Source organism: Moschus berezovskii, chromosome 2 (assembly GCF_049115385.1).
Source record: "Moschus berezovskii isolate FMDL1 chromosome 2, NW_MosBer_1.0, whole genome shotgun sequence".
Lineage (NCBI taxonomy): Eukaryota > Metazoa > Chordata > Mammalia > Artiodactyla > Moschidae > Moschus > Moschus berezovskii.
Window position 1 is genome coordinate 28902236 of NC_142461.1, and position 140267 is coordinate 29042502.

General features: G+C 52.3%; 3 protein-coding genes and 1 long non-coding RNA gene across 13 annotated transcripts; 2 read left to right on the plus strand and 2 right to left on the minus strand.

Annotated features, from left to right (window-relative positions):
• Positions 1-1159: 1159 nt before the first annotated feature.
• On the minus strand, positions 1160-60447 carry SPEG (striated muscle enriched protein kinase). Of its 8 annotated transcripts, none has more exons than XM_088845414.1 (43): positions 59872-60447; positions 52219-52261; positions 51263-51333; positions 50609-50698; positions 50190-50526; positions 46089-47389; positions 43888-44031; positions 43340-43522; positions 32856-33031; positions 32538-32626; positions 31346-31521; positions 28644-28904; positions 27357-27515; positions 27069-27258; positions 26736-26959; positions 23904-24023; positions 23561-23665; positions 22775-22981; positions 21989-22112; positions 21700-21875; positions 19077-19189; positions 18629-18797; positions 18290-18386; positions 17988-18188; positions 16586-16643; positions 15893-15970; positions 15606-15784; positions 15054-15080; positions 14292-14444; positions 14068-14110; positions 12744-12812; positions 10499-12500; positions 9858-9989; positions 6660-6776; positions 6342-6509; positions 6121-6243; positions 5801-5968; positions 5058-5673; positions 4354-4593; positions 4055-4278; positions 2961-3036; positions 2589-2738; positions 1160-2214 (listed from the first exon to the last, which is right to left on the minus strand). In XM_088845414.1, the coding sequence occupies exons 1-43, from the start codon at positions 60257-60259 to the stop codon at positions 2022-2024; spliced, it is 9960 nt and encodes a 3319-aa protein (XP_088701540.1). In that variant the 5' UTR covers positions 60260-60447; the 3' UTR covers positions 1160-2021. The 8 variants fall into 8 exon arrangements, with proteins under 8 accessions (XP_088701540.1, XP_055253060.2, XP_088701532.1 ...); XM_055397085.2 differs by lacking the exon at positions 59872-60447 and adding an exon at positions 53244-53291 and having other exon boundaries at positions 50367-50526; positions 51263-51292; XM_088845406.1 differs by lacking the exon at positions 59872-60447 and adding an exon at positions 53244-53291 and having other exon boundaries at positions 51263-51292.
• LOC129537583 (uncharacterized) lies at positions 59578-63109 on the plus strand. The gene is made up of 3 exons (XR_008682053.2): positions 59578-59816; positions 61144-61251; positions 61541-63109. It is a non-coding gene; the product is annotated as an uncharacterized LOC129537583 (long non-coding RNA).
• A 5600-nt stretch (positions 63110-68709) lies between these two features.
• DES (desmin) lies at positions 68710-75832 on the minus strand. The gene is made up of 9 exons (XM_055397794.2): positions 75165-75832; positions 74141-74201; positions 73924-74019; positions 73643-73804; positions 73348-73473; positions 72716-72936; positions 71387-71430; positions 69721-69803; positions 68710-69503 (listed from the first exon to the last, which is right to left on the minus strand). The coding sequence occupies exons 1-9, from the start codon at positions 75740-75742 to the stop codon at positions 69462-69464; spliced, it is 1413 nt and encodes a 470-aa protein (XP_055253769.1). The 5' UTR covers positions 75743-75832; the 3' UTR covers positions 68710-69461.
• Positions 75833-106281: 30449 nt separating this feature from the next.
• On the plus strand, positions 106282-116340 carry DNPEP (aspartyl aminopeptidase). 3 transcript variants are annotated; one of them, XM_055398364.2, is made up of 15 exons: positions 106282-106376; positions 107007-107100; positions 107187-107275; positions 107370-107483; positions 107659-107784; positions 108000-108130; positions 108438-108513; positions 108626-108733; positions 109786-109863; positions 110745-110828; positions 111531-111691; positions 112081-112120; positions 112238-112339; positions 115664-115831; positions 116184-116340. In XM_055398364.2, exons 1-15 carry the CDS (start codon positions 106371-106373, stop codon positions 116232-116234), a joined length of 1428 nt encoding a protein of 475 aa, XP_055254339.1. In that variant the 5' UTR covers positions 106282-106370; the 3' UTR covers positions 116235-116340. The 3 variants fall into 3 exon arrangements, with proteins under 3 accessions (XP_055254339.1, XP_055254341.1, XP_055254340.1); XM_055398366.2 differs by lacking the exon at positions 106282-106376 and adding an exon at positions 106462-106592; XM_055398365.2 differs by lacking the exon at positions 106282-106376 and adding an exon at positions 106476-106603.
• The last annotated feature ends 23927 nt before the right edge of the window (positions 116341-140267 follow it).

Below are 140267 nucleotides of genomic sequence, written 5' to 3' on the forward strand. Positions count from 1 at the left end.
GAGGGGGGACGGGAGAAGAATTTTACCATTTATCAAGATATGAGTTCAGGCACTTTATTTTTATATGAAAACACTTGCAGTGTATTGGGACTCTCACAGGCAAACGGTATATCTTCATCACTAAAATGGCAAGTGGGAAAGGTGGCTCTCTGGCCCCTTCCAGCTGGCCCTAATATCCTGTTATTTTATGATGATGGGGTTTGGCTCCTCCCTTGTGTCCTGAGAAGCCAGAGAGGCTGGGCTGGGCAAAAGGTGGTTTGGACTACAGCCAAGGGACCCTCAGCCTTGATCAGCACCAGCTCCCTGTGCTCATGGTGAAAGGTTTTATTCCTTTTTACATTGCCAAGAACAGAGTTTTCAGTCTGGGGAGGGACAGGGGGGCAGTCCCTCTGGACACAAGAACTGGCTCCCCCTCAGTCCACCTCGGGGCAGGTGAGCCCAGTTACAGGACCCAGTGACCCTTCTGTGACACTGCAGTAGGGCAGCTAGAATCAAGGCACCTTGGCACCCAGTGGATCCCTGGCTTGCCGTGGGAATAAGAAGGCCCAGACTGAGTGTCCCTGGGCCCCAGGAAAACCCTCATCTATGGCCCCGTCACAGCAGGCGCACTGACGGCACTCACAGATGCGTCCTGATTGGTGCTCTGACACAGAGCGTGGGCACGTGAGCCTGTCCTGCTTTCCTCCACAGCTCTTTTCACCATCTGCTCTCACCAATCATGATGAAAGCCCCTCTGCTCCAGGGGTCAGGACAGAGCTGCCCTGTCCCCTGAACAGAGTGGAGAAGGCTGAGCCAGGATCAGGGTGTGGGCTGGTCCCTTCCAGAGCCCAGCATCCTCCCATTGTGATGATGGAACATGTGAGAAGAGGTGGAGGCCACCCGTATGGTTAGAGGCTGGAGGTGGGGATTCAGTGGTCCTGCCAGGATTTCAGAAACTTTAGAGGTGGAAGTGGACCCACATCTTTCCTCTCTCAAGGAATAAGGGACAGGTGAGGGTCCAGGAGGGGCAGGGGGCAGGGGAGGAAGGTCCTAAGGTGCTAGGTGGTATACCTCGGTTCTCACTGGCCCAGGAAAGGCTGGAGTGCCCCGTCCCAGTACCCTAGCATCGTGTACGCGCTGTACCCCCCAGCCATCCCTCCCCATAGACCACACACATAGGTCCTGCTGCTCGCTGTTTTTATTTTCCTTGAGACAGACAGACAGACAGCTGCACAGACAGCTGGATGGCTGGGGGGGGGATGGTCAGGACAACACAGGCAAGAGGGACTGGATGGCAGGGGGACTCCATAGACATCAATAAATAAATAAATATGAATGAGAAGGAGGGTGAAGGCCACAGAGAGGCGGTGGGGACATCCTCAGGCCAGCGCAGAGGGCCCAGCGCTGCATTCACCAGGATAGGAGGAGAGCGCTGCTGGCTTGAGAGAGCCCGCCTCCAGCCTCCGGCCCTCCACGCTTCTCCTTCTGGGGAGGCTGGCAGCTGGCCGCCCGCCCCTACCTGAGTCCTCTCTCCTCTCCCTCTCCCACCCCGCTGCCCTCTCTCACGTACTGCCTCTGGCTCCACGTCCTGTCCCTGCTTCAGTGACACTCCCAGCCCCTGGCCTGTAGACACCCTGGGCTCCCCTCATTTCCTCCTCGCCATTCATTCACACCCTCCTGGACTGGTTCTCCCCCAGATGCTCTGTCTCCCTCCCCCAGACTCCGTAGAGTCTCCCCCTCCCTATGCCTCGGCTTCTTTTCCTCACTTGCCCATTCCCTCCTTGTCCCTCTTGACCTGATCCTGACCCCACCCAGCCTGGCCCATGGGTCTCCCGCTCTGGCTCCAGCTGGGTGGCATCGGCCGAAGCCCAGGGTCTCTGTCCCCACAGGTCCATGAGGTAATAGCCCGGCTGGATGTTGCTGCTGGTGGTGTCCGAAGCCCTCCCCCCGGGCCCACCCGGCTCCGCGGGGGCCCTGGAATGTCCCGGGGCGTCAGCGGGAACCCCAAGTCGAAGCCCAAGGCCGGGCTGTGGTCCGAGGCGCTAGGGGCTGCCTGGGTAAGAGCGGAGCAGCACCTTGTGGCGGGTGGCGGCCTCGGCCCTGCGGCGCCGCTGCTCGCCCAGGAACTCCTTGAGCCGGTTGGTGGTAAAGGTGAGTGTCTGGCGGCGCAGTTTCATCAGGTAGGCATCCTGCAGCCACGGGTGGGCCAGGCAGTCCTGCACAGAGGGCCGGCTCCTGCCAGGCCAAGCCAGGGACAGTGAGGCTGGAGGCATGCCTCCCAGAGCAGGACAGACTCCACCTTCCCAGAGACAGGACTCCCAATCCTGGATTCATCCCTAGGGAGTGAGCTTGGACAACTCTGGGACTCAGTTTCCCAGGCTCTGAAATGGGGACAATGATTCTGCCTGTGTCATAGGGCTGTTATGGGCTTTAAATGGTGGTAGAACAGCCACTTAGGAGAAATAGAAGTAGTAACCGTAGTAAGAGCAGCAGCAGCGTAATATTGGTGTGGGGCAGGAGTTGGGGGGCTTAGGTATGGGCTGGGCAGGGGCAGTGTGAGGCTAGGAGAAGGTCACACTGGGAGGCTGGCAGCTGTGAGACCCACTCACCAGGGATGTACTGAGAGGACCTTTCGCAAGAAGAGGGTGGCACTCTGGGATGTGTTGGGGTACAGCTGGAAGGCATCAAAGCGGCCCCCCACAATGCGAGCCTCTGTTTCCTGGGGGTCTGGCTCATAGAATGGGGAGCGTCCACTGAGCCTGCAGAGGAGACAGTTCAGTTAACAGATGCAGACTGAGGGTCAACTCACAGGTCCAGGGGGACAGTAATGTAGGAGTTTCTAGGGGCACAGCACTCGGGGACAAGGATCCCTGGGTACTTGTGTGTGTACATGCATGTGTGTATGTGTTCACGACTCGTGCACATGAATGTGTGGCTGGGCGGGGGGGTGCAGGCAGAGGGCGGGGCCTGAGGGCACTCACATGATGTAAGTGAGCACACCCGCTCCCCAGATGTCCGTGGCAGAGCCGATGGGGTCTCCCTTTACCATCTCAGGAGCTGACAGGAGACAAGAGGCCATGGTGAACCAGCTTCCGGGTGGCAAGGGAGCAGAGAGAGGCAGAGTACTCCACTGGGGGCTTGGGAAGCAGGACGGTGCCCAGGTCACCAGACCATGGGTACAAGCAGAGCAGCAGGCCCCAGATACTGGTAGGCTGCGTGGCCCCCAGGGGAGACTTGGGGCACCTGAGGAATCATCCCAGGAACTGAATGTGGGGGGTCCCCATAACTACAGAGGAGCTAAGAAGCAGATGATCATAAGCTCTCTCAGGTCAGCTCCAAAGGTGGGCGCCCATCCACTAAGAGTGTGGCCAACACCGAGATTAAGAGCCTCGGAAATCAGCCGGGCTGGCTCTGATTCCAGCCTGCCCCTTCTAGTGACGGGACCCTGAGCAATGTACGAAACCCATCTGGCTCCCCATCTCCTCCTCTGTAAAGCGTGGCTTGCACAGTTATTCTAGGGAATGGAGATGATGAACAGAGTATTAGCTGGGGGGACTTCCCTGGTGGCTCAGACGGTAAAGCGTCTGTCTACAATGCGGGAGACCCGGGTTCGAGCCCTGGGTTGGGAAGATCCCCTGGAGAAGGAAATGGCAATCCACTCCAGTACTACTGCCTGGAAAATCCCACGGACAGAGGAGATTGGTAGGCTACAGTCTATGGGGTCGCAAAGAGTTGGACACGACTGAGCAACTTCACTTCAAATGGTAGCTAGTTTCCCTTATTTATATAAATTAATAATCAATTCTCCTGTCTTTATCACATCCTGGGCCTACCATGTACACTGATACTGAACAAACACCTCCCTGCACCTGTTTCCTCATCTGTAAAATAGGCGTAATATCATGCCAATCTCCAGGGCTATTGTAAAGAAAAATTGAAAAATATCCATGGAAAGGACTTAATTCACTGCTTACATACAGTAAGCACTCAATAAATGCCACGTATGTGGGTGAGCCCTGGCTGCTGCCCCTTTGCCAGTACCCCATTCCCCCCTTGGACGGCATGGTGCCCTCACCCATGAACTCCAGTGTGCCTGTGCGGTGACCCAGGGGCCGCAGAGCCTGGGGGTTGTAGGGCTGGGCGCTGCCAAAGTCCACGATCTTGAGGGCGTTGTCAGGGGCCAGCAGAAGGTTGTCTGGCTTGATGTCCAGGTGTAGCACGTGGCGGCCATGGAGGTAGTCCAGGCCTTGTAGCAGCTGCACCACATAGGTGGCCACATCATCCTCTGAATACCGGAATCTGGAGGGATGTGGGGGGTCAGGGGATAGCCGAGCCTAGCTCCCCCCACTCCTGCTCCCCCAAATGCCCAGCTACCTGTCGCTGAGCCCACAGAGGAGTTCCCGGTTGCCACAGCTCTCGGCGATGAGCACGAGGTAGCGCGGGGTGATGTAGGCTTCGTGCAGGGCCATGAGCCGCTCGTGGTGCAGGGTCCTCAGCACCTCGTACTCCTGCAGGACCTGCCGCTTGCCCTCGGCCGCGTATGGCACAATCTTGGCCACGAATGTTCGCCCGGTGGCGTTCTCCCGGCAGGCACGCACCACACCAAAGCGACCCCTATGCATTGGGGGGCATATCATAGGCTCAGAGGAGCGAGGGGGCACTTGCACTGTGCCGGCTAAGCAGAGGGTAAGCAGGGACCCCTGGAAGCAAGAATGTTGTGGTTTCCAGGATGGGCCCTGGAATTCACTCCTAGGATCCTGGGTTTGAGTCCCAACTTTGCTCTTCACTGACTCGGCACTTCAGGCATATCCTGTAACCTCCCCAGCCCATCCATGGAATGGAATAATGCAGTGTCCCTCTCAGTTGTGAAAATTAAGATCACGAGGCCCAAGTGCTGGGCATGACCTGGCACAGAGAAAATCTGAACTTACTCATGCTAAGGACCCAGATCTCATCTTCCCAGGCACCCCCAACTCCCCAGGCAGGCTGGTCTTCTCTCTGAATCCCTGTTGTTGCCAAAGCTCCATGCATTCCCCACCTCTGTCCTCCTTCCCTCCCCCAGCCCTGGTCCCGCTTGCCTGGCCTTCTCTTCCAGGAAGGTGTAGGGTTTCTGAGGGGGGCCCTGTCGAAGAGTGGTGACCTCCGGCCCAGGAGCCCTGGGGGGACCACCCCCAGGGGAGCTGACCACCTCCTTGGCTGGGCTGAGGCTCCGCACAGTCACTTTGGTGGGCTCAGGAGGGGGTTCGGGGGCTGGGGGCTCAGGGGCTGGTGGTGCAGACACAAAGGAGGTCACCATATACAGGGGCATTGAGGAAGAGGCCGTTTTTACCGCTTGAGGGGCGGAGGCTGGGGTGGGGGTCCCAGTGACAGGAACGGAAGACTTGGGCTCGCTTGGGGAGTCCTGGGCACTGGGTGGGGTGGGTTCTACTTGCTGGGCAGCCTGCAGGCCCCGGTGCTTTCGTGGGGGGGTTTGGGGTGGTGGACCCACAGCCTTGAGGGGGGACAAGGCCTGGCTGGGGGGTGCTGGGGAAGATGAGGGGCTGAGAGGGGCTGCCTGGGGGCCTGGGGGAGCAGGAGCTGGGGAGGGGCTCAGTGGAGGGGCCAGTGAGGTAGGAGCGTCAGGAGGCGGGGCCCTGGCTGGCCCTGAGGTAACAGGGGCATCTCTGTGAGCAGCAGATGGCAGAGCTGAGGAATCTAAGTAGAGACAGAGAAAACCATCACCGTGGTGCCTCGGGCGCAAAACCAGGTGCTCCAAGGAGGGGCTGGACCCTGGGCTCAGTGGCCCTGCCCTCCCTGGCCACCCCCGCCCTGTCCCACTGACCTTGCACGCCCCTGACAAGGACCTTCTCAGAAGGGTTGCTGAAAGGCCCTTGACCAGCACGGTTGGCACAGGCCACACGGAACCTCACAGTCACGCCGACTGGTAGGTGGGTCACGTTGTAGTAGCAGTCGGGGATGCCCGAGCTCACGGGGTGCCAGGAAGACTCCCCTGCAGGCAGCATGGGGCAGGGGCTGAGGCCACAGAAGAGGTGGCCCAAGCTCCCAGTGCCATCTGTGAGGAGCTCAGGGAAGGTACTTGTCTCCCCAGCTTCTCCACCCTCCACTTGCCCCCCACCCCTGACCAGCCTGCCAGTCCCTCACCATCCACCCGCCGCTCCAGCGTGTATGTGCAAGGTGCCTTGCTGTCTCCCGGCTTCCAGAGCACCAGAGCCGTGTCCTGGTAGGTCTGGGGCACCTCGGGAGGAGCCAGCTTTCCTGGGGTACCTGGTGAGAGAAGTGGAGCCCCAGTGAGCCCCTGCACCCCATCAACCCCTGTCCCACCACCCGCATCACTACCTCCTGGGTCCCTGCCCTGGACTCACGAGCCACAGCCACGGTGCAGGAGCTGGTGATGCTACCCAGGACGTTGGTGGCGGAGCATTCATAGAGCCCCGCATGCCGCTTGCCCACCCGGGGGATGCTCAGTAGCTGACGACCATCTTTGCAGGACACGATGATCACTGAGGGCTCTGACCGCAGGGACTGCTTGTCTGCGGGCAAAAGAGGAGAAGGAGGGGCTAAAGAGTGAAGCAGCACACGTGTTCTCTGGGCCCCTCAGCTGCCACTTCCCGCTGAACATCCCCTGGCCATGGGGCCACTTGCCCACCCCTCTCTTTCTGGGGGAGATGTGATCGCCTCACCTTTCATCCAGGAGATGTGGGGTGCAGGGCAGGCTGCCGGCAGGCAGAGCAGGGTGGCTGCCTCTCCCTCCAACAGCACCTGGTCCTTGAGTTTGATGTGGAAGACTGGGGGAAAATCTGAAGCGAGAGCAAAGTTGGTCATGGGTCTGCAGGGACCCCGGCTCCCTCACTGCTGATGGAGGGGAGGAGGCATGTAAGAGCTAGCACTGCCTGCAGAGGGCAGAGTGAAAGGCCATCTCTTCCCAGGCAGATGGGGGAAGGAGAAGGTCTTGCCTTTGAGTATTTCCTTTGGGGTGAGCATCACTTTTCCCAGGCACTTGCTGTGTGAACTATCTTTTCCTTTCACTGATTATTGAAGACATGTTGTAGTTGCTACCTCATATGTTTGTAAGTCACTTTAAGCACAGCTTGGCACTAAGTAAGTGCTCTACAAACACCTGGTTTTATTTTTGTTTATTTGGCTATGCTGCACGGCATGCAAGATCTTAGTTCCCCGACCAGGGATTGAACTCATGCCCCCTTGCAGTGGTAGCACAGAGTCTTAACCACTGGAACGCCAGGAAATCCCTATGAGCACTTGCTAAATAAGATGAAAACAAATATTGAAAAACTAAAATGGTTAAGCTCCTGCAATACCCATTCGTTTTGGGGTACCATAGGGCAAGTGACAGGAGCTGGTGACCTGACCTGAGACTCCCAAGACTGAACATATGTTCAATCAAAATGTGCAAGTTCAAAAGACCTAAAGTCAAGGCAAACCTGGGGCAGACCCTGAAAGTGTGTCAGTCTCCCGCATCCCTCGTCCCCCCTAGGGTCTGGGGCACCTGTCCCAGACCTTCTACACCCTCCCGCAGATCAGCTAAGTGGCGAGAGATTTTGAAATGGAAAGACACTGTATCTGCATGACCTTGGACCATGTCTGTAAATTGAGGAAAATAATAACACCAAGCTCACAGAGTTGTCATGAGTATTCAAAGAGGCAAGTAAAGCGCTTAGCAGATGTCTAACATATAATAAACGCTTCTAGATGCTAGCTTTATTGTTGTGATTATTATCTCGTTAACATGCCCAGTGGAGAAGCCAGGCACAGACCCCCAGAGAAAGAGGCTGTTTCAGCAAAGCTGGCTTCACAGCAGGCGGGTGAATGGGCCCACGGCAGGGCTGCAGATGGCCACTGTCTTTGCTCCAGGTCTTTGCTGGCCTGTGGCTCATTAGTGCCCTGAGGATTTGCACTTCTGCTCCCTGGGAATGTCTTTTAAGAAAAATCCCATCCTGGTCTGGTGATGGTAGTGGTGTGGGGGGAGCGGGGGGGGGGTGGATTTCTTTCATGTGGACTGAGAGGTAGATACACCTGGGAGCCCTGGCTCCTGCCTGTCTGCGGAACCAGCAGGGGGCGGGGTGTGGATGAGCTGGGAGGAGAGGATCTGCAGAAGAGGCTGACAGGACGTCAGCCTGCCCCTGTTCCCACTGTGCCCCAGCATTCCCCTAGGAGGGCTCCCATACCCAGGTGCCATCAACACAAAGGGAATGTGATTTTGTCAATGACCACCTTCAGATCAAGGGAGGATACTGGGTAGCGGGGAGAGACAGGGAGCCAAGGAGAAGGAGAGATGAAAGGTGACCCTGGTCCAGCTCTGCCAGGTCCACTCACGACCCTCCCAGGGGCCAGCCCGACTTGGGAAGGTGGACGTGGGACAGCCTTCTTCCCGAGGGGAGGGGGGCAGAGGATGAAGTAAGGAGACATGGCCTTGGCAAGAAACCAGCTGCACAAGCAACATGGAGGCGGGAGGGGGCCCCAGCTGGGAAGGGATCAACTGTCCCCAGGCCTCAGGCTGGCTTCTCTCTCTACGCAACCCCCCACCCCCCACACCTCCTTCACTGCCCCTGCCCCCACCAGCTGGCCTCCCTCCGTCCTCTTCCCTCACTGCAGCCTCCTCCACCCACTGCCCAGAGTGAGATGCCCAGACTCCCACCGGCCAAGCAGGGATGAGGTCACATGTTCAGTGACGAACCCTGCTGAGATGCATCTGGAACAGTTCTGAGGAGTTTTATCGGAAACTGGAGAAGAAGAGATCTGTGACTGATAAAGGCCCTGCTGGTGTGGAGGGCCTGCTCCTCTCTGCAGGTTGGTCTGGAAACCCTGGCCTCCTGAACTTCTGCCATCCATGAGTAATGCTACCCACTTTCAAGGGGAAGACTGAGGTGACCCGGCGGAAATACCTCCCCCGCTGTAGCCCCGGGACATGTGGGCAGAGAGAGAGACCAGGGCACATCCCAGGTGTTGCTCCCCGCAGCAGACAGACCTGGAGGAGGCTTGTCTGTGTGCAGAGCCTTCAGTGGGGGCAGAGGAGACAGGGAGGGGCAATCGGGTGTTTCAGGCTATAGAGAAATGGAAGGTTGAAGGCACAGTCCAGACTGCGGGCCTCTCGGCTGGGAGAGAAAAACCGTCTTTGGGAGCATGTTCACGGGCTTCCCAGATGGCTCAGGGGGTAAAGAATCTGCCTGCTAATGCAAGAGACTCAAGAGAGGGTTTGATCCCTGGGTCAGGAAGAGCCCCTAGAGCAGGAAATGGCAACCCACCCCAGTATTCATGCCTGGAAAATTCCGTGGACAGAGGAGCCTGGTGGGCTATAATCCATGGGGTCACAAAGAGTCGGAGGCAAATGAGTACACGCACAACAATCCTGTGTACACACAGCAGCAGGGGACGCTGAGGGGCAGGGAGTCTGACCCTGAGCTCCCTCAGAACCACACCCAGGGACAGAGACCTTCTAGGGGGAGGGGGGAGGGGGGCTGGCCAAAGAAAGGCATTAGTAGGATGTCACATAGCCACTTCTGGGCTCTGGGTGCAGAGGGTCATACAGTCCAACTTACTACCAGCTCTGTGACTTGGACAAACTACTTAGCATGGCTAAGCCTCTGTTTCCTCACCTGTAAATTGGGCAGATGACAAGACTAGCTCCTAAGCAATGTGCCAGGGGTAAGTGAGGCAATGCTTGTTAAGTGCTTAAAGGACACTTGGTGTTGCTAATTAATGGCAGCAGAAGCAATTATGATGATTGTTGTTCTTTCCTGACTCCAGGCCCCCTCCACCAAAGCCAGGGCTCCTCCAAGCTACAACTTGTAGCCAAGTTGTACCCGTCTACAACTTTTCCCTGGGGCTCGCAGGGGGCTACTCACCCAGCAGGCCTGGATTACCTGATTCACTGCGCACATACTGGTGACCCAAATCCTCCTGGACACTGCCAGAGAGGTTTGGCTGTGACAACCCCTTGTCCTTCCGCAGGCGAGAGAGGCCCCAGCGCAGGCGACTTCGACTTTCTGCAGGAGCTGTGAAGAACCAAGCCTGTGAGCACTTGCCTGGCCACTACCAGGGAACAGAGGACTTCGAGCCCTGACCCTTCCCTGGGGGTTCAGTCGGAAAAGAATCTGCGCAAATGCAGGAAACCCAGGGTTCAATCCCGAGGTTGTAAAGATCCCCTGGAGCAGGGCATGGCAACCCACTCCAGTATTCTTGCTTGGAGAATTCCATGAACAAAGGAGCCTGGCAGGCCACAGTCCCTAGGGTCACAAAGAGTCATAAAGACACGAAGCGACCAACACGCAGCCTCGACACTGGCCGGCCCCTGCCAGACAGAGCCTCTACCCTTCGGCCTCCCACGTCCCCAGTCCTGCCAGTTCTGTCCTGGGGGCCTCCAGAAGTGTCTCCGCTTCTTTGCGCTGGGAGTCCCTGGCCCTCTCCTTCTCAGCGCACCTGACATCCCAGCCCCGCACCCCCAGATCCCACCACACCTGTTTACACTTTGACCCTCCACTCGCCCCCGGGGGCCCCTTCTCACCCGAGGAGCCTGACGTAGCGCTGGCCTCGGAGCCCAGGGACTCCGCGGAAGGCGTGGCGGCGCCCGCTTGGGCCGCCAGCTGGTTGTGCGCGAGGCCCAGGCGCCGCAGACTCTCGCCCTCGGACGTGGCCCTGCGCAGCCGGCCGAAGAGCGGTGTGCTGCGGCCCGACGCGCCCCCTGAGTCCTCGCTGCTGCCGCTGCGCTGCAACCGGCTCGACAGCCGCTCCAGCGTGGAGCTGAGCCTCCGTCGCACCGTCAGCACCGGGGAGCCCCGCGCCGAGCTGCCGCCCTCCGAGCTCTCGCCGTCCCCGCCGCGCGGCTCCCAGGCCGGGTGGCGCTGCGCGGGCGGGGTCCGCCGCAGACGCTGGGACAGCGACAGCGAGAGGCGGCGCACGAGGCCCGGCTCCCCGACCGCCCTGAGGTCCTGCACGGAGCGCGAGCGCTCGGGCCGTCGCACCAGCTCCAGCGGCGTGCCCGCCGGGCTGGGCCGGTAGATGCCGTCCTCCTCCTCAGCCCCGCGGAAGGGGCCGCGCTCCTCCGACCGCGAGCGGCTCAGCAGCCGCAGCCCCCTCGACAGGGGCGACTCCCGGCTGCGCTTGAACTTGGCCTCGAACACGGCCTCAGACTCCAGGTTCTCGATGCTGCTGCTAAGACTGCTCCCTGGCCTGCGGGGCACCGCGGGGACCCGGGCTTTTTCGGCTGGCCCTGGGGTTGCTCCGGCTCCCGGGAGCAGGCGCTTCTCGGAGGCTCCCGGAGGTGGGGAGGCCACCCTGGAGAACACAGCCGGGTGGGGCTTGGGCTCCAACCGAGATGCTGGAGACCGAGATGCAGGAGATACGACTGCGCCCTGCGGGGGGCCTTGCGCCTGGCCTGACAGCTGGAGCGACTGCATGATCTGCGCGTAGGGAGTGAGCGGAGGCGCTAAGGTTTGCAGAGCTGTCGGGGGCTGTGTGGGCTTGGGGGCCTGGGCTGGTTCTGGCGTGGATTCTGGGGCCTTCTCTCGGGCAGGCTGGGGTGCTGGGGGCTGTGCAGCCTCACTGGGGGTGCCCACAGGAGGTTCTGAAGCCTTAGGGGTGCTGGGCTTGGCCGCACTGGGCCGCACGGGGCTAGGTGGTTGGGCCTCGCTGAGGGCGGACAAGGAGGGGGACTCCTGCAGCTTGCGGGCCCCCAGTCGGGCCACGGGGATCTCGAGGGGTGCCCCTGCTCGGCGGTGCCGGCCCCGGGGCTCTGCCTCACCCTGCGAGAAGCTGCTGCTCTTCTGCAGGCCCCGAGCCTCAGGAGGGTGCTGGTGGTGGGGTGCTGCCTCGCTGGAGGCCGCCCGCGCCAGCCGGGGGTCCCGAGCCCGGCCCCCCAGGCTCTCCAGCAGGGGGCCCCTGAGGCCGCTGACCTTGCCATCATCGGGGCCACCCCTCAGCAGCCGCTGGCGCAGGGCCTGCAGCCTCTGGGCATACTCGCCCTCGCCCAGGCCTCCTCGGGTCAGGCGGGTGGCCCCCGGGCTGGGGCTTCGGCGCTGCGGCAGCTCGACGGACGCTGCCTTGTGCAGGCCCCGGCCCGGTTCCCTCGGCCCGGCCCGGGGCAGGGCGCTCTCAGCCGAGCTGCCCCTGCGGAGCTCTCCCCGCCGGGGGCTTGGTCCGGACGGGGACTCCTGGCCTGGGGAGGGGAGTGCCTGAGGGCTGGGGGCCTCCTGGTCCTGAGAGGGGGCCTTTCCTTGTTCCTGCCAGTCCATGGGGGTGGCCGCCCCAGCCTCCAGGGCCCCGAGGGCCTCATCCTCAGTGGGAATCTCAGTGAGGGACACCCGGGAGCCTGAAAACTCAGGCTGCAGAGGTCGGGGCACAGAGGGCAGCTCCTCCAGCTCTTCCTCTTCAGAGTCGGACGACGACGACAGCCCTCCACTCGGGGGTGGTCTTCGGGGCACAGCCACCCAGACCCGCTCCGGGGGTGCCCGCAGCAGCTCCGGGATGGGGCGCAGCACCAGGTGGCACTTGTAGCTGATCTGGGAGCGCTGGAGACAGGGTACCAGAGTCAGACCTGAGGGCCCTTCGGGGCCAAACTGACCCATTCAGGCCCACCTCCTCCTCAGGGGAGAAGGCCTAATGCAGGCAGACATGGCAGCTGAGAGAATTAAAATGTGGATGAAGACAGATGTGCAGAAGTGAGAGCATCTGACAGAAAAGTCAGCGTTAGAGAGAGAAAGCTGTAGAATGTTGAAGATGAAGGCAGAGAGGTGGGGCCCAGCCAAGTTTACCTGCCACCTCCGCCGGGAGAGGAACAGCTTTAGGTGATCGGTGCTCACCTCTGCACCCTTTGCCTGTGCCTGTAAACCAAGAAAGAGGGCCTGAGGGAAAGTCCTCCATCAACTCTAATGCTGCGGCTTCAGCAGAGCAGAGATAATGTCCACAGGAGGGGACAGCAGATTCAGCAGCATCGGGTCTGGGCTCCTGAGGCTCCCTTCCCAGGGGGTCTGTCACAACAACTCCCACGTGTGGACAAGTTCCCTGAAGCTAAATGGAGAGGCACCTCAGGCTTCCCACGTGGCGCTAGTGTTAAAGAACCCGCCTGCCAGTGCAGGAGACACTAGAGATGTGGGTTCGATCCCTGGGTCAGGAAGATCCCCTGGAGAAAGGCAGGGCAACTCACTCCAATATTCTTGTTTGGAGAATCCCATGGACAGAGGAGCCTGGTGGGCTACAGTCCATGGTGTTGCAAAGAGTCGGACACGACTGAAGCGACTGAGCACACATGCAAGTACAGAGAGAGGAAATTGGTGGCTCCCAGACTCCTGACCTTACACAAGGGCTCGAGGCCCTATCATGGAACACTGGCTGCCCTGGGAGGCCTGTGCTCAGGCCTCTCACTTGAAACCTGCTCCCCAGTTTACCAACTGTCTTCCTGAAGAGCCAGAGCCCCAGACATCTGCAGCCTTGGTGGGCCAGACCTCAGATACTCTCCTTAGCCACCCACCCAGGCTGTCCTTTTCAGAGTTTGTTTCTGATCTGAGAGACCAGGCTTGTATTCCAAGCACAGATACCAGAATGACCTCAGCCTTCTGTTGACCCAGCACAGTTCTCCATGAACAGTTTGCTTTTACTGGGTCATTTGCTGAACCCCTCCCTCTGCCTGGTGCTATGCCCTGCGGTGCTGGCGTTTGAAGATGAGCGAGAACTCTGCCCACAGGGAGCTCAAAACCAAGAGGATAAACCAGCCAGGCCACCCACCAACCACAGTATGCAGGACCAGGGCAGGAGAGAGGTGAGCCCCAGGAGTGAGGAGGCCCAGGGCTGGTCTCAAGAGCCAAGGAGAACTCTCATGAGGATCCCTAGGATGTCGGGGGGGGGGGGGGCGGTCAGCCCTGTGCCTTGTAGTCCCCAATTTGAGCCTCAGTTTCCTTATCAGCCAAAGGGGAGTGATAATACCTTCCTTTGCAGAGCTATTGTGAGGCTAACAGATTATACATAAATAAAATACATATCATGGTTACTGCACACAGGAGGGACTCAATAAATGGAGCTGCTAATGATGTTCTCTTTCCTTCCACCTCTTCCATCACCGTTTCACAAGACAAGACTCACTTTAAACCAAGGATGTTCGAGGGTCTCCTCTGCAGTAGGCCTCCTGTAAAGGAAGGAGTATTAAAAAGGCATTTATCATTCATTCATTCATTTAGTAAATGTTCGGGGAAACGGAGTTACTAAGGAGTTGGGGGACTGACTGTCTAGAGACAAAGGCTTGGGCTGGAGTAGGGGTGGTGTGAGGGAACTCTTCAGCAGGGAGGCTCCTTGGGCCTCGTACTCACAGCCGGTCCCGCACAAGCACTTTGATGAGGAAGCCCCGGGCCTCCCTGCTCAGGCTCAGGAACGTCGTCTCCTCGAAGGCCACGTTGTAGTTTCGGATGTTCATCAATGTCGTCCGATCGTTTTCCCCAACGAACGGCGAGATTCCGGTCAGGCTGCATGGGTGGAGAGGGCTGGAGTGAGGGTGGGGGTGTCTGGGGCTGAGAGGAGACAGAATAGGATGCCAGCAGGAGCACAGGGCTAGGGATGGGAGTGGGGGCGCTGGGTGCATCTGGGCAGAATCCTGCCCCGACTCATCCCCCTGATGGCAGCACTTCCTTGAGCCCTGGGCAGCCAGACCCCTGCCCTCGGCCAGTACTCTAGCAGACCTGTACCAGCCCTCCCCTAACCGCGGCCCGCCCCTGCAATGAGGAGTCTGTGCCAAGGGGATATGTCCCTGGAGCCCGGCCCTTCCCTTTCTAACCCATCTTCTGGACTAGTCCGCTGTCTAAAGGGCACTGAGTTGGCACTGGCCTTCCCAAGCATGCTATCAGTGTGTCCACCCCTTATGGAGGCACATGGTGGTGGACAAAGCTTGGACATGCAGGCAGGGTGTCCACGTTTGTGCTCGGGAGGCCCCTTCCAGTGTAGGAAGCAGCCAGGGCATGGAAGAGAAGGGGCAGGCTGCAGCTCTCTAATGTTCTGCTGCCCCAGGCTCTGCCAACGTTTGGTCCTGCTACGAGACTGTTAGGAGACGGGGTTCCTGAGAGCAGAAGGGTTCTTACCAGAGGAAGGCGACGACACCCACGGGCCTGTGGGGAAAGGAGAGCGAGCGGGTAAGAGGGCAGCCCTGCTCCACCAGAAGTGAGCAATCCTCTGGCCACTGCTGATCTACTGAGGAAGGGTCCTCCCTGTGAACACTGCCATGGACAAATGGGCACAGGGGCGCCTCCTTTGGGGAAGACCCTGAACTCAGAGGTCACAACGTGCCTGGAGGACTCAAGGATCATGGCAAGGCTGGCCTAGGAAGTCTGGAGGAATCTGGGGACCAAGAGACTGTGCCTGCTTCACTTGCGGGGGAGGCAAGGTGGCTGTAGGTGGGGAGGTCTGGCACCCAGGACTATAGGGCTGAGGCCTTGAGTGGTTGCGTTGGCCCTGAGGGAGGAGAGGGAGGTAGTAGCAAGGGCAGGAGACCCCTGTGAGCAAGGTCAGCAGCTGTCAGAGAAGGCAGGCATCTGGGCTTAGTAAAGCTCCTCTCTGCCCCTGAGTGAGTCCTCAGCATGGCGTGGGGGGAAGCTGCCCTGGCCCACCCCAGCAGCCCAGCATGCCAACGTTACCAGATGTCAGTGACTCCAGACACGGGGGTCTGGTTGACAATCTCAGGTGCCACGAACTCAGGTGTGCCGTACTGGCAGTACTGGGGCTCCCCCGGCGTCAGCTCCTGAGCGTTCCCAAAGTCACAGATCCTCACCTGCTCCTCGCCCTCAACACTGTCCCACACCAGCAGGTTCTCGGGCTGCAGGACACAAGGCGAGGCGTGGGCGCTGAGGGCTGTGGGGAGGACACCCCAGGGCCTGGCTCCCACAGGTGCTGCCTGCTCCCACCCCCCACCCCCGCATCGCACCTTGACATCCAGGTGCAGCACATGGTTCTCGTGCAAGTAGCATATCCCTTCCAGCACCTGCCGCATGTAGGCCCGGATCTGTGGAGACAGAAGGCCCAGAGTCCAGGGAGTATTATGTTTGACCACCACCAGGGTTGTGGCAAGAAGCCAGGCTATGCCTGGGAAGTGGCCTTCAGGAGAGGGCCGAAACATAGGTTTGGGGTTACTGAGGTTCAGGGTTTCCATGGACAGCTGCACAGCACAATGAGAGAAGGACTCCATTTACATGATAATAAGTAGAATTGTGCAGTGCACAATCTGTACAGCCCTGCACGGCAGGATGGCACTGAGACTGAACAGAGTCTGGATGGGGCTCCTTCCGGGGTCATGTCGGAGTGATCTTTATGTGAGGAGGTTCTACTGCAGGTTATCATCATCCCATCCTTACATGAATCCGATCATCCTTACATGAGAAACAACAGAGCTGGGGGCCAGGGTGGGTGCTGAGATTTACAGAAGACGGTGCAAGTCCCAGTGTGGGGGTCTGCTCTGAGCGGGGAAGGGGGCTCTGCTGCCTGCCTAACAGTGCTATCCACACCACCTTGGCCTATTTGTGGGCACAGATGGCATGCCCGGGATGCACCCCTCGGGTCTCAGAGCTCAGGTGGGTGAACACTGGTGCCCAGCCTGGCCCCTCCCACCCACTGCCCTCACCTCAGACTCACACACGGTGGGTTTCCTGGCCATTCGCTCCAGAAGCTCCTCTGTGCAGCTATGTCCTGGATCAAGGAAACTGACCAGTGCCAACAGCCAGGCCCACCTTAGGCGGTGCCCTCCACTCCCAGAGCTCCGGCTGGGGCCCAGCTCAGCACAGGGTTCTCTTTCCCCAAAAAGCACATCTGCTACCAGTTATCAACTGCATCTTCCCCTTCCCTGTTGTCTGGGTGCGTAGATGGGGCAACCTTGCTTGAACTCTCACTTGCTGTGGGATCTCAGGCAAGTCACCTAACTTCTCTGAGCCTAAGCTCCTGCCAGTGTCAAATAGAGATAATGTTCTTCTCCCCTACCCTGTGAAGTGTCTGTAAGGCTCAAGTTAGAGCAGCATTTTATTGACTGTGGATGGAACCACTTGACTCTATTTGAGAATGACCCAGAAGGCCCATGACACATAATAATTTGTCATTTTGCTGAGAGATATCTGGGTTCTAACAGTGCAGACTGGGAGGCTAGCGTGTAAGACATGGTCACCCTGCTAGTGGCAGTGACAAGCCAGCTGCCCAGCATCCTTACCTCAGTGTGACTTTAACTACAGCTCTTATGAAAGAATAAAATCTGTTCTGTATGAGAAGAGCCTCCCAAATAAAGCCAAATATTAATGTGCATCTGAAATGGGGTCGCTGCAAATGTTTGGATATACTGTACTGCATTCCATGATAAAAATCACATGCCTCTTGCCGACTGTGTGATCTTGGGTGAGTTACTTTATCTCGTTACACCTTAGTTTCATCATCTATAAAATGGGGATAATAAAATTCCGAGAGATAAGTATACATGATAATGAAACGGATGTTGGTAAAGCTCCTAGAACACTGCCAGGCACACATCAAGTACTTTGTAAATTTAAGCTAAAAAATGTTGGTCTTCACACACATCTCCAAATTCCGTTCTGTGAAGTTTTTATAAGACGTCTTGGACTTCCCTGGTGGTCCAGTGGTTAAGAATCCACCTGCCAGTGCAGGGGACACGGGTTTGATCCCTAGTCCAAGAAGATCTCACTCACATGCCTCGGAGCAACTAACTCTGTGTGCCACAACTCCTGGAGCCCTTGCACTCTAGAGCCTGTGCTCCGCAACAAGAGAAGCCACTGCAATGAGAAGCCTGTGCGCTGTACGGAAGAGTAGCCCGTGCTCGCTGCAACTAGAGAAAGCCTGCAAGCAGCAACAAAAGAACCTAGTGCAGCCAAAAATAAAAATTAAAAAAAATAAAGATGCCTCGAGAAATCCCATTTGTCAATGGGACCACTTTGTAAAATGTAAAACATGTTGCTAATTGACTGTTCCAAGGACCAGTCGTTCAGGCCATGTGTCCCCCACCCGGCCAGCCTGTCCCAAGATACAGCTCGGTGACGATGACCAGTCCCCGGCGCCTCTCGAAGGCCTCGTGGAAATAGAGGACGCAGTCATGCTGGAGCCGGGCCAGCAGCCGTGCCTCCCGCCACGCCGATGCCTTTGGCTTGGCCTGACTGGGGATGAACTTGGCTGCAAACTCCAATCCGGAGCTTCGCTCCACTACACGGCGCAGGTAGGAGAAGGCACCCCTGGGTAAGGATGCAAGGAGAGGACAGGGCTCAGGTGTTGCTGAGCCTCAGGCCCAGCCTCTATCGGCCCCCAGACACCGTACCCACTCCGAGCCCCACACCTGCCGATCTCCTGGTGGATGTCATAGAAGTCGCTGAGCCTCCTTCCTCGCTGCTCTTCTTCCTCCCCGATCCCTTCCACCTCCATAGCTGTCTGAGCTGAGAAAGAGATGCCTGGTGTTAGGTGGGGAGGACAAGACAAGGGACGGGGCAGAGACTCGGCCAGGCGGGGCAGACAGAAGACACAGTAGAGTAGCATGAATGTTGGAGCTGGGGCTGGAGGAGGGGGTGGTCTGGAGTGAAGGGCTGGGCAAGTGGTTCCTGGTCGAGGGAGGCGGAGGCCCATATCACTGGATCCCTGGGTGAGCACCCTGCCTTGCTCCCCTTGAGTTCCAACCCACCTGAGTGCACAGCCAGCTCTGCTTTGCAGGAGACTTCGCCAGCCAGGTTACGGGCCATGCAGGTGTAGACCCCTCCATCCTGGGCTCCCGCGCTGAGCACCACCAGGGAGCACTCGTTCTCCTCGTACACGAAGCTCACATGGTTGCTCTCGGTCAGCAGCGCCTCATCCTGCAGAGGTGGCCGTCACCCCAGCCCGGGCCCAGCTTCCTGTCTGCCTGGGACCCAGTTCTACCTCCACAGCAGAGACCCAGTCTCACCCTGCCCTCAGGGTCTAGTGCTAGCTCCCCTGGGGGCCTGACGCCACCCTTGTTTCCCAACACCTCTGGGCCCCACTTCCTCCTCCTCTCTGTCCAGGCTTCCCTGACCCCTTCCAAGCCCCCAGGAAGTCACCCCTCCATTCTCCCCCCTCCACCCATGCTCAGAAGGAGGCCGCAGCCAGCCTCTGACCTTGTACCACATGATGTCCGGCAGGGGCTTTCCGTCCACCACCACAGCAAAGCGAGCAGTCTCTCCAGCCCCCACCTCCACATCCTCCATGATGGACTCAAACCGAGGGGCCTCTGAATCACGGATGGTGGTGGGGAAACAGAACGTTGGGGTCACAAGGGCCTCCCTCCTCAGCCCCTTTCTGAGCCCTCCCTCGGCAACCAGCTCAGGCAGAACCTGACTCCGCCCCCCTCCCACACCCCTCAGAGTCCCAACTCCCCACCCTGGGGCTCTCAAACTTGGCCAAAGAACATGAATTCCTGGCCTGAACCAAGCACTCTCCTTGTAAATCTAAACGTGATGTTCTGCAAATCTCGGAAAACCTCAGCCAGGGGATGCAGGCTTGCTTTGTTGGGCTCTCAGGATTCATTGGCCAGCTTTGAAATTAGGAGATTTTCACACACAAAAGAAATCTGGATTTCCTGCCTCTATTGGAAAAACAGGACTGGCTGTCCTGAGCTGCTTCCCTCACTGCATTAATGGGCTGTCGCGGAGTGGCCCGACACTGCCCCCTGTGGGTGGTGGCCCTCAGCACAGTCCTACTGCGGGCTTCTCTGACTGTACCCATCCAGGGCCCGGTGGGCGGCTCAGTTTCTGATCCCGCGTGGAGCTCACGGATGGCACTGCCTCCATCTTGAGGTTTTCTCTCTGAATCTTATTTAAATATTTAAGGGGCCTTCGACCATCTGGAAATGGCAAGATGAATAGTCACCGATTCCCAGTTTAGTTCTCCCCCATGTGACGGATTTTATTCTCCACACATATCATGTTATTTCCTGGTAGAGCAGCTCCTAATTCTCATGACGGAATTCAGTACATATTCCAATGTGCTTGTGTTTTTTGGAGAAACTTCTGGTGCCCTCCCCCTCCTTTCAGAGTGTTTGAGAATCTGGGCTTTAAGGGGAGCAGGGGGGAAAGCAGGGGTGCTGGGCAGGGGGCACCACCCAGCCGCAGGCACATAGCTCAACTTCTTCACAGAACAAAAGGGATGGCATCCTGGGGAAAATGCATCCATAGCCCGGCTACGGAGGGAAGGGACCATTCCGCCTGCCTGGGGGACAGGGTGGGCACAACAGGAAGGGGTGTGGATCCAAGCCCAGGCCTGCTCGAGCGCTGGCCAGATGGGACTCAGTCTCCCTCAGTCGCTGTCCCATCCAGGCTGGCTGCCGCTCTCAGTGTCCAGGGCCTCCCCAAACCCCAGGGTTCCTCCTACATCTGGGAAGAAAGATGAATCCTACAGATGGTACTGATAGGAGCAAGTGGTTGGGACTTCCTTGGTGGTCTAGGGGTTAGGACTCTGCCCAGGTTTGATTCCTGGTTGGGGAACTGAGATCCCACAAGCCATGCAATATGACCAAAAAAAACTGAAAAAATCACAACCAAGAAGCAAAGGGGTGGCTGAGTGGGAAGTGCAGGGGTGGGGTAGGGTGGGAGGATGAGGGGCAGAGGGGAAGACACAGAAAAGGGAAACCAGTGACCCAGACCACCAATGGCTCCACTCCATCCACCATCCACAGAAGGGCCAGTAGGGCCCCCATATCTCCTCCCCACACACCCTACAGCCACCTCTCTCCCACTTTAAAGCTGCCCGTCCTGCCCTCTGGGAATCTGGTCCCTAGTCTGCTGGGTATGGGGTGGAGGTGGTGGCAGGGGTCAGTCTACGAAGGTCAAAAGGATCAGAAAGTTTCAAGTGGACTTCAACAATTTTTTTAAAGCAGCAGCAGATGTACGTCTACCCCGTGATAAGCTGGCCTGTGCTAACTAAAATGTCACTTTCTTTGCATTTGCTTGGAATCTTATCTACTCAGCAGGTAACTGTTTAGCTCATGCTGATCTGTAGTTCTGAGTGGCAGTTACATGTGTCTAGAGTTAATTAACAAACCAGAAAACAAGACAATTACTACTTAATGCAGGCTACGGTCTGAGAGACTACACCTTGAAAGGAGAAACCTCACTGCAAAGGTTGGGAGGCTCTGTCAAACAGGCTTGTGCCAAAGGGCAGCAGCCAGGATCCCAGAGCTGGGAGTCTGGTGATAAGATGCTCTCACTTGGGCCTTTTTCTCCACCTTCATCCCCCTGAACTCCTCCACCCCTGCCCCCACCCTCACCCCAGTTTGTTATTCTGGAAGTACTATTTCCTGCTTGTTTAACACAGGAGCTGGGAACACTGTCTGGCTTTGGAGCAGAGCATCCAGACTTGAATCTCAGCTCCTGACTTATTACATTGTGTGACTCCGGGCCTGTTACTTAGTACATTCTCTGGGCCTCAGTTTCCCCATCTGTAAAATGGAGATAATAGCTGATTCCATCTCACAGGGTTGATCTAAATATTAAACAAATAATAAATGTAAGGGACTTAGCAGCAGCACTCAGCACCGAGCCTAGCACATACCAGGTTCTCAATAAATATCTTATTAGTACTAGTACTGTTACTGTTACTACTTCTGCAGTTATTATGGCCACTAGGTGGACAAGCCTGAATAGAGGCACCTAGGATTGTCAGGTGGGTGTGTATACATGGGGGGGTGGGGAGAGGGCCGTGGGCCTCAGAGCAGGGAGAGGTAAAGAGGCCGCAGTCACCCACCTGCCAGCTCCAGGGTGACTGAGCAGGCCTGTGTGCCGTGGCGGTTGCGGGCAGTGCAAGTGAGGGCTCCCAGGTCCCGGCGGCTCACCCGGCAGATCCGAAGAGAGTACTGGTCATCATCCGGCTGGCTCAGCTCGTACACACCTGCCCGAGCCTCTAGAAGGGCCCCTCGGCAGCTGAGGGACATAGAATGGGGCGGTCACCCAGGATCCAGCCGCAGGGAGGTCAGCCTGGCCAGCTGGAGCCGGACACCTCATGTGAGGAGTAGGGTAGGCAAGGCGGGACCCACCTCCTCCAGACGACCTGGGCCTCCACATGATTGAAAGTGACAGTGACACTGGCGGGCTGTCCCTCCACCACATACACGATGTCTGGCTTGTCCAGCACGGTGGGTGCCTCCTCCAGGGGTGGGCCTGGGAACAGGAGGGCTGGCTCAGTGCTGGGCCTGACATCAGATGCTCAGCACCCACTGCTCTTGGAACCCTCCCCATCACCATGTGAGCTCCATTTTTTTATAGACGAGGAAGCCGAGGCTCAGAGAGGTTTAGCAACTCGTCTAGGAAACTCGATGGCAAGCCACTCCAGTACTCTTGCCTGGAAAATCCCATGGACGGAGGAGCCTGGTAGGCTGCAGTCCATGGGGTTGCTAAGGGTCGGACACAACTGAGCGACTTCACTTTCACTTTCACACATTGGAGAAGGAAATGGCAACCCACTCCAGTGTTCTTGCCTGGAGAATCCCAGGGAAGGGGGAGCCCGGTGGGCTTCCGTCTATGGGGTCACACAGAGTCGGACACGACTGAAGTGACTTAGCAGCTTAGCAGCAGCCAGGGAACTCAGCCAGGAGCGGCAGAGCTGGGATTGGACCCCCAGCTCCTCTGACCCACAGCCTCAGCCTCAACCACAGTGCATGCAGCTTTCAGGAGTGAGAAGGAAGCACTCTTGACAGGTAGGGGTTGTGCGCAGCCATGCGAATCCTGCCCGTGTCCACACCAGCCCTGGAGCCTCCTCCACGGACACCCAGTCCCCTGGTCCGATGGCTCTCGCCCGCCCCTCCCCAGGACACCAGGCTCACCACGCTCCAGCAGCTGTGCCGGCTCAGACGGGGGCGAGGGCTTGCTGCTGCTCTTGACGGTGGTGCTGAGAACCCGGAAGACGTGCTGGACCCCCTTTCGCAAGCCGGTGGCTGCCCATTCGGGCTGCCGCAGGCCCGTGACCAGCGCCGTCCACTGGTCTGAGCCCAGCACCTGGTGCTGCACGGTGTAGGTCAGGGCGTCTGGGTCTGGTGGGGAGGCAGCTGCTAGAGGCGGGCCTGGTTGGGGTGCCCCCTCCCCCCGTTCTGCTGGCTCGGGACCCAGGGACTCATCATCAGTCTGGTCTGAGGACCTGCCTCCGTTTCTCCTGTTGCTTCTGCCCGTTCCCCCACCGGCTCCTGCCCAACCACAGGCGGGGGAAGGCTCAGAGCCCAGGAGGTGTCAGGCACGCGGTCCAGTTACAGGCGGGGAGAGAGCTTAACTTAGTTCTAATTCCTTGCTACCACCCGAGGCTGACAGACCGAGGCACAGAGCAGGAGGAAACTGTGCTCGGGGAAGAACCACACCCCAGGCACCCAGTCCCTCTGAGGACAGAAGGCAACATGGCAGCCCCTGCTTTGTCTCCTCTCCTGACCCAGAGCCAGGGCTCGGTGGACCGTGGGAAGGGGGCCCGCAAAGCCGCTTCTGTCCTGTTTCCAACGCTCCGTCCACTCCCACTCTGACCTGTATGTCCCCCTGGGCCTTGCCTTCCTCTCCTGGCCCCTTCCTGAGCCTGTCTTGTCCATGCCCCCACTCCCCACCCATGGCCCCATGTGGCCGGGACCCACCGATAGCCATGTCCAGACTCCTGGGGGGGTTCCATGCAAGCGTGATCATCCTCCCGGTCACAGCCACTATCTGAGGGGCGCCGTCTGGGGGGCCTGGAACCACATCTGAAAGCCACAAGTCCACTGTCCATAGGGGTCCTTTAGGGCCCAACCGCCCCATGGGATCGCCAAGCCTTGGGGCACGGGCTGGAGGTAAAGCCCCAGGGGCACAGGCAAGGCCAGGTGGCTCCCCAGAGAACAGAGGGGAAAGAGAGCTGGTGCAGAGGCCCTGCCCTCACCCAGGTCCCCAGGTGGGCCAGAGGCTAGGCTATGTACCCCGCTGACCGGAGGGTACCTGCCTCACCTGTGACGTAGAGATGAGCATAGCAGGCGGCTTTGCCCAGCTTGTTAGCAATGACACTCTTATAGACGCCAGCATGCTGAGGTCCCACGGCGGGGAACACCAAGCGATGGATATCCCTGTCTGGGGGCGGGGAGGAACATGACACTGGGCTTGAGCTGGGAGGATACTCCGGAGGGTGGGCCCACGCCATCCAGGCCTGGCCTTTCACCCCCCCCCAACCCCCCCACAATCCACTATAGGCAGGAGGGAAGGGCAGGGCAGACACAAGAAGGGAGCCACACCCTAGGTCCAGGCTGCCCATCCACACCTGTGGCCCTGCCCCTCCTGCCTGGTCCTCCAGCACTCAGGCCCAGACCTTCTCATCGTCCTCCACAACACTTCACCCTCTGCAGGTTCCCACCCTGGACAGTTCCCTCTTTTCCATCGTCAGAGCCACTGCCCATCCCATCTCCAGCTCAGAGCCATGAAATCTTCCACTTGTGCGGTCCACACCCCACCAGCCGTTTCACATGTGATCTCTCCATCTGAGGACCTTCATGGCATCTAGGGCCAAACAAGTGGCCTCCAAAGCCCTCAGTCCAAACTCTCATCCACCCCTGTCTCCTGCTATTCTTCCATGTCCTGACCCTGAGCCACCATCCGGTCCCTGAACAAGCCACAGGAGTCCCATCTACGGGTCTCTGCTCACAAAATTCCTCTCTTCTGGACTGTTCTTCTCTTACCTGAGGCCTCCTTCTCCTTCAAGAAATAGTTTAGAGAGTGCCAGCCCTGGGCACTCCTCTCCAAACCCCCGGTCGCCTCTGCACCTCCATCTCTGACTCCCTCCCCAGGACCCCCAGCACCCAGCCCACACTGCTTCAGGTGGCCCTTCCTCTTTTCTTGCATGTGTCCCGCCTCCTGTAAGCTCCCTGAAGACAGAGCTGATTTGTCCCACCAGGCTCAGAACTGGATGCCTTGCATGCAGTAAGTGCCAAATACATTAGATTATAGATTACAATAAAATTTGTTTGCACTGTGCCCAGTCCGTGCCAGATATTTGACGTGCATTTCTCTCTCCATATCCTTTCAACAACCCTGCAAGAGTGTCCTCATGTTACCAATGAGGTCAGAGACATTAACAGACTTGTCCCAAGGTCACACCGCTAATAGACAATGAAGCCATGGCTCGAACTTGGTTCCCTGATTCCCAAGTTCTCTCCCTACACCATGCTTCCTGAATGATAGCGAGGAGGCCATCCCCCGGGGGGACATGAAGGGGAAGAGACCTGCACTGTCCTTCCTCCTCGACGTCAGGGCCATCCCCAAACACCCCTCCCGGCTCTTAGAGGTTATCTCTGCCCAGAACAGCCACCATTCATTTATCTCTGCTGACACTATTTATAAAGGAAGAGAAGCCCAAGGCCACTGCTGACCCCAGATACAGACAGAAACAGAGGCGCCGGCTCAGACCCTGAGACAGACACTCAGCCTGGGCCTCAGAACAGATTGGGAAATGGGAAGCCTGTGGACTGAGCAAAGACAGTGGTGGATGGGGATCGAGGGGAGAGTCAGAGCCAAGGTGGTGACAGTGGGGATGGGAGGGGTGAGTGGAGCACGGGTGACAGGAGATGTTCTGGTTACACAGTCAGATGGTATTTGTCTGCCTTTAGGTAAATCTCTGTTCCTCTGTAAGCCTCAGTTTTCCCATCTGTAAACAGGGACCATAATACTTGCCTTATAGTATTGTGGTGAGGAAGGTGGTATTCTCATGTCAGGCCTTTAGCATCAGGGCCTGGCACTCACAAAGTGATTACCAAAGGCGAATTTTGTCACACTGCAGCAGCAGTTAGAGGAACCCATCACAGGTTACAGGGTGGCACTGTCTGAGAGGGTGTAGGTAGACCTTCTCATACGAGGCTCAGATTCCTTCAAGGATGGAACTGAGATACTCCTTGAGAAAATACCCCGGGCTAGGAGGACACCCAGAGAAGGCAATGGCACCCCACTCCAGTACTCTTGCCTGGAAACTCCCATGGATGGAGAAGCCTGGAAGGCTGCAGTCCATGGGGTTGCTAAGAGTCGGACACGACTGAGCGATTTCACTTTCACTTTTCACTTTCATGCATTGGAGAAGGAAATGGCAGCCCACTCCAGTGTTCTTGCCTGGAGAATCCCTAGGACAGGGGAGCCTGGTGGGCTGCCGTCTATGGGGTCGCATAGAGTCTGACACAACTGAAGCGACTTAATGGTAGTAGGAAGAGAAGGACACCATCCCAAATACGTTCCTCTGTAATTTTCCTGCTGCTCTTTCTTCCTTATTTGTTATTGAACAACCCTGGACCAAGCATCCTTTTGATGCAGACACTACCCACATCCGGTTCTTCACTGGAATTTCTCCAGGAGGGTGTGAGAAGCATCACTTTATCGATAAGGATGATGGTAATGGTAACAACAACAGCCGTAACAGTGACATTTAACATTCACTGGCCCCTTGCTATTCGCCCTAAGTACACTCTGTGTACTAACTGATTCAATTCCCACAACAAGCCTACCACAGATGAGGAAACTGAGGCTTGGAGAGTTCTGTAACTTGCCCACAGTTAGTAGCAGGCTGGACTGTTGGGCCAGTAAGTGCTAAAAGGCCTCTGAGGCCGAGAGTGGTGACCCAGCAGATGGGGGCCGGGTGGGCTCAAGGAAGGAGGTTGTGACCCCATAGCCTCTCTGGGCTCCCAGGCACCCCATCCCTGACCAGGTGAGAGATGGAAGGCCCAAGGGTGGGGAGAGGGGATGGGCTCTTGCAAGCAAAGAGGGTGCTGGAGGGGACAGCCCCAGGGTCCCTTCCTGGACACGTACACTGTGTCATGCGCCGGTCAGCGCTGCTCTGGATGCGGTGGCCGTTGTGAAACCAGCTGATGGTGGGGTAGGGCAGGCCGGTCACCTGGCACTCCAGCATGGCCTCCTTGGCCAGTCCCACGTCCAGGTCCTGCAGCGGCCGCAGGAAGTCGGGCATGGACAGCCGCTCCAGCTCACCCTGCTCGGGCTCCTCGGGGATGGAGGGCATCTTCTCTAGCTTGGAGCTGTAAGAACCACACAGTGGCCCAGGGGCCCAGAGTCGCACCTCCTACCACGGGCTGGGGCCCCCGAGGCAGCCCTGGCCGCGCGGGGGTGGGTGTCCCGGGGCGGTACCTAGGGCCGGTGGCGGCCGTCCGAGGCTCCTCCACGTAGAGCTGGGCTGAGCAGTGGGCCTGGCCGTGGGTGTTGGCGGCACTGACCGCGTAGAGCCCCTCATCCTCACTGCCCACATGTGCGATGTGCAGCGAATGCAGGCCCCCATCCTGCCGCAGCCGCACGTTCTCACTCTCCTCCACAGGGCGGCCTGAGAGGGACGGGGGTCAGGCGGCAGCCTCAGCCAGGGGCCCCACCCTCTGACCCCTGGGGGTCTCCCCCCGACATCTGCAGGGTGGAGGGCCATACCAAAGTGAGTCCAGGTAACGGAGGGGGGTGGGCTCCCGCTGATCTTGCAGTCGAAGCGGGCGGCGCGGCCCTCCAGCACTTCCACGTCCTCCAGCAGCCGCGTGAACAGGGGCGCCAGTGACGGCCGCACAGTCAGCCGGGCACTGCAGGTCAGTTCATCTGGCGGGGAGGGGTCAGCACTGGAGCAGGGAAGGCTGTGGAGCCCTGGGCGCCCCAACCCGCCAGTCCCGCCCTCATGCTGGGCAGGTAAAAGAAGCTCGGGCAAAAATTGGAGCCTGTGAAGAGACCAGCCAGGTCCCGGGGCAGCAGACTGAGGCCACGGGCAAGATTGAGAGGCCGGACCATCTCCAGAGGTCGGTGGGCAGCGAGAGCAGGCAGCAGGCTGCTGGGCCAGTGGGGATATGTGGGAGACCAGGGCATGGCCTGGCTCTCCCCTCCTCACCTTGTCCTGCCCACCCAGGGTGAACCTCAGCACAGTTCTAAGAGAAGGGCCTAAAGCCAAGCCCACTCCGTCCTCCACACCCCTTCTCCCTACCCTTGGAACTCTCCTCTATGCCCAGGTCATGCCCACACTCCCTCGCCCCCATCCCAGACCCAGAGCACACACCCCTGTGCCCCACACTACCACTGCACGCAGAATCTTCTGGGGAAGACAGCAGCCCCTGACGCTGACCTAACCCCTTCCTGCTGACAAAGGCCTCAGTGTCCCCTTTAGAGGCACGTCACCACAACCAGATGGGGCATTATCTCAGCTCCCCAAACGAGAACGGGGACCAGGTCAGAGATGTCAGCAATAATAGTAACAGCAGATATTCATTAGGTGCCATCCCTCGCCAGGTGCTCAGCTTTGTCCATCCGTACATTATCTCATCAGTCCTATCGCTCCCGCTACGAGGCAGGCATTATCACGATCCCTGTTTGCAGGCGAACAGCCTAAAGCTCAGAGGAATGAAGTGACTTGTCCAGTTACGTGGCTGCCGTATGGCAGGGCAAGAACTGGAACCCCAGTCCAGGTGCGGTTGCTACACGTTGGCACTGGGCTCCCCAGCAGGAACGACGGTGCACACTGTCAGACACCCGCTCGGCGCCGGGTGCGACTGCTGGTGCTGACTCGATGCAGCTGCACTGCACCCCTCCCACCCGCTGCTCTTTTCCCCGGAGATGGAGGCCTGTTTTCTCGTTATCGTATTCGACACCAGCTCCATCGGGGCTCCTTCACTTCCACTCCCCTCCCTCCAGCTCTTGGGAGCCGGCAGCAGCAGCCCTCGGGCCCATGCGGGCAGTTACCTTTGGCCGTGCTGAGCTTGCAGGTGTAGACGCCGCTGTCGTCCTCATGCACAGAGGTAAGCAGCAGCTTGCATTTGCGGCCATCGAAATGCATCTTGCATTTGAGTAGTGCGGGCTGCAGCAGGCGGCCTCGGCACAGCCAGTCTACCTCCACGTCGGTGGGACCTGCCACCAGGCACTCAAACAGCGCCATCTCCCCGGCCCCCACGTCCACGTCCTGCAGAGGGGCCAGCACGGCCAGGGACCGGCTTTCAGGGTGTGCTGGGTGGGGGAAGCGGCCACAGGGGGCACACACGGAGCAGAGAAACACGGGGCGAGGGAGACACACACGCACACAGAGAGACAGACAGACACAGAGAGAGAGATGCATTTTGTTCCTTTGGAGGCGGGGAGAGCCCGCCCGCCCGGCAGGCCAAGACAGCAAAGAGCTCCCAGGCCTGGCTTCTGCATGGCCATCCCGCCTGGGCCAGAGACGGGGAACTCAGGGGAAGCGGGAGGGAATCGAGGGCGTGAAAACCGAGAGGGCCACATGGGGACAGAGACGGCGGCGGAAAAAGAAGACACGGCACACCAGCTGGGTACAAACTGGACTTTATTTGAACTAAGAAACAGGTATCTCTGAATCTGTCCACACCCACGACAGCAGGCCCCTACTCCTGCGCCGAGCCTGGCCAACTCTCATTCTCAAACAGAGCATCCCTGGCCCTGATGGTGAACAAGAGAGCCCCTAAGTGCCCTAAGCCTGCCGCCCAGGGCCGGGCCTCAGCCAGGCCTCCTCATCAGCACAGCGCCCAAGGGCCTCTGGCTTTTGGTCTCTTGTAAAATAGAAAGGATTGTGCCATTTGAAACCCATTTCTGGAATGCTCAGTGCCCCCTGAGGCCCCTTGCCCGCAGCCCCCTGCCCCTCTGGTTCCCTCCATCCTACGGATGCCAGGCCATATCCTCTCCCCCTTTGCCTGACCCCACGCCAGCTGGAGGGCATCCTTCCCTGACTGTCACAGACACACAGACAGACAAACAGAAAGACAGACAGGGCCGATAGCAGCGGCAGCACATGCACTCGCTGGGTGCTCCCCTTCAGGGAGAGACTGGGGGGTGGTCTTGATACCCCTCACAGCCACCCCCCTCTCCTGGCACCCAGTCCGTGGGGGAGCTCCCAGCCTGCCCAACCATGTGTCCGCTTGGGGAGGGAGGGTCCATAAGGGCTCAAGGGCTGTCCCAGGACGCTGCGGGGTGGGGGCGGGGAGGGGCGGCTGGGACAGGGTCCGGGCCGGCAGGGTCTGTGGGCAGGAGGCAGTGAAACACAGCGAGGTCCGAGAGGTGCCTGAGACAGGGGCGCGGCTCGGAGGGCAGCGGGGGGAGCGCAGGCGGCCCCCTGAGCTCACTCGCCTGTGTACAGACAAAAACCTCAGTCAGCAAGCGGCAGGTTAGTGCAGCACACGCACACGCACGCACAGGCACGCACACGCACGCAGACCTGGCTAGGGCCCCTCTTAAGACTGCCAGGGCGGCATTGCTACTTTCGGCTCCCCCCCAGGTTGGCCCTGGGGGGACGGGGCGGCAGTCAGCCAGAGGCCAGGTCTCCAGGGTTCCTGGGCAGGCAGAGGCCCTGGGCAACCAAGAAAAAGGTATTCCTAGCTATCAGGAGCACCCCCCACAGCCTGGGGGACACTGGGAGGAATCCCAAAGAGAGAAGCACCGAGACGTGGGTTAACACAGAGAAGCAAGGCAGAGCCAGGCCCTGGGCGGGTGAAGGAACAGGACAGGGAAGGGGGCTGGGCTGGGGGGGAGGCAGGAGGGGAGCTGAAGAATTCAGAGATGGAAGAGGCGGCAGCTCCAGGCACTGGAGGCATGGGCATGGCCGCTAAGCGCTTGGGGACCAGGGAGGTGACCATGACTCTCAGGGTCCAGGCTCCAGTAGGGGGCTGGGGGGCGCCTCAGAGCTGGCCTCTACCAGGAGGAGGGGGTGGTGGCTGAGTGTGGAGCTGGGGAGAGGGGTTCCTGGCCCTGAACCCCCCAAGGGAAGGCGGGGAGTAGAAGGTGAGGCAGACGGACTGCACTGGGGAGGAAAAGCATCAGCCCCAAGGGGCCACCTGCCGTCCCTGAGGCCTAGAGGCCACCTGCCCTTACGCCCCGACTCCGGGGGCCCAGTCCTCTCCACCTCTTCCCAGCTCTGCTCACCCTGGTGACCCCAGGGTCCCTGCAATGCTCCATGCCCAAGTCACTCCACGGGCCCCTCCGGACGGGTCCGACTATCAAACACTCCCCACTGCCACCCTCAACCACGGTATCGTCCACACAGCGATGGGATGGGTGGAAGAGGCAACAGAGGAGCGGGGAGTGGGTGTGAGGAAGGGGCCTGGCAAGGCAACCAAGGCTTAGAAGAGTGTGAGATGAGGACCGCCGGCGACAGGAAGCAGGGTCTCTCGAGCGGGCACCGGAGCAGGCGTGATGGAGCGTAGGCAAGGCAGTACTGTGTAGGAAGCTGAGCGCTCAACAATTTGCTGTGTGACCTAGGGCAAATCGCTTCCCCTCTCTGGGTCTCAGTTTATTCACTACATCATGAGCAGCTGAACCTGGGGACCTCGAAGGCCCTTTCAGTTGTGGAACGCCATTAACTAAGCTTGTGTGAAAATTGGCAACCGGGCAGGGATGAGGCCGGGGCCAGGGTGAGGGGTTCATAGAGAGTGTAAGGGACTCACCTCTGACCTCCAGGCGCGCCTCGCACTGTCGAGCGCCATACTCGTTAACTGCCTTGCAGGTGTAGAAGCCGGCGTCGCCCCGCTCAGCAGCCAGGATCCGAAGCCGGCAGAGCCCATCCTCTGCCTCCTCAGCAAAGCGCCGCTGGTCTGGGCGCACAGGCTGACGGTTTCTCAGCCTGTCGGAAGGGTGAGAAATCAATCCCCAGGCTCTGCGAGCATGGGGCTGCAAAGCCAAACAGGTCTCCCACCCCAGCATCATTCGTCTGCTCCCCAGATATGTCTCACTGGGCATGGGTACCCCTGGGTTACAGGGCTTGCTTTTCACCCTGACTCGCAATCCCACCACCGCCCCCCAGCCCCTAGGAACTTCCAGACACCCTCTGCCCACCTGGGTCACTCCCGCCTTGGAACCTAACTGCATTTGTGTGTGTGTGTGCTTAGTGGCATCCAACTCTTTGTGACCCTATGGACTGTAGCCCGCCAGTCTCCTCTGTCCATGGGATTTTCTGGGCAATTGCATGCAAGTTAAGAGTAACACCAAGCTATTCAGCTCTTGATAATCCTTAGATTTTTGTCTTGTTTTTACTTATGTTAACGGACAGATAGCTTTCTCACTTCCCAAAAGGAATAGGAAATAACTTAGTGTTAAAAAACTACACTGGGGACTAGATAATCATTTAAAAGTGAAAAAGAGAACCCAAACCAATAGAAAGCTAAGCCAAATGAGTCATCAAATGGCACCTGGGATGAAGCCCTGCAGCAAAGGCCCAAGTTTAACTCTGGCAGCTCAGAAACAAATTATTAAGTGTGGGCCCAGTGCAGGGCTGGGCACAGCACAGGCCTCAAAAAATCACCCTATTGTCAAACGACAGGGCTGAGGTTGGGATGGGGGTTGGGAGGCTTCTTCAGGAGTGAGAGGACACCTGGTGACTCACGCCAAGCAGACAGACAGGATACCATCTGTTACCCAAACCCCTCGCAGAGGGGAAGCCCTGAAAGAGTGTGAACACTAGGGCAGGGGTGGGGCCACGATGTGGGTAGCCTGGGATCCCACCATGCCTGAGATGATGCCCCTTCAGACAGACTGAAGTGCATAAAGGGTTCACTGCCCCCCAAACCCAAAGCCAGGCTTCACAGGGCCAAGCCCAGAGCTGGCAAAGCTGGAAGATGGTAGTCAGGGGCTGCTACTCACCAGGAGACCACCGGCTTGGGCTCGCCCTGCACACGGATGCTCATGGTGACATCTTGGCCTTCCCTTACTGACTGGTCCATAAGTGAGACCTGCAGGAGACCCCGAGGTGTCAGGTGAGACAGGGCCCAGCTTTGGCTCCTAGGGGTAGGGGGACCCTGGGTCAGAGATGTCTTCCACACCAGTCTGATGGAGGCCTACTCTGGGTAAGAATGGTTGATGGGACAAAGCCCCAGGCCTTGCTGGAACATGGTGTGGTCACAAGAACAAAGGGCCACACAAAGGAATAGGAAGCTGGGGGCTGGCCGTAGGGGGTCTGACCTTGAAGGTAGGGGGCGCCTTGGAGCCAGTGTCTGAGGAACGGCGATTCTGGCCAGGACTGAGCTTCATGGTGGGGGGTCGGGGCCAGGTCTCCCCGGGTTCCGGGAACTCCTCTGGGGGGCTCAGATACTCCTCGTCAGAGGTGATAGGACTGCTGAAAGGAGATGTTGACCCACCTGGAGGAGAGACAGAGGAGAAACAGCAGTATAGAGAGAGATGTCTGAAAGAAAGGCAGGGTGGGCAGGGAGACTGAGACAGCTGGTGGGACAGTCTGGGGTCAAGGACCTGATAAGTTCTGCAAAATCGCAAAGCCCCGTAGTTGAGGTAGCTCCGTAAACGCCCAGGAGCCAAGGAAGCTCCGTAGGCCAGCCCTGCCCTGACTTCACATCCTGGGGCTCCTACGCACTCTCTGTGTGACCTTGCCCAGGTGTTTCTTGTCCCAGAGCCCTGGACTCGTGATCTGCCAGACACTCCCAACCCCGACCCTGCTTATCCTCTTGAGCGGGGCAACCATAGGGAACGGCCTGGGTCAGAGAATTCGGGCCCCTGAGGGGCCATTCCTGGACCCTGTGGGAGATTTGGGATTCCACTGGAGCAGGGGACCCACATTCCCAGCACCACACTGCAGGCCCCCAGCGCGGGTGGTTCATGTCTCCGGACCCCAGAGTGGCACAACCAGGACACCCGCTTCTCGGGTGAGCTGGCCCTGGTGCAGAGGAAAACACACCTCGGACAAGCCCCATCCTGACCTCAGTGCCAGGGCCCATGAGGCGGCACTGTCCAGCCAGCCCTTCCCCCACTCCCTTCTCAGCTTCCTGCCCCAGATACCCCAGGGGCACCTGTTGGCCCCAGCCCTAGAGCACAAACCCCCAAACTCTCAGGGGCCGGGAAGGCAGAGCTTTGAGTCATCCACAGAGAAGGGCGGCTCAAGGGAAGAGGAGGGGGCGCCAGCACTGCTTTGGGAGAGGGGTGTCCCCAGGGCCCTGACGCCCTCCCCTGCAACTGGCCAAGGGCCCAGCCTCACTGAGCTGGCTCCAATCCGACTGCCAAATACAGACATGAATCTGCTACAGCCCCCTGGCCCCTCCTCCTGGTCCCCCACCCCAAGCCCCTTTGGCTTCGCCCAGGGGCAGGGCTTGCACCCCAACTTACCCCGCAAGACTCTGCACACGGACCCCAGCCGGCACTTGTCCTGAAGGCTCTGTCCTGGCACCAGGCCTCCCGTGGCCTGCCCACTGCCCACCCCTCCGGCTCCCCAGGGAGCCGGAGCCCAGCCTGCCCAGCCCCACTCACTCTGCTGAGGCTCTGCACGAGGTTGGGAGGGGGAGGGGAAGGAGCCTGGGGAGGGGGAAGGAGGAGGTAGGGGCTGGCCTGGCCGGGACAGGCTGGGTGGCAGGCAGGCAGCTGGCTGGGGGAGGTGGTGCCTGGGCCCTGGAGCGGAGGGGGAGGAGACGGGAGGGGCAGAGCAGCCTCCCTATTTAGCCACCCTGCTCATTCCCAAGTGGAGGGATCTGCCTTTTCTCTCCTTATGGCTTCTGGACCCTGACAAACCAGAAGCCCCCTTAACGGTGCCTCGGCTCAAAGGGTGGCGGGGCACTCAGCCCCCAGGGGAAGACGAGAGTGACACTTGGCTGCAGCAGTCAAGTTGCCCTCACTGACCTATTTGTCTTGCAGTGTCCACCACAGGAGGTACTGAGGGCAAATGGCCCCTATGATGCCCTTTTCCCTGACCAAATGGCCAAGCTCCCTGACGCTGGAATCCACACCACCAAGCCTCAACTGCTAGAGCTGGGCCATACCCAGACCTCCCGGTGCTGAGGATCAGAGAGTTGTCAGGACCTTTGACTTCTACTTGAGGGGCCCGGAGGCCCCTCTCTGCCTCCCCACTCCTGCCACGGCAGGTGTGGCCCTGCAGCAACCATGGGTTCCGGAGCCTTGCACCCAGGCCCCTCCTCTACCGGCTCTACCAGAGACCTGTTGGCAACATCCCTCACCCTCTCTGCCCACCAGAGCCGACAGGTCAGGAGGACAGAGGCTGCTGCCCACAGTGACCCCTCACCACTAGCAGCCATCTGCACCTGGATGGGCATGGGGCTTGGAGACAGAGCAGCAGAGCAGGGGAGCTGCTGAGGAGAGGTCACATGGCCTTCTCCCGCCCACAATCACCCCCGCCCCGCGGCCACATTCCCAAGCTATGACCTGTGTTTCCCAGCACTGCCAGTGAAGAAGGGGGTAGGGCCCACCATTCAGGTTGGCTGTCCTGACATGGAGATGGAGAGGGAAGTCAGGATGGCACTTGATGAGCATCTGCTCAGGGTTTGGCCACTAGTTGATGCCGATATCACAGGCATAGCCCCTGGAGGCAGGCATCCCCCTCCTCTCCGGGGAGGCTGGTGACCTCTGGGGTCACCTGCAGGTTGAACAGCACTGAGGCAGCTCAAGAGCCCAAAGAGAGACTGCAGAAATTAGAGCTTGACCAGCAGGGTTTGCAGGGAGCCTGAGACCCCTGGTGGTGGCTGGGGGAATAGCACCTGGGGCATGGGGTGATCAAGTGATTCAGGAATCCACCTGCAAAGCAGGAGACACCAGTTCGATTCCTGGGTCGGGAAGATCTGCTGGAGAAAGGGTAGGCTAACCACTCCAGTATTCCTGGGCTTCCCTTGTGGTTCAGCTGGTAAAGAATCTGCCTGTAATGCAGGAGACCTGCGTTCGATCCCTGGGTTGGGAAGATCCCCTGGAGAAGGGAAAGGCTACCCACTCCAGTATTCTGGCCTAGAGAATTCCATGGACTATACAGTCCATGGAGTCACAAAGAGTAGGTCATGACTGAGCATCTTTCACTTTCAAGTCCCTTAGCAGCTTCCTGGGTAGCTTAGCTAGTAAAGAATTTGCTTGAAATTCAGGAGACCCTGGTTCAATTCCTGGGTTGGGAATTAGGAAGCCCACAAGTCAAGGAGCCCTCCCTCTTAAGACCAGTGCATCTCAACATCCCCAGAGGTGTCGCTGGTATAGACACAGTCACAGCCACCTACACAAAAAGCCTCTACATCAGGGCTTCTCAAAGTGGTCCTGAACCACCCATATCAGGACCACCTGGCAGCCTTTATTTAAACTATAGATTTCTAACCTGAAGAATTAGATTTCCTGAAACAGGAGAAATTTTTTTAAGTGGCATGTCCCCAGGGAGATTCTTATGCATAGAAACATTTAGGGATCCCAGGACCCTCAGCGGATGAGGACAACCCGAAGAAGTGGTATCACCAAGTCCCACCTCAGCTGGCCAACAAACTTCAAGGCCAAGCTCCAAACCTTGGAGGACTGGCTCCCCTGGCCTCTCACCTGACACAAGGCCCCTGACTCACAGTGGTACCTCTCAGAGTTCACCTGGCACCAGAATCGTGTGGAGAGCTTCTTAAACCCCAGCTCGCTTGGCCCCAGCCCCAGAGTTTCTAATGCTGTATGTCTGCCTGGGGCTCTTATCCTCCATCTCTAACACATCCCCAAGGTGACGCTGACGCTCCTGGTCTGGGGTCCACACCTAGGGGACCACTACTCTATGGTTTCTCCTGCCATCCCAACCTCCACTCTCAGGCAGATCCTCACTACCCTTGGCAGATTCGCATCCCACCCAGCCTCTGCATGTGACCTAGGCTTTCCCAGGGGTTTGTGAAAGCTTCTTCCCTCACTGCCATCTCAGTGGTCCACTCCAGCCCTGGCGGTCCAGGAGGGCCTCCAGGTATGACTGGAAGGCCTGGCAGAGGTGAAGAAAAGAGTGGTGTCCTCAGGAAACTTCCAGCTGGTTGAGATGACAAACCAGATACCCACACGACTATAATAGCAAGCACGAATAAGGTGGCAAGAGTGGGGCCTACTGATAAGGGCCAGATGAATAGAGAGAACAGGATGTTGCTTTCGGCTCAGGGAAGAAGGGAGAACTGATGGAAGGGTGGTATTAGAATTCAGAGTTTGGTTTAAGTAGGAAAAAGCATTCCTGGCAGAGGAAACCAGCTGAGCAAATGCTCAAAGGCAGAAAGTGTGTGCAGTGAACTGTAGCTCATCCTTCTGGCTCAAAACTAGGTAAAGAAGAAAGAAGTGGGACGTGACAGTGTCAGTGTCTCCGGCCATTGCAGGGTCATGCTCAGGCCCAGGAGGTCAAGGTCTCCTTCAGGGGTGTAGCCTTCACTCTGAGGGCAAAGGGGCGCTCTGGGAGGTACCTGAGGAAGGGGTAACGTGCCGGAGGCTCACAGCACTGACATATGTGGTCAGATTGTTCACAGCCCACTCTTCACATGCACTGTCTCGGGAGGTCCTCTAGAGGCGATTCCTCTAAATGTCTGCTGGCTAACCCCACCGCAGAAGTGAGGGAAGGGAGGTCACAGGCTGGCCTGCAGCTGGGAGCGTCCACAGGCGCTGCCAGGAAGTGTCCCCGCTTAGAGAAGGAGATGGGCTGTGCTGAGAGTGTTTCTGTTTTGGCTTAAAATGGACCTGGAAACAAGAGAATTTCACGTGGTCGGCCTGACCTAGTCATGGAAGCGGTTAATTCCCTACTTGGGGCTGCTGCACGTTTAGATAAATTGGCACTAACAGTGGATGAAGTCCCCATTTTTTTTTTTTTCTTTTTTGGTCACACCGCATGGCTTGTGGGATCTTAGTTCTCCAACCGGGGATTGAACCCAGGACCTTCAGTGGTGAAAGCGTGAAGCCCTAACCACTGGACACCCCTCATTCTTCTGCCAGCTGTGCATGATGACTCCCACTCTGGGACAGCAGCTTTTGTGGGCCAACTTGCTTCCAGTAGAGAGCAGTGTCGGGGTGGGCTGAGTCAGGTCAAGGGACTGACCTGCTTTCTTAGATGCTGTCCAAACCACCAGCAAAGATGGACAAAAGGGCCATGTGGCACTTCGAGGTCCCCTCCATGGGTAGCTGCTGCCTTCCCAAGGAAAAACCTGAGATTCTGCATCAACAGGCTAGGACCAGGGTCCAGAAGAAGCCAGGGGAGGGGAGGGCGGATGTTGGTGCCACGATTTCTTCTTCCTTTCCTTTTACACTCATTACCTCCAATAAACCACTTCTTCCCTATTACGATAGTGTTGGTCCTATTGGTGGGACCAGAATGAGCTTTGTTAAGCCTTATCCTCTGGCCCAAATGTCCTTAGCTTAAGTATTAGCCTCAGAGAGCCTCACAAATCTTACCAAGGAAAGTAGCCCAGGAGTTACAAAGTGACTCTCGCTTTGTAAATGAGAACACGCAGCCAGCTGGGGCCAAGGTCTCAGCTGGAAAATGTTAGAACCCTAGACTCAAATATAGAAGACCTGTGTTTAAGGGAAGGGCTGAAGGCAGCTGGATGGAGGCCTGGGTGCATGAATCCCCCATGTCTCCCTTTCCTCTTGACCAGAGCCTGCAGTGGGGGTGAGCTGAGCACAGGCACCAGGCACGCAGGGAAATAAAGCAGCACTTTAGCCATGGGGACGGAGAAGGCAATGGCAAGCCACTCCAGTACTCTTGCCTAGAAAATCCCATGGACAGAGGAGCCTGGTGGGCTACAGTCCATGTGGTTGCTACTAGTCAGACAAGACTGAGTGACTTCACTTTCACTTTTCACTTTCACACATTGGAGAAGGAAGTGGCAACCCACTCCAGTGTTCTTGCCTGGAGAATCCCAGGGATGGTGGAGCCTGGTGGGCTGCCGTCTATGGGGTCGCACAGAGTCGGACACGACTTAAGCGACTTAGCAGCAGCAGTAGCATAGCCATGGGGAAGGTGGTGAGTCAGAAAGGAAGGACAGAAACCATCCCCCAGGCTGACCTACCCACAGAGGCATGGTCAGTCTCTGCCCCCCGCCCTAGGAGCTCTAGAGCACAATTTTAACCCTGTGTTTCGAAGCTTGACCCCTTTAGGGTAGCAGAAGAGGGGATGGTAAAGTGCAGTGATTAGGAAGACAAGCTTGGGAGACCCAGGAACAGGGCTTCAAATCATGATCTGGCCTCCAGCAGCCTCTGCTCCTAGAGCTGAGCACCCAACAGCGTAGCCACCAGCTACTTGAGACAATTTCAGTGCACTTTAACTAAAATGAAATAAAACAAAAAAGTGAGCTCTTCGGTCACACTGGCCACCTTTCCTGTCCTCAACAGCCACCTGTAGTCAGTGGCTATCCTATTAGGGCAACTAACAACATTTCTATCATCACAGGAAGTTCTATGATCAGTGACGCTCTGGAGCAATTTGCTAAAGCTTCCCGTCTCCACTTCCTCATCTGTAACATGATCATGACAAACTCAGTGCGCTGAAAAGCAGAGACATCACTCTGCTGACAAAGGTCCATATATAGTCAAAGCTATGGTCTTCCCAACTCACGTTGAGAGTTGGACTGTAAAGAAGGCGGAGAGCTGAAGAACAGATGCCTTCGAACTATGGTCTTGGAGAAGACTCCTGAGACTCCCTTGGACAGCAAGGAGATCTAAGCAGTTCATCTTAAGGGAAATCAAGCCTGCACTCATTGAAAGGACTGATGCTGAAGTAGAAACTCCAGTATTTTGGTCATTTAACATGAACAGCTGACTCACTGGAAAAGTCCCTGATGCTGGGAAAGATTGCGGGCAGGAGAAGAGGGCGTCAGAGGATGAGATGGCTGGATGGCATCACCAATGCAATGGACATGAACTTGGGCAAACTTTGGGAGACGGTGAAAGACAGAGAGGGCTGGCGTGCTGTAGTCCATGGGGTTGCAAAGAGTCGGACATGACTGGGCGACTGAACAACAACAACAGGAGCATAATAATAAAGCCTACCTCCCAGGGTGGGATTACATATGAGAACCCAATCAACACAAGACCTCATCACATAAAAAGCTGAGACACCACTTTGCCAACGAAGGTCTGTATAGTCAAAGCTATGGTTTTTCCAGTAGTCATGTATGGATGTGAGAGCTAGACCATAAACAAGGCTGAGCACTGAAGAATTGATGCTTTCAAACTGTGGTGCTGGAGAAGACTCTTGAAGAGTCCCTTGCATAGCAAGGAGATCCAACCAGTCCATCCTAAAGGAAATCAACCCTGAATATTCATTGGAAGGACTGATGCTGAAGCTGAAGCTCCAATCCTTTGGCCACCTGATTCGAAGAGCCGACTCACTGGAAAAGACCCTGATGCTGGGAAAGATTGAGGGCAGGAGGAGAAGGGGGTGACAGAGGATGAGATGGTTACATGAGTTTGAGCAAACTCCAGGAGACAGTGAAGGACAGGGAAGCCTGGCGCGCTGCAGTCCATGGGGTCGCAAACAGTCGGCTACAGCTCACTGCCTGAACCACAGTAACACGTTACCTTACTCTGCCATCCGTGCTGAGTTTGTGTGTTTCATGGGTGAGTATTTCCATCACTCTAAATCACCTGCTGCTTCTACCATTCTGAAGCAGATTACAGATGCTCAATAAAGGCTGCTGCCCGTGTGCTAACTCTGTCACTTCACTCTTTCATCATCCTGCCTGTAAAGTGGCAATGTTTCTCCCTGAAATGTTCCTCTCCAAGGGGTATATGTGGTGGGATGCAGCTCAAGTGAAGGGAGAAATGTGAAAGGGTCTGGAAAAAAGTATCTGGCACTCTCCAAACACAAGAAGCTGCTCAGAGACATGAAGCACTTGGCACCCAGTTGGTGCTCAGTAAATGCGTGTGTGATGGATGCGGGCAGCACTGAGAATGCTTAGCTTCGGTTAGGCACACCTCCCACACACCCCCACCACTCGCCCCAACACACACACACAAACACCCCTTGGGAGCATGACTGGGTCTCCACAGAGTTATCCAGCGGGGTGGGGTGGGTCAGGAGGGAACCAGGGCGGGGATGGGGCTGCAGAGGCAGCGAGGGCAGGCTCTGCCCTGCAAATCCAGCACCCATGGAACTCTAGTCTTCAGTTACCCCTGCTCCCGAAGTTCCCAGCCAGGAACTGAGATCTGTTGGATCTCAAAAGTTTGTCCTGTTGGGCGGAGGAACCCCAAGAGGGCACTGGGCAGTCACCCCTGTTACCAAGGAGGGCCAGAAGGAGCAAGAAAGGAAGGTGGTTCTAAGAGGCCTCTTCCTACAAGACACCCTACCCTCCCTCCCTCAACCCACTCCCACCCCAGCCACAGCCACACTGCCTGACACCCTGCCCTTGCCCCACCCCCTCAGTCCCCACGGACTCCAGGCCTGGGACCCCCTCCCTTGCCAAATGCCTGTGCCACCCACAGGTTCCGCCCATTCCTGCTGCTCTCTAGGTCCACTGGCCCCCGGCCAGCTGCTCTGGACCAAACAGCGCCTTGTAGGGTAAGAAAATCTGCTTTCTCCACGACAGCCACGTCCAGACTCACGTGCTTGTCCCTCAAGCCCTGGGGCCCTCCAGCTAGCCTGGCTTAGGGGAACTGCTCCGTGGCCACAGTGCCTGGTGTGGCTGACTAATGTGATGAAGCTTTATGGCTCCCCAGGCTGGAGGAGGCACAGAGATGCTGTGGCGGGCTGAAGACCCAGGGACTGGGAAATACAGAGAGGCTGTGGGCCACAGGCCTGGGGAGGGCAGGGAAGGAGTCCCCAAGGCACAGACAGGCTGAAGGAAGGGCAGAAAAGGAACAGGCAGTTTCCTGGAAGCCTCATGGAAACCCATGCTCCTGTGTTCAACATCACCCCTAATAATGCTAACAACTAACATTTGTCTACAGCTTTACAGTTCATAAAGCTCATTCACACATTTGCTTTCATTCGTGAGGATGGTATAATTATCTCTGGTTTACAAACGAGGAAACTAAAGTGCAGGGAGGTTCGGTGTGGCGAACGTAGAACTCCCAGTCAAGTGCTGACAGTTGCCTTGCCCCAAGCCTCCTTCCCAACCTTAAAAGGCTTTCAAATGGCCCTGAGCCAGTATTGGGGCAAACCGCGCCCCCTCCACCACCACCACCACAACGCACATACAACCCTCGGCCAAATCTCAGCCCAAGCCAGGTATTGAGCGGAGTCCTGGAGCCTGGCCTGGGCCCCCTAAGAGGAGTGGGGAGCTGAGTCAGAAGCCAGATCCCGGAGGTGATGGAAGGATGGAAGCATGCAGTGGAGTGATGGGTATGATTCAGCGTGGTGGGAGGGGCGAAAAGAAGAATACCTAACACGTGGGCTCCTGGGAGGGGGATGTAAGCTAAGAGGCAGACCTGCAGGCCTGCAAAGCCAGACAGGTGCAACCCAAAGGACCTAATGCAGGACTGGGACTCAGGTCAGACACTGCCAAGAACTCCCTAATCTCTCTGATCATGAAGGTGCTGAGGACCCAGGACCACAGCAAAATGGGCTCTGTAATCTTGCCTCCGGCAGCACTAAGTGAAGTGTGACACAAGTAAAGGACAGAACAAGGCGTACTATTCCCCGTCCAGGCACGCCGAGCCCCTCCCCCTGCCCGCCTAATTCCCAGGCTCCTTCAGGGCTCTGATGTCTCTCAGTCCAGGATCTCACAACACCAACAGAGCGGTTGGCCAGTCTAGGGACCAGGTTCCTCTACCCTGCACTGTCCTCTATCCCAGGTCCGCTGACCTAGGTTGATTACCCAGTGGTAAGCTCCTTAATGAACCTCCCTAGTGGCTCAGATGGTAAAGCGTCTGCCTAAAGGCAGGAGACCCAGGTTCAATCCCTGGGTCAGGAAGATCTCCTGGAGAAGGAAATGGCAACCCACTCCAATGGCAAGAGCCTGGAAAATCCCACGGACGGAGGAACCTGGTAGGCTACAGCCCATGTGCGACTTTTCCTTTTGAAACACCCCCTACCCTCTCTCACCTCCCTACCCTACCCCACCCCACCCCACTGCCCAGGGCCAGCCCTTTGTCAGCCCAGCAACCTGAATGACTTGAACTAGCCATGCACACCGATACCAGTCCTCAACCTGAAAGAAACCGGGCTCAAATCCAAAGGAAGTAGTCCGACACCAAGAAAGGACTTTCATAAAAATAGAAAACGAGGCAGCCTCAGCTACGTCCCAAGAGGTACTCTCAGATGCATCTTCTTTCGGGCTCTGGGTTCAACTGAAGGAGCAAGGGAGCAAGGGAAGGTCGTGGCACTTAAAAGCATCTGTTTTTACAGGAGGGGGGAATTGGGGTGGACATTCTAGAGAGGAAATGACCTCAGAAGACTCCTGATGGCTTTCAAACCCTTTGAGCTGGGAGATTCTTTCTCTCTGAGACTCAAGGATAATTTGCTTTCCCCACAGAACCCGGTTCAGGGAAATGCCATGGAAGGAGGGCATTTACAGGATGTAGAAAGACACACTTCAGTGACTTCATGAATTGGCCTCTCTGGCATGTGCCTTGGGAATTTGGCCACTGCCTTGGGGCCAGGGCCATTTAAAATGCTTCCACTAGAGCAGCCAACACAGGAGAATGGACTAGAATGAACACTGGTTGAGAGCCCAAGCACCAGGCTAGGAGTGGGAAGGGTCACTGCCCACCCCGCCCAGCCCCGGGGCCCATGGGCTCCCTACCAGGTCTCACGGCCAGCGTGGCAGCACAGCGGGCCTGGCCCAGCTCGTTGGTGGCAGTGGCTCCATAGCTCCCGGCATCGGCGGCCCGGGCCTCCCGGAGCAGCAGGGTGTGCCGCTCGCCTTCTGCCCGGATGAGAAGGCGGCCATCACTGCGCAGCGGGGACCCATCCTTCTGCCAGGACACTGTGGGGAAGCAGCGGGGTGACCAGGTTGTCCTTGCCCACAGGGGCCCACTGGGGCCAATCTCCCCCCACCCCACACAGGGCCCACAGCACTCCTCTCCCCACCCCAGGGAATCCCGAGGACTGGCCCTCAGTCACAAAAGTCCAGGCTCACCTTCCCCTCTCTCAAGGGACTGTGACCCCCTAACAAAACACACACACACACGACACAGCAGTCTGGCCAGCCCCATGGAATGGATGATCTCCCCGCCTGCCCCCCCTTACCCCCTCCCTCCCCTTCTCCCCAAGGACTGGGGTGGGAAGCAGGGAAGGGAGAATCTCCCCTCCTTCTCTCAATCTTAGCCTGACCCCAGGCCTAGAGCTCACCTTGGGGCGGAGGGTTGGCAGTGACAATACACTTGAGCAGCACGTCCACCCCTGGGGCCACCACTGCATTTTGCAGGGGGATCTCAAACACAGGGGCCTCCAAGGGCTCTTCTCCAGCAGACACGTAGGAATCATCCGAAGACTCTGCCGGACACATGGGCGAGAGGGTAAGGGGACATGTCCCTGTGGGAATGACTCGGGGGGAGAGGGGACAAACCCAGAGAGAGGGCCTTCTGGAAGGCAAGGGTTGGAGAGCAAAGGATCTCTCTCCTGAACCACCTGAGACAGGGAAGAAAGGAAAACAGAAGGGAGTTCTCAAACAGAACAGGGCGGCGGGACTCGGATGGTTTGGCTGCTTAATTTTAGCCACAGTTAGGAGGCTGGTTTCTGGAGGACGACAGGGACTGCACTGTGTGTGTCTTTACACAAATCAGTCATCAGCGATCACAGATCAGACCCTGTGCAAGGCACTCTGAGGGGCACAAGACTTCATAAGCTTCCAAACAGAGAACAAACCAATAGCAACCCAAGACCTAAGCAATGCTAGTGTGACAGGGCAATGTGTGGTAAACTGACAAACTAGTGATGCCACTGGATTAAAAAAGGGAGCAGCAGGTGCTTCCGGTAGCCATGAGAGGCCTCATGAAGATCAGCTCTGACTGTGTCCATTCACCAAACAGTAACACGGCACTTAATGCCTCCTCTGCATGGGTACCAGGGACACAACGGGAAAGAAGAGGCAGTCCCTGCTTACAGGAAGAGACCATACACACAGAAGAGAGCTCGTACACACGAAGAGACCGTAAAACTCCACGGTCGTGACTCTCTCTGGGTATTTTCTAACTCTGACATTCTATAAGCCGGATAAAAGGCTTCCCAGGTGGCAATAGCGGTAAAGAACCCGCCTGCCAATGCAGGAGAACTAAAAGACGCCAGTTCAGTCCCTGGCTTGGGAAGATTCCCTGGAGAAGAAAACAGCAACCCACTCCAGTATTCTTGCCTGGAAAATCCCATGGACAGAGAAGCCTGGGCAGGCTACAGTCCACGGGGTTGCAAAGAGCTGGACATGACTAAAGTAACTTAACACAACACATGAGCTAGATAACACACTGTGTCTATAGGCAAAAGAGCCATGAAGATCTCAGTTATGCTGTTTTCTAGCTACAAAACCTTGGACAAATTAGATAATCTCTGTACCTCAGTTTTATCTGTAAAATGGAGCTGATAAAAAACACCCAACATCCTATAGAACTGGCATATAGATTAAAATATAGTAACACACCCAGTTAACACAACGCCTGGAACATGGCTGTGGACACGCAATAACCTGGCTAGGAGGACGATGAACAGGTGCCTAATCATCTCTAAAGATTTTGAGACAATAATACTAAAACGAAGAATAACGTGATGAAAAAAAAAAGGGGGAAGAGTGATAAGTACACTGAAAGAGACACCAACAAAGTGTCCTCTAAGAGTAGGGGGTGGACATATCTGGCCTGGAAAAACAGCAGAGGCAGGAGGGAGCTGAGGATGGCTTCCTCAGTCTCGCACCAGAAGTGGCCCCAAGTTGATGTTCAGTTGATCAGAATTAGGGGCAAAGGCATTTGGGGTACTGGCCACCATCCACAGGAGAGTGAGACAACACACTGGTTGGCATGTGATCACAGTCAGCTCAGCCACACAGGGACTCAAAAGATAGGAGAGATGAGGCTAGAAGGGAGGCTAGGTGAGATCTTAGTAGCTCTGATGGGTCAGATGATGTGTAGGGATGAGAAGATCAATACTGAGAGCTGGCTGGCCCTAAGCTCAACAGTAAGAGGGACATGACCAATTATTTATTGAGATGGACTTTGGTCTCTTCCCCCACAGATCAGTGGGGGTGTGGAGGGTTTCCCCCCACCATTAGATCCTTGACCCAACAGCCCAGCAGGCCACTGGACCCAAGGGACATTATAGAAGGCATTGGGCATGGGATCTCTGCTCACATCTCAGCTCCGCCCAGCCTCCATCAAAACATTCTCACTCTCTCACTATCCGACAGGTCATACACAAGGGGCCTTCAACAATCCTTCACTCAAACTGGAACCTGGGACCATGCCTTTCCCCTGAAACCGCACCCTCGCAACTGCCTAGCAGTCTCGCTCTTTCCAGACATGCTCCCACCGAGGTCTCACTCAGCACCTTCTCACGGAGCACCTTACCGAGCTCAGGCGAGGTGGGCCGGGCCCGGCGACCTCTGCCCTGGCTGCGGGCCCCTCGGCGGTCCCAGGCCCCCCAAGGACCGTCCTCCTCCGGCCCTCTGCGTAGCCTCTTCTCGGCCTCGGGCCCCGCCCTGTTCTTCTCCAAGGTCTGGGGCACAGCAGCGCCCTCCTGGCCCGGCGTGGCCCAGGGCAGGAAGCGCACGGCTTGCGGCGGGGGCTCCCGCTTCCGACCCGGGGGAGCTTTCGTCCTGGTCTCGGGGGGCTCGGAGGTGGGGGGCGGCACCGGGCTCCGGCACTCCTGGATGGCTCTGCTCCGGGTCAGCGGGAACTGGTCCCGGCGCCTAACCTCCTGCTGCGGGCCTTCCCCCGTCTCCGTCCTGCCCGCTGGCCCACGGCCCCGAGGCCTCCCTGGCTCATCCCCGGGCTTTTCCGCGACGCTCGCAGGGGGCGGCTGGGCGGCGGCGGGGCTCAAGGCCCGCGGGGTCTTGGGGGTGGAGGGCTGGGAGAAGAGCGGCGGCTCGCCGGGCTCTCGGGGGGACGGGGCGCGCTGCAGCGTGGCGCGCAGGGACTCGTGAGAGCGCACCAGCTCCTCCCGCGACGTGGAGCGGCGGATGCGGCCCAGCTCCTGGGCGAAGCGCAGCTCGAGGTCTGACGCCGGGCTGCGCTGCCGCGTGCGCTCGTCCAGCGAGGCCGCCTTCTGCTGGAATAGGCGGCGCCGCTCGGCCACGCTGCCCGCCGGCGCCCGCAGCTCCTCCTGCGAGGCCCTGGGCGTGCCCCACGGCCCGCCGCCCTCGGACTTGGGCTGCTCCAGCGAACGGGCCTTGCGCAGGGGCACCCAGGGCCGCAGGGGCGCCGGCGGCGAGTCGCTGCGCTCCAGGCTGCGCCGGCGCTCCTCGAAGAACTGCAGCTTGTCCAGGATGCGGGAGCCAGCGCGCACCAGCCTCGGGGAGCGGCCCAGCGCCGACTGGCGGCCCGAGGCCTCGCTCAGGGGCGTCTGGGGCCGGGACTCCGCCGTGCCCGCTAGCGAGGGCCCGGACGACTTGGACTTTTTCCCTCGCTTCTCTTCGGCGGTGGCGTCCTCGGGCGGCACCGACTCCCGAGAGCGCCGGTGGGGCGGCGTGGGGGTGGCCAGGGGCTGGCCCCCGGGTCCCGGCGGGGGCCGCTTCCCCACCCGAGGGGACGGTGGGGGCAGCAGCGCGGATTTGGAGGGGGGCGGCAGGGCTGGGCGACGGGGGGCTTCGCTGGCGGGCTGAGGCTGAAGGTCAGGCTCCTCCTTGTGCAGTCCGCTCTGAGGGACACTGCTGCGGGACCAAGACGAAGAGGGGCGGGAGATTCAGGGGGCCTCCCCTCCCAGACCTTCGGGTCGTGACAGGAATCGGGCGGTGGGCATGCTGGGAAGGCTTGGGGGTGACATCGGCCAGCCCCTCCTCCGCCCCCCTGCCCCCCAAGAGGAAGGCACAGCCAGAGCAGGTGCTGGGGAGAGGCTGGCGGCTCTGGCCCTGGAAGATTGGGCTGGTGGCTGGGTCCAGGAACAGACTCAGCCCCAGGGGCTCTGGCCAGCCCCCTCTCCCCAGCCCCAGAAGCTGGGAAACAGCAGAAACAGAAACGGAGTGGGGGGGGGAAGGATGAGGCTGAAGACCCAAAAGATGAAGTGGGCAGGGAAGGGGGGAGGGTGGGACGGGGCGGGGCCCTCTCAGGAATGCAGTCTCCCACTCATTCCTGCCCCCAGCTGGCCCCCACAGCCCTGCCCTTCCTCAGCAGGGCATACCCCTTCACTGTGCCCTAGGAAGAACAGGTACAAGCCTTCCAGGAGCAATGCCCTCCTCCCAGGGATTGTCTAGCACTTCCTCAGACCTGAGCCCCCACCAGTGCTGACAGCAGGTGACAGCTGAGGTCCCTGGAGTGGGAGACGAGGGTACCCAGGTTCCCGTGCCCTTTGATCAATCTGCCCCCGTACAAGGCCTTTGACTTTGTCCTGCCCCTGGGAAAGTTACCTTGAGTCCTTGGAAACCACCCCCTGAGTAACACAGAAGCTCCCCAAAGGGGTATGCTCAGGAATAACTCAGCTCCAAAATAACTACTGCGTGGGTCTGAACAGTGGGTGTGGGAGAAGAGGAGGAAGGAAGGAGCTGGGCAGCCCTAAACTGCTCCTCTCACCTCCAGAGCTTTGATGCCCAAGAGCTGGGCCTCAGTTTCCCCCATCTGGACTCTTGGGGGCACACCAAACATAGAGATTAGCAAGAAAAGGAATCAGAGATATTAGCATCCTACCTAACACATTAGAGAGAGCTTAATAAAAACTTATGAAATGGCTCATTGAGTACTTATTGTGTGTCAGGCATATACTGAATGCTTAAAATGCATTGAGTCATTTAATCCTCATAACAATCCTTTGCTACAAGGACTGTTATTATCTCCATTTACAGATGAAGAAACTGAGGTTTAGAGAGGTGAGGTGCCTTACCAAGGTAACACAGCTAGGAAATAGTTGATGCTAGATTGAAACCCCAGTAGTCTGACTTCTAAGCCCTTGTTCCCTCCAAAATGTCTAGGATTCTGGGGGCACAGAGAGGGGAGAAATAGTCTGGTATTGGCCATGAGCATAAATTCCCGGTGCCTGAGTGTCAGGCTACCTGGGTCAGCCACCTACATAGCAAACCTCACCTCCAACAGGGTGTGGAGTGGGGGTGGGGGGCATGCAATCTAGGATGCCCTAGGGAGAAAAACCTCAACCAGCCACCTGCAGGGAGGCAGTCTACTTTGGGGGAGGGACAGCAGAGTCTCTGAGGAATGGCCTGTGGGAACTGGGTGAGGCAGGGAGAGAAATTGGGGACAGCAGAGGAGATCTCTTGCTGGCAGTTTCAAGCTCCAGGCCAGCCTGTGTACCACAGACATCACTAAGGAAATGGGTTCCTCGGAAGTTGCCATAGCAACTCCAGGCTCCGGCTGGGGCCTGGCAAAGAAAGGCAGGGAAGGAAAAGGCAAGTCCAGGGCATGGGAGCGCCTGGTTAATGCCAGCCAGATAAAGCAAGGGCACCTCCTCTGCACCTGCCCCCAGACCTCTTCCCTGCCTACCACCAGCCACCTCAGCCACCCACACAAAGGCCTCCCCCCACCAGGCCCTTTCTTTCTCCTCCATGGTGGTACCTCCCCCACACACACCCATACCCATCACAAATCAGGCCCCCTCAGCTCCCCAAATGCCCCCGATAACCTCTCTCATCAGCCACTCCCCTCTTCTGCCATAGCACTCCCTTCTGTGTCTGCCAGTCCACATCTCCAAAACCCAAAACCGGCTCCAACGCCTCACTCCAACACCTCCGCTCCTCACCATGGATTCCCAGGACCACCTTCAACCCCACCCCGAGGCGTCTCCCACATGGGGTCCTCACATGCCCCCACCTCCATCACTCTGAGCCCTCTGCCTCCGGCCTAGCCCCCCCGACCCCCAATCTCCGTCCCACCCTACCCCAGCCCCCTGCCGCCCACACACTTCACATCCCCCTGCTCTCCCAGGCCCCTGGCCCCAACAACCCCCTGACCACCTCACTCTCTTCTGTCTCCTGGCTGTGCTCTCGCTCGCTCCCTCCTGCTCTCCCGGGAGCTGCCGTGCAGAAAGGTTCCGTTCCTCCCAGAAAAAGGCCCACATGGGAACAGGAATGTGCAGAGACGAAAAGGCAGCAGCTGCTGAGACAGCAGGCACGGAGGGGGCCCCTGAGAGCGGGGGGAGTGGGGATCCTGGGGACAACTGGAGCCGGAATGGGCGAGGCGGGAGAGGGCCCCCGGGAGAGTGGAGATCTTGCAGGAGACAAGGAAGGGAGAGAGGGGTCCACGAGACCATGGAGATGGCACAGTGAGCCAGGACAGGTGGGAGCAGGAGCATGTGGGTGGTGATGGAACGAGGAGGAGGATGGATCCATGTGGGAAGACAGAGTGGGCAGCTGGGGCCAGGAGAGGAAGCAATGTGGGGGGTGGAGAAGTGCACAGAGGGATGGATGGTGCAGGGGATGTGGGGTGTGGAGGCTGATGGACGGTGAGGGGCAGTGCGGGACGGCATGGTGAGATGGGACAGTGAAGGGCCCAGGTAAGGCCATTACTTACACGTGGATCGAGAGCGCCCGTCCTCTGTACAGGCTGAATGCGCTGCCGTACAGGTCACTGGCCACCGAAAGGCTATCCTCTGACCCCCAGCTTGCGCCCACCAGATTAGCTCGAGACGCCCGTACCAGCGGCTCCACCCCCAGGTGCCGTGGCCCGGCCCCGGTTGCCTGTGCTTGCCTTGGGCTGCCCGGGAGGCGGCGGGTGCCAGCCCTGCTGCCCGCTTCCTGCTCCAGGACCGTCTGCCCGCTGCCCCACCAGCTCACTTGCTCCTCTGAGGTGCCTGTCACGGAGGTCGGGGGCGTGTCCAGGGAGGTGCCCACCAGGGTATCAGAGCCCCCTAGAGAGAAGAACACAGTGAAGCCAGGCACCTTTGGAGGGAAGGCCACCTGCTGGCTCTGTGTGCAGCCCAGAGAGCTCACCTGTGGGGGTGCTGAAGGCCCCATCATCCCGAAGCTCCAGGCGCTGGGTCCCTTGCACGTCGCTGATGTCATCCTCGCCGGTCTCCGAGTCTGGAGGAAAAGGGGTCTGTGTGGGCAGGGCTCTCCTCCCCCTGACTCCGACTCTTCCCTCCTGCCTCCCCCGCAGCAGGCTCCACATCGCCACCAGAAGGACTTCCATCATCTATCTTTTCTCCCCTTTAGCTCCCCACATCCCGCTGCCCATCCTGGGAGCCTCGGGGTCACCCTTCCCATGCCGGTCCTCTGGCTCCTCACCCCGCCTCCGTGGTAGTGCCCTCAAAGCTACCTGCAGTCCCCCCACCCGGCCACTTGATGGACTGCAGGGCGGTAGCCCCTCCCCCTCCTGTCAGTGATAACTTAAGTTCCCGCGCAGTCCCCCAAATAACAAGATCCTAGGTTCCAAGGCTCTAAAATCTGGGTTCCGGTACCCAGGAACAAAGGGGAGTCACCTCAGAGTCGTACTGTCAGAGCACTCGACCAACTGCAGGGCCAGCCTGTCCTCCACCCCAAACCAGCCGGAGCACATCAGGGTGCAGCTGAGGCAGGGTGAGGAGAGGCCGGGGTCGGGCAGGGAAGCAGGGGAGTGGAGGGCTAGGGCAGGAGCCAGTTTCCTACCGTAACTTTGCTTTCTGCAGGAGCGGAAAACTTCGCTTCCATAGGAGCAGCAGGAGAGAGACATGGACAGACTGTTATCAGAGCGTTTGTGGGGTAGGGTATGGTGGGCAGGCAGGACAGAGGGGCCATCAGGGTACCCGGTGCCCAAAGATGCCCTGTGGGGATGGGGATAGGGGGAGGGGGACACCTGGGATGAGCAAAGCATCTCTCATTCGCTGACTGCCTGCCGGCCCCAGTGGGCCCAGCACTGGGGAGCCAGTGTGCTTCGGGGGATTCTTCCAATGACCCCAGTGATTCTGCACCCTTCGCACTTTCACTGGTGCTCCCACTGGCCACACACACACACATGTACACACACATACACCCACTTGTACTCAGCCCAGCCACAGACCCAGGCCCCCCATTAGGGGTCAGGCCCACCTTCTGGTACAATATCTGCATTGTGCTTTGACCTCTCAAAAGAACCTCTCCATCTGTTTGGCATCATGACGTGACCTGCACCCTCTTCCCAAACCCTCTCTGCTACTGCTGAATGGTCCTCAAAAATGTGGTCAGGCTAGGAGGAAAGTTTCTTGGGCATGTTTCTTTTAACTTTCCCAGATTCTATCAGGTTCTGTGCCTCAGTTTCTCCCTGAGTGCCATGACAAGCAGGAGCCACGTGCTGGTTGTAGAAGCATGGCACTTAACTCATCCCCACCTGGCCCACAGATGAAGAATAAGTCCAGGACCCATGACAGGGTGTGCCAGCTAACCCCCACCCCTATTGCTAGGTCCTTTCTCAGCTGCAAGGGGCTTTCTTGGGTGGGTGGGTAGGTGGTTAGGTAGGTAGGTGGGTGGGGGAATGTGGGGGTCCTGTATCTCATGGGCCGTCTTCAGGCCTGGGTGCCTCATGAAGGGACATGGACCAAGAGGAGGAGTGTGCACGGGCTAGAGCAGGCAGCTCACGGTCCACGCACCATGGGTGAGTCGGCCAAAGGCCCGGCGGGAGTGGCCGGTTTTCTGAAAGAGAAAAGCCAGAATGAGGAGTTTAGGGGAAGGAAGGCTTGCTCCTGATGCTCCTCCGACCTCCCTGTACCTCTTGTCCAAACCTCTGTATCAATCAGAAACCCGGCCCAGGGGCCACTGGGGGCAAGTGAAGTGGAAGAGACCCCGGCAGCTAGCTTCCCCTAAAGGGAATAAATAGCTCCAGTTTTCCTTGCTTGTCAGCCCTCCCCCTGGAGCTCCCGCGAGGCTCTGGGGAGGAGCTGGGGAGGAAGAAGGGAGGACTAAGGGTCAAACGCTGGTCAGAGGACTGGGGACCTGAGCGACACGCCCAGAGATAGGCTGACTGATGTGAAGGAAGAAATTTGGGGGGGCATGCTTGGATGACTGGGAGATGGAAAGACAAGGACACTGATTCCTGCTGGGGGCGGGGATGGGGTGAGGATAGACACCTGAGATAGGTGTCAAGAGGCAGGAGGGTGATGCGAGGCAGAGGGCAAGGTCCCCCAAAGGACAGGAGCCTCAGGAAAGCAAGAAGGAGGCCCGGGTCCACGGAGCACAGGGCAGGGCTAGTGGAATGCACTGAGCTCAGCACGGATCCCTGCGCCGTTGCTTCCAGGAGCCCCGGAAGATGGAAGGCTCCGGAGTGGGGGGCTGGGGAGAGCCAGCCAGGGGCACGGAGGGGTTGGACAGAGGCGAGAGGTAGTACAGAAGCCCGTGAGCGCTCCACGCCGCGGGCGGCTGCGGGGGCCTCCCCGGGGGTCGCGGCGATCGCGGGGGTTGGGGGGGCGGGGGCTCTGCCCTTGGGCGCGGGGAGGGGCCTGACGTAGGCCGGGGAGCCCCCTGGAGCGCACTCTGCCCGCCGCCTCGGCCGCTGGGGTGGGGCAGGCTCGGCTCCGGCGCCCCCTCCCCCGGGCCCCGCCGCGGCGACCCGCCCTCCCTCCGGGGCGCCCAGCCCTTCCTGCCCCCTCCCGGCGCCGCCCGCCCCCGGAGCCCTCACCTGGAAACGCTTCTTCACCCACAGCTTCTTCATGGCGGGGGAGGGGGCCGGGCCGGCGGCCGGGCGAGGAGGGGACGGGCGGGGGCGGGGCGGAGTCGGAGGCGGGGCCGGGGGCGAGGCGGGGAGCGGGCGGGGGCCGGCGCCGGTGGCGGAAGGAGCCTCGGGGCCGCCGGAGCCCGGGCGGGGGGAAGACGGCGGCGGCGGCGGCGGCCGGAGCCCGCCCTTCCCCCGCCAGCCCGCACCCCCCCAGGAGCCCCTTCCCTCGCCGGCCGCCCTGAGTCCCCGGGGGCGGCGATCACCTGCCTCGCTGCTCCCCCACCCCGCATCGGCTTCCTGGGTCCTGGGCACATGGGGAAACTGAGGCACAGAAAAGGGTGCAGTGGCTCCTAGGAGAGTTCGGGCCACTCGCTCATTGGCCGCCCAGCGCGGCGTCCACACCACCCCCGCCCGCCTCCCGCGGGGCCACTCCAGAAGGTCAGCCGCATCTCCACTGGCTCACTCCACAAACATGCGCGCGCGTCCGCCTTGCCAGGCAGTACCCGACACACCGCAGGGCCGCGGCGCCGGGCGGGGGCGCCCGGATCATACACAGGGGACGGGTCCTCCTAGTGACCTGGACCCAGAACGCGAACCCCCTCAGGCTGCTCAGGAAGGTCAGAGAAGGCTCTCAAGTTCCCTGATTGTAGGTCCTCTGTCCCTGCGCCCTGGCATAAACACACACACACAGGAGCTAAGGTGCCCAGAGATTTTCCTGTTATTCACAAATATAACCCAACTTCTCATTCATGGGTGAGCACGCATCAGATTTTCTTTATTCTCCTGGAATTTGGCACCATGCATATTTTGCCTGCACAAAACGCTACCCATCCCCCCACATAATCATTATAACTGTTTCCCCCGGTGGCTCAGATGGTAAAGAATCTGCCTTGGATGCAGGAGACCTGGGTTCGATCCCTGGGTCAGAAGATCCCCTGGAGAAGAGAATAGCAACCTACTCCAATATTCTTGCCTGGGAAACCCCGTAAACAGTCCGTGGGGTCGCAAAGAGTCAGACATGACTGAGCAACTTCAGGCACTTGATAAAGGTTACCTCACTGACAACAACCCTGTGAGCTTGAAACTCTTATGAACATGTAACTGACTTCGTTTAATCAACAAGTGACTAAGGCTCAGACAAGTTCTATCACTTAGCCAAAGTCACACAGGTTCTGTGCCCCCACGATTGTCCAGATCCGAATTCCCACCCCAGTACACACAAGTAGTGCCAATCCTGGTTGCTGAGATGTGACTACAAAGTCATTATCATTAACACTGACAGCGTGCTTAGTATGTACTGAGCAATGGCCTAGGCACTTTATATGAATAAACTCAATCTGTGCACAGAGGCACAGAGAGGTTACTTGCCCAAGGTCACAGAGCCTGTAGTTGGGAGCCAGGGATTCTCACCCAGGCACCATGACTGAGTTACTGACCACCATGCCATAAAACCTCATATGCTGATTGGTTAGGAGGACCCCTGGCTTTTTTTCTTTAAAGCATGGGTCCAAAATAAATACTGAGCCAACTGATGAGTTTTGTTCAGCCTGCACAATATTTCAAGTGGGACAAGCCTGTTCAGATCCAGCTGCTGACAAGACCACCTTTCTCCTTTTCAGTTTCTACTTGGCTCCTGAAGTTGTTTGAGTTTTGTGGCTCTTTATTTTAAAGTTTTAGGTCATGTCATGTACGTCCTGAGTGCCTGCAGGTAGTCCTGCTACCCAGACCCCCAGAGGCAGAGGTTGCACCTACAGACACACGCACAGGACGTGCAATGAGAAGGGGACACGTGTATGACTTTATCAATTCCAGCCGGAGGACTCTGGACACACAGAGTTCCCTGCCCACCCCCAAACACACCCACTCATAGATGGGGGAGCTGAGTGAGGAGAGGGGTAACTTGAGCCCCTGTTCCCCAGGAGAATCCGAGGGGCTGGCACATTCCGTAGCAAAAATAACCAATGGGCAGCAGGCGTGAGTGACGGGACAGCTGGGCCGAAGAGGGGCCCATGAGACTCGGTTCCTGCTCTGGGCTCACTCTGCTCACCCACACAGGCCAGCCTGGAGCATGCTCTCAGGGTGGGCTTCCCCGAGCTGGCCCCTGAAAGCCCCATTTTCTTCCAAGGCTGGGCAGCTGGGCCACCCTGCCATTTCTCCAACCCCAGACGTCCAACTTCTGCCCCGCCAGCGTGTCCCCTTAGCCAGAGAAGAGCCATCGTCATGCCACGTGTCATCTCTCACAAGACCCTCCACTGAGCCAGACACCCACACCCCCTCTTTCGCGCCTCATTCTAGTCTTCTCCCTTCCCTCCTTCCGCTTATACTGCTCTGATTTTCTGACATACTATATAATTTTCATATAGTTATGATTATTGCATACATAATGTGTTCCCTCCCTGGAATGTCATCTCTAAGAGGACAGGGATTTTGGTCTTCCCCCTCCCCTGACTTATAAATCTCAAGCACCGAGTACAGTGACGGGCATGCGGTGGGCACTCCGTACACGTGGCACATGGGTGGAGGCACAGAGCTGCTGGTAGTGAGGATGGGGGTGAGGGGATGGGGACTATGAATCTTGCTGGAGCAGGTCATTCTCCAGTCTTCCTCCCATCTCTGTTCTGACCTAGACCCTTTTCTAGAAACTGGAGACGTGACCATCTTGTTTCCACCCAGGATCTTCCTGGGAGGGCTGCCCTCGCTTTAGGAAAGTTCTCTTGTGTGGGCTTTGGCTGACTTCACAGCCTCTCTGTTCTTCTCTTTCTTCCCTTCCAGGGCTCCTCACTGCTCCTGCTCTGGCCCCTCCTCCTCTCCCTAATTAGGACTTGGCATGAATGGAGGGGGCCACTCTCCATACCCATTCCCAACTCCATGCTGGTTTCCTCCTGGCTTTTCTTCCACACTGTCCACATTCTAGGTGAAAAAGATGATACTGCACCATCTAGCTGCAGGCAGCTCCTGCTGGAGTCCCCAACCTTTCTCTTGCTAAATTGGCCTTCCCTCCTTCTCTCTAATCTCTCCTCTCCACGCCTTCAAGTCCCCTGCATGGTTTACTACCATCTGTTGACCTTTGGCCCTTCTGATTGGCACCGGGGTCCCCCAGGCCCTGGCTATGAGACTTGTGACTGCCAAACACGGTGAGCATTGTCAGCTTGTGCCTTCCCTTGGCTGTGCTCCCTCCTCCTTAACCCCACCCTTCAGTATAGGCCTCCCTCTCCAGTCACACATGTCCCAAGCTTTGAGGGTGGTGTTTGCCCTGATTACTTGACTGGTACATAGCTTCTCAGCCCATCCAAATGGGAGCCTGATGTTTTGACAGAGAAGAATGCCTGCCTATTTTGGAGACAGCAGAGGCTAGGGAGAGAGTAGAAATGCTGGCAGAGGGATACTTGGGGATACTGACAAAGGGATGGTTACGATGCTAGATCCTGGCCTCAGTCTTCCCACGCTTCTCTTTCTGAGGACAGGCACTGTGGGCCTCGACTCAGATCTGGGTCTGCCACCTCACTCACCAGGTGACGTTGGATAAATTCCCTCTTTGAACCCCAGTTTTCTTGTATGTATAATGGTCATAACAGTAACCTGGAACTTAGAAGACTAAATACTGAAATGAGATAGGGTGCTTTACACATGTTAAATACTCTACAGGTATCCTGCATCTCTGCCATCTTCACTATTCCTAGTCTCTCCTCATTTCTACACCCCTAAATCCTACCCTCCTATTTCGCACCTCCACATCCTCCAAATTCTCTAGCCTGCAGCCCTCTTGTCTTCTCAAGGCCCCAGCTTCCCCAACCATGTCAATATCCCTCTATCCCTGAGCTAACATCTTGGGCTTCAGAAGTGCCAGGATCCTTAGCATCACCCTGTCCTGCCGAGCCAGACGGCAATCCCAGCCAGGAAACTGCCTGCTTCCCTCTGCAGCCAGCTCCTGGCTGGACTTCCTCGAGAACCCTGAAGTCTTCCTGCTATTAATCCCAACCAAGAAAGTTTTCCATGAGGAAGTCTGAGCGATGCTGAGCTGCTTGCCCAACTGACCTTGATGGAGACCTCTCGCTGGGCAGGGACTGGTGGAAGGTGGGCAGTAGGAAGAGGAAGAAGCCAGACTCAGCCAACATCACCAAAGCAAAGCCCCTCCCTTGCCAATCAGGTGGGAGGGGCATAGTAGTCAAGCACGTGGTTCTTGGCAGTGGGACAGACCCAGGCTTCCATCCCTGCCTTGCCACCTCCTATCAGTACAATCAAGATGCTTCATTTAATCCCTCTGGACCTCAGGTTCCTTAGGGTTGCTGTGGGACTTAAATGATATATCAAAGGGTACGACAGCATATTGCCTGCCACACAGTAGCATAGTGGCTATTCATACTATTAAAAATTGTTACTAAGAATTATTACCAATGAATCATAATTGCAAAGCTGCTATTGGGGCAAAGCTTCTACCAGTATGAAAAAGTTCTCAGATGTGACTTACTGCAGCCCAACCCTCCTCCTGTTTTGACATGAGTGGCAAAAGGTCTCCAATCTAGTCCCCCAGCACCCAGGGTCCTTTCCTCACCCCAGCCTGTCAAACATGCTGTTCTATTAGAGCAGTCTGCAGACCAGCCTCCTGGCCTCTGGCTAGGTATGCCCAGCCAGGGCTCAGCTCTGCTGACCCTGCCACCTGAATTCCAGAGGGGCTGGGGGCCTCTAGCATCCTGTCACTCTTCCCACTCTGGGGGACCAGGGCAAGCAAGGAGTTTCTCATCTTCAGAAAGGCCCTCCATAGAACGGACAGCTCCTTCTCCCTTTTCTCTCTCCTCCCTCCAGAACTTAAGAGGTAAAAAGGCCCCCAGAGCCCAAACTCAGAGGACTGGGTTCTGAGATCTAGGATGGGCATAACTAGCTGTTTGTCTTTAAGCAAAAAAAAAAAAAAAGCTGTTTGTCTTTGTCTGCTCTGGACCACAGCATCCTCACCCTTAAAACTGCAGCGTTTGGACCTGCGGTTCTCTGTGGTCCTTTCTGACTCTAAACAAACATAATGACACCAGGATCCTTCTCAGCACTTCCCTCTGCCCCGTATCTCTCTCCTCCAAGTTGTGTTCTCATCAACCTATTGACTGTGCCTTTATGTTCTGTTTTCAGCCCCCTTCGCCCCTGAACAAAGGCCCCCAAGGAGTCCCATCCTCCCCCAGCTCAGAGTTCTGCCAAGACGAGCCCCAGCCCCTGACCCCAGAGTGGGTGCGAGGAAAGCCTGTACCTGGCCAGGTATGAAGCCAACCAAGACAAGCCAGACTCAGCCTTCTCGGTTATTGAAGAGGAAGGTGGGCAGGGTGGAGCCAGGGAGAGAGTGGAGATGCTGGCAGAGGGAGGCTGAGCCTCTGCTCCAGCTCCCGACAGCTGCACCCCACAGCCTTCTTTACCCTCCAGCTGCTGAGTTCCTTCAGGATGCTGGAGCTGTGCAGCTCACAATACCCGGGGAGCATGGTATGCCTACTCCTCAGCCCCTCAGCATGTCCCCCTACACGACACTACCCAGCCGGAGTGAGAATTCCCTCTTGAAAATGTCCAGGACAAACTCATGATCTCCAAGCTCTTTGCCATCTCCCCCAATTGCAGCTTTCTTCCTCAGAATTCTATTTCTTAAGACTCAGTCTGCTGAGATTCTGTCTTCAGCCTAGGGAAGAACTGGTTTAGGGGCTGAGGAAGTAAAAAAGGAAGCCTAAAACACTGACCCAAGGAGATTTGGCCCTGGCCTGCACCCACACCAGCCCCCAGCAGGACCCTGAGCACAGGGCCCAGTCTTATGCCCCTTCCCTTCCACCTAGGACCATCACCCACCCCTTCACACACAGAGGCAGGGCCATGCCCCCTTCCATGCCCTGTGAACCTCGGGGAGACATGGCCCATGCACTTCCCATACCAATTCCACAAGCCCCTCCTCTGCTGGCACCAGCAGACCCCTGCACTGCCCATGGGTGCAAATGCACCTGGCGTGCTTGCGTGTGGATTCTCAGGCACTCCCCTCCATATGTGCTGGGAAGCCCCAACCCAGGCTCTACCTCCTGCTGCTCTGCACCCTATCCATACTTGTCCACCCACCGGCCCCTTCCAACCAGCCTAGTGCTGACCACACCAACCTGCCCTGGCAATGGACTATGAGGAGTTCTGACCCATCCCCTCAACACCCCAGCCAGACCAGGGGAGCCCGCCTCCTCCTTCAGACATGCAGGCATGTCTGAAGAGGCAGATTCGGAGTCTAAATTATCAGAGCCGGTGAAAAGAGTTTCCCCAGGAGGCTCCTCTCTACAGGGAAACTAGGAGGGTTCCCACTATGCAATGCTCAGAGAGGCCTGAGTGGGGCTCAGGCTTGGCTTACCAAACGCTGACCCTTAACCTCTGACCTTTCTGTAGGGAGCCTCTCTACCTTGACACTGCTTTCCCTCCACTTTCCTCTTGACGGGCACTCCTGGGTCAGCACATCTGAGAAGCCAGAGCACCCGGAAAAAGGCTGCATGAACAGATGCCTCCACGGAGCGGCAGCTCGGGTAACCTTCTCTACCTGTGAGCACCCCCCCTCCCCCCGCCCGCCCCGGCTTGGCCCCCACCTCCCCATTACCTCCGACCTCCAGCACTGTGAGAACCGCCTCGCAGGAGGCCTGGCCCCGCTCGTTCTGGGCCCTGCAGCTGTACACGCCGGCATCCCGCGGCCCGCAGCTCCGCAGCCACAGGCAGCTGGGCTCGGGGGCCGGCGGGGGCAAGCGCTGCCCATCCCGGAACCAGCTGAGGCTGGGCTGAGGCGTCCCGCTCACCACCACCCGCAGCCGCACGTCGCTGCCCGCAGACACCGCCGCGTCCTTCAGGGGCCGCAGGAAGACCGGCGCCCCGGCCACCGCGGCCGCCGCCCCTCCGCCGGCCCCCACTTTGGCCCTCTTCGGGGGCACCCCGGGGCTGGGGGGTGCCCTCGTGCCCGCGTCCTCGCCTCGCGTGCCCCGGGCTTTCTGCATGGCCTCTGCGAGTTGAGCTGGGGAGACGCCGGAACTGGACGGCCACTGGGGCACCCGGGGGATGTTGCCCTGGGAGATGAGTCCTGGGGGGCCGGCGCCCTGCCTTCCTGCCGCCCGCCCGCCTTCGGCCTGTGCTACCCAGAAGGTCACCGGGGCGGCCGCGGTTGCGCCTCGGGGGCTATTTTTAGGCCCCCCGTCTCGGGTTGCGAGGGAGCAGTGGAGGGAGGGGGCAGCAGAGGAGGGGACTTGGACTCTACTCTGCTTCTTCTCCCCCCTTTAGGAGTCCCCGTCGCCCCCCATCCTTGGCTTATACGGTCCCCGAGGCCTTTTCCAAGCCCCCTACCCTGTGGTGTGCCCCGCCCCCCAGCCACCCACTCATGGAGTCGGGTTACCCTTGGGCTAAATCCCATTTCCCTTCCTCCCTCCTCCTGGGTCTCTGATTCCCAGCCCCACGCGGCTGGGGGAGAGAGAGAGAGAAGGTCCGGGGTGAGACCTCTGAGAGGCAGACGGGCAAGCAGGCCCAAATGGAGGTGAGCAGAGGCTGGGGAAGAGGGACCAGTGGCTTCCCCCAGCCTCCATGACAGCCGTGGTGAACAGTAAGGCCTGGAACAGGGAGTCAGGTGGACCGGCGCCCAGCTAGTCCCTGCCCTTACTTGCTGGGTGACATCAAACCTCTCTCAACCTCCACATCCTCATTTGTAAGAACTGAGTAGTTGTACAGAGTTGCAAAAGGCAGAGAAGAGTGGGAAGGAAGTTCCAGGCAGAGGGAACAGCATGACCAAAATCAGAGCATGATGAAAGTAGATGATGTGTGCTAAGAATGAGAGGAGTCTGGGGAATTCCCTGGCCATCCAGTGGTTAGAACTCCGCACTTTGATTGCCAGCTGCACAGGGTTCAAGCTCTGGTAGGGGAAGGAAGATCTCACAAGCCACCCAGTGAAGCCAAAAGGAGAATTAGAGGAGTCTGCAAGGATTGAACCGCAGTGGGCGAGGTGAGAGGTGGGACCTGACAGGAGGACCTTTGCTCCATAAGGTCTCTATCCTGATGGCCCTTAGTTGGGGGGCCGGGGAACGTGGGTAGGGCACTGCAGGGCATTAAGCAGTAGGATAATATGGTCAGAGCTGTTTTTTAGAAGGATCCCTCTGGCAGCCACAGTGGGGAGGGTGGATTTGAGATGGGAGACTTGGAAGCCAGTTAGAACCTGTGGTTCTCAAAGTATCGTGTACTGTGCTGGGTCGCTTCCATCGTGTCTGACTCTTTGCAACCCCATGGCCCGCCAGGCTCCCCTGTCCATGGGCCTCTGTTAAAAGCCCAGCTTTCCGAGCTCCACTCCCAGAGGTGCAGGTAAAGTATGGAGCCCTGGGAGGACCCCGGAATTGACCCAGTGACTCTGATGCACCTGAGAGCTGTACTTTGAGAAACGTCAAGCGAGGACATTATTGCTTTTAAGTCTAAGTGAGACTTTTATGATGAGAGGATCTGTGTCTGGTGGTAGTCATGTGAATATACACGTGTAGTAAAATTCCATAGAACCGAATACCTGCACACACACAGACTAATAAGTGCACAAACTGATAAAATCTGAAGAAGATGGTGGACTGTATCAATGGCAGTTTCCGGGCTGTGATATTGTGCTAGAGTTATCTAAGATGTTACCATTCGAGGAAACCAGGTGAATGATAGACAGGATCTCTCTGTACTGTCTTATAACTGCATGTGAATCTACAATGATCTCAAAATAAAAAGCTTAAAAAAAGTTTAGGTGAGAGACCCAGACCTTGTGCCCTGAGGGATGAAGCCTGGGAAAAGCAGGGAGGAGCTGGGAGTCATTAGATGGAGAAAGTTACCCTTATCCCTCCCTGCCAACCCTCCCCACCCCCATTGTCATTCTGGAAGGCTGAAGTCTAAGTGTGCTTGTGTCTGTGTGTACATGGAGAGGGCAGAGAAGAAACCATGGAAACACTGGATTATGTCTGCAGGGACGAGAGCCTTGAGGAATCAAATCTTTGGCTTTAGTTTACGTACATTACCGCGTACTTTTCGTGATGTGCAGTTCTGCTGGTTTTGACAAATGCACCTGGTTCCCCAGGACTGTACAGAACAGTCTCATCACCCTAAAGCTTCTCCTTCATAGTCCACCATGCCCCCTCCACCAACTCGGGCAACCACAGATGTTGAATTCTCAAACGTAAACTGAATTCTATAAAGTAAAAATGGGTAGGGAGGGAGACGTTGTAAGCATATGGAATACCAAGACTAAAAGATATGAGACTATTTTATTATTTATTTTTTAATTTTTTTTTAATTGGAGGCTAATTACTTTACAATATTATATTAGTTGGTTTTGCCATACATTGACATGAATCCGCCCCGGATATACATGTGTTCCCCATCTTGAACCCCCCTCCCACCTCCCTCCCCATCCCATCCCTCTGGGTCATCCCAGTGCACCAGCCCCGAGCATCCTGTCTAATGCATTGAACCTGGATTGGTGATTCATTTCACATATGATAATATACATGTTTCAATGCCATTCTCCCAAATCATCCCACCCTCGCCCTCTCCCACAGAGTCCAAAAGACTGTTCTATACACCTGTGTCTCTTTTGCTGTCTCATATACAGGGTTATCGTTCTCATCTTTCTAAATTCCATATATATGCGTTAGTATAGTGTATTGGTGTTTTTCTTTCTGGCTTACTTCACTCTGTATAATAGGCTCCAGTTTCATCCACCTCATTAGAAGTGATTCAAAAGTATTTTTAATGGCTGAATAATACTCCATTGTGTATATGTACCAAAGCTTTCTTATCCATTCGTCTGCAGATGGACATCTAGGTTGCTTCCATGTCCTGGCTATTATAAACAGTGCTGCAATGAACATTGGAGTACACGTGTCTCTTTCAATTCTGGTTTCCTCGGTGTGTATGCCCAGGAGTGCGATTGCTGGATCATATGGCAGTTCTATTTCCAATTTTTTGAGGAATCTCCACACTGTTCTCCGTAGTGGCTGTACTAGTTTGCATTCCCACCAACAGTGTAAGAGGGTTCCCTTCTCTCCACACCCTCTCCAGCATTTATTGCATGTAGACTTTTGGATAGCAGCCATTCTGACTGGCGTGAAATGGTATCTCATTGTGGTTTTGATTTGCATTTCTCTGATTATGAGGGATGTTGAGCATTTTTTCATGTGTTTGTTAGCCATCTGTATGTCTTCTTTGGAGAAATGTCTGTTTAGTTCTTTGGCCCAGTTTTTGATTGGGTCGTTTATTTTTCTGGAATTGAGCTACAGGAGCTGCTTGTATATTTTGGAGATTAATTGTTTGTCAGTTGTTTCATTTGCTATTATTTTCTCCCATTCTGCAGGCTGTCTTTTCACCTTGCATATAGTTTCCTTTGCTGTGCAGAAGCTTTTAATTTTAATTAGGTCCCATTTGTTTAGTTTTGCTTTTATTTCGAAAATTCTGGGAGGTGGGTCATGGAGGATCCTGCTGTGATTTATGTCGGAGAGTGTTTTGCCTATGTTCTCTAAGAGTTTTATAGTTTCTGGTCTTACATTTAGGTCTTTAATCCATTTTGAGTTTATTTTTGTGTATGGTGTTAGGAAGTGTTCTAGTTTCATTCTTTTACAAGTGGCTAACCAGTTTTCCCAACACCACTTGTTAAAGAGACTGTCTTTTCTCCATTTTATATTCTTGCCTCCTTTGTCAAAGATAAGGTGTCCATAGGTGCATGGATTTATCTCTGGGGTTTCTATTTTGTTCCATTGATCTATATTTCTGTCTTTATGCCGGTACCATACTGTCTTGATGACTGTGGCTTTGTAGTAGAGCCTGAAGTCCGGCAGGTTAATTCCCCCAGTTCCACTCTTCTTCCTCAAGATTGCTTTGGCTATTCGAGGTTTTTTGTATTTCCATACAAATTGTGAGATTATTTGTTCTAGCTCTGTAATGAGACTATTTTAAAAAAGCCAATAACCCAAAACTTCCTAGCACTATGCCTCAACAATTTGCATGGAATGTGGTAGGTGATCTGCGAATAAACATCGGCTGGTTGGTTGAATAAATTAACTCTGTGATCTTGATCAAGTTATTTAACATCTCTAAGCCTCAGTTTCCTCAACTATAAATTGGGAGTAGCCCAACTCAGGGTTTATTCATTCATTCAACAAACATTTTTGAGCTCCTCCTGTGTGCCCGGCACTGTGCTGGCCTCTAGAGAAACAGCAGCGAACAAAACAGACGAAGGAGACTTCCCTGGTGGTCCAGTCATTGGGAATCCGCCTGCCAATGCAGGGGACATGGGTTTGATCCCGAGTCCAGGAAGATTTCCATTTGCCGAAGGGCAGCTGATCCCATGCCACAACTACCAGAGCCTGTGCTCTCGAGCCCGTGTTCGGCAACAAGGGAAGCCCCCGCAAGGAAAAGCCCACGCACCACAACCAGAGAGTAGCCCCTGCTTACCTCAGTTAGAGAAAGACTGCACACAGCAACAAAGACCCAGCGCAGCCAAAAATAAATACACCAAATTTTAAAAAGAAACAGACAAGGGTTTCTACCCCCGTGTTGCTTATATTCAAGGAAGGAGACAACTATAGAGAAACAAATTATAAAGATCAGTGAAGATAAGTATTCTGGGGCAATGAAGCAGGCTAAGGGAGATGGGAGGGGGTACTTCCCAGGGGGCGCTAGTGGTAAAGGATCCACTTGCCAATGCAGAAGGCACGGAAAACTCGGGTTCAATCCCTGGGTCAGAAAGATCCCCTGGAGGAGGAAATGGCAACCCATTCCAGTATTCTTGCCTGGAGAATCCTATGGACAGAGGAACCTGGTGGGCTACATCCACAGCATCACAAAGAGTTGGACACAACTGAAGTGACTTCACACACACACATGGGAGATGGGAGTGTGATGGGGGGCTTGCACTTTGAGACAGAGTGGTAGGAATTGGCCTCACAAGGAATAGTTGAGCCAATCTTGAAGGGGTGAGGAGGCAAACGGAGCAGAAGTCTGGGCAGGACTGCTCCAGGAAGCATATGCCCTATGGGCTACAGAAGAGCAGGGCTGGGGGGAGTGTCGGGGCGCTGGAGGGATATGAGGTCAGACAAGCAGTGGGGGCTAGAGAGCCTAGCATCTTGTAAGCCATGACCCTTTTATTCCTAGTGAAACGAGAAGCCATCTCAGGATTCTGAGCTGAGGAATTACATGATCTGACTTAGGTTGTTGTGATGGCTTTAAATTATTATATTAAATATTAAAACAAATATTAACTATTTAAAAGGGCCTGGCACAGAGCCTGGAACATGGCTCATTCTCTCCTGGTTGAATGACCATAATGGGGGCTTTCGCTGAGGTGTGGGCAGGAATGTGCGGGCCTGGGTCGGGAGGGCACAGGCCCTGGCAAGTCGCGGGCGCCCTCTCCTGGAGGAGCCCGCACTGGCTGAGCCACAGAAAGCCCTCCAGCCCTCGCCAGGGCCCTCACCTAGAGCAGCTGTCTGCAAGGCGCTCATCTGTCCCTCAGAGCGGCCCCACAGTGTCCCGTGGCCTGGCACCCAGCTGGTGTGTGCTGCCAGTCTGCCCTGCTTTGCAATCACAAGCCTGTGGTGTCATGGAAAGAAATCTGCTCTCTGGAGGCCAAGGAGCAGGGGCCCCCATCCTCCTCTGCCAATGATATGCTGTGTGACCTTGGCAGTTCACCCAACTCTCTGGGCCATGGGAGATTCCTCCAAGTCATAATGAGGCACCATGTGCCTGGCACATGGCAAAAGCTCAATGTTTGATGAATCAGTGAATGAAGTGGGGACTGTCCACCTTTCTGGTAAATATTTAATTTAGAGAAAAGTAAATAAAAGTGCCCAGTGAGTATTCATTCAACAAGTATTTAAATATTTGATGGGCACCTTCTATGGACAAAGCCCTCTTCCAGGCACCAAGAGTAGTGAATAAAATGAATGAAAACCTTGCCCTTGGTTAGCTGACATTTTGGGTGCTGAATCAAAGGTCAGTGATTTGCATATGAGTCCTGGGCAGGCTGGTGGTCAGAGGAGGAGTGAGAGAAGTGGTGAGTGAGTGGAATGCTTTGTCTGCAGGCGCAGGGGTGGTGGGATAGCCAGAGTGGACAGACAAGATAGGAAAGGGCCTGCTGAGACGTCAGTTCTTGGCTTATGGACATATTTGCCTCCACAATCCTTCCCACTCCACCTGCTCAGGTGTGGTCTGAGTTGGTCTGGAACTGCTCCCATGGTGGGAAGCCGGTCAGCCCTCTGAACCCTCTTATTTCTCAGTGTTCAGACACCAGTTCCCAAGGAGTAGGAAGAGGTTTAGCCATAGAGGGGACGGGGTGTATGTGTTCTTGGGTGTACACTGAAGATCTGGGTGTATGTGTATGACCACCAGAGACCCAGATCTTTTTCAGTTTATTTTTGCCCATTCTCTGGGATCAGGCCACATGCATCTCCTCTGCCCCAGATTCCTAGGTCACTGTCCAACCCCCAGTGAGACAGACAAAGCAGAGGGCTTAGAACCAGAAGCTCCAGTCCAGGAAGGCTTGACTCAGACCATGATTCCCCCTGGGCCTTCTCCCTTCTCTGAGGACAGGTGGGTGGCCATCACAGGGACAGACCTGTGTGAGAAGGAAGGGCTTGCTGTCCCAGCAAGAAGGGGCCCCCGAAGAGGCAGTGTGTTCTTAGACCCCAGAGGCATTCAAGCGTAGCCTTAGGACAGCTGGTCAAGATGTGGGACTTCCTAGGGGGCAAGTCATGGCCTGGGAGCCTTTCAGATCTGGGTCTGCCAGTCTTAAGAGTCCTCCACTTCCTCCTTCTAGTGACCAGTCTGCACCTAAGCCTTTTTTGGGAAGGTAGGGATGCGTCTAAGCCTTTCTCTGACCTCATATCCCTTTATCCTTTGTGGGGTAGGTGAGTGCTCGGAACTCATTTGGGGGGAAGAGCAAGCTGAGAGACTCGGGCGGTTACTCACAGATACACGGACACCACGACGTCCACGTGGGCCCACCTCACCCAGGAGTCTCTCTCACACAGAGAGGAGCTCAGATTCCAGGGCCCCCAAAGGCGCAGGATAAGAAGGCACCGCCCCCTCGATCCCAGCGTGCACAGGAAATTCTCCTGCTCATTTCTGTTGGGGGTCCACCATGGGTTGATTGGGCGGGGGGTGTTCTGGGGCCTGCAGGGTTCACTCTGTTGTAGGATTGGGGGGAAAGGAAGGGAGGGTGGGGGAAATGGGGTTCAGCCCCAGACGCTTCCAGGGCAAGATGAAGGATAGCATGCCTTGACAAAGAGGGTCCTTCCTGGAGCCCTGGAGGGAGGGACCTCACAAGTTACGGGGGGTGGGGGGGAGCTGGCAACTCATGAGCCAGGGCTGCATCCAAGAAGGGGGAGAGACACCAGAAAGGCTTTTGGAAGCTTCTGGAAAAAGCCCGTTAGGAAGAGCATACTAAGGACTTTAGGACTAAAGCTCTATTGGATTTATTTCCCTTACAAACTGTCCGAATTTATCATGTTTGTGATCTCTGCCCTCTTCCCGCTTCTAAAGGGTAAGCTCTTAAATCTGAGGGGTGGTTGGAAGACAGAGACCTGCATGGATCCATCAAGCTTCCTAAATCTCTGATCCACCTGGAGTTTATTTTTTGGAAGGAGTGAAAAGACAGATTTCACTGCTGCCCCTGTCCATGGCTACCATGCCCAGTACTGAATAATTAAGGTTTCCCCACAGAAACCTTTAAGATATCTGTGTTAATGTTTTATTTTATGATTTTGGTTTTTTTTTTCCATATGTCCTACATTCCCTCCTATCTTCCCAAAGTCTCCCAAAATTTCCCTTTGGTATATTAATTAAGGTTGTATTACACTGAAATTATAAGCTAACATAGGATGACTTGACATCTTTTTTAGAGCAGTGAGTCTTCTTCTCCAAGGATGAGACAGAGCTTTCTGTTTTTCTTAACAAGGTTATTTTTCCTGAATTGGCCTTTGAGCTTCGAAGATGCAGGTTTAGTGGGAAGAGGGTGTAAGCTACCTTAGGCAAGGCCCACAGGAGCCCTACTTCAGAGCAGTCCGTGGGGGCAGTCCTGGTAATGGGGCCTAACAAGAGGTATGTGTGAGTCCCCAACAAAAGCCCACTCCCCTATATGCTACACACCTATAGCCAGGCTGCGAGGCTCTGGGAACAGAAGGGGCGGCAGGCCCTGGGGGACAGTCTGGCTGAGCAGGAGGGCAGCACACAGTCCTCCTCAAGAGGTGATACAAGGAATTTCCTGGTGGTCCAGTGGTTAGCACTCCATGCGTCCCTTGCAAGGGCACAGGTTCAATCCCTGGTCAGGGAACTAAGATCTCACATGTTGTGTTATGTGGCCAAAAAATATTAAAAAAAAAAAAAGAGGTAGTGTGACAGGGCTCTCTTAGAGAAGACCTGGCAGTCAAAACAGCAGGGGCCATGCTAGGCTTGTGCTTATCTTTTTATTGTTTCTGTTCAGAGCCCCTGCAGCAGGGAAGGGGCAGGCACGGGGAGGTGGGCCCCCCTGCCACCTGCCTGAGACCGCTCTCTCCTCTCTCCTCTTCTCTCCAGCATCTCGCCCACCCGCTCTCTTTCTGCATCTCCTGCTCCCACATCTGGCACCTTCGGGGGTTCTCTCTTGCAGCCCCTGCTTTGTAAGCCCACCTCGGGAAAGTAAGGGACCATGGGGTCAGTCTCAAGCCCCCCAGTCCCCACAGGGGGGCTATGTCCCCAGTTACCTGCCTGGCTTGCCGAGGATGCTGCCTTTCTGACTCAGGCTGGGGAGGGGGCAGTGGGGAGGTCCACAGGGCTTGACCTGACCCTGAGGGGTTCCTACGTCCTGCTCTGGAGTCCTCTCCAAAGCCATATGCTAGAGCCCGACGTCACGGAGGTGGGAAGGGTAGGGTCACTGCCATGTCTTGGCTCCAGCCTGGCCCTGCCCAGCACACTCCAAGGGCGGCCCAGGGCCAGGCCCCCTCACTTCAATATCCAGACCTCACACAGCAGGGGCTCCCTGTGCCCGGGAGGGTTGGGCCATGTCCCCTGTGGGGACCAGGAGGGGTGGTCGCGGTGAGCAGGGGTCAGAGGCTGTGAGGGGAGCACTGTGGCTGGGGGTGGTGCCCTGGGATGGAGGGAGGCTGGCTTTAGGAGGTGGTGAGGACAGAGGTGAGCACGGTCTCTGATGGCAGAGAGGCTTTAGAGCACCTCATGCTGCTGCTGTGTGGCCTCACTGACGACCTGGAGAGGAAGAGAAACCCAGTCTAAGCCAGGGCTGGCCAGAGAATGGAATCATGACCTCGGGACACCTCCTCTCCAGCGTAGCAGACCCCTCTGCCCCCAGGCAGAACCAGCACGGCTGGTAGAAGACACCTGGCTGACAGCCCCCCAGACACATCCCACAGGCCCCCCACAGGCCCCCCACCTCAGGGGTATGAGGACCAGGCAGACCACTCACCTCCCCGTCCCGGGTCTCGATGGTCTTGATCATCACCGTCTTCTTGGTATGGACCTCAGAACCCCTCTGCTCGGGGCTTGTTTCTGTAACAGATTCATCCACATGCTCAGCCTGACCAAGGCCTGGCCTGGGATGTTCCTGTGGCTGGGAGTCCTTCCCTGGTCTCACTGGGCAAAGCCCAAAAGATGCCCAGCCCCTCAATATGGGCCTGTTACTTTTTCAGCAAAATATCTTCACCTGTCCTTGTGCCCAGCACCCAGTAGGTGGCTCTGCAGACCCAAGGGGCTATCCCAGGGCTGAGATAAGACAAGGAGCCAACAAGTGTGCTCCAGGTGTTGGCAGGTTCAAGAGGGTGAGGCCCCAGGCCACGCAGCATTCCCCCCAAACTGACACCCCTCCTCACTCCCTCTCCACGCCTGGTCCCCAGGAGATCCCTGCAGGAATTTGTACCCTGACAGTTAGGACCCTAGAGCCCACAACCAAGGCACTCTTTTGAAGGATCTCAGGGTACCCAGCCCCCTTTGTCTCCGGATGAACAACTTGATGTCTTAATGAAAGAGAGATGGACAGGAATCAGTCACAAATCAGTGACAATAAATCAACTGTATGGATAACAATAATTATTAATTAATAAATAATAATTGTGCGGACAATAAATCAATTGTGCGGATGGCCAGTCACTTGTCCCTCCATGCCTCAGTTTCCCCACTGTGAAATGAACGGTAACAGCGGTACTTGCCCTGTCATGGCCCAGAACTATTGACTTGAAAAAGCATTAAGCGATTTTAAATGCAAGGCTCACACTTGATATCTGCATAAACTGCTAACTGAAAAGAGCCATTCTGAGTTTTATTGGAAGGGTCAAATTTAGGTCCTTGGTGTTATGAGTTTGGTGTTCATAAATCTCCTTAGCAGTCAGCCAGCCTGTGATGAACACTGCAACTTGGTGGAGCACAGCATGTATTTTTTTCTGATGGAAATGAACATCGAATATATAAAAAATTTGATCTAGGAAAGGCGAAGCTGCCAAGGACTCCAACTTGCTTTCCTAATGTATCATTAGAGCGTGTTTTTCTGCTCTCCGGGGTTGGAAAGCCACTCGATCTGCATATTACTAATGTCAGAATGGCAGAATGCCCTAGGATTTCGTTCTTTTAATTGTTTGGCTTTGCTAAGGTTTGGCTTCATTTTTTAAAGCAAGCACCCAACATCTTGCTCCAGAAAGCTGGAAATGTTCAACAAGCAGCTGGAGGGCAGTGGGGGGTGCTTGGCAACTTGTCAAACAGACAATAAGTGGTGGGTGCCTTGTAGCTCAGGCATAGGGTTCTAGATGCTTCTGCTGCCAGGTCCCCAAGGATACCCTGGTTCCTCCTCAGAGTTTGGGTATATTAGGAAAAAGAAACTGTTGGCCACTTAATATTCTCAGAAGATGCAGGGGACATGGTCATACAATACAACACCGTGAAATAAATAAATAAAAAGCTCCCTTTGTCAGAAGATGCCTCTACCCAAACGTCCTCATTCTCCCGTAGCAGCCCCCTTTCTGGCCCCAGACCCCAGCCGTGTCCCTGTGGTGTATCCTCCCCTCCTGGCTGGCCTTGGGCAGTGCCCATGCTGGCCTCCTACCCTCTGCCACTCCAGCCTCCACTTGCCAACACGCACTCACCTCGGAAGTTGAGGGCAGAGAAGGTCTGGATAGGGAGGTTGATCCTAAAAGGAGAGAGACCAGGCCCACAAAGGGTTAGGACCCTCCATCTCTCTCGTCACCACCCCTCAAAGCTTGCCCTGATCCTCTTTAAATACCATCCTCAGCTGTCCCAGTCCCACTGACTTCAACACTGCTTGGGGCATGGGGCCAAAGGCCAACTCGAGCTGTCCCAGGAACTGTCCCTTCTGGAAGGATCACCCAGTCCATCTCTGACCTGCTGGTGTGACACCAGGACCCCCACTGCACCCTCCACTGTACCCAGATTTCTTTCTTGCCCTTGGCATTGCAGGGTGTATCAAGAGGAGCTGTGGATGACATCCACTGCATGTGCCCACCCTCCAGTCAGTCTGGGAATCTCTGGCCCACTCACAGGAAGGCAAGTTCCAGGAACTGCCACCCCCCTTTATGCCTAGAGCTGGGAAAATGCAGTGTGATCTTAGCTACCTTAAGGGGTCATTATACGAGGATGTTATTCTACAGTATCTGAAATCTTCCTCTCTATAAATCTGTATCTAAATATGTCAGCTGATTTTTTTAAACTTCAGATTTTATCATTTTTGTGAGCATCAGTGGGCATTATTTTGTTGAGTAAATGACCTGTTTTGAATTGACGTTAGGTTTACATAGTGAAATGCACAGATCTTTAGAGTGCAATCCAGTGAGTTTTGATCAGTGTCTACATCCATGTAACCACCAGTCCAAATCAAGATATAGAACTTTTCCATCAACGAAGAATGTTCCCTTGTGTCCCTTTCTGGTTGCATGGTGTTTTTGTGTCTAAAGGTGATTTGTTCTGAGCGTGTCATTGCATCTTCTCCTGTGAGCATATGTGTGTGTGTACACACGCATGTGTGTGCACCCTCTGAGCATGAATCTCTGCACCTTATCTCTTAGCCTATCAAGTCCCAGCTCCATCTGTCTCTGTTCATCTCTATCTGCCCCTCCCTTTCCTTCCTCATCACTCCCAGCTCTGCTTCCATCTCTCCCTTGACTGGCAGTAATGTTTTATTACTAGTTGCTGAATATGGTTTTATGCTGCTGGTTATTAATTCTGAAGGTGGATGTGGGAATACTTATATTTCTCTTTTTAAAGAAGCTATTAATTAAATCACTTTTTACCCAGGTGGCTTTGATTAATTCTCTGTAATCAGCAGAGTGGTAGCCTCTTGTATAATATTGTTTCTATATCTTGTGATGGTGATCCTGAGCCCCGCTTCAGGGCAGGAAGGGGCCCTCAGCGCAGCCTCCCTCCAGGAGCCCACGGCCAGCCTCTGCCTTGCCCCTCACCGGCTCTCCTCGCCCTCCAACAGCTTCCGGTAGGTGGCAATCTCCACGTCCAAGGCCATCTTGACATTGAGCAGGTCCTGGTACTCGCGCAGGTGGCGAGCCATCTCATCCTTGAGGTGTCGGATCTCCTCCTCCAGGCGGGCAATGTTGTCCTGGTAGCCGCTGGCCTCACTAGCAAAGCGGTCCTCCAGCTCCCTCATCTGCCTCATCAGTGAGTCATTCTGCAGGAGGGGGTGCCCAGGTCAAGGACGGGCTGTGCTGGTGGTTGGAGGGACACGCGGGGCCCCGGATGGAGAGAGGCACAATCTCCAGGCTGGGAGGCACCCCAGATGGCCAAGCCTAGGACTGGTCAAAGTCCTCTGAGCCAGGGAACTCGGAACTCAAATGAAGCCTTATGCGGAATCTCAGAGAATACAGCTGATACAAGGGAACATGGCTGTCCACCCTTCCTGCCTCCACGCAGGAGTCCCACGATTCCTGAGAGCCCCCCCGCGAGTCCATCTGTCTGTTTCTACCCCTGTGGTAGATATGAGGAGACAGAGGCCCTGAGAGGGTGTGTGATGGGCCCGAGGTCACAGGGCGTGAGCTGCAGATGGGAAGGGCTGGGCCAGGCAAGGTGGGCAGGGACTCACGGTGCCCTTGAGGGCGTCGATCTCGCAGGTGTAGGACTGGATCTGGTGGCGGTACTCCATCATCTCCTGCTTGGCCTGGCGCAGAGCGTCATTGTTCTTGTTGGCTGCCTGGGTCAGGTCGGACACCTACGGGCAGAGAGAGAGGGTCCCTGAGATGACAGAGAGGATGCAGGATACAGGAAGGGGTGGGCAAAGAAGCATGGAGACCCCGGGCTCGCCCTCCTCCCCAGAGATGGAGCCATAGGAAATACCTCCAAACTGGGATTGAGGGGCGGAGGGGCCGTCAGAGTCTCACCTTTGACTTGTACCATTCCTCAGCTTCCGAGATATTCTTGGCCGCGATGGTCTCATACTGAGCACGGATGTCCCTGAGGGCAGCTGTGAGGTCTGGTTTCGACATGTCCATCTCCACCTGGACCTGCTGCTCCTGAAGCTGGGCCTGTAGCTCGCGGATCTCCTGCAGGGTATGGCTAGGCTTCAGTCCCTAACCAGCCCCCACACCTACCCTCACACCCCCACTCCCAGAGTCCAGCACCACCACCCTCCCCTCCAGCCGCTTTCACCAGGGCATAGTACCTCTTCGTGCACTTTCTTAAGGAACGCGATTTCCTCGTTGAGAGATTCGATCCTGCGCTCCAGGTCAATTCGAGCTAGAGTGGCTGCATCCACGTCCTGGAAGAGGTCAAGTGAGAGGGAGAGGGACACTGATCACACCAGCAGGGCAGAGGGAGACCAGGCATGACACAGAGGGGACAGAACGGGTAAGGCAGCTGGGAGACCCAAGAGGACTCACGGCTCGGAAGGCAGCCAAATTGTTCTCCGCTTCTTCTTTGAGCTGAATTTCCTCTTGCAGCCTGGCAGACACAGGCAGAAGGACAGACAGATGGTGAGGATGAAATGGGCTGGGAAGAAAACTGACTGGGGGCTGCCCAGGGAGTGGGCTCAGAATAGAGTGAGGAGGGCCCGCCCACACAGGGAGGGGACAGGAAGTGGCCCAATCTCTGCCCTGGAGACACACCCTGGAAGTCCATGTCCTCGCTAGTTTGTGACCTCCCTGGGATTAAGAACCGCGTCTTATTTTATCCACCTCTGGGTTCTTATTTTATCCACCTCCGGGTTTCTGGGCCCCAGCCCCAGCCTGGCCCATGTAGGTGCTCATTTAACGTTTGTGACCCGGGTGGTAGGACAGTGATCACTTGGGCAGAAAAGCAGGACCCACCAGTATTTGCTCTATTCTTGTGCCTGAAGCACAGGGAGCCTGGTGGAGCTCACAATCAGTGTTCCAAACTGTCTGAGGGCTGCACCCCCCTCCACTCTCCTTTTTCCTCCAGCTTATCCATCCTCCTTGTAAAGCTTAAATCTGGCCCAGGGGTCAAGATCTCCTCCTTACCCCCAACCACAGGGCTTCATCACAGATGAACTGAGAGTTACTGCTGGCCCCAGATTTCCTTGTCTCCTACCAACCTGTCCTCTCCCTCCCACTGCCTATGGGCCTCCTTTCTCCTTCCCTGTGCCCACCTGAACCCAGAATCATCACCCCAGCATCTTAAGATGCTTTGTAAGAAGCACCTGGTCTCCCAAGGTCACCCATTTCCACTCCACGATGTCCCCAAGAAAATTGGGACCATAGCCTTGTCCGCAGCCTGGGAGCACAGGGAGAGGCATGGCGTCTCTTCCCCCTCCCCCGGGGACACAGCTAGACCACCCTCACCCTAGGTACGATGGGGTACTGACCACTGGACCCAGCCCCAGGCCTAGCCTCCCGTGCCCGGCCTCTGGAGAGGGAGGGGGTTCTGGGGGCGCTCGCGGGTGCTCACTTGGCCTTGAGCCGCTGCAGGTCGTCCAGCAGGTTGTCCCGCTCGACGTCGACGCGGGCGCGCTGGTTGGTGAGCACCTCCACCTGGCGCCGCAGCTCGCGCAGCTCCTCCTCGTAGATCTCGGCCACGCGCGTCGGCTCTCGGCCCTTGAGCCGGTTCACCTCGGCAGCAAGCGCCGCGTTCTGCTGCTCCAGGAAGCGCACCTTCTCGATGTAGTTGGCGAAGCGATCATTGAGCTCCTGCAGCTCCACCTTCTCGTTGGTGCGCGTGGTCAGGAACTCCTGGTTCACGGCATCGGCCAGCGAGAAGTCCAGCAGCTCGCCCGCGCCGTAGGAGGAGGGCCCGCGGGTCGAGCCCAGCCGGCTGGCCCGCAGCGCCCCCAGGCCCCCGGCCCCGCCCGACGTGCGCGACACCTGGTACACGCGGGACGTCACCGAGCTCGAGGAGCCCTTGGTGCCGAAGCCCGCGCGCGGGAACACCGGCGAGCTCAGCGGGGAGCCGAGCGGGAAGCTGGGGGCCCCGCCGAAGGTGCGGCGGTAGGACGACACCCGCTGGCTGGACGAGTAGGCCTGGCTCATGGTGGCGGCGCGGGCGAGGCTGGGCGGCGCGGAGAAGGAGGCGGCGGGCGGCCGGCCGGAGAGTGGATGTGGCGAGGGGAGACAGGGCCCCCGGCCGTCCGCACTATTTGTATCCCTCCTGACATCAGCCCCCGCCGCCCCTCCCCTGACAGCTGCAGGATCCCGCTGTCCTGCCAGGAAAGGGCGGCCCCTGGGCGTGGGGGCGGGGAGGCCAGCTCCCCCGCAAGAGGCCTGAGCCCCTCAGCGGGCGGGTGGGTGGGGGGCCCCTGCGCGGTGTGGGAGAGGCTGGTGGACCTAGGAGGGCAGAAGACGGGCAGGCCTGCCAGCCGCTTCACCGGGGCGCAAGCTTGTCTGGAGCCCCCGGCCAGCCCCCTTTCAGTCCTTGGGTGCCTGCCTGGTCCTGGGGTGATCAGGGGAGAGAGTTTAGTTTGAGGGGCTTCTTTTGGCTCCAAGGAGATACTTTGGGTCATTTCCTGAAGAGACAAGGCCTATTTCCAAGACAGTCTGCAAATCACCTTTTTTTTTTTTTTCCTAAAGATTCTCTGAAAGTGACAAACATTTAGGAGAACTCAGGCAAAGACCAGGAATGCCCCAGCCAGGCCTAGTGGAGGAGGGTCTCTGACAGGCAGGGAGGATGGGAAGGCCTCCCTGGGGCAGGCAGCCATCCCCACCAGAGCCCATCTCCTCAGGTTTGCCCACTAGCATATAGGTTCCAGCTCCCAGCCTCAGTTTCCCTCTGGATTCATGAAGGCCCTTTTCCACCCCACCCCTACCAGTGAGGGTGCAGCCTCAAGTTTATAAACAGCAGGGTGATTTCCAGAAAGGGCCTGGTAGGCTCTCAGTTTCCAATTATAACAATCATAACTGTACACTGTCACCCCCACACCGCCAACTTCTCTGGGCTTCTGTCCCCGTGAGCCCACCCCCACCCCCTCTCTGATTCATCCCCCTTCCTCACACCACCCCCACCCCCAGGGGTTTGTGTTTTTTCAGGAGCCTCATGTCAACCCAGCCATCTCCCTGGCAGCAACAGCTGCCAACCCCAAATACCAGAGCTGGTATTTATAGAGGAGAATGCATCAGTCCGGGAAACAAGCGCCCAGGAGAGGAGCTCTGGGGGGGTGGGGGTCGGGTACCTGAGGAGACATGGGTGTCAGATGGTGGAGGAAGGCTTGAGGTGATGAGCCCCAATCCCTTCCCACCCGCTTCATGCTCCAAGCCCCCAGCAGAGAAGACCGGAATAGTGCTTGACCATCCCTTCACAGGTCTCCTCCTTAGTACAAGGCACTGGCTGACCCCTAAGGACATTTCCGCTTCTCCATGAATATTGGCTGTCTCTCCATACCTCCACCTGGCACTATTCAGGTCTCTCTTAGGCCTGACCCTTTTGGAATGCAGTTTGGAAACAGAGGTCTGGTCCTATCCTAGCTCTGCCATCACCTGAAGATGTAATTACAAGCAGGCAAGTCCTTCCCTTCTCTGTGTGTGTCCTCACTATAAAGTAGGAATGGTCACCCTGGCGGTGTCTACCGACTATGGGTTTGAAGAGGCTCAAGTAACAATATGCAAATAATACTACCTTGTGTATTCTGAGCACCCACCGTGTGTCACTCTGCTAAGCACTCCCCACCCATGATCCCCAATTCTCTTGACACCCCTGTGCGGTAAGAGCTAGTACCCTTCCCATGTTGCAGCTCAGGAAGCTGAGGCAGTCTGACTCCAAAGCCCATGCTCTGTTCCCAGGGTATGTGTGAATGTGCCAGGTTAACTGCAAAGAGCTTTCTTGCTGCTGTCTTTGCAAAGCCCTTTCACATTCAGTTTCTAATTTTTATCCAAGAGACAAGCTTATGAGGTGGGTGGGGAGTTCCAGATATTCTTATCCAGCTTTCGAGTCAGTGCAAGCTGTTGTGTTCTGGTTATTTTTGTGTCTCGTCTCCCAAACTAAATTGTAGGCTCCTGGAGAATTTTTGGGAGACCATGTGACTCCTTTGCACGTCTCTTTGGACAGGCAGCACTGTCCTTGTTCAAAGTAGCCTGAAAGATTTCATTCCCATCCCCTTCTTTTGTTAATATATGCTATGTGCACACAAACACACATGTCCATGAGACACACCTGTCCATGAGTGGACAGGTGATTCAGCTCCCAGCCACTCTTATAACTGCATCCCTCTGACTGCAGCAGTTGGCTCAAGGGGCAGGCCTGGACCTGACCAGGGCCAATCAGAGACCCACCCTGGAATTTATACATGGAACTGGGATCACTAAACTGGAGCTTCTGGCAACCATGTTTCCTACCCCCTGGGGAGGTCTTTCTGGCATAGGAAAAAAAAGGTCAGCATGCCGGGAGAAGCAGAGACACCCAGAGAGAAGGAGAATGTGAGGCTGGAACTCCTAAATTCCATCTCCTGGGACCCTGGTTCTTCAGCTCTCCATTTTGTGAGCTCCCCCAGTATCCTTTCTGGGTTTGGGGCCAATAAACTTTTCTTTTTTTTTTTTAACTGAAGAGACTTGGTATTGGCTACTGCCATTTGTAATCAAAACAACCCTGGCTAATATGCTGTAAGGCGAATGTGTGCCCATTTCCACAACACTAAAGAGGCCAGAACACTTTTGGGACTCCTCTCTGAACAGTCTCCAGACCACATAAGGAAATTGCCCTTTGGACCAGCCTGAGGCTTCAGTTCCTTAGTGAAATGAGACAGAAAGCAAATAAATAAATTATACCATCTATTCTCTAGTCAAAATCAACATCTACCAGACTTGGCTCTGAACCACTTGGAGCTGCTTCCAAAATTTGGTTCCACCCCCAAGGATTTGCTACCATGGAGGGCAGCAAAACAACACTCGGAGGCTTGGAAGGCAGGTGAAAGAGGAGCATTCCAAAGCATGTTCTGAACCAGGCAGCACCACTGAAGTAAGAGTTTAGACTCCCCTTGGGACTTCTTAGAACTAGACATACTAAAAATAATGATAATTTCTCTGGATGGGTAATGCACTTAGCATAAAATGCAAAAGTTATCATTCTGTGGGTTGCCTTTTCACTCTCTTGATAGTATCCTTTGATGCACAAGTTTTTAATTTTGATGAAGTCCAGTTTATCTATGTATTCTTTTATTGCCTATGCTTTGGGTGTCATATCCAAGAAATCATTGCCAAATCCAATATGAAGAATGTTATCCCCTGTGTTTTCTTCTGAGAGCTTTACAGTTGTACGTCTTTGATCCATTATGAATTAATTTTCATACACAGTATAAGGGTCCAACTTCATTTTCATATTAATATATGAATATTATATGATAGATAATTTTCCCAGCACCATTTATTGATAAGACTGTCCTTTTCCTCTTATTGAAAACAATTTAGCCATATATTCGAAGTTTTTTCTTCTAGGCTCTCTGTTATGGTCCATTGACCTAGGTATCTGTCCTCACACCAGTACCATACTGCCTTGAAGTGTGACTCCAACCTTGTTTTTTTTTTCAAGATGTTCTGGCTACGTGGAGCCCATTGAGGTTCCATTTTGAATTTTAAATGGAATGAATTTTTCTATTTCTTAAAAAAAAATTTTGGTGGGATTTTTACAGGGGTTGCATTGAATCTGCAGATCACTTTGGGTAATATTAACAATATTAAGTCTTCCAATTAATGAATACTGGATGTCTTTCAATTTTTGTGTCTTCTTTATTTCAGAGATATTTTGTAGCTTTCAATGTACAAGCCTTACTCTTCCTTAGTTATGTTTATTTCTAAGTATTTTATTCTTTTTGATGCTATTGTAGATGAAGTTGATAATGAGGGCTTTTCCCTTTATTCTGTTAATGTAATATATTATACTGATTGGTTTTCATATGTTAAACCATCCCTGCATTCCAGAAAAAAGTCCCATGTCATCACGTGTATAATCCTTTTAATATGCTGTTGAATTTTGGTTTGCTAGCATTTTGCTGAGAAGTTTAACATCAATATTTATAAGGAATATAGATCTGTAGCTTTATTTTCTCGTATATCTTTGGCTGTGGTATCAGACTAATGCTGGCCTCATAGGATGTGTTAAGAAATACTTGCTTTTCAAATTTTTTAGATTTTGAGAAGGGTTGATGTTAATTCTGAAATGTTTGGTAGAATTCAACAAGGAAGCCATCTTGTCTTACTCTTTTCTTTATTGGGAGATTTTGAGTCATTCTTCTTAATCATTCTTCTTAATATCCTTATTTGTATTTCACTGTATGTATTTACCATATTTGGCCAATTTTTTATTGATAAACATTTCCAATCTTTTGCTATTATAAACAATGCTGCTATGAACATCCTTGGAACAAAATTTTTACAAAATATTTATTTACTTATTTGGCTGTGTCAAGTCTTAGTTGCAGCACCTCAGATATTCATTGCATCATGAGAGGTCTTCCTCGAGCTGTGGGGCATGGGCTCTGCAGTTGTGGCACACAGGCTTAGTTGCTCCTTGGCATGTGGGACCTTAGTTCCCTGACCAGGAGTCAACCCATGTCCCCTGTATTACAAGGTGGATTCTTAACTACTGGACTCCCAGGGAAGTCCCAGGACAAACTTCTGAATATATAAAGTTTGGTAAAGCATTTTATTCTTTTGGTAAGGTAACACATTATTTTATGGTCACATCTCTCACCTGAGCTAAGTGATATTGGAAATGGGAAAGTCCACCAAGACAGACCTTTTCATTCATCATTTGCCAGAAAAGGACGACAATTTATAAATGTGTGTTCATGGTACAGTCCCTTGTATTTAATACAATGCACATTACCAGTATTTTGCTCAAACAGTTAAAGAAGGAAGTCAGTCCTGATGTTTGCTTGAAATCTTCCCACATTACTGCAACCTTGGAGAGTCTTGGAAACTTAAGGCTGGAAGTAATTTCATAGGTCATGAGGTCAACCAGTCCCACACCCCCACTTCTCAGTTAAGGCTTACATTGTTTCTACTGTGACTCCAGCAAGCACTGTTCCACTTTGAATCCCTCTACTGCCTGAGGACACAGTGTCTCCAGGGTGCCCACTCCACTCCACAAAGAGTATTGGGTAACTAACATAACTTGATCATGGGACAACAGACAGCCCTGATGTTTGAAAACATTTCCTCATATTTGAACCCAGGAGATGTCTTTGCTATACCTATTATTCCACCCTGGGAGCCAAACAGAGCAAAAAGAAATCCCTTTCAGAGATCCAACTTCAAATATCTGGGGGTAGTGCTCACGTCTTTTGGAGACTTTGTCTATTTCACCATTCCCAATTTCTTTCCCTTCCCTAAACTAATGGACCAGCAAAACCCAAATTCATCATAGCCTCCAAAGCCCCACCGAACTGGCCTGCCCATCTTGCTAACCTCAGCTCACTAACCTCTCCTTTGGGCTCACCTCACACAGCCTCTTTTTTGTTGGGTGACAATGCCAAGCTTTTCCCTGCCTTCCTCTAAGCTCAGTGACTGGAGGGCTTGTAGATGCCTGGGTAGATCTCTGAATCTCATGGAGGGCACCCTAGAAGACAAGGGCCCTGGTACCACAGGACCTCCCAGGCCCCATGGATGGCATAGATAGGGGGCAGGTAGCTGGTATGGATGAATCACCTGGGGGACACCGACTTAACCACCACAGGGCATCTGAATTGAGGAAAAAATGAAAGAGGTCAAAAAGGAGTCAACCAGAAGTGACTTTTCCACCTTGCCCTGTCTAGGAGCAACCCCCAGCCCCGGTCTACTCCAGGATCCCAGATGCAAGACAGTGCTGGTGCCTCCCCCCCGTACGCCCCCTCTCCCCCAGCTGACCCCCACCTCCAGGGTTGCCTTTGTCCCTTTGTCTAGGGCCCATCCTCCTCTTTCTATTTCCCAGCATCTTTGCTCTTCCATTCCAAGCTGGGTTGGGCCAGGAGACAGCCACTGTGTCAGAGCTTGGGGACAGCGTAGCAGGTGTGGATTCTGGGACCCTGGCTCTTGCCTGAGCTTCAGCACTTGGTGGGGAGGTGGGAGACCCAAGCAAGGGGGTCTGGAGGCGGGGCAGTCAGCCAGAGGCTAAGATATGGATGCTTATCATAGAGGTTCACCGACTACCATCTGTACTCCCTGGGCAAGTCCCATTTCCTGCCTGGCCCCGCATGTCCAGGTGTGAAAAGGGGTTGGGCCAGGTCATCTCCAGAGCCCCCTCAGCTTCTGACATCCTGAGTCTCTGGGCCCAGGGGGTCGGACATTGAGTGGTCCCTGGCAGAGTCATCCCGGCCTCAGTGCTCCCAGAGCACCAGCCCTCAACAGTCCCTTCCATGCTGCGCCCCCATCCTCCTCTCAGCTGCAGGGCTGCTTAACCTCCACAGACGGCTGAGGAGCCAGAGTGACTGTAAAAGGGAAGGAATGTCCAGAGGCAATTGTTTCTTCCTGATATCACCGCGGGGGAGGTTGAGTTGGGGGGCCCAGCTGGACCGGTGGCGTCAGGATTATCCCTGAGACTCATCCCCCGCCACCCTGGCCTCCCCCCTGCACTGGCCCCCCTGGCCCCGGCTCAGCCAGCAATCCACCCCTCTCATCCGCCACCCTCCTCATCTCACTGGTTTAAGACCTCCAGGCCTCCCTCTCCCACCTCTCTCCACCTTCTGACCCTAGACCCTCTCTTGGGACCCCTCCTTCATGGCACCCCCACCCCAGCTCTTATAAATTCCTCCCACACCTCCTCCTCGTCACCCCCACACCCCTGACCTAGCTCCTTCTCTGGGGAGGCCCCACAGGCTGGCTCCAACCCCCTCCTGCCCCACGCTCCTTTTACAGACATGGAGCACTGCGGGTTTTCTGCCAAAGTAGGAGAAGTCTAAGGCTGATCTCACCTCCTCCCGGGTCTCAACTTCCACCAAATAGCCTGCCTTGCAGGCTGGGGAGGAGGCCGTGGGGACAGGGAGGATGAGCCTCAATGGGAGGAGCTAGTAGATGAAGGTGAAAGTGCTTTGCAGACTCTGAGCATCTGGTAGATTTCAGGTGTTATTTGAATTAATAAGAGGTTTGAGGCGAGGAGGATGGAGATGAAAGTCAGGTTGAAGGAAGAGGAGGGGGCTTTGCTAGCATGAAGGGAAGGTCCCCAGGAAGGCATCCTGGTGCCCTGGGAGCAGGATATGGCTGGGAGTTTAGGAGGCCAGAGTCCTGGCCAGCCCCGGATAAGCTGTGTGACCTTGGACAGGTTGCACCTCCTCTCTGGGTTGCAGTTTCTCCTTGCTTAAAATGAAATATCCTGGACTTCCCTCCCTATTCTGACCCCCAAAAGAGGAGGAAGAGAGGTCCTTTCTTATGAAAAGGTGCCTCTCTGGGCTGCCTCATCTGAAGCCTTTTTGCTCAGACTCCTATCAAGCCAAATCCAGACATTGGCGCATGCCTAGGACAGACCCAACCCCACCATGTGTTGATGAGAGATGGCTACACCTGCCAGCAGAAATGGAATCAGCCTCCTCCGTAGACACACAGTCTCCCTCCACACAGGTTCCTCCTGCCTCCTCTGTCTCTGTTGGCTCCATCCTCACTGTGTGAGTACTCAGTTCTGTCCCACAAAACAGACACAGCCCCCCACCTCCTCATGGGTTCCTGCCATCTCAGTCGCCCTGGTACATTGCTCCCCCCACCACATCCAGCCACCTCCCCACAGTTCCCAGCCATCTGGGGGATACCCCTGAATTCTCCAAGTCCCCTCAGTCCCAAGCCATTTCCCGAAGAGGCAGGGGAGCCCTCTCTTTCCAACACAAATATGCACTGTTCCCTTAGCTGAAACCCAAGGAGAATAAGAGTAAAATGTCCTTGATCTGACTAGGGTTTATCAGGGTGGAGGAGGGGCAGGGGTGTGAGAACTGGGGTGGGGAGGTGTCAGGGTGAGTTGGGAGCAGTTGAGCTGGTGTAGGGTGGTACCCAGCCCTGCTCCAACCTCTGTGAAAGGAGATTTCATGGGTTTCTCTACCTACCTATGAACTCACACTCTACAGAATTGTTCAAAGCCTAACTCTAACCTGTCTGCTGAAATGTAAGTTCCTTCTTTCTTAGACCTTAACCCAGATAGAGAAATAGAACTTCCCTTCTTCCCCAGGATTCTCTGCCATTCTTAGTGCCATCACTCAGCCCTCTCTTCTGCCTGATTTATCCCCATTCCTTTTATCTTTCTTCATAGGCTTTTTTTGGTTTCAACCCCTCTAGTTTGGTCATATCCCTGCCGTCCTGGGCGCTTTCCAGGTTTCCTACATCCCTCTGAGGCTGTGGAGTGCTTTAAACAGAGCCTGAGCAGGCTGGCAATGACCTCACGGGGCCACTATGCACAGTTGCTATCTATAGCCTTATAGGATCATCCTCCTCTTCCTCCAGCCAGCTGAGTCACAGTCAGCTTGGGGTCCACTCAGACCCCAGGATCCTCTCTGCTACTCCAGACCACAGCCTATTACAGCACCCTGAGCTGTTCTCATTGCTGGGCAGATGCTTATTCTCCAAATTTTCCAAATACACAATGAAAGTGAGTCTTGGGTTCCAGAAAATGGCCATTTAAAAAAATTAACTAATTAATTGGGAGAGGGGTGCACTGCACGAGGCAGGCAGGATTAGTTCCCTGACCAAGCATCGAACCTGAGCCCCTTGAGTGGAAATGCAGAGTCTTAACCACTGGACCACCAGAGAAGTCCCAGAAGTTACCCATTCTTGAACCTTCAATGTTTTTATAGCCCAAGATAAAAATCTTCTCACACCTGTCCAAACAGCCAGCCAATGGCCTAAGTTCCATTTGACTTTGCAGGGGTATGGGACAAAGGGAAGAATTTGGGGAGCAACTCCTGAGCCACTGCCTGGGTTCAAATTGGATCTAGCACTCTTGGGTGAGTTGCTTTACCCCTCTGAGCCTCAGTTTCCTCATCTGTAGAATGATTATAATAGCACAGGGTTTGGGGAAGACTGAATGAGAAACGAACTGTACGGCACTTAGCCTAGCACACAGTGAGTGTTCAGTAAGTGCAGCCATTACTAGCATTTTATCCCGTTTGGACCGATAGGAAATTGATTCCTGGAGGTCCAGGTCTGGCTTGAGTTCTTGCTTTAGGACAGCAGGTAGAGGCCAAGATTCATAGCCAAGACTGCCTAACTCCAAAGCTTTCTATCACAGGCTATGCTGCCTCTGATAATAGCATAGCTACCACTTACTGAGGGCTTCCCATGTGGTTCAGTGGTAAAGAATCCACCTGTCAATGCAGAAGACTTGGGTTCGGTCCCTGGGTCAGGAATATTTCCTAGAGGAGAAAAGGGCAACCTGCTCCAATATTCTTCCCGGGAAAATTCCATGAACAGAGGAGCCTGGTGGGCTACAGTCCATAGGGTTCCAAAGAGTCAAACAGGACTGAACAACTGAGCACACACTACTTATTGAGCACTTACTGTATACTTCAGAGGAATATGATGGAGTAGAAGGACGTGCACACATTTTCCCCTGTGAGAACTCCAAAATTACAACTCGCTGCTGAAAAACCATTAACGAGCATGTTGGATCCCACCAAACAAAGATACCCCATGTCCAAAGGCAAAGGAGAAGCCCCAGGAAGATGGTTCAGTTCAGTTCAGTCGCTCAGTCGCGTCCGACTCTTTGCGACCCCATGAATCACAGCACACCAGGCCTCCCTGTCCGTCACCAACTCCCGGAGTTCACTCAAACTCATGTCCATCGAATCGGTGATGCCATCCAGCCATCTCATCCTCTGTCGTCCCCTTCTCCTCCTGCCCCCAATCCCTCCCAGCATCAGAGTCTTTTCCAGTGAGTCAACTCTTCGCGTGAGGTGGCCAAAGGAAGATGGTAGGAGGGGCAAAATTGCTTTTAGAATTAAAACCCATACCTGCACTCGGAGAGCTCAAACAACCTTATGCTCACCAGAACCCAGAGACCCCACAGAGACTGAAGCAGAGCTGTGTGTGAGCGTCTCCTGAGGAGGATGGGTCAGCAGTGGCCTGCCGCAGGGGCAGGGGCTCTGGGTGCAGCAGGCCTGGGTATAACATAAGCTTTCTTGGAAGAGGTTGCCATTAACTCCACCATAGAGCCACCAGAACTTACACAGGACTGGGGAAACAGACTCCTTGAGGGCACAAACAAAACCTTGTGTGTTCCAGGACCCAGGGGAAAGGAGCAGTGACCCCAAAAGAGACTGATCCAGACTTGCCTGTGAGTGTTCAGGTGTCTGTAGCAGAGGCATGGGTGGGCAGTGGCCTGCTGCAGAGTCAGGGGCATTCAGTGCAGCAGCACATGCTTGGGACCTTTTGAAGGAGGTCGCCATTATCTTCATTACCTCCACCATAGTTTGGCCTTGGGTCAAACAACAGGGAGGGAACACAGCCCCGCCCATCAACAGAAAATTGGATTAAAGATTTACTGAACTGTGGTGTTGGAGAAGACTTTTGAGAGTCCCTTGGCCTGCAAGGAGATCCAACCAATCAATCCTAAAGGAAATCAGTCCTGAATATTCATTGGAAGGACTGATGCTGAAGCTGAAGTTCCAATATTTTGGCCACTTGATGCAAAGAACTGTCTCATTGGAAAAGACCTTGATGCTGGGAAAGATCGAAGGCAGGAGGAGAAGGGCAAGACAGAGGATGAGATGGTTGAATGGTATCACCGACTTGATGGACATGGGTTTGAGTAAGCTCCAGGAGTTGGTGACGGACAGGGAAGCCTGGCATGCTGCAGTCCATGGGGTCGCAAAGAGTCAGACACGACTGGGTGAGTGAACTGAACTAAACTGAGCATTGCCCCACCCATTAGAACAAGGCCCAGTTTCCCCCTTAGTCAGTCTCTCCCATCAGGAAGTTTCCATAAGCTTCTTATCCTTGCCCATCAGAGGGCCAACAGAATGAAAACAACAATCACAGAAAACTAATCAAACTGATCACATGGATCACAGCCTTGTCTAAATCAATGAAACTATGAGCCACGCCATGTAGGCCCACCCAAGATGGACGGGTAAGGTGGACAGTTCTGATAAAATGTGGTCCACTGGAGAAAGGAATGGCAAACCACTTCAGTATTCTTACCTTGAGAACCCCATGAACAGTATGAAAAGGCAAAAAGATAGGACACTGAGAGATGAACTCCCCGGGTCGGTAGGTGGCCAATATGTTACTGGAGATCAGTGAACTAACTCCAGAAAGAATGAAGAAAGAGACAGACCAAAGCAAACACAACACCCAGTTGTGGATATGACTGGTGATGGAAGTAAAATTGACCCTGTAAAGAACAATATTGCATAGGAACCTGGAATGTTAGGTCCATGAATCAAAGCAAATTGGAAGTGGTCAAACAGGAGATGGCAAGAGTGAACGACATTTTAGGAATCAGTGAACTAAAATGGACTGGAATGTGAGAATTTAACTCAGATGGCCATTATATCTACTACTGTGGGCAAGAATCCCTTAGAAGAAATGGAGTAGCCATCATAGTCAACAAAAAAGTCCAAAATGCAGTACTTGGATGCAATGACAAAAACAACAGAATGATTTCTGTTCGTTTCCAAGGCAAACCATTCAGTATCACAGTAATCCAAGTCTATGCCCTGACCTGTAATGCTGAAGAAGCTGAAGTTGAACAGTTCTATGAAAACCTACAAGATCTTCTAGAACTAACACCCAAAAAAAGATGTCCTTTTTATTATAGGGGACTGGAACACAAAAGTATGAAGTCAAGAGATACCTGGAGTAACAGGCAAATTTGGCTTTGGAGTACAGAAAGAAGCAGGGCAAAGGCTAACAGAGTTTTGCCAAGAGAACACACTGGTCATAGCAAACACCCTCTTCCAACAACATAAGAGAAGACTCTACACATGGACATCACCAGATGGTTAATACTGAAATCAGATTGATTACATTCTTTGCAGCCAAAGATGGAGAAGCTCTATCTTCAGTCAGCAAAAACAAGACCGGGAGCTGACTGTGGCTCAGATCATGAACTCCTTATTGCCAAATTCAGAGTTAAATTGAAGAAAGTAGGGGAAACCACTAGACCATTCAGGTATGACCTAAATCAAATCCCTTACAATTATACAGTGGAAGTGACAAATAGATTCAAGGGATTAGATCTGATAGAGTTCCTGAAGAACTAAGGACAGGTTCGTGACATTGTGCAGGAGGCAGTGATCAAGACTGTTCCCAAGAAAAGAAATGCAAAAAGGCAAAATGGTTGTCTGAGGAGACCTTGCAAATAGCCGTGAAAAGAAGAGACGCTAAAGGCAAAGGAGAAAAGGAAAGACACAAGCATCTCAATACAGAGTTCCAAAGAATAGCAAGGAGAGATTAGAAAGCCTTCCTCAGTGATTAATGCAAAGAAATAGAGGAAAACAATAGAATGGGAAAGACTAGATATCTCTTCAAGAAAACTGAGATACCAAGGGAATATTTCATGCAAAGATGGGCACAATAAAGGACAGAAATGGTATGGACCTAACAGAAGCAGAAGATACTAAGAAGAGATAGCAAGAATACACAGAACAACTATACAAAAAAGATCTTCGTGACCCAGTTAATCACGATGGTGTGATCACTCACCTAGAGGCAGACATTCTGGAATGTTAAGTCAAGTGAGTCTTAGGAAGCATCACTATGAACGAAGCTAGTGGAGGTGATGGAATTCCAGTTGAGCTATTTCAAATCCTGAAAGATGATGCTATGAAAATGCTGCACTCAATATGCCAGCAAATTTGGAAAACTCAGCAGTGGCCACAGGACTGGAAAAGATCTGTTTTCATCCCAATCCCAAAGAAACGCAATGCCAAGGAATGCTCAAACTACCGCACAATTGCACTCATCTCACACACTAGCCAAGTAATGCTCAAAATTCTCCAAGCCAGGCTTCAACAGTATGTGAACCGTGAACTTCCAGATGTTCAAGCTGAATTTAGAAAAGGCGGAGGAACCAGAGATCAAATTGCCAACATCCACTGGATCATTGAAAAAGCACAAGAGAGTTCCAGAAAAACATCTACTTCTGCTTTATTGACTATGCCAAAGTCTTTGACTGTGTGGATCATAACAAACTGTGGAAAATTCTTAAAGAGATGGGCATACCAGACCACCTGACCTACCTCCTGAGATATCTGTATGCAGGTCAAGAAGCAACAGTTAGAACTGGACATGGAACAACAGACTGGTTCCAAATCAGGAAAGGAGTAGGTCAAGGCTGTATATTGTCACCCTGCTTATTTAACTTATATGCAGAGTACATCATGTGAAATTCCAGGCTGAATGAAGCACAAGCTGGAATCAAGATTGCCGGGAGAAATATCAATAACCTCAGATATCAAGATGACACCACCCTTATGGCAGAAAGTGAAGAAGAACTAAAGAGTTTCTTGATGAAAGTGAAAGAGGAGAGTGAAAAAGTTGGCTTAAAACTCAACATTCAGAACACTAAGATCACGGCATCCCGTCCCATCACTTCATGCCAAATCGAAGGGGAAATAATGGAAACAGTGAGAGACTTTATTTTGGGGGGCTCCAAAATCACTACAGATGGTGACTGCAGCCATGACATTAAAAGACGCTTGCTCCTCAGAAGAAAAGCTATGACCAACCTAGACAGCATATTAAAAAGCAGAGACATTACTTTACCAACAAAAGTCCATCTAGTCAAAGGTATGGTTTTCCAGTAGTCATGTATGGATGTGAGAGTTGGACTATAAAGAAAGCTAAGCGCTGAAGAATTGATGCTTTTGAACTGTGGTGTTGGAGAAGACTCTTGAGAGTCCCTTGAACAGCAAGGAGATCCAACCAGTTGATCTTAAAGGAAATCAGTCCTGAATATTCACTGGAGGGACTGATGCTGAAGCTGAAACTCCAATACTCTGGCCACCTGAAGCGAAGACCTGACTCACTGATGCTGGGAAAGATTGAAGGCGGGAGGAGAAGGGGATGACAGAGGATGAGATGGTTGAATGGCATCACCGACTCGATGGACATGAGTTTGAGTAAGCTCCGGGAGCTGGTGATGGATAGGGAAGCCTGGCGTGCTGCAGTCCATGGGGTCACAAAGTCGGACACGACTGAGCAATTGAACTGAACTGTATACTTGGCATGGTATTCTGGATACCTGCTATGTAAAATCACTGTCTCTAATCTTCATGACACTGGGAAGTAACTATTAACCTCATTTTTCAGTTATAGACATTATGCTCAGAGAGGTTGGGTTAGTTCCCTAAGGTTGCACAGGAAGTAAAAACAAAGTCCGGATTTGAACTAAGGTTCAAATCTTAGCCCATGGTTCCTAGAAACCCAGCTCATTTCTCTGTGTGGTCACTAAGGCCTTGCCATAAACAGAGTTGGCAGGCTCAGCTCTAGGTCCTTCCCCTTTTAACTTGGCCCTAGCTGGGGCTCTCCACTGAAAAGTCCCTTGTCCAGTGGACAAGTCTCTCTCAACATTCTGCCCTGCTCTTCTCCCCAACCCCACTGCCCTCAGATAGGGGGCTGGGCTTGGAAAGAGCAGTAGAGGACGCTGGCCTTCATCCCATAGGAGTTGGGGGCGGAGCACTAAAGATTTCCTACCTGGGAAATATAGGAGCCACTCTGCCCTGTGCCACCCTGAGGCCGATCGGGCACTGGGCTCCCCCACAGGCTGGAGAGGCTCCCCTGAGCGCACCCTGGCCCCAGACTGCCCCCCGCTGGCCTGGGAGGAGGTTTGGGACAACAGCACCCACAATCCTCTCTGAGAGGCTGCCTGGAAGACTGGGACTGGGGGCTTGGCTTGGTCCTGTGTCCTCAAAGTTCTAAAAAGAGTCTGGGGTCCACTGTCAGCTGCTGGGGATTTCCATTGCTCCCGGCTCTAAGGCCGGGCCTACACTCTGCTTCCCAATTTTAAAGGTACTGAGAGATACAATTTGTTGAAAACAGAGCACTACAATTTTTTTCTCCCCAGCCAGCAGTGGTCAGAAATCTACCTCCCCTACTGTCCCAAAGAGCCCTCCCATTGCCCCCTCCCCATCTAGCCTCGAAAAGAAGGGCCAGCACACACTCCCCCACCCCCACCCCCCTTCCGCCTTCTCTAGGCTCCCCAGCCACCCTGGGTACCAGAATAGACCACTGACCACCTGCCCTGGGGGCTAGGAGGGGCCACAGCCGGTGCTGCCACTCAGGCTGGGGTAGTGGATGGAACAGGTGGGTGCGAGGAGGACGGCAGGAGGGCGCTCCAGAGGCCCCAGGCCATTTCCAGCTGCTTCTCTGTGGAGTGCAACGGGTTCCCCACCAACTCCGGACAGGCAACCTGTGCCCCCTACTTGCCAGCCTGACAAGCTGGAATCGCTAGAAGCCCTCTCAGCTCAGGCTGTCTCCGCCCGCCCCCTCCGTCTCTGGCCCCATCTCTGGTCTCAGCTCGCCTCCCCTCCCCTCCAGATCACTCCTCTTTCTCTCCCCGCCTCCTCGACCTCTAAGTCTGTGTCCACATCCCCCAGGGGCTCAGCCCGCCAACTCCCTCCCGGGTTCTCTGGGTCTCTGCCCCTCCCCTCCCCCAGCTCCATCAAAGCGAGAAGGCCCTGGTTTGGTGATCCCACATTCCAGCCTTGCTGGGGTCAAGAGGGCTTCCGGCCCGCTGTGGGATCCCTGCCCCCACCCCGAGCTCCCGGCAGGCTCTCCTGGTCTTCCAGCAGCTCCCTTCTCCGACACCTCCCCCAGCCCCAAGCCCAATTTAGCTCCTTTAATCTTCCCTGTAATCCAATCCGACCGTTTCCCGAGCACACGCCGCACTTCCCAAGCCGAGTCCCTAGAGAGGGGTGGGGTGGGGGCAGGGCGGCTCGGCTCGTCCCTGCACCGGAGACCCCCGTCCTGGCCCCATCGCAGGCACTCCTGCGGCACCCCCCTTCTTTTCCCCAGCTTTAGGAGGCCCCAGGGAGCTCTGGCTGAGCAAGCCTCGCTATCTGGCCTCCGTAGCCCAGGCCTGACACGATCCTGACTGCTGACCTGTTTCCCCAACTAGTCGGAGCTTTTCCTTAGTGCTAATTCCCTCCGCCTGAAACACCCTCCCCTCCACAGCGCACTTCCTGGGAAACTCTTACCCTCTCCTCTCTCAAGGGCCAGCTCCAGCCTGGTTTTCCAAATTCTTTCTGGAGCCCGCTGGGCCGCTGATCCCAGGTCTGACTGGAACCAGCCATGTGGCCCTGGGTAGGTAGCTTCCCTCTCCAGGTCTCCATTTCCTCATCTGTAAATGGGGATCATAATGGTGCATTCCTCACAGAGTGGCTGTGAGTTACTTGACCCAAGGTGGTTAGAACAGTTACCAGTAAATGATAAGAGATGTTTAAGTGTTTGATGAAAATATCTTTAACTGCCTTGTGTTACAATGACTTCATTTCCTCCAAGTTAAGACATCATAAATTGTGAAACACTTCATTTATTCAATAACATCATTTCCAGCAGAAAAAAAGGAACAATACCAGGTAAAATGTACAAAGTATCTGTAAGCCATCTTCCAACTTCATGTATGTGAAAATTGTTCAGTAACAATATTTGTGTAGCAGACTCTCTGCTTCTGTCCAGTCTCCTTTTCAGCTTCATGTATATTCATTGTTTATGATGGGTGTCCAAGGGCTTGGGTTCAAGTTCTTATGCCCAAATTGCATTTAGCTAGGGGGTTTCCTGGTGGCTCAGAGGTTAAAGTGTCTGCCTCCAATGTGGGAGACCCGGGTTCGATCCCTGGGTCGGGAAGATCCCCTGGAGAAGGAGATGGTAACCTACTCCAGTATTCTTGCCTGGAGAATCCCATGGATGGAGAAGCCTGGTAGGCTACAGTCCACGGGGTCGCAAAGAGTCGGACACGACTGAGCGACAGAACAGAACAGAACAGGGGGGTTTAAGTAAATTCTCTGGCTCCTTTAAGCCTCGATTTTTACTAAATAGCTAATTAACCATAATCGTAGTGAATATTAAACGAGATGATATATGTTTAAGGCGTTGAGGCCCTCATTGGATATTCAACCAGGAGAGCTATCATTATTGTGATAATTTTAAAACGTTTGTTGAATCTGGGCTCTCCAAAGACTCGCGGCGGACAACTGCTATTTCAAGGTCGAAGTGCCCTCCAGTGGCCGTGTGGAAAAACTGCAGGCTTCCGGTGTGCTTGGGGAGTCCTTCCTTTGCTGGTCCAGGAACTAACTCAAGCCAGCCCTGCCTCCAGATCAGGCTTATTCAGCCCTCCCCGATTTCTTCACATCATCTTTCCATTTACAGAGGGCTTAAGAGACTAGGAGCAGAGCTTTATCCCAGGAAGGTTACAGCCTGGACAGACACTGTCTTTCAAAGCTTGGGGTCTCAAGGCCCTGTGACAGGGAGGTAGGGTGGCAGAGAGCATCCATTCTTCTCTGACCTGGACACGTGGGATCTGGCCTATGAGACCCCTCATGCTGCCCATATCCAAAACTCTAATGGAGAACAGTGTACCCCTTCCAACTCTGTACTTCTGTGCTGTGACAGGTGAGTGTTTTGTTTTATCTTTCCTTCCTCCCTCACCCTCTCCCCTCTCCCCACCTTCCTTCCTTCCTTCAATTTCTTCCTCCATCCATTGATATTTATTGAACACTGGCTGCGTAGCAAGCCCCACATCCTAGGTGCTAGGGGTTAAAAAGGTCAGTCTTAACCGAGACACAAACACAGCCACTAAGAGTTGTTCACAATGCGCCAGACACCACACGCAGAGTTAATCCTTGCATTTGAATGTTTATGGCTTCTCTGTGTGGCTGAGTGGGAGGGAAGACACAGGAACACGAGATCCAGGCTGCCTGATTTCCTCTAACGAAATGTGTCCACAGTGGAAGCTTTGTCTGGCCAGATTTGAGGGCTGACTTCCTCCTCCCAGGCCACACAGCTTCCCATAGCAAACACTGACCACACTCCCAGCTCCACCAGCATGGGGATACCCGAACTCCCTTACCTTCCCTCCACCACTGCCCTTTTCCCCAGGGGCTGGGAGTCAGCCAATATTTAGCATCTAAGCCCAGCTCACAGGCCAGCTCCCCATTGTCCAGGATGGAGAGGAAGGAGCCTTCTGGAGTCACTGTGTCGGAGGGTGGCTGGAGGTACCACCATGTTTTTGGAAGATGTCAGGAACGGAAGAGAGGGGTCAGGGATGCGTGCATTGTTCGTGGGCCTCTGTTGCCTCCTCGAGCTGCCCTCCTCCCGCCTTCATGATCAAACTGCTCCAATGTCTCCCCACACCCATCCTAAGTGTCCTGTTGCTTGCTCCTTATTGTTGTGTTTCCTCAGAATTCTTCTCAAATCTAGTAGCACAGGGCACTGGTCCCTCACTGGGTCCCCTGAACTCCTAGACCAGTGCCGTCCACAGAAATGTAACGGGAGCCACATGCGTCATTTCAAATGTTCTAGTAGCCGCATCTTAAAATAGTGAAAGAAACCAGTGAGGTTAATTTTGATAATATATTTAACCCAATGTATCCAAAACATTGGGCTTCCCAGATAGTGTAGTGGTAAAGAATCTACCTGCCAATGCAGGAGATGTGGGTTGGATCCCTGGGTCAGGAAGATCCCCTGGAGGAGGAAATGGCAATCCGTCCCAATATTCGTGCCTGGAAAATTCCATAGACAGAGGAGTCTGGCAGGCTACAGTCCATGGGGTCACAAAGAGTCGGACGTAACTAAGCATATACATACACCCAAAACATTATTTCAAGCATGTAAGCAGTGGTCAAAAATTGAGATATATATTTTGTCATAATCCAGTATATACATTATTTTACACGTATAGCACCTGTCAATTCGGACTGGCCACATTTCAAGGTGCTCAGGTGGCTGGTGGCTAGCGTGTTGCAGTTCTAGAACCTTCATCCACTTGGCATACACTCTTTCACTCGGTGTGGCTCATCATCTTATTTCCATATGTCATGTCTCCCCAGCGAGAGTTAAAGCCTCCTGGGTCAGAATCCTCACTTTTTCATCCCTGTATCTCCCGTGGCTCCTTAAAGCTGTGTGCCACACTTGTGAGGCCCTGCAAGCATGTTTGTTGATGGGAGTGAGTGCTGGGAATTGATTTTTGTGGTTTCGTTATGGCTGTAAATGGTGTATTATAGATTGCCTGTATAGATGCACCCTGCTGCAATATTAGCAGAAACAAGCAGCCTGGTTGTCAGCACAGACAGGGGCCTGGGGCAGATGGGGCTCGCTGATTCAGGCAGGGGAAATCCTGCCAGACCACATACCATTTTTCTGTCTTCAGGGCCTGTTGTTGCCACCGTGTTGCTCCTCCCTACAACCCCATCTCCCTTAGATCTCAGATAGAGCCCTTGTCAGGGAACATTACATAAAGGATGTGTCTCCAGCATCCTCCCAGCAGGCTGGCAGCTCCTCTGGGCAGGAAACGAGTTTTATTCAGATGGACAAGAGCCTGACCTGCAACAGATGCCACAGGACATGCTTGTCCAGTGAATAAATGAATGGCTGGCTGGAGCCAGCCAAACCTCTCAGTCACATACTCCTGTACCCAGAAAAATCTTTGAGTGCTTACTATGTGTCAGGAGATACTAAGGACTCAGCCTGAACAAAGTGGATGTGGGCTGTGCCCTCCTGGAGCTCACATTTTGCAGGTAGGGGGGTTGGATATGGACCTATGGAGCCCCCTGGAATACAGGACAGCCCCCCCAGGTCAAGGGTTATCCTTTAGATCCTGGGCCACAGTAGGCTGCCCCCTGAAACTCTGGTTCTGTGAGGCCCTTCCTATTTCAGATTGCATTGATGATGTCATAATGGGCCCTGTGGGATGGACCGAGGACCCTGCAGGTCGGAGCAGAGGAGCCAAGGCAGGAGAAGAAGCTGGTGGTGTCCATTCAACCTCCGACAGACCTAGCTTCAGCTCCGCAGGAGGCAGCAGGTGACCATGGCACTCAGCCTCTCTGCCACGTCCATTCCCAACAACTGGCTTCCAGGCTACCCTGAGGTAACCAGGCCTGTGTTCTAGGGCTGTCTTGGTGGAAGCACCCCAGCCAGTGCAGAGTGCCAAGCTGTGAGCCATGCACTGCCCCAGGGGATTAAAAGATGACCAGGACTTCAGGCAGGGACCCTCAAGTTGCTGACACACTAGACTTTGAGCAAGTGGCTTAGCAGAACATAATCATCGTCCTCTTGGCTAACTTGGGCACAGTAGAGAGCTAAGTGTTGATGAAAATAACTCCAGTCCAGTGGTTAGGACTCGGCGCTTTCACTGCTGAGGGTGTGAGTTCAATCCCTAGTTGAGAAACTAAGGTCCCAAAAGCCTCATAGCATGGGCAAAAAAAAAAATGAAAATAACTCCATACAGCCCGATCTGGTTCCCTGGCTTCTCCTACGTCAACCCTGAGCATGGCACTGTGCTCAAGGGCTGCCCTTGACACTCTTGGTTTGGAGAATCTAGTGTTTCTCAGAATGGTCTAAAGATAGAATTATCTGCAGCATGGTTAAAAATGCACATCCCCAGGCCTTCGTGTAAATCTTCCAAAGCAGAGTTTTCAAGGGTAGGGCTCATAAATCTGCATTTAAAAAAACACTCTCAGTAATTCTTACCTTAAGCACTGTCCTAGGGTGGAAATACCTACCAGAGTCCCCAAGTCCCATATCTGACTGACCAGGGTTGGCTAGTTTCTCTGTCCAGAGATGGGTGTCGGCTTCTGATATTGTATTACTGATGAAAAGCCATGATTCAGAGACTACTGGCAGCCAGCTGTCACTTGGAAGGAATCAGCGGCCACTGAGAACAGAATTCTCTATATTTTCGACTCATCTATAAAATGCTTACCTGAGCAGACACTGTTTAAAGGCCATTAAAATACCAGACACAGAATAAGCCAGTCCCTGGGACTTTATAGACATATTTACTCAAACCCAAGTGCTTGCAAAGAGTAAATAATAGGGAAGCAAAATGAGCAGCACCCCTAGAAATACGAACTGAAAGTAAACAGCCCTGTTCACTAAAATAAACAGGACAAATCCTGCAAGGATTAAATGACCTCCAGTCAGAGAGGCTCAGAGCCAGCAATGCTCACTCCATCTTGGCTCCTAGAAGAAGGGGAGCTAAGGGCCTGTCCCCGCCACCTGGGGACATCAGCTGGGGCAGCGGGGTGGGGAGAGGGGCAGGGAGGGACATTAGGAGGTCAGGGCCAGGTCTCCAAGAGCAGACAGTAGTCTTGGGGGTGTGACTGCTTCCCAGAACTCCCTGGCAGCCTGCCACAGGGCCTGAAACCTCCAAGATTAAAGGCCTCCGGTAAAATCTACATTTTCTGGAGGTATAGCCCCTCAAGTCACTACTATTTGTGGTCTATTCATTAATTTCCCAAACATTTGTTTAGCACTTACTGTGTTTCAGGCCCTGTGCCAGTCACTAAAGATATCAAGGTGAGTAAGGCATAAACCTGCTCTCATGTTGCTCACAGTTTAGTATGAGAGATAAGACTGAGGAAATAATAGCTAACTTTTTCTTGGGCTTCCTAGTTGGTGCTAGTGTTAAAGAACCTGCCTGCCAATGCAGGAGACATAAGAGACGCAGGTTTGATCCCCAGGTCGGGAAGATTCCCAGAGGAGGGCATGGCGACCCACTGCAGTATTCTTGCCTGGAGAATCCCATGGATGGAGGAGCCTGGCGGACTACAGTCCACGGGGTCACAAAGAGTCGGACACAACTGAAGCGACTTAGCATGCACACAACTTTTTCTTAATGTTTTTATTTTTATTGAAGTATAATTAATTTACAATGCTGTGTTAGTTTCAGGTGTATAGAAAAATGACTCAGTTATATATATATATATTCCTTTTCAGATTCTTTTCCATGATAGGTTATTACAAGATACTGAATATAGTTCCCTGTCCTATACACTAGGTCCTTACTGTTTACCTACTTTCCATATAGTAGGGTGTAAGCATAGCTAACATTTATTGATCATTTATTATTTGACTAGGCATTCTAAGGAGATCAATCCTGGGTGTTCATTGGAAGGACTGATGCTAAAGCTGAAACTCCAATACTTTGGCCACCTCATACGACGAGTTGACTCACTGGAAAAGACTATTGCTGGGAGGGATTGGGGGTGGGAGGAAACAGGGAAGACAGAGAATGAGATGGCTGGATGGCATCACCGACTCAATGGACATGAGTTTGAGTGAACTCCAGGAGTTGGTGATGGACAGGGAGGCCTGGCATGCTGTGATTCACGGGGTCGCGGAGAGTCGGACATGACTGAGTGACTGAACTGAACTGAATGATAAGCACCTCACACGCATTATCTCATTTAATCCTCCCAGCATTATCTTATTACTGTTACTTTCCCCCATTTTGCTTCCCTGGTGGCTCAGCAGGTAAAGAATCCGCCTGCAATGTGGGACACCTGGGTTCGAGCCCTGGCTTGAGAAGATGCCCTGGAGAAGAGAAAGGCTACCCACTCCAGTATTCTGGCCTGGAGAATTCCATGGACTCTACAGTCCATGGGGTCATAAAGAGTCAGAAATGACTGAGCAACTTTCCCTTTCCCCCATTTTACAGATGAGGAAATTGAGGTTCAGCGTCTGTTGATGTTGATATGATGGTAAATGTTTAACAGCTTGCTTTCTGGAGGAAGAAAACAAAGCCCTGGTCTGTAGGATGTGCCAGTCACCGTAGTGTGGATACTCCCAGGCCAGTCTTGAGTGGGAAGGTGTGGGAGCATGAGACGCCTCCAGCACTGCACTGCAAATGGCCAGTTGACAGAGGAGCCAGAACTGGAACCAAGGGGGTCTGTCCTGAGCCCTCGCACATAACCACTTTGCTCTACTGTCAATAACTACACAAGGTCACTGACATTTGAGAGGGAAACACCTCAAGACCATTGTGAAGTTCTGGTTTTACAATGCCCCATAAAACTCCCAAGGTTAATAAGCAGCACTTCCCTGTATCTCTTTGTTTTAGTCACCAACAGAAACAGTTGGTTTTCTTTGGAGGGTCATGAAAAAAAAAAACTTTTTATCTTGAAATAATTACACATTTGCAGAAATAGAGAGGCCCCATGTACCCTACACCAGATATCCCCCAGCGGTTCCATGTCACACGACTACAATTCGATACCACAACAGGGCCAGTGATGTTGGTGAAGTGTGTGTATAGTTCTGTGTCATTTTATCCAAGATTACCAGATATACCAAACACAAATACAGGACACTCAGTTAAAAATTTGTTTTCGGTGTTTAAGTATGAAAGTGCAAGTGTTAGTTGCTCGATTGTGTCTGATTCTTTGTGACCCCATGGACTGTAGCCCACCAGGCTCTTCTGTCCGTGGAATTCTCCAGGCAAGAATACTGGAGTGGGTTGCCATGCCCTCCTCCAGGGAATCCTCCCAACCCAGGGATGAGCCCAGTTCTGAATTGCAGGCAGATTCTTTACCGTCTGAGCCACCAGGGAAATCCATGCACTATTTGGGACACACTTAGATTAGGAAGTTATCCTTTGTTTATCTGGAGTTCCAACCACTGGGTGTCCTGTATTTCAACAGATATCTCTCTAACTTTATCACCTGTGTAATCATGCAAGCACGATCGTAAGCAATGTGTGGAACCATCCCACAACCATCAGGTTGTTCCCCGTGGTGCTCTTTGAGAGTCTCGCCCATCCCTTTCTCCAGCTTCCCCGGCCCTTGGCAACCATGCCTCTGTTCACCAAGTCTATAATTTTGTCATTTTCTTTGCTTAGCATAATGCCTGTGAGATCCATCCAAGTTGCTGTGGTTAGCAGTAGTTTGTTCCTTTTTATTGCTGGGGATTATTCTATGAGGACCACTTCTTGTTATTACTTTTTGGCTGCCCTGGGTCTTAGTTGCGGGCTGTGGGTGCTTCACTGGGGTGCGCAGGCTTACTCTAGCTGTGGCCCAAGGACTTCTCCTTGTGGTGGGATGAGAGGCACTTCTCACAAATAACAAAAATTTTATTCCCCAACAGTCCAGTGGTTAAGGGGCTTTCCAGGTGGTGCAGTTAGTAAAGAATCCACCAGCCATTGCAGGAGACGCAAAAGACGAGGGTTTGATCTCTGCGTCAGGAAGATTCCCTGGAGAAGGGAACGGCAACCCACACGAGTATTCTTGCCTGGAGAATTCCATGGACAGAGGAGCCTGGCAGGCTACAGCCCATGGGGTTGAAGAGAGTCAGGCACAACTGAGCATGCACACAGTTATCAATATCCAGTGGTTAAGACTCCACACTTTCACTCCTGGCGCCCGGGTTCAATCCTTGGTCAGGGAACTAAGATCCCACAAGCCACACAGTGCAGAGAAAAAAAAGAAAATTAATTCACCTAATGAATATTCATTGTTCATCTACTATGTGCCAGGTGCAAACATGAGGCATGGGGAGCTGGCTGAGTCAGTCAGGGTTTTCGCCAGGCAAGAAAGCAAATCTAGAGTGAGCCAAGGACTGGAGGCGTGTGCAAGGGAGTGATTACAGAGATGGAGCAGATGAGTTGTACTGAGTTGGAGGCGAGTGAAGAGGAGGGGAGTGAGGAACAGGGATCAACAGTTTTTCGCTCCTGTGAGGGTGAGGAATTAACAGAGGTGAGAACATTTTTCTGAAGGTTTTCCCGTCTCATTCCCAATTTATTTTTTGTTTAAAATATCAGTATCAAAACACAACAATTTCCATATCAGAGGGTAATACAGCTTTGGGGGGGCATTTTTTATTTTAAAAAATATTTATTCATTTATTACACTGTGCCAGGTCCTAGTTGCACCACGTGGAATCCAGTCTCTGTTGTGGGATGCGGGATCTTTAGTTGGACCTGGGAACTCTTTAATTGTGACATGTGAGATCTAGTTCCTTGATCAGGGGTCGAATCCAGGCCCTCTGCATTGAGAGTGCACAGTCTTGGCCACTGGATCACCAGGGAAGCCCCAAGTGGGGCTTTTTTAAACTGAAAGCTGTAGGGTTAAACCCTAACCAACAAATGCTTACCAGCTCAATCACGGTGCAGAAGACAACAAAGATTTAGGCACAGAAAGTACTCAAAGATTATTTTGCCACCTGTTACTTTTTAGTTTCAGTTTTAGTTTTTTAAAAAAACACTTCTTCTTATTTACTTTTTAAAAGCTTTACTATGTACACACATAGAACAAGATTCAAAAACTGCAAAAGGATTTATAGGAATCCTTTTCATAGGATAAAGGAAGTATCCCTCTACCCTCAACTCTCAGCTATCACTTTTCTCCTTCCCAGAGTCAGTTAACATTTTTTGTGTTTCCTGACATGTCTCAAACATATAAGAATATGGAGTTGTATATTTATACACATGAATGACAGTATACCATAACTGCTATTCTGCACCACTTGTTTTTTCACTTAATAACATATCTTGGAAATTGTACCTGTACAGGCACTTCATTCTTTTTAACTAAACAAAATGCTTTTTCAAACCTCCCTCCTGCAACCTTGGTTGAAAATTATAATCTTGCCTGAGCAACTCTCCTCCAGGCACTCTGGGATTTGTAGTTCTTACACAGCTGAGTCTTGCTCAGAAAACAGGACTTGAGCAGAAAACACGTATTGGAAACTTAAGTGCCCGTCCAACAACAATGTAAGAGAACAAATTGTACTGTGTTATGCAAGATGCCAACCAAAGTCCGTTTAGTCAAGGCTATGGTTTTTCCTGTGGTCATGTATGGATGTGAGAGTTGGACTGTGAAGAAAGCTGATTGCCGAAGAATTGATGCTTTTGAACTGTGGTGTTGGAGAAGACTCTTGAGAGTCCCTTGGACTGCAAGGAAATCCAACCAGTCCATTCTAGAAGAGATCAATCCTGGGTGTTCATTGGAAGGACTTATGCTAAAGCTGAAACTCCAATACTTTGGCCACCTCATGCAACAAGTTGACTCACTGGAAAAGACTCTGATGCTGGGAAGGATTGGGGGTAGGAGGAGAAGGGGACGACAGAGAATGAGATGGCTGGATGGCATCACCGACTCGATGGACATGAGTTTGAGTGAACTCCGGAAGTTGGTGAGGGACAGGGAGGCCTGGCGTGCTGTGGTTCATGGGGTCACAAAGAGTCGGACACAACTGAGCGACTGAACTGAATGCAAGACCCAGAAGTGAATTATTTCCTTAGTTAAACAACTGAGATATCTACCAGCTATGAGGTGCCCATTGCTGTCTCAGCATCAGGAGATCATTTGGCTTCTCACTGCATCCATTTTAGCAGACAGGGCAGGACACACACACACACACACACACACTCTAAATGCCTTCTCCCTACAGCATTGCTTTGGTTTCTATCCCAAATGTATTATGTGACAAATTACTACTTAGGAATCGTCTCTTATAAACTGATCAGAAAGGACACACATATCAAATCAACTCACACTGAAATGTGTAACAGATTGCTGTGTTAACACACAGGCATTTGCACTCTAATAGTTGTTCAACCAAAAAGATAAATAATAAACGGTAGCACTGTAAACACCAGATAAGAGCTGGTGGGGAAGATTTTCTTGAGACTGAAGTCAAGAGTGATTCTGAGACATTTTTTGGATAAATGAGGTCCCTTCTTAACCTTCACTTCGCACCCAATGCCATTTCCTTATCCAGAGATGGCCACTCTCCTTCCAAACACATTGCCATGAATTTACATACATATTTATGTAAAATCTAGAAATTTAGCTCATTGTGTGAGTTTTACCAAAATATTCTTGTCCTATAAACATTATTCTGGAAACTGCTCTTTTCCTCCCTCAACAGTATATTTGGCATTTTTTTCCCTATCATCATATATAAAGATTGACCTCACATTTTTTCTTAGTGCCACAAGGTACTCTGAAACACTGTGTCTCAAACTTTAACGTGAATACAAATCATCTAGGGGTCTCGTTAACATGCAGCTCTGATTTGGTAGATCTGGGGTAAGCCCTGAGATTCTGAATTTCTGAAAAATTCCCAGGTCAACCAATCACACCTTGCAGAACAGAGGTTTAGAGTATGGGTGAAGTGGTGTGTTAGAGTCAGCTTGGACCAGCTCATAAGAACTGACCGTCAAATTTCTAGGAATTTTGTGATCCTATTGTTAAACACAGCAATCATTAAAAATCAAATTGTATAAATTTACAACCAAATAAATTATATTAAAACAGAGATTATAAATACTCAAAAATCATCATTTTCTTAACTACAAATCTATGTTCCTGAGGTTATTTGTGTCTATTTGCATCCGTTTGGTAGAAATCTACACAATGGTTTGCTTTTCCAAATTCCTTCTCAACTCCACTTTCAGTTCATGTTGGCAGTCTAGAATCAGCCATAGGGAGTGTTTATATCACAGAATTGGGTAGAAAGACATACATGACCCCAGACTTTCTCCTGCATTTGATATTACCAATCTTTTTCATTTTTGCTAATCTGACAAATCAAAAATGTTACCTCACTTTTAACATGCATTTCCCTGGCTACTTGAGATTGGGTCACACAGATGCTCATTCCTAGTAATTTAACAGTTTCTCTTGTTCTGGTAAATAGGACCTTTTTATGATCTGTTATTTTTATTTTCTGTTTGATTATTGTACAGGATTTTTCAAATCAGGCCACCCCTTCTTCCAGTTCTAACAGCTCGGTCAGTTTATTGTCTTGGTAATTATGAAAGTGAAAGTGGAAGTTGCTCAGTCCTGTCCTACTTTTGCAACCCCATACAGTCCATAGAATTCTCCAGGCCAGAATACTTGAGTGGGTACCATTCCCTTCTCCTGGGGATCTTCCCAACCCAGGGATCAAAGCAAAATCCTCCCGTGTTGCAGATGGATTCTTTACAAGCTGAGTCACAAGGGAAGTCCTTGGTAATTATATAACCCACAAATAGGGACAGATTGTGCTTTTACATATAAAATTGTTTTCTGGCACTGGCTCTGACTTCAGATCCACATTGATTACCAGTGATAACAGCTCATCAACTTCTGATTTGAACAGGGATACTTCTGTATTTCCCCACTAATGTCTGCTGTAGATTTCTGGAAAACAGCATTTATCCTTTCTCTTCTCGTTTCTTAAGAGGATTTTGGTTTTGTTTTTTGTTTGGTTTTTTGGTGGTTCTTTTTTTGGGGGGGGGCAGTGCTTGAACCTGCACTCTTGGCAGTGAAAGTGTAGAGTCCTAACCACTGGACCGCTAGGGAATCCTCTGGTTTTGTTTTTATTAAGACTGGATGTTCAGTTTTTCAAACATTTACTTTCACTTTTTAAGTTTTGCATTTTATTGATATTTGAATTGCTCACATTAATGTGTACTTTTTTAAAAAAAATGATACATTTTACTTTTTATTTGAATTGTTTTATTTATTTATTTTTTATTCAAGTATAGTTGATTTGCAGTTGTTGGGAACAAGTACTGTTCTTTGTGATCAGAACATTAAAGAGTTCTGAGCTAAGTCTCCCTCCCTTACCCTGTTTGCATTCCTGTTTTTGCTCTTGTTACTGTCCTTGAATGTGTTCCTTCACCAATAGCCAGCCTCTGGCTCCTCAGAGAGCAAGAATGTTCTCTTCATGTCCCACTCAGCAGTGAATTTTTATACATAATGGCATTCCAGGGAATGATGAGGGAACGCCATGAATTTAACCCATCACCTAGTGTGTATATTCCTGGATGTGCTGAGTCGCTCTGTTGGGTCTGACTCTTTGCAACCCCATGGACTGTAGCCCGCCAGGCTCCTCTGTCCATGGGGATTCTCCAGGCAAGAATACTGGAGTGGGTTGCCATGCCCTGCTCCAGGGGAGTCTTCCCAACCCAGGAATTGAACCATGGTCTCCTGCATTGCAGGTGGATTCTTTACCAGCTGAGCAACCAGGGAAGCCCATATTCCTGAATACGACATTGCAATATCTATTCCTTTGAATTGAGGGCCGCAAGATCTTTCCAAGTACTCCTCACTCCCTTGACATTCCTACTCCAGTACATAAAAAGCAGATTGCTCCATCAACCTGTAATGCCTGGAATGTTTATAACACCCCTGGTAACTTGCCCCTGTGTTGAACCTAGGGACCACCAAGAGTCCTGATCAGAATCAATGGCTAGGCAAGCACCTTGGTTTGTTTTTTTTTTAAATATTAACTATATTCCAATAAAAATTGGAGTATAGTTTACAATGTTGTTACTTTCTGCTGCACAGCAAAGTGAATCAGTCATACATATACATATGTACACTCCTTTTTAAGATTCTTTTCCCATATAGATCATTACAGAGTACAGAGTAGAGTTCCCTGTGCTATACAGTAGGTGCTTATTATCTATTTTGTATACAGTAGTGTTTCAGCAGTGTTTATATGTCAATCCCAATCTCTGAACTTATCCCTCCCCTCCTTCCTTCTTGGGAACCATAAGTTTGTTTTCTACATTTGTGACTCTAGTTCTGTTTTGTAAGTCGATTTGTAGCATATTTTTAGATTCCACATATAAGTGATATCATATATTTGTCTTTCTCTGTCTTAACTCACTAAGTACGACAATCTCCGGGTCCATCCTTCTCATTGCAAATGGCATTATATTATTGGTTTTTTAATGACTGGGTAATATTCCATTGGATTTACGTACCACATCTTCTTTATCCATTTTCTTTATCCATCGATGGACATTTAGGTAGCACCCATGTCCCAGCTATTGGGAAATAGGGCTGCAGTGAACATTGGGATGCATGTATCTTTTCTCTCTCTCTTTTTTTAAAATACTGATTTGGCTGTGCCAGGTCTTAGTTGCGGCATGTGGAATCTTTTTGTTGCTGAGTAGTGGCGCAGGCTTAGTTGTCTGCAACATGTGGGGGGTCAAAACCACATCCATTGCATTGGAAGGCAGAGTTTGGTTAACCACTGAAGCCCCAGGGAAGTCACATGTATCTTTTGAAATATGATTTTCTCCAGATATATGCCCAAGAGTGGGATTGCTGGGCATATACCATATGTTAGCTCTACTTTTAGTTTTCTAAGGAACCTCCATACTGTTCTCCCTCGCGGATAGACCAATTTACATTCCCACCAACAGTGTAAGAGGATTCCCTTTTCTCCACACCCTCTGCAGCACTGACTGTAGATTTTAAAATGATGGCCATTATGACCAAATGTGTTCCTGGGTTTTAAAAATTGCTACTTACCACTCTTGATATAGGAATATTGGAATTGCCTCCAAGAATATATGGAGTTTGTCTTTTTCTGTCTTTTTTTTTTCCTTCACAGCTGCTTTCGAGATCTAGGTCCCTGACCAGGGACAGTAAAGATATAAAGTTGAAAGGGCAATGAAGATTAAACTACCTAGCGCATTCAGTTTTATTATAAAGCTAAAACTTATCGTCAATGCTCATGAACATTAACCATGTTGCTTTTATTATCACCAGAGTGCCTGTGGAGAGAGAGAGCACTTTGCACAACACCCAGGTGACCAGGTAAGCTGGCGGAGGCGTTTTCTTTTGGACTCCCTAACTTGGGAGTCAGGGTGAAAGAATCTGGGCAGGAGGTTCCAGGAGGTCCTAGCACCTCCGGGTCGGCAGAGGGCGCCCGCCACCCTCGTAGAAGGGGCGGAGGGCGGGGCGGGGCGAGCCGCGGGGCCGGGGCGGGGCTGTAGCGGCTGGAGTCTGGGCGGGCTGTGCGCAGGGGCCGGGCAACGGGACGCAGGCCCACACGTAAGGCCATGCAGGTAGGTGGCCTCTGTTTGTCCCGGACGAACTTCGATCCTAGATCCGGCCAGGTGGCCTCTGTTCGTCCCGGACGAACTTCGATCCTAGATCCGGCCAGGTGGCCGCTCGGGGCCAAGCTCAGCAGCGCGCTTGCTGATGTAGGGGGCTCCCCCACAACCCTAAACGAAACCGAACGTCTGATCCCAAGTGACTTTACCTTCCCAGGCTGTTCAGGGGTGAGACCCAGGTGGGGTGTTCCCTAGGGGACAGGGCTTTGGTTCCGGGGTGGGGTCGCGCACGTGGTGTACGGGCCGGCTCAGAGTTATGGGCCTCTGATTGCGAGCTCAGAGTTTGGGAACTGACCGGGATTTCCAGCTGGTCGGTCACGTGGGGCTGGACTTGGGGGCCGGACTGAAACTTGGATTAGGGGACGGGCCGTCTGGGACCAGCTGGGCCCGGAGCGCAGCGGGAGGCTTGTGATACTTCCCGGTGGGTTGGAGCCTGCGTCTCTTGGTGTAGGGAAAGGGGCGGAAGCCGATGTCTGAGCCTGCGAGCCTTCCTTGGTGGGGATTGGCTGGGGAGGTTCCCGAAGCCGAGATGGGTCAGGGGTCCTAGACCTCGTAGGCGTATGAGCGCCCCCCGTTTCCTAGGTGGCCATGAGCGGCAGGGCCCGCAAAGAGGCGGTGCAGGCCGCGGCCCGGGAACTGCTCAAGTTCGTCAACCGGAGCCCTTCTCCTTTCCACGGTGAGTGTCCAGGGCAGGGGGAGGGTAGGGAGCCGGTGTGCCTTCTCCCGGCTTCCATCAACCGTGAGAGGGTTCTTTCCCTACAGCGGTGGCCGAGTGCCGCAGCCGCCTCCTCCAAGCCGGCTTCCATGAACTCAAGGAGACGGAGAGCTGGGATATCAAGCCGGAGAGCAAGGTACTGGGGTGGAGTAGGGGCGGAGAGGTAGGAACCTGGGCTGGGGCTCGAAGTCCTGTGCTCTGGCTAATCCAGCTCTAAACCCCCACCCCAGTACTTCCTGACCAGGAACTCCTCCACCATCATCGCATTTGCTGTGGGGGGCCAGTACGTTCCCGGCAATGGTTTCAGCCTCATTGGGGCCCACACGGACAGCCCCTGCCTCCGGGTAAGGAAGTGGGGCTGCCTGGGGGAGAGGAGGCATCAGGGGGTGTGCAGAGAGGAAGACTTGTCAGCTCCTTCTTCCACATTTGGGGCCCTCTGTGTCACACTACCCGTCCTCTCAGTGCCAAATCATGCCACCTGGCCTTTTCTGAATTCTTGTTCCCCACTGTCCCACTCAGGTGAAACGGCGCTCTCGCCGCAGCCAGGTGGGCTTCCAGCAGGTTGGTGTGGAGACCTACGGTGGTGGGATCTGGAGCACCTGGTTTGACCGTGACCTGACCTTGGCTGGACGTGTCATTGTCAAGGTGGGGCTTGGGGTTGGATCTGGGAGGCCCTGAGCTTCAGCTGCCTGAAGGCTGTCACTTCCCTTCAGGAAACCTGCGGAGAGCCCCCCAGGGAAGGGGGGAAGGGGCAGCCCCGGTCAGAGGACCACCCTGGTTAGTCTGGGCGAAGCGGGGGATTTAACCAGCTGCGGATGCAGGGGCCCCCGCCTGGGCTGACCCTGCCTGTTTGGCCACAGTGCCCTACCTCAGGCCGGCTGGAGCAGCGGCTGGTGCACGTGGACAGGCCCATTCTTCGCATCCCGCACCTGGCCATCCATCTGCAGAGAAATGTCAATGAGAACTTCGGGCCCAACATGGAGATGCACTTGTGAGATGGGGGTGAAGGCGGTGGTGGCCTGGAGCTGGGGAGGGTGTGGCATGGGTGATGGGAAGGGCCCTGCTGGGATCTGGGAGACCGCTCCCTAATGGTGACCATGGTCAGGTCCTACCCCAGGGACCCAGTGGATGTCCAGGGACCCTGAGAGCTCTGCTTTGCAGAGAGGGAGCTGGGAATTGAGGGACCGGGGCAGCTCCTCATCAGGGGATGCCTGAGTGCAGGGTCCTGATGCAGGGCGTCCCACCTGGCTGTGCCCTCCAGCGCCCCCCCCACGCCCCCCTCACGTGTCTCCCTGCAGGGTCCCCATTCTTGCCACATCCATCCAGGAAGAGCTGGAGAAGGGAACTCCTGAGCCAGGCCCCCTCAATGCTGCAGTAAGAGCTACCTGCTCGTGGGGAGGGGTGCACAGGGGGGAAGAGACTGGTTCCCGGAGAAGGGGAGAGAGCGAGGAGTGGACCCTCCTCTCAGCACCCCCCTCCCCTGCAGGATGAGCGGCACCATTCGGTCCTCATGTCCCTTCTCTGCACCCATCTGGGGCTGAGCCCCGAGAACATCTTGGAGATGGAACTGTGTCTCGCCGACACTCAGCCTGCGGTGAGGAACTCATGGATGGGGACCCTGGGATCCCAGCCCGCCCCAGCATATCTCCCCCTGAAGCGCTCATCACTTTTGCCAGTCCTCTGATTACGCTCATCCCTGTGTTCCCTCATAGCTCAGTTGGCAAAGAATCTGCCTGCAATGCAGGAGACCCCGGTTTGATTCCTGAGTTGGGGAAATGTGCTGGAGAAGGGATCAGCTACCCACTCCAGTATTCTTGGGCATCCCTTGTGGCTCAGCTGGTAAAGAATCTGCCTGCAATGCGGGAGACCTGGGTTTGATCCCTGGATTGGGAAGATCCCCAGGAGAAGGGAATTGCTACCCTCTCCAGTATTCTGGCCTGGAGAATTCCATGGACTATATAGTCCATGGGGTTGGAAAGAGTCGGACATGACTGAGCGGCTTTCACTTTGACTTCACTGTTTTCCCAGTAGATACCACCCCTCTCTGCTTCCAGGGCAGTGTTTCTCAAAAATGGCAGGTTTCCCATGCCAGGTCTGCCTACTCGGGCTGTCTGGGGTGAGGGCGTAAGCTTTCCATAACTTCCCAAGGAGTTTGCACTATTGGGGTCCCTGTCCACTTTGACCTGTGCTGTCTCCAAACCTCTGAGGATGGGAGGCCTGGACGTGCACCACCCCCCTGATCCTGGAGCCTGTTCTTGAGTCTCTCCCAGTTGCTGACCGTAGGAGATGGCCATGTTGTTGGATGCTCGCCCATGTTTGAACATGTGCTAAGTATCTATTTCTCGCCTAGTCTTCTCTGTTTAGTTCCTTGGCTTTCTCCTTTTCTTGTTTGGTCTGTCCCTTGTCCTGTCCCATAGGAACTGGTCAGGAACCGCAGGCCTGCATCCTCCTGTCCCTCAGCTCCAGCCTGGCCCTTCGTCCTCCGCTCAGCTCAGCACAGTGGGCTGAGTGCTCTAGGCCAGAGGCTGGGAGAGGTTGGGCAAGGAACCAAGGAGATGTGTTCAAGCACAGCTCCTAGGGAACAGGGAGAAGAGGCTGAGTCCCAGGGAGGGGATGCAGATCAGGATGACTGTCCTGTCTCTCTAGGTCCTGGGTGGTGCCTATGAGGAGTTCATCTTTGCCCCTCGGCTGGACAACCTGCACAGCTGCTTCTGTGCCCTGCAGGTGAGGAGCCAGGGCACTCCCAGGAGCACTGGGCAGGAGGACCGCCTTGAGTCCTATGGGTCATGAGAAGACCCGTGATGCGGGTGGAACATGGGGAGAGGCCTAAATGCTGCAGCCTCAGCATCGCTTCTCTGGGCCGGAGGGATGAGGTTGACAGAAGGGTTGTTCAGGGCCTCACAGAGACTTGTTCTGCTTCTCCTTTAAGTTAAAGAAAAGACCCTAGCTTTAAAGGAAAGACCCTAGCATCCTGTATAGCAGTATCATCCCCTCCCTTTAGCCTTTCCCCGCAAGCCCTGGCTTAAGCCCACCCAGCCGCCTTTGAGCCTTGGCATCTCATTGAGTGGTTGCATTGATATTCCCCACCTTCTTTCTACCCTGGTCACTTCCCCTCTTCCTCACTTCTCACCCCTGCTCTGCCATTGTCCTTTCTGTACTTCCCTTTGCATCCCATCCTGTTCTCAGAGACAGGCTTTGGGCTGTAGCAGAGACCAGAGCCAGACCTGGGGCTCAGAGCCACTTGCGCTGCCAGCCAGCTAGTCGCATCACCTCAGTGGAGTCACAGTCACCTTTTTGGACCCCAGTGACCTGTCCGGTCCTTTTGACTTGCCAGGATTCTCAGCCCTTCCCCTCCGTCTTACACACCCTCCTACCTCTTCTGTGGGAAGGCTTGTGAGGGAGGAGAGGGAGCTTTTCCCCCATCTCATCGAAAAGGCCCCCCACCTGTCCTCCCACCCTGAGAGATGCAGGCCGGTGACCGCTGGAGCCCGCTTCACTCCGGCCTTGATGGCGGGAGGCGGGCAGGTGAGTCTCCCAGGTGCTGGTGGGGTGAATTATGGAAGGAGGAGTGGGGAGGATGATGCTTTTGCCCCCTACCCCAACAGGCCTTGATTGATTCCTGCTCAGCCCCTGCCTCCCTGGCGGCAGATCCGCACGTGCGCATGATCGCCCTCTACGACAACGAAGAGGTGTGTGGGGAGCTCTGGGGAGGGTCTCCTCCGGGGAGTCTTTCGCAGCCGGTGGTATCCAGCAACTGCCACGGGCCAGGGCTTTTCTGGAGGCTCCAGGGATGAGCCAGACATCGCCTGTGCTTCCTCAGCTCTCGGTGTCCCCTCTGGCTCAGCTCGTACCTGCTCCTAGTATGACGACACCTCCCACGTCTCTGGGTGCCACGTGGTGAGCTCCTGGAGGACAGGGACTCTGCCCTTTCACACTAGCAGCCCCAGGGCCCGGCGCAGGCTGGGTCCTCACCCTGCGTGCTTGGGTTAGGGTGCCCGTTGAGACGCCTGCACAACTCCACAGCTTCCTGTAACTGCACAGGTCAGGGTTAGCGGCTCCTGTCACATGCACCAAAGAAGATTGACCAGGGAGATGGGGCACCTGGGCTGAACCCCAGATGGTCAGGGGAGAAGGAAGGCCAGCCAGGAATGGAAGTGGACTGGACAGTTCTCTTTCTGCCCCAGAGATGGCCAAGCATTAGACCGTGGCCCCAGCTCACCATCAGCTTTTCGGTGGTATAGGGTTGGGGAAGTGGCTGATAACAGTCAACATTCCCACCCACTGATTCAGTGGGGGTTCTGAGCCAGAGAGAGGCAGTGGGCCCCTCTTCCTGGCCGCCAGCTCCAGCCCCCCAGATGAGAACCCCAGAGCCGGGCCTCTGTCGTCACCAGGTGGGGTCGGAGAGCGCTCAGGGCGCACAGTCGCTGCTGACGGAGCTGGTGCTGCGGCGGATCTCGGCTTCGCCCCAGCACCTGACGGCCTTCGAGGAAGCCATCCCCAAGTCCTACATGATCAGCGCAGACATGGCCCATGCCGTGCATCCCAACTACCTGTGAGCCTCCTGCACCGGGCACACAGGCCCCACACGGCCGGAGGCTGGGCTGTGACCTGCCTCCAGGCTCAGCCCTGGGCTTGCGGCTCCGCCTCTCCCCTTCCCCTTCCTCCTCATTCTGCCAGCAGGTTCCGTGGGGACTTCCTTTTGACTGTTCTGTAGCCTGACTTGGTCAAAGTCACGTCATGCCTAACCCATCCAAATAGGCTCTGTCTACAGGCTTACTTCCCCTCATTGCAAGAGGCTGCCTGGAGCCCTGTGTTTAGCTTGACTCTGAGGTCCTGCAGGCTGGGTGGGAAAGAATGCTGTATTACTGATGTCTGCGTGAGCGAGTGGTGGGTGTTGACAGCTGCTGTTGGCCATCCCTGGCCTTTCTTGGTCTCTTACAGGGACAAGCATGAGGAGAACCACAGGCCCTTATTCCACAAGGTGAGGCGCTCCTGCTTCTCCTCCCAGATTTGGAGGCCTGGCTGGTTCCAGGCCCCGTCCTGTTCCCTCTGGACATATCAGACATCTCTGCTTCCCTCTTGACTTCTCTCTCCCCAGGGCCCTGTGATCAAGGTAAACAGCAAGCAACGCTATGCCTCGAATGCGGTTTCGGAGGCCCTGATCCGAGAGGTGGCCAGCAGTGTCGGGGTGCCCCTGCAGGTGAGGGTGGACCCTGCCTGGGAAGGTGGGGTGGGGGGCACAGGCAGATGGTCCCCAGTAAGGGGGGCCTGGTAGACAGTCTTTAGAGGAGGAGGGTTCTGGTCAAGTGAGGAGCGGTGGGGTTGGATATAGGCAGAGCCAGGAACAGTTCTGGTTCTGACGGGACGCTAGTCCTGTGACCCTGGACTCTTCTCCTAATTTCTCTTGATTTTGTTTCCACTCCTGGAAAATGGGATTAAAGGTGCAGTGTCCTCATGGCACATAGAGACTTAGCCCTACCATTTTTCTCCCCAGCACCTCCAGCTCCCTATGTCTCTCTTACACACCCTGGGGGCTTCCGTAAAAGAAGTTCAGGGCCAGGAAACCTGGAACTCATTGTCATTCTTGCCTTGGCAACGGTCCATCTAGTCAGAGAGAGAGGGAGGGAGGGAAAAGTATGCAATGATTAAGATCTATGTTAGGATAATATATGTTTCAAGGGCTGGAGCCCAGGTGGTCCGGTGATAGACATAGCAGGGAGGTCCTGATAAGTCAGGACTAGGACCCTGGCATCCTGAACTCCAGCCTAGGGCTCTCTCTGCCCCTGTAGCTTCCCCCACCTCACACTGTGTCGGGGTGCAGTTCTACTCAACTGTAGAGCTGAGTTGTTCCATTCTCAATAAGGCCTCTCTGAGGAGGTGACATTTGAGCTGAGACCTAAGCATTGAGAATGAGGCTGCTATGAGCAAATAGCATCCATGCCCGAGGGGCATTAGTCACGCCGTCATGTCCAAGTCTTTGTGACCCTATGGACTATAGCCTGCCAGGCTCCGCTGTCCATGGAATTCTCCAGGCAAGAATACTGGAGTGGCTTGCCATTTCCTTCTCCAGGGGATCTTTCTGACCCAGGGATGGAACCTGAGTCTCCTACATTGCAGGCAGATTCTTTATTGTCTGAGCCACCAGGGAAGCCCCAAGGCCAAAGCCCCCAGTGGGCAGGAGTGATCTTGGTCCATTAGGAGCAGCCAGAGCCGCAGTGGTAGAGCCAGGCCGAGAGCACGAGGGGGAGGAGCCAGTCTTGCAGGGCCTCCTAGGCAGGAAGGGTGTTTGGATCTTTTGCTAAGGCAGTAGGAGGACATTGGGGGATTTCTCCTTAACAGCTTACAGCAGAAGCAGGGCATGTGTGCTTTAGAAAATATAAATGGAAATGAGAAAATAAAACATTAATCCAGAGAGATTTGTACGTACCCTTCCAGATTTTTTTCTGTGTATATATATACTTAGCACACATTTTGTTAAAAAATGAAATCATCTTGGATATATCTTTTGTTTCCTCTTTTCACTCAGTATTCTCCATCTTTCTATTTCAGAAAATTTTAGTTTCAGTACATTTATGTCTCATTTCATACACAGATCATTTTCAGTTATCCCCAAAACATTCTTTACAGTTTGTCCCACTTTGGTTTCCAGTTCAGGACCATGTGTTATATCTGGTTGTTTATCTAGCACAGCTGCCCCACCTACTTTTGTTGTCATTGTTCTTCTTTTTTAAATAACATTGACTTATTGAAGAAACCAGGCTCATCAAACCATGTGATGTCTTCTTCCTTTTTGGATTTTCCTGGTTGCTTTCTCATGGTGTCGTTGAGTTTAAGCCTCTGGCCCATGTATTTCCTGTAATCTAGAATTCATATCTAAAGGCTTGATGGATTCAGGTTAAACGTTTTTGGCCAGAAGACATCGTGACAGGTGTGTCCTTCATATTGCATCATCCACATACTATCTGGGTGATTCACCCTTAGTGATAATAAAATTGACTAGCAGACTGGGAGGGCTGCCCTCAGTCCCTCCATCATGTGGAGGTATTCCTCCTTTGACTGTACAAGTGATGAGCTTCCCATCAGACAAGTGCTGAGTTTTAACCCCAATTGATAATCCTTGCCTAAATCCATAATTTCATTAGTGTTTACAGAAAAAATGCCCCATCCATTTTTTAATTCCTTTTACATTTTTAGCTATCATTCTTCTGTGAAGCAGAACTTTCTCCCATCCAGTAGGGCCATTTGCTTATTGTGAAATATGGTTCCTCCTGGAAAGTCAGGACAAATACTTATTGTTCCCGTTAATAACCAGTTTTCAAGGTGAAGTATTTTAATGGCTGCCTCAAATGCTAACAAATAAGAGGTTCTCTTTTTGATGATCATTATATATTTAGAATCGTAGATTTCCGTTGGTTCATTGTGGATCTGGTCCACATGGTTGTGTCATTTCATGCTCAAATTGTCATGACTTTGACCAGCGGGAGTCCTTTCCACGTAACTCCTGTGTTCTTTGTCATGACTCTGGGTAGTTGTCTTGCTTTTTGGCCCAAGAGGAAATTTCAGGCTCATCTTGCTCATTTCTCTCTCCAGACTTGGTGGCTTTTGATGGATATTGATGTCAGAGGCTAGTCTGGCATCATGAGTGTTCATTGTTATTGTGGGGGCAGGGGGGAGGAATGCTTTGGGGTCATTTCTAAGGACACAGCTAGGAAAAAATGTACATATTTTAAAAATCATGAGTTAATACTGCGATTCTCATTTTTTAAAAAAGAGTAACAGTTACTACTTATTTTACTTGGTTTTGTAATTTTCTTTTATGTGGAAAATCTTGATGTCTCCCATCGTTTCATGATGGTATATTTACCATCATATATTTACTTTTGTTTGAAAGTGAAAGTGAAGTCGCTCAGTCATGTCCTACTCTTTGCGACCCCATGGACTGTAGCCTACCAGGCTCCGCCATCCATGGGATTTCCCAGGCAAGAATACTGGAGTGGGCTGCCATTTCCTTCTCCGGGGGATCTTCCCAACCCAGGGGTCGAACCCAGGTCTCCTGAATTGCAGACAGACGCTTTACCGTCCGAGAATACAAATCAAGTAGTTTAAAACTGCCCATAGCTATAATTTTAAAACTATTAAGATTATTGAGTGACTTTTCTTTGTATGTGGGTGGGGTGGGGAGTGCATGTTATGAAGCAAGGTGACATAAAGGGTACATATATATTTCCAGTCCCCCTGCCCACCGTGTGGGGAATGGATTGTGTGAAAGGCAGTATGAGGTAGCTGGAACTGAGTTGGTGGTGGTGCAGATGGAGAGAATGGGACCAGTTCAGAATATCCTGTCCTTTGGGCCTGCCTTAGTGTCAGCCTTGTGATTTTACGTCGGTCACATCCACTCTTTGGCGAGGTTGGAGTGGACGATGTACCAGGCTCCTTTCAGCCCCTCAGTTCTGAGGTGACTTCCTCCTGGGTCTTAAGAAAGAGGTGTTACATGCTGCTCGTGAACGGCTCTTCCTCTCGGCAGGATCTCATGGTCCGGAATGACTCACCCTGCGGCACCACTATTGGACCTATCTTGGCTTCTCGGCTAGGTCTGCGGGTGCTGGATTTAGGCAGCCCCCAGCTGGCCATGCATTCCATCCGGGAGACAGCCTGCACCACAGGAGTACTCCAGACCCTCACTCTCTTTAAGGTGACTGAACCCCCTCCCCCGTCACTGTGGGAGCCAGGCTCCCTCCCTGTCTGGTACCCGGATCAGTCCTGGGGCACCATCAGCCTGTGCATGGGGCTGGTTGTCTTATGCTGCCATGTAGGAAAAGAAGGGTCCCCCTTCTTCTCAAGGCTCAGGGGCCCTCGTCAGCCCCCAGAGGATAATGAAAGGTTGGAGAGGAGATTGGGGATGAGAAGACTTTGACAGCAATCAAGTGTGGGTGAAGCAACTACACCTTCCTCTCTTGCTGGGCCATGTTGGTGGACAGTGAGCGGTGAGGCACCCCCCACCTGGTCTCCACTAACCCCAAATCCCATGTTGCTTTCTCTTTTAGGGCTTCTTTGAGCTGTTCCCTTCTCTGAGCCGTAACCTCCTGGTAGACTGAGACCTCTTAGAGAGACTTCTCTCACACGTGAGAGGGGAAGTTCTCAGCTGAGCTGAAGCTGGATTATTAAAGTGGATTTTTCACTCAAACTCATTCCGTTGTACTCATTTGGAGGTTGGAGGAGTGGGGGGTTCGGGCCTGGCTTAAACCTCTGAAAGCAGAACAGGCGGGGAAATTAGGGTACAGGTAGAGGAGGCCGCAGATCCTGGGAGAGCTCATGGAGACTGGATTTCAAGTCTATTTTTCTTTTTTCTTAAGCTCATGCCTAGGTGGACGGAGGTGGGTGAGTTCACAATAGGAAGGTCACGTCTTCTCCCATCCCCAGTCCTTCCATTCCCAGAATAGTTTGGGAGCCCGGCCTGGCCCTCAGGTCTGAGTGCTCAGCATTAGATGCCCCCAGAGCCTCCCTGGGCTGCTCAGGCTGTTCCCCTTCTCACCCATCCCTTTCCCACCCCTCCCAGGCACTGCCAGGAGAGGGACAGAGTGTGGGCTTCAGCTTTGCCCTTCATCATCCATTTCACTTAGCAGCCGCTGCTGTTACTTGATTGTTAACATATGACCAAGAAATGATTATCACTGAAAAAAATCAAAGTAGGAAAAGTCCACAAGTCTGCTTGTAAACTCTTCTATCAAAATAATTGTGCTAACTGGTGTCTTTCCAACTTTTTGGTTACCAATGCAAAAATTAATTTTTGTATAAATACGACTATTTAGGTTTTAAAAAACAGTACGATGATTAAAACAATAATGATGCCTGTAGGATTTAAAATACATATGATTAAACTGTATAACCACAATAGCATAAAACTCAGAGAGAAAAACATGTTAAAGTGTGCTTAACTTAAGTGTGTTTAAACTCAAAAGTGTCTTGCTATGTTCAGGAGGAGAGTGAAGGAATCAGTTCAATACTATCCTTTGAAGTCAAGGATTTATATTGTAGTTTTTAGGAAAGACACTAAAAGAGTTTGAGTCTGTAGCTTCTATTAGGGGTTGGATTGTCCCCTGAAAGATGCTGAAATCCTAAGCCCCCAGGATCTGTCGACGCAGTGTTATTTGGGAAGAGGGTCTTGCTGATGATCAAGTTAAGATGAGGTCATTATAGGAGTCCCTCATCCAGCAGGACTGTGTCCTTATAAAAAGGGGAAATTTGGACACACAGAGATGCATAGAGTGAGAGATGAGACAGCAAGCGTGCCATGCGAAAACGGAGGATCCGAGTGTTGCATGTACAAGCCAAGGCATGTCAGAGATGACCAGCAAACCACAGGAAACTGGAAAGAGGCAAGGACATTCCCCTACAGGTTTTAGAGGGAGCCTGGCCCTGCCAACACCTGGATTTCAGACTCCCAAGCCTCCAGACTGTAAGAGAACAAATTTCCATTGTGTTAAGCCAACCAGTTCATGGTACTTTGTTACAGCAGCCTGAGGAAACAAATGCAACTTCAAACTAATTGAGTGAGGAAAATGGGATAATAAAAAATAATCGGTCTATTCTGCAACTTCGCTTCAAATGGTTCAGCAAAACCATACTATGTATATGTGTATGTGCTATCAAATAGTAAAATAGGTTGGCTCTAAGTTAAAAAGCATTGACTCTAAGTGGAGAGACTGGGGGTGTTCATTGTACTATTTTTTTTTTTTTTCAAATTTTGTATGTTTGAACATTTTTATACTAAAAACGTGGGGAAATTTTTTAAAAATTCAAAAGGAGAAATGAAAAAAGAAGCAGTAGAAAGCATTTAAGATGGTAGACTGAAACCCAGTATCTCTACTTAAAACATTAATAAATTGACTGATTGTATCATATCTCAAAGTTCTTATTTAAAAAAACAAGTAGACTATTTTAGTCAAAGTACAAAGATTGTCAGACTCAAAAAATTATAGCTGTTTACTAGAGACACAGCTAAAACAAAAGGGTACAGAAGGTTGACAAAACCCGATGGATTTGTCAGTTTTTGAATTCCACAAATTTCATATATGAAACCATACTCTTTTTGTCCAAATTCTCACATTTCTTTTTTAACTTGTCTGGCTTTTGATGAACAATTTTGGCTTTTGATTAACAAGATTTTGATTAGCATAATATTTTTGAGATTTATCCATGTGGTTGCATGTGGAAGTAGTCCTTTTTTTGCTGAATATTTTACATATACCATATTTTGCTGAATAATAAAATAATACACCATATTCAGCAAAATATACCATATACCATGGTTTCGTTCTTCATTTTCCTATTGTTGGTATTTGAGTTGCTTCCAGTGTTTGGCTATGATGAGGAAAGCTCTTGTGAACATTCTTATGCAAGTATCAGTTCAGTTCAGTCGCTCAGTCGTGTCCAACTCTTTGTGACCCCATGAATCGCAGCACACCAGGCCTCCCTGTCCATCACCAACTCCTGGAGTTCACTCAAACTCCTGTCCATCGAGTTGGTGATGCCATCCAGCCATCTCATCCTCTGTCGTTCTCTTCTCCTCCTGCCCCTAATCCCTCCCAGCATCAGGGTCTTTTCCAGTGAGTCAGCTCTTCGCATGAGGTGGCCAAAGTACTGGAGTTTCAGCTTCAGCATTCAGTTCAGTTCAGTTCAGTTCAGTCGCTCAGTCATGTCCGACTCTCCGCGACCCCATGAATCACAGCACGCCAGGCCTCCCTGTCCATCACCAACTCCCGGAGTTCACTCAAACTCATGTCCACAGAGTCGGTGATGCCATCCAGCCATCTCATTCTCGGTCGTCCCCTTCTCCTCCCGCCCCCAACCTTTCCCAGCATCAGAGTCTTTTCCAGTGAGTCAACTCGTCGCATGAGGTGGCTAAAGTATTGGAGTTTCAGCTTTATCATCAGTCCTTCCAATGAACACCCAGGATCGATCTCCCTTAGAATGGACTGGTTGGATCTCCTTGCGGTACAAGGGACTCTCAAGAGTCTTCTCCAACACCACAGTTCAAAAGCATCAATTCTTCGGCGATCAGCTTTCTTCACAGTCCAACTCTCACATCCATACATGACCAGTGGAAAAACCATAGCCTTGACTAGACGGACCTTTGTTGGCAAAGTAATATCTCTGCTTTTTAATATATTATCAAGGTTGATCATAACTTTCCTTCCAAGGAGTAAGCGTCTTTTAATTTCCTGGCTGCAATCAGCATCTGCAGTGATTTTGGAGCCCAAAAAAATAAAGTCTGACACTGTTTCCACTGTTTTTCCATCTATTTCCCATGAAGTGATGGGACCAGATGCCGTGATCTTTGTTTTCTGAATGTTGAGCTTCAAGCCAACCTTTTCACTCTCCTCTTTTACTTTCATTACTCTTGGATATATACCTAGGAATAGAATTACAGGTTATAGGACAGGTGTATGCTTGTTTTATAAGAAACTTCTAAACTATTTTACAAAGTGGCTATGGCATTTTACACACCCACCAGGAAAGTTCCAGTTGCTCTACACCCTCACCAACACTTGATATTGTCAGTCTCTTTAATTTTAGCCATTCTGTTAAGTGTGCAGCGGTAACTGATTGGATTTTAGTTTGCATTTTCCTAGTAAGTAAGATTGAGCACGTTTTCACTGGCCGTTCGGATAACTTCATGTGAAGTTGCTGTTCAAATATTTTGGCCATTTACATTGACTTGTTTGTCCCAGTCTTATTGATTCATATATGGAATATACAGATGTAGACTCAGAACTTAAATTCTGAATGTTTGTATGCTCCGATATAGAATCCAAGTCCTTTGTTGGGTTTGTGCATCAAAGATATTGTCACCCAGTGTGTAGCTAGTAGAAGCTATTGATTTTTAAAATATTTTTCAACTTTATTGTGGTATAATTTGCACACAAGGAACTATACCCATTTAAAGAATACAATTTCTTTGAAAAGTATATAATTCAATGAATTTTCACAGATATATACACCTTGGAAAACATCTCCACAGTCAAGATACAGAACATTTCCATCACTCCCCAAAAAAGTTTCCTTCTACCCACTGTGCAATCATTTACTCTCCATCGCTGGGCCCCAAGGGACCAGTGATCTGTTCTCTGTCACTATAGGTTGGTTTTTCATTTTTTGGAATTTTTCATAAAAGGAATCATGCAGTACATACTTCTTATGTCTGGTGCATAATCATCTGATAGTTTCTCCTTAGAACAATTCATGCAGGGAATTATGCTGATAGATTTTCCTAATATCAAGCCATGTATTCCCAGAACAAGTCCCCCTTGGTCATGTCACGTTCTTTTTTAAGGGATCATTAATTGCATTTGACAACACTTTATTTCACTTTATTTGGGATTTCAGCATGTATATTCATAAATAAGATTGATTTGCAGGGTTTGTTGGCATGTTAGGTTTAGCTCTTAATGTTACTCTTGCTTCATAAAATTTTTTTTTATGTTTTCCTGGTTTTATTTATGCATTAAGTTTTGTAAATTTTATGTTTTTAGAAATCAGTCATGTTATCTAAGTGCTCGCATTTCTTTGCCCAGTCTAAAGCAGTCTCATTGCTATTTCCCCCCACCCTCTGGTTAATTATTTCCCCTTTAACTTCTCTCTTCTCTTTCCCCCCCCTCTCCTTTTTTTTCCCCTTTCTGGTGTATGTTTGTTCTTCTTTTTTTTTCTCTTAAGTTAGCCAGTAGTTCCCCAATAGAGTGTATTTTTTTCCTAAGTACCAGCAGTTTGTTTGTTAGTGCTAAGTGTTGATAAGCCCCACCTGCTGTTGTGTCACAATTACCAAGCCTCTCCCTGGCTGAGGCAGGCAGTGGTGGGCTGTCCTTTGCAGGCAGTGTTGATGAGAGAGATCACTCCCTAGTGTTGATGTGATAACAGGATTTCAGAATAGCAGGGACCAGGTGGCAGCACTTTATCACCCAATTTTTTAGTATTTTCTGCCTCCTAATTAGGCTGTAAGCCAGAGTAATGACTGATTTTTTTTTATTTGTTTTTTTTTCCCTTTGGCTGGTTGGCCTGTGGACACTTATTTCCCTGACCAGAGACTGAACCTGTGTCCTCTACACTGGAAGGTGGATCCTTAACCACTGGGCCACCAGGGAATTCCCCAGTAATGAGTATTTTTATTTCCTTCTTTCTCTTTAACTGCATGATTTTGGGGGGATGCACAGAGACATTTGGATTTAGGCAGCTGCTGATATCCTATGGGGACTGCAACTGTTACTTGTGATAATAAAATGTTGAATTAAATAGAGGACATTTGGAAGCCTAGATCATTTAAAAAAATAATTCAGTTCAATTCTTTTTAGGTATTCATGTCTGCCGCTGCTAAGTCACTTCAGTCGTGTCCGACTCTGTGCGACCCCATAGACGGCAGCCCACCAGGCTCCCCCGTCCCTGGGATTCTCCAGGCAGGAACACTGGAGTGGGTTGCCATTTCCTTCTCCAGGGTATTCATGTCTACTTTATGACAAATAAAGAATACATGGTAAGATGATGAAAGAAAACAGAAAAAGGAAAATGAAAGGCATTTAATACATATTCAAGAATTAAGAAAAGAAGAAAGTGGTGCTGGAGAAGACTCTTGAGCGTCCCTTGGACTGCAAGGAGATCCAACCAGTCCATTCTAAAGGAGATCAATCCTGGGTGTTCATTGGAAGGACTGGTGCTAAAGCTGAAACTCCAATACTTTGGCCACCTCATGCGATGAGTTGACTCACTGGAAAAGACTCTGATGCTGGGAAGGATTGGGGGTGGGAGGAGAAGGGGACGGCAGAGAATGAGATGGCTGGATGGCATCACTGACTCGATGGACATGAGTTTGAGTGAACTCTGGGAGTTGGTGATGGACAGGGAGGCCTGGAATGCTGTGATTCATGGGGTCGCAAAGAGTCAGACACGACTGAGCGATTGAACTGAACTGAACTGAACTGAATAAAACATTGAAGGTGTTTGTAGAAGACACTGTGAGTGACCCACCTGTGGGTCTCGCTTTCCCCACTGCAGTGCACTTGGGCCCACTTCCAACCACCAATATCGGTACTTCTTTACCTGCAGGCTTTCCTTTGCCGCTTAACTAGTTTTCCACTCACATGGCAGCTGAAAATGCCAGGGGACTAATACTGTCTACCCCAGAGCAGTTTAACCAGTGACAGGCGAGATTTTGTCTGTGGATACACAGCTCCACATGTCTTACATGAAGTAACTCTGATGTGTGTGGTTTATACTGGCTCCCACAGTCTCTCCATACACCATGAGAAACACTGGGCTGGATGAACCACAAGCTGGAATCAAGATTACCGGGAGAAATATCAATCACCTCAGATATGCAGATGACACCACTCTTATGGCAGAAAGTGAAGAACTAAACAGCCGAGTGAAAAAGTTGGCTTAAAGCTCAACATTCAAAAAATTAAGATCATGGTATCTGGTCCATCACTTAATGGCAAATAGATGGGGAAACAGTGACAGACTTTTTTGAGGGGGCTCCAAAATCACTGCAGATGGTGACTGCAGCCAGGAAATTAAAAGACGCTTACTCCTTGGAAGGAAAGTTATGACCAAACTAGACAGCATATTAAAAATCAGAGACATTACTTGCCAACAAAGGTCCATCTAGTCAAGGCTATGGTTTTTCCAGTAGTCAGGTATGGATGTGAAAGTTGGACTATAAAGAAAACTGAGCACCAGCTTTCCAGTAAGCGGCCTGAGGTGAACCCTAAAAATGGTGCACTATTCACCTGACCCAGAAAACCCCACAAAATCATGCAAATCAAGAGGTTCAAATCTTCGTGTTCACTTTAAGAACACTCGTGAAACTACCCAGGCCTTAAAGAGTATGCATATCCGAAGAGACACCAAGTATCTGAAGGATGTCACTTCAAAGAAGCAATGTGTGCCATTCCGTCATTACAACGGTGGAGTTGGTAGGTTTGCACAGGCCAAACAGTGGGGCTGGACGCAGGGTCGATGGCCCAAAAAGAGTGCTGAATTTTACTACACATGCTCAAAAATGCAGAGAGGAATGCTGAACTTAAGGGCTTAGATGTAGATTCTCTGGTCATTGAGCACATCCACGTGAACAAAGCCCCCAAGATACGGTGCAGGACTTACAGAGCTCACGGTCGGATCAACCCCTACATGAGCTCTCCCTCCCACATTGAGATGATCCTTACTGAAAAAGAACAAATTGTTCCTAAATCGGAAGAGGAGGTTGCACAGAAGAAAAAGATATCCCAGAAGAAACTGCAGAAACAAAAACTTATGGCCTGGGAATAAAAGGTGCAAAAAATAAATGCAAATAAAAGTAAGAAAAAAGAAAACTGAGCACCAAAGAATTGATGCTTTTGAACTGTGGTGTTGGAGAAGACTCTTGAGAGTCCCTTGGACTGCAAGGAGATCCAACCAGTCCATCCTAAACGAAACCAGTCCTGAATATTCGTTGGAAGGACTGATGTTGAAGTTGAAACTCCAATACTTTGGCCACCTGATATGAAGAGCTGACTCATTTGTAAAGACCCTGATGCTGGGAAAGATTGAAAGCAGGAGGAGAAGGGGACGACAGAGGATGAGATGTTTGGATGGTATCATGGATTCAATGGACATGAGTTTGGGTAGACTCCGGGAGTTGGTGATGGACAGGGAGGCCTGGCATGCTGCAGTCCATGGGGTCGCAAAGAGTCGGACACAACTGAGCAACTTAACTGAACAGTCTCTCCAGAAAAATTAAACTCCAGAATGAAGCCTGATAACAAACCCCTTCATCAGCCAGCCTCCCTTCCTTGTCTCCCACCCCTCCCAATGTTTTCCTTCATCTCCCGAGTACACTTCTTGCCCTCCGATTCTTGTCTAGGGTCTGCTTCTGGGGAAACCCAAACTAAATTAGAATTCCTCTGAGACTGAGAATTAGGCAATCTCCAATTCTGGGCTTCCCAGGTGGCACCAGTGGTAAAGTATCTACCTGCCACTACAGGAGACATAAGAGATGTAGATTAGATCCCTGTGTCTGAAAGATCCCCTGGAGGAGGAAAAGGCAACCCACTCCAGTATTCTTGCCTGGAGAATCCCATGGACCAAGGAGCCTGGTGGGCTATGATTCATAGGGTCACAAAGAGTCAGACACGACTGAAGTGACTTAGCAGCAGCAACACACAATTCTATTTCTATTCCACACTGTACTGTAGGTCCCTTAGTTAGTTAGTCAGTTAGTTCAGTCGCTCAGTCATGTCCGATTCCCTGCAACCCCATGAACCACAGCACACCAGGCCTCCCTGTCCATCACCAACTCCCGGAGTTCACTCAAACTCATATCCATCAAGTCGGTGATGCCATCCAGCCATCTCATTCTGTGTCGTCCCCTTCTCCTCCTGCCCCCAATCCCTCCCAGCATCAGACTCTTTTCCAGTGAGTCAGCTCGTCACATGAGGTGGCCAAAGTATTGGAGTTTCAGCATCAGTCCTTCCAATGAACACCCAGGACTGATCTCCTTTAGAATGGACTGGTTGGATCTCCTTGCAGTCCAAGGGACTCTCAAGAGTCTTCTCCAACACCACAGTTCAAAAGCATCAATTCTTCGGCGATCAGCTTTCTTCACAGTCCAGCTCTCACATCCATACATGACTACTGGTAAAACCATAGCCTTGACTAGACGGACCTTTGTTGGCAAAGTAATGTCTCTGCTTTTTAATATGCTATCTAGGTTGGTCATAACTTTCCTTCCAAGGAGTAAGCGTCTTTTAATTTCATGGCTGCAATCAGCATCCACGTCCCTAGTGAGGTAATAAAGTGAGGAAAGTAATAAAAGACAGAAGGGCTGGGAAGGGAGGAGTAAACTTCCTTTTGATATGATTTGTTATATAGAAAAATCCAGAAGATCTATTATTTGATTTAGTAAGAGTTTATCAAGATACCTGGCTGAACACTCAATATACAAAATCAATTCTATTTCTATATACCAGTCATAAATGTTTAGAAAATGAAATTTTTGAAGGATTACATCTACAAAGCATACAAATCAAGAACTTATGAATAAACATAAAAATATGGGAGATCTCTACAGAGAAAATTAAATGAAAGCAGGTCCAAACAGTTTGGAAGATATGTGTTATTTGTGGATGTGGAACTCAATACTGTAAAAGTATCAGTTATCCTCCAAACTGATATACAGATTCAAGGCAACCCTAATAAAATGGTCATGGGTTCTCCTCCTTCTCCTTGCTTTGCTTGTTCTGTGTGCATTGACAGGCTGATTCTATAATATATATAATATACTATACGGAAACAGCTAGGGCTTTCCCAACAGCTCAGCAGGTAAAGAATCTGCCTGCAATGCAGGAGACGCAGGTTCAATGCTGGGGCTGGGAACATCCCCTGGAGAAGGAAATGGCAACCCAAATCAGTATTCTTGCCTGAAAAATCCCATGGACAGAGGAGCCTGGTGGGCTACAGTCCAAAGAGTCCCAAACAGTTTGACACAACTGAGCAACTAAGCACAATATGGAAACAGCTAAGACACCTTTGAAGATGTGGCTGCCTTACCAGTTATCGAAGCTTGTCGCAAATCTGTAGTAATTAAGACAGTGTGTTGTTGGTTCAACGATAGACTGACCGATAAAACTAAGAGAGACAATTGAATAGCTGATATTTGATTTGTGATGAAAGTGACAATTCAGATGGGTCTTCAATAAATTGTGTTGTGAAAATTGGATGTCCATGTGGAAAAATTAAACTGGAACCCTATCTCCCACAATACACAAATCAATTGCAAGTAAGCGTTACATCTAAATATAGATGGTGAAATAATAGAACTTTTAGAAAACAATCAGTTCAGTTCAGTTGCTCAGTCATGTCTGACTCTTTGCGACCCCATGGACTGCACCATGCCAGGCTTCCGGGTTCACCAACTCCCGAAATTTACTCAAACTCATGTCCATTGAGTCGGTGATGCCCTCCAACCATCTCATCCTCTGTCATCCCCTTCTCCTCCTGCCTTCAATATTTCCCAGCATCAGGGTCTTTACAAATGAGTTAGTTCTTCACATCAGTGGTCAAAGTATTGGAGTTTCAGCCTCAACATCAGTCCTTCCAACGAATATTCAGGACTGGTTTCGTTTAGGGTGGACTGGTTGGATCTCCTTGCAGTCCAAGGGACTCGCAAGAGTCTTCTCCAACACCACAGTTCAAAAGCATCAATTCTTCAGCACTCAGCTTTCTTTATAGTCCAAATCTCACATCCATACATGACCACTGGAAAAACCATAGCCTTGACAAGATGGACCTTTGTCGGCAAAATAATGTCTCTGCCTTTTAATATGCTGTCTAGGTTGGTCATAGCTTTTCTTCCAAGGAGCAAGTGTCTTTTAATTTTCTGGCTGCAGTCACCATCTTCAGTGATTTTGGAGCCCAAGAAAACAGTCTCTCACTGTTTTCATTGTTTCCCATCTATTTGCCATGAAGTGATGGGACGGATGCCATGATCTTAGTTTTTTGAATGCTGAGTTTTAAACCAGCTTTTCCACTCTCCTCTTTCAGGAGAATATCTTTACCACCTTGGTTATGGGAAGGTTTAAACAGGATACAAAGAACATTAAGCAAAAAGAAAACACTAGCAAATTTTGCCTCATTAAAATGAAGACATCATTAAGAGAATTAGAAGACAAGTTGAGAAGTGAGACAGACATTTAAAACATACATAATTAACATAGAGCTCATATTCAGAGTATATAAAGATCTGCAAGTAGGTAGGAAACATCAGACATCCAAAAGAAAAATGAGCAAACTACTTGAACAGGCATTTCATAAAAGAAGAGGAAATCCATTAAATGAGCATTAAATATATGAAAACATGCTCTACTTCAAAAGTCATCAGAGGAATATTAGATTAAATAATGTGAAATGAACTGTGCTTGACCATTTTGACCTACAAAATGTCAATGCCATTCGGTTTAACCTAACACAAACTGAAACCAAGGTTAGACACCACTACACTCATTATAATACACTGAAATTTTTAAATCTGACAATTCCAAGTGTTGGTGAGGCTGTGGAGCAATGGGAATTCTCGTCCAAGGTTAGTGGGAGTGTATCTTGCCAACGGCTTAGGGCACCAGCACTGTCTTCTCTGACCCACCTGTTCTACTCTAGGTGTACACCCTCAGTAAATGTATTTGCGTGGGCACCAGGAGACTCGTGCAAGAATATCCAGAGCAGCACTGTTCATGAAAGTCCAAAACTGGGAATAACCCAAGGGCCCATAAATAGTACAACAGATTATAGGAGAGATGTTAGTTTTGTAGGAGTTGAAACATATAAAACTTGAGGACCCTCTTTAAGTAGCAGAACACAAAATTACAAATAAAATTTTAGTATGAAAGAAAATATTTAATTAGAACAAGGACGAGCATTTATGGAAGAGTTAACACCAATTCTCATAAACTCTTACAAAAAGTGAATGAGAAGACAACATCCGTGTAATCCTGATACCAAAGTCAGATAAAGACATCACATGAAAAGGGAAGAAAGTCATCCCTTATGAATGAGATGCAAAAATTCTCAACGAAACAGCAAACTGAATCCAGCAACAAGTAAAAGTACTATACACCATAACAAAGTGAGATTCATCGCAGGAATGCAAGCTTGGTTCAACGTGTGAAAAGCAATCTAAGTAGCACACTATGTTAATAGAATTAAGGACAAAAACCACGTGATCATCTCAACAGATGCAGAAAAAGAGTTTAATAAAATCCAACATTCTTTCATGATAAAAATATTCAGCACCCAGAAACAGAAGGGAACTTCCTCAACCTGATAAAGGGTGTCTTGAGAAAGCCACAGATAGCTTTATATTCAATGATGAAAGGCTGAAATCTTCCTTCCTAAGATCAGGCACAAGACAGGGGTGTCTTTTCTCCCCACTTTTAGTTAACATTGTATTGGAGCTTCTATCCTGGGCAATTAGCCAAGAAAAAGATGTAAATGGAATGAGAAAATGTAATGTATTACTTTTGCAAATCACTCATAAAGATCTGATCATGTGGACACATAGCTGGGGCTTCTTCCAGAGCCTTGGAAAGGGTCCATGAAGGTGAAGGCTCCCAAAGCTGAAACTTTGTTAGCCTCACAGTACATCCTACTTCGAATTGCAATGTAATGATATCACATAGTGGAAGACAATGAAAATGAATACGATGTATATTTATTATACTCAATATAGTTATAGTCAACAACATGGGTGATTCTTTATAACAAAACATTGAAAAAAAGTCAGCACAAGATAATACATATTGTATTTAGTGAGTTGAATAGTGTCTCCCCCAAAATTCATGCCTACCTGGAAACTTAGAATATGCCCTATTTTGGAAATAGGGTCTTGCAGATGTAGTTAGTTAAGAATCTTGAGATGAAATTATTCTAGATTTAGGGTGGGCCTTAAATCCAATGTTTATTGTCTTTATAAGAAAAAAATAGAGGTTTGAACACAGGAAGACACAAAGAAGAAGTACATGTGAAGACAGAGGCAGAAATTGGAGTTATGCTTCTACAAGCCAAAGAATGCCAGGGGGGTTCCCAGAAGGTATAAAAGGAAAAAAAGGTTACTCCAGAGAGACTTTGGAGGAAGCTCAGTCCTTCCAATACCTTGATTTCCTACTTTTGGCCTCTAGAGCTGTGAGAGAATAAATTTGTTTTTTTAAGCCATCAAGATTGTGGTAATTTGTTTCAGTCACCACAGGAAGCTAATACACCTTAAAATCATGTTTGTAAACACTACTCTTTAGAAATGTGTACTTATTTATGTTACATTACAGCAAAGATAAGGAAGGACATTATGCCCATAAAGTCAAGAGAGTGATTAACTTTGGGAGGAAGGAAAAAAGACAGAGTTGTAATCTGGAAGGGACAAGATGTTTCTGGGGTTATTGACAATGTTCTATTGCCTGGAGACTTTGACATGGTTATTCACACTCGAATAATCTGTTGAGCTTCACATTTATATTTTACCCATTTTTCTTTATATGTACTTTCACAACCATAAAGTAAAATATTTACTTAAAAAGGGGGAAAAAGCATAAAGTCCTCTAGACACAAAAGTTGGCATCATTTCAATTCTAAATTGAAAGAGGAGAGGAGTTGCTTCTTAGAAGAAGTGAAGTGAAGTGAAAGTTGCTCAGTCGTGTCCGACTCTTTGCAACCCCATGGATTCCATGGAATTCTCCAGGCCAGAACATTGTAATGGGTAGTCTTTCCCTTCTCCAGGGGATCTTCCCAACCCAGGGATCAAACCCAGGTCTCCTGCATTGCAGGCGGATTCTTTACCAACTGAGCTATCAGGGAAGCCTGGATTATTAGAAGTAATGAAACGCCCTCTTTTTGCCTAATAAACCCGCGAAGCTCAAGATCAGCCCTGGACAGAGAAGAGAGGAACTGGGCAATTAGGGTCAGGAAAACCTCCTTCCCCGGCCCTTCTCTTCTGGCTTCCCCCAGGGGGCGCTGCTCTCCACTGAACTCAGCTTCCAGGGATGAGAGCCAGACCTTCCTTTGCTTCCCTGCTGCTGCTGCTAAGTCGCTTCAGTTGTGTCCGACTCTGTGCGACCCCACAGACGGAAGCCCACCAGGCTCCCCAGTCACTGGGATTCTCCAGGCAAGAACAGTGGAGTGGGTTGCCATTTCCTTCTCCATTTGCTTCCCTAGGGCACCGCTAAGGGAAGACTGAAATGTTCAAACAAAAATGAATCAGAAAGCAAGCCTTGGCAGAGGGATCCAAAGGCAGAGAGAAAAGTGAATCTGCACGCTCTGGAAGCCAGCGAGAGCTCTGGATGCCTTTGGTCTGTGTACTGTCTCAGCAGTAAAAGGCACTCATCCCTTAGTGCCCCCACTCCTGGCTCCTGCTTTCCTCCACACAGATGACATTTCTCAGTTTGCACGTGTGTGCCAGCACACCTTTATACACACAAGTGCAACATGTACATGCTCATGCACACCTTCATATGCCTACACATGTACATACCTCACACACACACATGAACACAACACGTGCACAAGTATACACACACGGACATATACACATACAAATGCACATACACAACCATGTGCACACATAGGCACAACGAATACTCATAGGCACACACACACACATACACAAATAAATACACATACCATTGTTGTCATTCAGTCCCTAAGTCTTGTCTGATTCTGCAACTCCATGAACTGCAGCATGCCAAGCTCCTCTGTCCTTCAGAGTTTGCTCAAACTCATGTCTACTGAGTTGGTGATACCATCCAACCATCTCATCCTCTGTCACCTCCTTATCCTCTTGACCTCAATCTTTCCCCGCATCAGGGTCTTTTATAATGAGTCAACTCTTTTCATCAGGTGGCCAAAGTAAAAGACACTCACTCCTTGAGCATTAGCATTAGCATCAGTCCTTCCAATGAATATTCAGGGTTTATTTCCTTTAGGATTGACAGTTTTTATCTCCTTGCTGTCCAAGGGACTCTCAAGAGTCTTCCCTAGCACCACAGTTTGAAAACATCAGCTCTTCGGTGCTCAGTCTTATTTATGATCCAACTCTCACATATTTACATGACTATTGGAAAAACCATAACTTTGACTATACAGACCTTTGTCAGCAAAGTAATGTTTCTGCCTTTTAATATGCGTCTAGGTTTGTCATAGCCTTTCTTCCAAGGAGCAAGTAAGTGTCTTTTATATTTGTGGCTACAGTCACTGTCCACAGTGATTTTGGAGTCAAAGAAAATAAAATCTATCACCGTTTCCACTTTTCCCATCTATTTGCCTTAAAACACGTCTAAATATACTCATCCATCCACATACACATGAAACTTATATACGTATATATACAAACCCACATATATACACAACACACGCAACCCCATACACAATCCTGCATGCACACATTGCACTTGGTACCCATCTTCCAAGGATCCTACTGCCTATTATTTGGGCCATTTTGCCTTCTTCTTCCACGATGTATTGGGGTTGGTCTGTGTGGCCAATAGTATGTGACAGAATGATAGTATGTGACTTCTGAGGCTAGGTTATAAAAAACATAGTGGCTTCTGCCTGTTCCCTCTTTCTCAAGTCACTCCTAGAGGAAGGCAGCTGCTGTGTTGTAAAGATACTCAAGCAGGCATATGGAGAGGCTGACATGGCTAGGAACTGAGGCCTCCTGTCAACAGCCAGCACCAAGTTGCCAGCTGGTGAGTGAGCCCCATGGAGAGGGGATTGGGCCCAGTCAGGCCTTCAGGTGAATATAGCCCTGGCTGACATTTGACTATACTTTCATGAGAGACTCTGAGCCAGAAATACCCAGCTAATCTTCTCTCAGATTCTCAGTTCACAGAAACCGTGTGAGGTGTTTGTTGTCATAAGCTACTAAACTTTGAGGTGATTTCGCTGCACAGTAATAGAGCAATAAACAGTGAATGCAGATTAATACACGGCACACACACATACACTGGCATATTGCTGTTGTTCAGTCGCCCAGCTGTGTCCAGCTCTTTGCGACTCCAGGGACTGCAGCATGCCAGACCTCCCTGTCCCTCACCACCTCCTGAAGTTTGTCCAAGTTCATGTTCATTGCATCAGTGATGCTGTCCAGCCATCTCATCCTCTGGTGCCCTCTTCTCCCTCTGCCTTCAATCCCTCCCAGCATTAGTGACTTTTCCAGTGAATCATCTGTTCGCATCAGATAACCAAAATACTGGAGCTTCAGCTTCAGTTCTTCCAGTGAATATTCAGAGTTGATCTCCCTTAAAATTGACTGTTTTGATCTCCTTGCTGTCCAAGGGACTCTCAGGAGTCTTCTCCAGCATCACAATTCAAAGGCATCAATTCTTTGGCTTTCTGCCTTTTTGTGGTCTCCAGCTCTCACAACCGTACTTGACCACTGGGAAGACCATAGCCTTGAATATATGGACCTTTGTCAGCAGAGTAATGTCTCTGCTTTTCAACTGTCTAGGTTTGTCTTCGCTTTCCTGCCAAGAAGCAACCGTCTTCCGATTTCACGGCTGCAGTCACCCTGTGCAGTGATTTTAGAGCCGAGAAGAGGAACTCTGTCACTCCTTCCACCTTTTCTCCTTCTATTTGCCATGCAGCAATGGGGGTGGATGCCATGATCTTAGTTTTTTTAATATTTAGTCTTAAGCCAGCTCTTTCACTCTCCTTCAGCCTCATCAAGAGGCTCTTTAGTTCCTCTTTGCTTTCTGCCATTGGAGTGGTATCATCTGCATTTCTGAGGTTGTTGATGTTTCTCCCGCCTATCTTGACTCCAGCTTGGAACTCATCCAGGCCGGCATTTCTCATAATGTGCTCAGCATGTAGGTTAAACAAACAGGATGACGGCAGACAGCCCTGACGTACTCCTTTCTCAATCTTGAACCAATCAGTTGTTCCATACAAAGTTCTAACTCCGGGTTCTTGACCCGCATACAGGTTTCTCAGGAGACAGGTAAGATGGTCTTTCTTAGAGAGATGGGAATACCAGGCCATGTTGGCACATACACATACAGAGATACACAAATATCTTCTCCCACATACACACAGGTCTCCATATACATAAAAACAGATAAACACACGTGTGTATGGTACACATTTATACATACACACACACACGCATGCTCCGAGAAGCCCTTCTGCTTTTTTTTTGGCTGCACTAGGTCTTCGTTGCTCTCTGGGGGCTCTTCTGTGTTGTAGCGCTCAGGCTTCTCCTCTCCGTGGCTTCTCTTGTTGCAGAGCATGGGCTCTAGACATGCGGGCTTCAGCAGTTGTGACTCGCAGGCTCTAGAGCACAGGCTCAGTAGTTGTGATGCATGGGCTTAATTGCTCCGTGGTATGTGGGATCTTCCTCGACCAGGGATCGAACCGGTGTCCCCTACATTGGCAGGCAGATTCTAAGCCACTGGACTGCTAGCGAAGTTTCTGAGAAGCCCCTCTTAAAGAGTCTTTGGGCTATTCATCTTCCAGATACCCTCCTAATTCTGATCCAACTCTGAGAAGCTGCCTCTTTTTCAGGAGATCCCCGTCAGATATAATCATGTCCTTGAAGGAAGACCCTGTTCCCTGACAAAGGCATGGCTTGGGTCTTGCAGACCTCAACACAATGGTAGTATCTCCTGCTGGGGTATCCAAGAGGATATCAGCAGCCCACGTGCCACTCACCGCCTCTCAGCCAAACTGGACCACAGACGGGAAGCTCCTAGGAGCCTCCAAAGCTGAGGCCAGCTTCAGTTCAGCTTCAGTGCAGCTCATTCAGGGGCTCCTCGCCCCATCAGCATGAAAATGTTAGTCACTCAGTTGGGTCTGACTCTTTGTGAGTCCCACAGACTGTAGCCCACCAGGCTCCTCTGTTCACTGAATTCTCTAGGCAAGAGTACTGAGTGGGTAGCCATTCCCTTCTCCAGGGAAACTTTCTCACCCAGGGATTGAACCTGAGTCTCCTGTGTTTCAGGAGAGCTACCAGGGAAGGAGGCAGCCTCTGTTCTCCTGGCTGAGCTGGGGTCTCTCACTGCTTCTCCCCGATGAGCTGTGAAGCCCAACTCCTGAGTTCTGCTCCTGATTCTCCACTACACCAGGCCTGCCCTTCTTGGTTTCCAGTTTGTTCACCCACTAATGGGGCTTGGGCTGAGGTCTGAGAATCCCAGGGAGGGTGAAGCTGAAGTGAAGAGAAATCGACTCACGATATATTCTCACAACAAGAGGCTGTTTGCACAGGGTCATTTCAATTCATGTTCACAGTCACTGCCATGAGGTACCCAATGAACAGATGAGAACACTGAGGCAGAGAAGTGTCATAGAGGTCTCTGGACCCAAAATCTCTTTCACTTATTCAACAAATATTATTGAACATTCATTCACTCAGGTAGGTAGACACTGAGGATGTACCAATGAAACAAACATGTCCTCTGCCCTCTTGGGACTTACACTCCAGTGGAGACAGAAAAAAAAAACAAGGAAACAAAGGAATTCAGTTCAGTTCAGTTTAGTTCAGTTGCTCAGTCATGTCCGACTCTTTGTGACCCCATGAATCACAGCACGCCAGGCCTCCCTGTCCATCACCAACTCCCGGAGTTCACTCAAACTCATGTCCACAGAGTCGGTGATGCCATCCAGCCATCTCATTCTCTGTCGTCCCCTTCTCCTCCCACCCCCAATCCCTCCCAGCATCAGAGTCTTTTCCACTGAGTCAACTCGTCGCATGAGGTGGCCAAAGTATTGGAGTTTCAGCTTTAGCATCAGTCCTTCCAATGAACACCCAGGACTGATCTCCTTTAGAATGGACTGGTTGGATCTCCTTGCAATCCAAGGGACTCTCAAGAGTCTTCTCCAGCACCACAGTTCAAAAGCATCAATTCTTCGGCGCTCAGATTTCTTCACAGTCCAACTCTCACATCCATACATAAAGGAATTAGTCATGATAAATAGTGATTAGTGTCTAAGGAAATGAAATAATAATGGATTATAGGGAGAAGAAATATTCAAGGGCTTCTCTGAGAAGATGGACTCTATACGGAAACAAAGAGCATGGAGGATGGGGAGGTCACTTGTGAGAAGAGTTCAGGTGTTCAAAGAATGGCGAGGAGGCTGCTGAGGCTGGAACAGAGAGCAGGAGAGGGGAGAAGAACCGTCTGGAGAGGAAGGCAAGGCTAGACACTGCCGGCTTTGCAGGGTTTAGTGTTTACTGGAAAGTGTAATGGAGAGCCACAGAGGAATACTAAATCCGGGAGTGACGAGCTTCAAGTCGAATTTTAGAAAGCTCCCCTGGGGCTTATTAAGAGATTATAAGGAGGTAAGAGTATACTCACTGAGAACCTACAGTATTTCAGACCCTATTCTAGGCAAGTTGTCAGTTACTCCAAGCAACCAGCTAAGATGCAAGTTCAGTAGCAGGTTTAAAATTCAATTTAATTAATTAATTTACTTGTTTATTTCTTTGCTCCGGCTTTTAGCTGCAGCACCTGGGATCTTCCCTCTTCACTGCCGCCCATAGGATCCTTAGTTGCTGCCTGGGAACTCTTCGTTTCCTGCAGGTGGGATCTAGTTCCCAACTCGGAGCCACCTCCAGACCAACCCCCGCCGTGCCTGGCCCAGGGTTCAGTCCTGGTGACGGCAGGGACTGTGCCCGGGCTGCCTCCTTTTCCTGTGAGCCCTGGGCCCTCCACCTCAAAGGCCTAACTCCCCTCCCCAAGCCCTTCTGTTGCCGCCTTACGGGTTCCCTCGCTGTCATTTTCCATTTTTTCTTTTTTTTTTTTGTAATTACCTTCAATCTATGTCAATGGGTACTGGTTTTCCATTCACAGTGGCAAAGTTTCTTTTTAAAATCATTTTACTTAGATAAAAAACTTGAATCAACTTAAAAGAGAAAGCCAAGAAGATAAGTTTAGGAAAAAACTTTCCATTTTGTTAAACTAAATTTAAGGGTGACTTGTAAATAATCACTTCATGGAGATAATCTACCCATTTAAAGAGTTTTACTATATTCACGGAGTTGTGCAACTGTCACTACAATCAATTTTGTAACATTTTCATCATCCCTTTCTTGAAGAAACCCGTAACTTTTAGCAGTTATTATCCATTCTCTTCTCTCAGCCCCCATCTTCCAGCCCTGCTGCTGCTGCTGCTAAGTCACTTCAGTCGTGTCCAACTCTGTGTGACCCCATAGACGGAAGCCCACCAGGCTACCCCATCCCTGGGATTCTCCAGGCAAGAACACTGGAGTGGGTTGTCATTTCCTTCTCCAATGTGTGAAAGTGAAAAGTGAAAGTGAAGTCGCTCAGTCGTGTCCGACGCTTAGCAATACCACAGACTGCAGCTTACCAGGCTCCTCCATCCATGGGATTTTCTAGGCAAGAGCACTGGAGTGGCTTGCCATCGCCTTCTCCGAAAGGCAACTACCAACTGACTTTCCGTCTCTTTGGATTTGCTTATGCTGGACATTTCATGTAAACAGAATCCCACAATATGCAACCTTTTGTGACTGGCTTTTTTTTTTTAACTTAGCATAATGTTTTCAAGGTTCATCCATCTTGTAGCATGTGTCAGAACTTCATTTCTTTTTATTAATGAATAATATTCCATTATGTGGATATACCACATTTTATTTGTCCATTCATCAGTTGATGGACATTTAGGTTTCCATTTTAGGGCTGTCATGAATAATGCTGCTGTGAGCATTCATGTAGAGGTTTCTGTGTGGACATGACGCTCTCATTTTTCTCGTGGGTGTACTTAGGAGGAGAATTGCTAGATTATACAGTAACTCTGTGTTTGATCTTTTGATGAAGTACCAGACTGTTTTCCACAGCAGTTGCACCCGTTTACATTCCCACCAGCAGTGTATAAAGCTTCCAATTTCTCCATATCCTCACTGGCACTTATTCTCTGTCTTTTTGCTTCTTGCCACCCGTCTGGGTGTGAAGTGGTATGTCATCACGGGTGTGATTTGCAGTTCCCTGATGGTTAATGATATTAGCATCTTTTCATGTGCATATTAACCATTTGAATATTTTCTTTGGAGAGATGTCTGTTCAGATTCTTTCCCTGTTTTGAAACTGGGTTGTCTTTTTATTGAGGTCTTCACCTTTCTGTATCAGTGTTAGGATATGCTTGTGAGCTGGAGAAGGAGAGAGAGTCAGGATAAAAAGAAAAAAAAAAAAAGGCTTCTCCTCTACCCTACCTCGTCTGCCTGGACTGAAGAGGGCCTGTGTAGTAGAAAGTTAATGCCACACATTGTGTAGTTGGAGGTATTGTGGCTTTGAGGAAAAGAACCTGGACTTGCCAGTCCTACCTGTATGAAACCAAGTTCTATGTTTTTATTCTTCCAAGGATTCCAGAACTCTTTCCAGCTCTCCTCCCAGGAAGCAGCTTAATTTCTCCCCCTCTCCCTACCCTGGTTTTTTTTTTTTTTTGGTCTGTCTATTCAGGTTTTGTAGCCATCTGGGGCTCTGCTCATCTGTCCGTCCACAGGTCTACAGGCAGTTTATCCAAAGGCTGCTCTTACCTGCAAGTCTGTGCCAAGGGTAAGTGAAACCCAGAGGATGAAGAGACAAAGGATGGATGTGAAGGGAGAGCACAGATGGGGGGAAGGGGAGGCGATCTGGGAGTGACAGTGGAGAACATGCTTCTCCTGTGCAACCCAGACCTTTGGAAGGCTTTTGACCAATGTCCCTGCTGATGCCATTCTTGTGCCCTTAGAGGGACAGAGCCAGGTGGAAGTGCAGCTGGCCAGACCCCAACAAGAGGTCATCAACCTGGCCATCTAATACTGGCAAGGTGTGCCCCAGCAGCTGGTGCCTCAAGGAGAGACCAAAAGAGCTAGAGGAGGGAGGCTGGACCTGTTAGCTATAGAGGTAGGGAGGGAACTGCAAACTTAAGATTAAAAGCTCCTTTCCTAGGTTTCTCATCATACCCATCCCCAGAGCCTCACCTGCCCAGACCCTGGGTGAGACAGGAATAGTGTTCTCCCAGCCTTCACAGGGCAGCTCTTCTTACTTGGACTCTTTACAGAAGCATGGTAAAGGCAACTAGAAGTCCCTGGAAGAGGCCTGCGTCCATCTCCTTGGGACTAGCCCTGTCCGCAGTGCTGTCCAAGTGCTCCAGAGCCAAAAACCATGAGGTCCCCAGCCAGAACCTCTCCCCCACACCATGCACGTATCCTGGACTCAGAATTGGGGATTGGGCAGCTCTGAGTGTACAGCGAATAGAAGACATGAAAGATGGGCGTGGAGAGTAGGGGATGACCCTTCCTGGAAGCAGAATTTCTTGTTGCAAGGTTCAGAAGGGAGCTCTGCTTTGAGTCCGAATTCCTACTACTGATAACCATTGTGTCTAGTGTGTAAGTAATGCTTAGTGTTTTCAAAGCACTCTTTACATCCTCAGCCTCATTTGCTTCTCACAGCATCACTATTAATTTGCCATGTGATCACTTATTACATGTCAAGCACTCTGCTAAGAAACTTAAATGCACTACTTCCTGTCACTCTCTCAACAACCCCATGAGGTTAGTCATTTCATGGGTGAGAAAACTGAAGCTGGGAAAGCTTAAGTTTTCTAGGATCTCAGAGTTATTCAATATTAAGAACAGGGACTCAAACACTGAGGTGGACAGAAGGCAAACTCCTGCACCCCAGCCAGTCTCCAGTGCCCTAAGGTCCCGATGCACTTGGGGAAGGTGGAAATTCTAATCACACTCTGGCTTCGGGGCTGGGCCCATCAGGACTATTCTAAGTGGCAACTCATTCCATCCTTCCACCATGATGTCACTCAAGATGTGAAGACTCAGAAGATGGGGCGCATGCCCAGCTCCCTGCCCCAGAGTCCTACTCAAGGGATGAGCCAGCAACCCTTCCCACCAAAACCGCCAGGCTAAGGTGCGGGAAGGGCTGTGCTCTGTCCACGCTGTACATGTCTGGTAGACAGAGCACTGGGAAGGGGATGAGGGTTAGGGCTGCAGGTAGGAGCTGCTAGAAATCCAGTGAATAGAATGAAGAGAAGGTTTGTCTGATTTTAGTCAGAGGCAACTCTGTGAGCCATTAGTGATGTCTGCAAAGGGAGGGGTTGGGGAAGCCTGGCACCCATTTGCTGCTGTTCCCTATGGTGAGGTTCACTCAGGGATTTTGAAATTCTTCATTTGAGTCTCCTGTCTTTTCCTCTGAGCTCTTTGACCATTTTACCCTTGACTCTGGGTTTCCCTCCCCTCAGACCCCAGGGACCAGGGTGAACTGGGAGCAACATGAACTCAGAAGTGGTTTCGGATAGAGGTCCTGAACCAAGAGATGACCAACCCCACCCAAGGCCTCACCGAAGGTGAGGGCCTAACCTTGTCAGGAAGGTTGAGCCTACTAAGAGTCCATTTAAAGAGGGAGGTAGGGGCAGGAGGGGGTGAATGTTTGATAAGGAAAGACAGAACTCCACTGAGCCTGATGGAGAGCCTTCTGAAAGAGAGGGCCTGGAAGATGGGAAAGAACAGCACTTTCAGTACAGACAGAGCCAACGCAGTCCTGGTTCTGCTGCTGCCAGTGTGATCTGGGACCCATTGTCTAAGCTGTTCAAGTCCCTTCTTCAACAGCTGTGAAATGGGGATGGTGGTAATGGCAACCCTCACAGAAGTGGCTGTGAGGATTAAAGACAATGTGTGAAAAATGCGTAGGTGGTAAACGACAGGGAAGCCTGGCGTGCTGTAGTCCACAACGTCGCAAAGAGCCGGACATGACTAAGCAACTGAAACAAGGAAAAATGCCTGCCAGGGTGGCCAGATCCTAAGGGAGATTCTTCCTCTCCCCACTAGAGGGCGCCCCGTGTTCTCTGTCTCTCACGCACCTTCACACAGATTTCCTCAACCGTGGGATGCTGGGTCTCTGGGCCTAAAACAGCCCCGGGCTCTGTAAGATCAAGCATAGGCACAGAGCTTAAAGTGCCTGCAGAAATCTACTTTAGAGCTTTCCTAAATTAAAGTATATATATATATACATACAGGTTCTGCTTTTCTAAGAAAATCTTGAGTATGACATGACCCTAATCCTCCCCTCATCCCTCCATCCATAAACATTGTGTGAATATACCAGAAGTTTTTGTCCTTAAATGGGAGAGAAGTACCCAGAGCCCCTCACATTCAGCCTCCCCCTTGCTCTCCTCTGTGGTGTGGAGGAAGCCAACTGAGCAAGGCTTTCAGACATCTCCCTTGAGTTCTCTGGAGCCCAGATACCTGCCCATCTAGCAGGTATCCCACCATCTTCACAGCTGAGAAACTGAGTGGGCAAGCATGGGGCAGGACCAGTCCAGGTCCCAGCCCTCCCCTGCTGCTGCACCCTTCCTTGAAAAGACCCCTCATAGAGGTTGGGCTGCTTCACACCTCAGATACCTTCACACTAAGGACGGCCTGAGAAGGTGACTATTTAAACTTTGACTTAAATGACACAAGGCAATAGCCCTTGTGTGTACTGAAAGAATAGCACTTTCAGTAGAGAGTGGAGATTTGGAGAAGGAGTTCCGAAGCCAGGGAGAACTGCAAGTACAGTTGCCCTTAGGTTTGTGATGATGGTAGGGCTCTTAGGGTAACAGCTTGACATGAGGCCCAGGAC

Excerpts from the sequence above, each read along its gene's own strand:
- DNPEP (XM_055398364.2), top strand. Across the intron at positions 107,484-107,658 it reads CGGACAGCCCCTGCCTCCGG|GTGAAACGGCGCTCTCGCCG; the intron begins GTAAGGAAGTGG and ends TGTCCCACTCAG. Across the intron at positions 111,692-112,080 it reads GCCGTGCATCCCAACTACCT|GGACAAGCATGAGGAGAACC; the intron begins GTGAGCCTCCTG and ends GGTCTCTTACAG.
- DES (XM_055397794.2), bottom strand. The coding sequence starts at position 75,742 with ATGAGCCAGGCCTACTCGTCCAGCCAGCGGGTGTCGTCCTACCGCCGC. Across the intron at positions 73,805-73,923 it reads TTAAGAAAGTGCACGAAGAG|GAGATCCGCGAGCTACAGGC; the intron begins GTACTATGCCCT and ends CATACCCTGCAG. Across the intron at positions 69,504-69,720 it reads TCGAGACCCGGGACGGGGAG|GTCGTCAGTGAGGCCACACA; the intron begins GTGAGTGGTCTG and ends CTTCCTCTCCAG.
- SPEG (XM_088845414.1), bottom strand. The coding sequence starts at position 60,259 with ATGCAGAAAGCCCGGGGCACGCGAGGCGAGGACGCGGGCACGAGGGCA. Across the intron at positions 27,516-28,643 it reads CAAGCTCAGCACGGCCAAAG|ATGAACTGACCTGCAGTGCC; the intron begins GTAACTGCCCGC and ends CCTCCCCGCCAG. Across the intron at positions 6,510-6,659 it reads CCACATCTCCTGGATGAAAG|ACAAGCAGTCCCTGCGGTCA; the intron begins GTGAGGCGATCA and ends TTTTGCCCGCAG.